At 42.1% G+C, this 144,179-nt stretch overlaps 1 protein-coding gene across 3 annotated transcripts; it reads right to left on the reverse strand.

Annotated features, from left to right (window-relative positions):
* Window positions 1–6,548: 6,548 nt before the first annotated feature.
* On the reverse strand, window positions 6,549–76,509 carry LOC139380254 (solute carrier family 39 member 10). Of its 3 annotated transcripts, XM_071122794.1 has the most exons (13): window positions 76,428–76,468; window positions 74,170–74,239; window positions 61,778–61,858; window positions 61,122–61,150; window positions 53,683–54,894; window positions 53,348–53,525; window positions 39,192–39,367; window positions 33,903–34,082; window positions 22,583–22,703; window positions 21,987–22,298; window positions 21,751–21,831; window positions 11,086–11,276; window positions 6,549–9,954 (listed from the first exon to the last, which is right to left on the reverse strand). In XM_071122794.1, the coding sequence occupies exons 4-13, from the start codon at window positions 61,122–61,124 to the stop codon at window positions 9,802–9,804; spliced, it is 2,607 nt and encodes an 868-aa protein (XP_070978895.1). In that variant the 5' UTR covers window positions 61,125–61,150; window positions 61,778–61,858; window positions 74,170–74,239; window positions 76,428–76,468; the 3' UTR covers window positions 6,549–9,801. The 3 variants fall into 3 exon arrangements, with proteins under 3 accessions (XP_070978895.1, XP_070978896.1, XP_070978897.1); XM_071122795.1 differs by lacking the exon at window positions 74,170–74,239 and having other exon boundaries at window positions 76,428–76,509; XM_071122796.1 differs by lacking the exons at window positions 61,122–61,150; window positions 61,778–61,858; window positions 74,170–74,239; window positions 76,428–76,468 and adding an exon at window positions 60,472–60,477.
* Window positions 76,510–144,179: the final 67,670 nt, after the last annotated feature.

The following is a 144,179-nucleotide window of genomic DNA, read 5'->3' on the forward strand; positions in this document are numbered from 1 at the left end:
TGTCCTAGAGGGCAAGTAGTTTGCCCCCGGTGATGCGTTGTGCAGACCTCACTACCCTCTGGAGAGCCTTACAGTTGTGGGCGGAGAAGTTGCCGTACCAGGCGGTGATACAGCCCAACAGGATGCTCTCGATTGTGCATCTGTAGAAGTTTGTGAATGCTTTTGGTGACAAGCAGAATTTATTCAGCCTCCTGAAGTTGAAGAGGCGCTGCTGCGCCTTCACGACGCTGTCTGTGTAGGTGGACTAATTCAGTTTGTCCGTGATGTGTACGCCGAGGAACTTAAAACTTACTACCCTCTCCACTACTGTCCCGTCGATGTGGATAGGGGGGTGCTCCCTCTGCTGTTTCCTGAAGTCCACAATTATCTACTTTGTTTTGTTGATGTTGAGTGTGAGGTTATTTTGCTGACACCACACTCCGAGGGCCCTCACCTCCTCCCTGTAGGCTGTCTCGTTGTTGTTGGTAATCAAGCCTACCACTGTAGTGTCATCCACAAACTTGTTGATTGAGTTGGAGGCGTGCATGGCCACGCAGTCATGGATGTACAGGGAGTACAGGAGAGGGCTCAGAACGCACCCTTGTGGGGCCCAAGTTTTGAGGATGAGCGGGTTGGAGATGTTACCTACCCTCACCACTTGGGGGCGGCCCGTCAGGAAGTCCAGTACCCGGTTGCGGGGTTGAGACCCAGGGGGTCTAGACCCTAGTGAGTCTAGGGTGTCAGGTAGGGTGGAGGTGATATGGTCCTTGACTAGTCTCTCAAAGCACTTCATGATGACGGAAGTGAGTGCTAGTAGTCATTTAGCTCAGTTACCTTAGCTTTCTTGGGAACAGGGACAATGGTGGCTCTCTTGAAGCATGTGGGAACAGCAGACTGGGATAAGGATTGATTGAATATGTCCATAAACACACCAGCCAGCTGGTCTGCGCATGCTCTGGGTTTCTTTTTGTAATCCGTGATAGACTAGACCCTGCCACATAACTCTGAGCCGTTGAATTGCGACTCTACTTTGTCTCTATACTGACGCTTAGCTTGTTTGATTGCCTTACGGAGGGAATAGCCGCACTCTTTGTATTCGGTCATGTTTCCGGTCACCTTGCCCTGGTTAAAAGCAGTGGTTCGCGCTTTCAGTTTCACGCGAATGCTGCCGTCAATCCACGGTTATTGGTTTGGGAATGTTTTAATCGTTGCTATGGGTACGACATCGTCAATGCACTTCTAATGAACTCGCTCACCGAATCGGCGTATTCGTCAATGTTGTTGTTGGACGCAATGCGGAACATGTCCCAAACCACGTGATCGAAGCAGTCTTGAAGCGTGGAATCAGATTGGTCGGACCAGCGTTGAACAGACCTGAGCGCGGGAGCTTCTTGTTTTAGTTTCTGTAGTCTGGGAGCAACAAAATGGAGTCGTGGTCAGCTTTCCCGAAAGGAGGGCGGGAGAGGGCCTTATATGCATCACGGAAGTTAGGATAACAATGATCTAGGGTTTTACCAGCCCTGGTTGCGAAATCGATATGCTGATACAATTTAGGGAGTCTTGTTTTCAGATTAGCCTTGTTAAAATCCCCAGCTACAATGAATGCAGCCTCGGGATATGTGGTTTCCAGTTTGCATAGAGTCAAATAAAGTTCGTTCAGGGCCATCGATGTGGCCCTGTCAGGAAGTCAGGTGAACAGAAGGACTTGAGTTCCTGTATGTTATGATCACACCACGTCTCGTTAATCATAAGGCATACACCCCCGCCCCTCTTCTTACCAGAAAGATGGTTGAGACTGGACATTGGAGAGTAGTATGCTAGGGAGTGGTGTGCGAAGAGCCCGTCTCCGGAGCCTGACCAGAAAACCGCTCCGTTTGCCTCTTTTACAACGTCGTTGTTTTGGGTCGCCAGCTGGGATCCGATCCATTGTCCTGGGTGGAAGGCAGAACACAGGATCCGCTTCGGGAAAGTCATATTCCTGGTTGTAATGATGGTGAGTTGACGTTGCTCTTATATTTCAGTAGTTCCTCCCGACTGTATGTAATGAAACCTAAGATTACCTGGGGTACCAATGTAAGAAATAACACTGCAGTTTCCTAGGAACGCGAAGCAGCCATCTGTCGGCGCCGGAAGTAATTTCACTACTCAGGCTCAGAAGATAGGACATGCATATAATTTGGATAGAAAACACTAAAGTTTCCAAAATTGTTAAAATAATGTCTGAGTATAACAGAACTGATTTGGCAGGCGAAAACCTGAAAACCATTCAGCAAGTAGGATCTTTTGTTGTTGTTGTAGTATTCTATTCAATGCCGTTACAGTATCCATTGACTTATCCAGGACTCAAATTTTAGTTCCTATGGAACTTTAGTTCCTATTCCACTAGATTGTCAACAGTCTTTAGAAATTGCTTGTATTCTGAAAAATGAAGAGCAGTCTGAATGAGTGGATCCTGCCGTGTCACAGAGCTTTTTCATGAGTGCGACCGAGAGAGTGCCAATCTTGTTTACCTATTGACGACGTTATCGTCCGGTTGAAATATTATCGATTATTTAGGCTGAAAACAACCTGAGGATTAAATCTACACATCGTTTGACATGTTTATGAACTTTTCGGATACAATTTCGATTTTGTCTGCCTGTTGTGACTGCGTTTGAGCCTGTGGATTACTGAAGAAAACGCGAACATAAAGGATATAAAGACAGGCTATCGAACAAAAATAACATTTATTGAATAAATGAATGTCTTCTGAGTGCAAACATATGAAGATCAACAAAGGTGAGTGATTAATTGTATCTCGATTTCTGACTTGTAACTCTTCTACTTGGCTGGTTACTGTTTGTAATGATTTGTCTGCTGGGCTGTGTTCTCAAATAATCGTAAGGTATGCTTTTTCCGTAAAGCATTTTTGAAATCTGACGTGGTTGGATTCACAAGAAGTTAATCTTTAAACCTTTGTAAAATAGTTGTCTTTTCTGAATTTTTATAATGAGTATTTCTGTATTTGAATTTGGCGCTCTGCAATCTCACTGGATGTTGGCCAGGTGGGACGCTAGCGTCCCACATACCCTAGATAGGTTAAAAAGTTTGTATGGCTTAGATCCCGCTAACAGGATCGGTATGACAACAGCCAGTGAAAGGGCAGGGCGCCAAATTCAAACAGAAATCAAATAATAAAAATTCCTCAAACATACAAGTATTTTACACCATTTTAAAGATAGTTGTTGTTAATCCTATCAGTGTCAGATTTCAAAAAGGCTTTACGACGAAAGCACACCAAACGATTATGTTAGGTCAGTACCTAGTCACAGAAAAACAGCAATTTTTTTCAGCCAAAGAGAGGAGTCACAAAAAGCAGAAATAAAGATAAAATGAATCACTAACCTCTGATGTTCATCAGATGAGACTCATAGGACTTCATGTTACACAATACTTGTATGTTTTGTTCGATAAAGTTCATATTTATATCCAAAAATCTGTTTACATTCGCGTGTAACGTTCAGTAATGTTTTGCTTCCAAAACATCCAGTGATTTTGCAGAGAGCCACATCAATTTACAGAAATAATCATAATAAACATTGATAAAAGATTAAAGTGTTATGCATGGAACTTTACGGAAAAAGTACACCATGCAATAATCTGAGTACGGCGCTCAGACACAAAAACAAGCCATACAGGTACCAGCCATGTTGTGGGGTCAACAGAAGTCAGAAATAGCATTATAAATATTCACTTACCTTTGATGATGTTCATCAGAATGCACACCCAGGAATCCCAGTTCCACAATAAATGTTTGTTTTGTTTGATCAAGTCCATATTTTTGTCCTTTTGTTCGCACCTTTAGTTCACAAAACCAAATTCACCTCCATATCACTTTGTCCTCACCAGTGAGTATTGTTTTTGGTTATGGTGTTTGTTTGCTGGTGGGAAAAGGGGGAACCAAGTCGCCCATGGGCATACACTACCCGTAGGTAAACTTTGTTAAATACCCTAGTTAGAACTGGGCGGACCACCCGCTGTATTTTTGGTTAGTTAGTTAGCTGTTGTTGAAATAGGCTAGTCTAGCTTAGGTTTTTTTTTGAATACTTATTATTTATTTCCTTGGGTCCAGCTCAGTCCCTTTTCCTGCTCTGCCCATTACCGTGTGTTTTCCAATAAACCCTGAGTTTGACGGTAGATTTCAGTTGTCGTGGTTATTTTGTTCTCACTTTACTTTGTCACTATTAGAATTTGTATGAGTTATGTTATGGGTCTCATTACCATCCCCCCTAGACTGTCGGGCCAAAAGGGATTCGTAACAACCAGCGAGCTCTACAGACATATGGCATTTACAGAGAGATTGAGCTCTAAGAGCAAACAACTGACAGGGTTTTTAAACCAAGGGAAAGGAACTGTGATTGGGTAGGAAACAGGAGGAGGTGTGTCTTCTGATTGATTGGTGGCTGATTATTGCCACCTGTGAAGGGAGGAGAGAAAAGAAAAACACACACAGGATACTTGTATCCGTAACACTTGCATAGAGTCGATCAGGCTGTTGATGTGGCCTGTGGAATGTTGTCACACTCATCTTCAATGGCTGTGCGAAGTTTCTGAATACTGGCGGGAAATGGAACACATTCTCCTCATACATGTCAATCCAGGGCATCCCCAACGTGCAACAGGTGATATATCTGGTGAGTATGCAAGCCATGGAAGAACTGTGCCATTTTCAGCTTCCAGGAATTGTGTACAGATCCTTGCAACATGGGGCCGTGCATTATCATGCTGAAACATGAGGTGATGGCGGCGGATGAATGGCACGACAATTGGCCCCTTGATCTAGTCATGGTATCTCTGTGCATTCAAATTACCATTGATAAAATGCAATTGTGTTCATTCTCCGTAGCTTATGCCTGCCCATACCAAAACCCCACTGCCACCATGGGGCACTCTGTTCACAACGTTGACATCAACAAACCGCTCGCCCACACAACGCCATACACGTGACATACTAAATTCTCTAAAACAATGGAGGTGGCTTATTGTAGAGAAATGAACATTCAATTCTCTGGCAACAACTCTGGTGGACATTCCTGCAGCCAGCATGCCAATTGCATGCTCCCTCAACTTGAGACATCAGTTGCGTTGTGTGACACAACTGCACATTTTAGAGTGGCTTTTTATTCTCCCCAGCACAATGTGCAACTGTGTAATGATCATGCTGTTTCATAATCAGTTTCTTGATATGCCACACCTGTCAGGTGAATGGAATATCTTGGCAAAGGAAAAACGCTCACTACCAGGGATGTAAACAAATTTGTGCACAAAATGAGAGAAATAAGCTTTTTGTGCATTTGGTATTTTAGGTATTGTATTAGGATTCCATTAGCTGTTGTGAAAGCAGCAGTTTCTCTTCCTGGGGTACACACAAAACATGACATAATACAGAACATTAATAGGCAAGAACAGAACGACATACAGTTAAAATCGGCACAAACAGCCAACATATCAATACATACACACAATATCTAGGTCAAATAGGGTAGAGACGTTGTGCCGTGACGTGTGGCTTTATCAATTTTTTGAAACCAGGTTTGCTGTTCATTTGAGCAATATGAGATGGAAGTTCCATGCAATAATGGCTCTCTTGAATTTGTTCTGGATTTGGGGACTGTGAAAAGACCCTTGGTGGCATGTCTGGTGGGGTCAGAGCTGTGTGTAAGTTGACTATGCAAACAATTTGGAATTTTCAACACAGTTTCTTATAAAAAGTGTCTCCTCAACTTAACCAAGAAAGACTGTCTACAAAGCATTTATATTAGCCCTCTGATTACAATGAAGAGCAAGACATGCTGCTCGGTCCTGGGCCAGCTGCAGTTGAACTAGGTCTCTTTACAACACTTGAGCACATGACTGGACATAAATCAAGATAAGGCAACAAAAAAGAAAAGCATGCATGACTTGCTTTTTGGAGTGTGGTGTCAAATAAGCAGAGCATCTCTTTATTATGGACATGTTTACAACTTTGAATCTATAGGTGTTGAACATGAGTTTACAATCTGTCACACCAAGTAATTTAGTCTCAACTTGATCGACAGCCACAACATTCATTACCAGATCGGGCTGAGGTGTAGAGCTTAGGGAATGATTTGTGCCAAATACAATGGTCTTTGTTTTAGATGTTCAGGGCCAGTTTATGACTGGCCACCCATTCCAAAACTGACTGCAACTCCTTGTTAAGGGTTTCATAGCAGCCGTTTGATGGTCCTCCAGGTCCTCTCTCCTGAACTAGTGTTGATTCATAACACCATCAACAGGAGCAAACCTACCTTGAAGACGGTTGAAGAACGATGTACACGGGTATTGTGCTGTTCAGTACAAACGATCACACAACATAGCAAAGCGTTTAATGAACGGAACACACCCTTGCCCTTTCTTGAACAAGAAAGTTCAACTGAGCAACAATGACATTGTAAGTTCTCTTGAAGACTGTTGTACTAGTCTCAGGAAGATATATTATTCTAAAAATCAAGCAATTTCATTTTTAGAAATTCCAGAATTCCTGGTTATTGCAAAAAGGTCACACAAAAGGGGCTCTTTGCAAACTTTATTTTCCTTTCCAGACAGAGAATGCACAGACAATCAGCGAGGATGATAAATGCAATGCCTACATTTAGATATCCAGGTTTGTAAACAATGTATCAAATTAATTAACCATGGACCTTCATATTATTTTGTATTTGCTGCTCCTAGTCCAGTAAAGAGATTCTGATATTCCTTGGGGCATGGTAATCTAAATGGTGGCTAGACACTTGTAACCATCTCCATTGCATGAAAAATGTATTGTTAAAAGAATATATCGACATTGCAGGCATCTATTCAGCCCATGAAGAACATATTTCTATTTGTTTTCTCATGTTGAAAAACTGACTATGAAAATGAATTAACATTAATGTTCTAAAACACGAAAGCTCTGCCAGTAGGCTCAGCAGGCCCCAAACAATTCCTCATCGCTACAGTTGATTGGTTTATTTAAAAAATAAACAAAACATTTGACTAGTCTTTTTAATTTACATTTTTCTATACAAAAGCAGAGAAACAATTACATCCAAAACATTTTCCTGTTCCATTTCACTCATGCCTCATGCATGATTCGATCCAATCAAGTACATTAGTTTAATGTGATTGACGATGATTCACAGCCAATAAGACAAGACGATGGATGTCACACAGTGACAGGATAAATGGAGGTTGCACATTTCAATGTGATCCAGCAGGTGAAGCAGCCAGGCTGGCTAGCTTAGCACTCGAGCAGCAGACAGCCAATGGAATGTCAGGAGGCGACGGCAAGCACAGAATTATGGTAAAGAAAACCCAAATGGGCCACTTTTGGCACAGTCGGCGTGGTGTCTTATCTCATACACCCATTTAACCAAAGATATCCAACTAATGATTGATAAAAAATAAAAATAAACAAATCAAAGGAACATCTGATAACCTTATAGTTATACGGTTTGATTACAAGTCGAATATCAATTACACAAGTGCAAAGTGTGCTAATTTGAACATATTCAAATATATAGACAAAGCATATTTTTAGCAGTGATAAAAAGGCCATTGACATGCTTGTTCTTTTCCAGATTGTTCTCTGACAATTTCAAAATGACACAGGAAAATGTATTATTTGACACAAGTACTTTCTTAAACTGATTTGGGAGAAATGATACACAACACAGTATCCAAACATCTCAGGGTTTAACAATACAAGTGACACTCTTTAGATTTGCACGGTTCCTGTGCTTATATGATGCTGAAAACAGTCTTAACTTGGGTCTTTTGGTAAGGTAACTAGTGTAACCCCCATGTAATAAGCAAAGTTAATATACTTAATTCGCTCTCAATCTAATTGACTTCTGACTTTGCCCGATTGCGATGGGAGTAATCAAGACTTACAGTAACCCATTTAAAAATAAGAAAATACCACAACACAATGCATGGGTCATGTATTTGGCTACAAAAACAAGCTAGTGCCCTCAATAATGGAGTAAACGCAAAGTAACACTGTTTCTTCGACATAGAAGAAAATACTATCTTAAATTCACATAGGACTTAGGGCATGCAGTTTAATTTTGTAAAATGTCAAATGTTTGTTTACAGACCATCATCAGTCCTCCAAAAGCAGTTGGGCAATATTTCTTGGTTCTTAATATATATCTAGGCAATCCAACTTTTTTTCTCCCATATCATTTCAGAGATCGACTCAGCGCTATGAATCAGTACCACAGATATTGAGATGAGCGCGATGCTAGACTGCTCTCCAATAGTCACACAGAGTATCTGAGCATGTGCTCGGGTGCACTTTACACCGCTATAACGTGGTAGCTACAGGACCAAAACAGTGGAACTTGAGGCCCATGCTTTAACACTCTTAGTTGTTGTGGAAATTGAGTTAATATTCTGTTTACTTTGTGCGTCGCTGAGTCTACATTTAACATCGGTCTTGAACACTCATAATGAAATGAAACGGACTGGAGCCTACATCCGAGTGAGTACCTAAAGTCGTAACTGATTTTTTACCGTACCTTCAATACCCACAATGCTTCTCAAATTAGCCATAAAAACAAGACCAAAAAATATATAAATATGGAGACTGCTGCAAATGAACACCGAGACATTATAATTAGACACTCACATTATAATTAGACACTCAATCGCTCTTTTAAGGTTGGGGTAGTAGCGTTCACATTTTTGGCAAAATGCATAGCTAAGCTGTGGTTCAATTGTTTTGCAGAGCAACAGGGCGAAGACCTTCAATACAGACCTGTTGACTCATGCAATGCCTGGGGACAAATTTGGGCTTTAGCACCACTTTCCTTTAACACTTCCGAGGCTACGGACTAGCTAGCTCCTAGCTACTCTATTACAGTGTGTTCATTGGCAAAGCCACCACAATGGACATGGCACAGCCACGGCTTTAGACAATAAATGTTGATACACAGCGGGACAGATTTCACAAGTTTACGATGGATGGGGGCAATGGGAAGGCACCATAGGTGCACTAGGCATGGATAATGGGACAAGCCACAGGGTTGATAACAGATAAAGGGAGTGGGAACGACATAAGACGACACACTGCACAGGGTTATGATGGATGAGCATAGGGCTGCTGGGCCATGACAGCTTCCTCTCTGTAGGGGAGGGCCCTGCACCGGTGGGAAGCAATCTGGAGAAATCTCCAGGTTAGGAGGTTATCCATCTTACACAGTCGGGTGAGGAACTCTGTCCACTATCTGAGAGAGAAGCTCAAAGGTAGTGGAGCACACCTGCTGATACTGAGGCGAGCCGCCGATATGTGAACTTATCTTGTCGACAAATGTATTTAGACCAATTGGAATGTGACATTCCTTTTGATTTGCTATAATGGGTTTCAGAGGAATGGGGAGAGTAATCAAAGTGTTGCTTGCATAAGCTAGTCTCCGAAAGGAAGGTGGCCTTATCAATATCAACTAAAGAGGTGTTTGTTGGTGAGTGTGTAACCTTGATGTGTACCTTCAATACAGCATCTAAGCTACATGGGAAGGAGCATAGGATAGAACCTAGGAGCTGAAAGGAATAACTCAATGGGACAGAGAATGGCAACAGAATGGGGGGATATGTATAAGCCACTGCTTTGAGCTACGGAATGGAGAGGCACAGGGAGCATGAATGAGAGCTCGATCACTATGCATGCAGGACACTGGACCACCACAGAACAAACAAAGCACTTTTTAAAGGCCAAAAAGCACAAGTACCGACAACCTCACATTCGCCTTCCCTCGTACCAACCGGCCCCACCCTCCACCGCTAGAAGCCAAAGTCAAAAACTATCTGGTCTTCGAAGATGGCAATGAGCAGCATGATGGAGAAACCGGTGAGCAGGCCAAGGTTCTGCAGGACAAAGTGGCCCAGCTGACAGCGCTTGTGTTCCTCGCTGTCGCCATGGAGCATCTCTGGTAACTAGAGAGGGAGCAAGAGGTCACAATGTAGTCAGACACAATACAGGAAAATTAAGAGGGGACTACACTGTATTAACGTTAGACACTAGAGGCGATAGAGGCCATTCAACTGTACTGGACTTCGACATTAGGTGAGGTGTTACCAAACCTTATGCCCGTGATGCCATTTTGATTTTAGACAATTGTGACCCCACCATGACAAAATAGTTACGTAATCAACAGCCAGCGTTTACTTTTCTATTTGGGGCTATGACAGTCAATTACAATTTCAGTCAGTCAGACAGAATTTCAATCTGAAGGAAGTATGGTTTGAAGTGACAAATGCACCAGAGAGGTATTGAGAAGTTAAGGAAAACATCAGGGAAGATCATTAGGCAATAATTCTGTATGTGGAAAATCCCACCCCAAGTCATTTTGTTCTGATTTGATGCCTAGTCTCGTTCACTGTTCTAATAAGTCCTGCGCTTGTGAGCATAGTACGTGTTAAGTCTTAACTTTCAGGAACCAGGTCATAATAGGTTAAAGCTCCAACCAATGAAAAGCCACATTTGTAGAAAAAACTGTAACCGCTCCGTTTATCCCAACCGCTAATAGCTTTCACGTAACTGCGGTTCTATGGATTAAGCAGCAAATTCAGTTGACTACAGATTGTATATTTTTTTTCTTGCAGACCCATTTTCAAATCAGATCCCCCAGTTTGGTAATCTCTGCGTTAGGGGGTGGAAAGAGCCCACCCCCGAGTTTTGCTTCTGTGACTGAGTGGGAAGCACCATCAAGGGCTGTCACTATTTTACAGTAGTTGTCAATTTCTTCTTCTACAAGTTTATTGGTGGTCCGTAAACAAACTGAAAAGGTGCTTACCACCATCTACGGTGCTGGGATGTGTTTAGTCTGAAAAGGCATAAAGCCAAGGTTTGGTCATTTCATGCCACCTGGAGTGCTGCAATTTGCTCAGGACATAAATAATGAATTGGCTGATCCTTCCTGCTAACCAGTATGGAATTTTGTAATTAAACCATGAGGTCCCACCCTGCCGACTACTTTAGAATGGCGAAAGCCTTCTATGGCACTGCCAATGTTAAAACAGGTTTTGTGAAATGGTTGAGATTGTTTCACTGTACAACTAACTCACCATGTCCACCAGAGCCACATAGAGGAACATGCCAGCGGTGACGGCGAAGATCCAGCTGGTGACGTTGTGTGTGTACTGGCCCACGGCTGTGCCGATCATCATGCCCACGTAGGCCATGAGGGCAGAGAGTAGGTTATACACAATGGCCTGTTTCACCGACATGCCAGCCTTCAGAAGCACCGCAAAGTCACCTGGAGCCAGAAAAGCACAAGGATGACCGGGTAAGAATTACATGGGCTGGCCAACACGCATGTGACAGTATTCACTCAGTCACACACCTCACACTTACTGTATGCAACCATTTGATACTCATCAATACCCACAAAATGGTGTTACTTACTGATCATCAAGTTTGCTGACGACAAGACGATGGTGGGTCTGATCACTGACGACAATGAGACAGCTTACAGAGAGGTCAGAGACCTGGCAGTGTGGTGCCAGGACAAGAACCACTCCCTCAACGTCTGCAAGACAACAGGAGCTGATCGTGGCCTACAGGAAACGGAAGGGCGAGCACGCCCACATCCACATTGTAGTGGAGCAGGTCGAGAGCATCAAGTTCCTCTGTGTCCACCACTAAGGACTTAATATGGTCCTCTCACACCAACAGTCTTGAAGGCGCAATAGCGCCTCATCCCAATCAGGTTGAAAAGATTTGGCCTGGCACCTCAGATCCTCAACTTTATTCAGCTGCAGCATTGAGAGCATCTTAACTGGCTGCATCACCACTATTTATACACATGTATGTGGACACCCCTTCAAATTAGTGGATTCAGCTATTTCTGATGGGTGTATAAAATATAGCAGACAGCAATGCAATCTCCATAGACAAACATTGGCAAAATAATAACCTTACTGAAGAGCTGTGACTTTCATAACTATGTAAAAAATGTATGAACGTGTTAAATGATTATATGACGTGCAGTCATATTCAGGTCCTGATTGGTCAACAAGCATATTTGACACGTCAAACAGTGTTATATGACACGTCAAATAGTGTTATATAGTATATTTTTTGATACGCAAAAGACCCAAATGTCGTAACATAGCAATATACTATATAACACTATTTGACGTGTACGGCATGGATGTGATACAGCATGGATTCGAACCAGGGACTGTAGTGACGCCTCTTGCACTGAAATGTAGTGCTATAGACCGCAGCGTCCATGTGTGTGCTAACTATTTAACTGTACTAGAATGCTTATAAGGCCACACACACACACACACACACAGTGCCTTCCGAAAGTATTATAAAGATAGTCACTATAAAGATACAGGCGTCCTTCTTAACTCAGTTGCCGGCTGGGAAGACTCAGGGATTTCACCATGAGGCCAAGTGTGACTTTAAAACAGTTACTGCGTTTAATGGCTGTGAAGGAATCCGGCAGAGATGAAAAAACATGCATCCTGCTTGCAATAAGGCACTGAAGTAAAACTGTAAAAAATTACCTTAATGCCCTCAATACAAAGCGGGCCTGGACATGTACAGTCACACTCCAAACTCCACTATGGCCAAGACCAAAGAGCTGTCAAAGGACAGCAGAAACAAAATTGTAGACCTGCACCAGGCTGGGAACACTGAATCTGCTATAGGTAAGCAGCTTGGTTTGAAGAACTCAACTGTGGGAGCAATTATTAGGAAATGGAAGACATACAAGACCACTGATAATCTCCCTCGATCTGGGGCTCCACGCAAGATCTCACCCCGTGGGGACAAAATGATTACAAGAACGGTGAGCAAAAGTCCCAGAACCACACGGGGGGACCTAGTGAATGACCTGCAGAGAGCTGGGACCAAAGTAACGAAGCCTACCATCAGTAACACACTACGCCGCCAGGGACTCAAATCCTGCAGTGCCAGACGTGTCCCCCTGCTTAAGCCAGTACATGTCCAGGCCCGTCTGAAGTTTGCTAGAGAGCATTTGGATGATCCAGAAGAAGATTGGGAGAATGTCATAAGGTCAGATGAAACCAAAATATAACTTTTTGGTAAAAACTCAACTCGTCGTGTTTGGAGCACAACGAATGCTGAGTTGCATCCAAAGAACACCATACCTACTGTGAAGCATGGGGGTGGAAGCATCATGCTTTTGGGGCTGTTTTTCTGCAAAGGGACCAGGACGAGTGATCCGTGTAAGGGAAAGAATGAATGGGGCCATGTATTGTGAGATTTTGAGTGAGAACCTCCTTCCATCAGCAAGGGCATTGAAGATGAAATGTGGCTGGGTCTTTCAGCATGACAATGATCCTAAACACACCGCCCGGGCAACGAAGGAGTGGCTTCGTAAGAAGCATTAAGGTCCTGGAGTGGCCTAGCCAGTCTCCAGATCTCAACCCCATAGAAAATCTTTGGAGGGTGTTGAAAGTCTGTGTTGCCCAGCAACAGCCCCAAAACATCACTGCTCTAGAGATCTGCATCGTGGAATGGGCCAAAATACCAGCAACAGTGTGAAAACCTTGTGAAGACTTACAGAAAACGTTGCCAACAAAGGGTATATAACAAAGTGTTGAGACACTTTTGTTATTGACCAAATACTTATTTTCCACCATAATTTGCAAAGTGTTGAGACACTTTTGTTATTGACCAAATACTTATTTTCCACCATAATTTGCAAATAAATTCATTAAAAATCATACAATGTAATTTTCTGGATTTTTCTCATTTTGTCTGTCATAGTTGAAGTGTACCTATGATGAAAATTACAGGCCTCATCTTTTTAAGTGGGAGAACTAGCACAATTGGTGGCTGACTAAATACTTTTTTGCCCCACTGTTTAGCCAACCATTCAGCACTAGCAATCCAGAACGGCTCATTTCCTCTCCAAGGTCCGACTAACTTGGAGTTCTCTTTTTGGGGACTGCCATCACCACAGCAGCCTATAACTACCATGGCCTAACAATGATGTCTACCTGAGACTCCAAGCCAAACTGTACAGAGTCCACCCCTACCACGGATCCTTCATCTGCAGCCCTTGGCTTCATCCGGTCCATTCTCATTCCCCTCCTGAATCCTCATTGTCACATCCATTAAATATTCTAAACCCATTTCTGGTCCTTAAACACCAAAATCACAACATTCTTCAACTGGGTGCGGCTGGTAGCCTAGTGGATAAAAGCTTTTGGCCAGTAACTGAAAGATCACTGGTTCAAATCCCTGAGCCGACTAGGTAAAACATCTCTACCCTGGAGCAAGGCACTTAACTCTAATTGCTCCTGAATGTCGCTCTGGATAAAAGCATCTGCTAAATGACAAATGTAAACTGGTAGTTCAGAACACCACAGTTTACATTGAATTAAACTTTTCAAATGTGTTGTGCTGAATTACCTCGAAGGCAGAACCAATGTGATTGGTTGGATGAAAGCTTACAGGTGAGTCAAATTTAAAACAGGCTAGGTTGGAGGGTGGTGGAGGGAGTAAAAACCGGTTTGCAACAAGGTCGCCAGTTAGAATCCCAATCCAAACATTCGTTGTTCCACCCTTACCCAACATAGGCCGGGATTCAATCGATCCACCTTGTTTCAATAATTTCAGTGTCAACCCATGATAAATGGCAGCATTTGTTTAGGCTATGCCAGAGGTGTATCTGTTGGATCTGTCAAGTCGGTGAGTGGCTGCCCTTGTGGTCATTGTCACAAAACCACACCCATCCTTAAATCCCACTCATGTCAGAGAGTTCAGAATGAGAGTGCAGGCTATATAGAAATAATGCCACTTAAATTAAGTCATTAAACAAAATAAGGATTTCAATCAGTTTATCAAGGTATAGATTAATTACATAACACATACCAGTGTTTGAACTTTAAACACGACTGCATGGGATTTCTACAAATGCTACTTGCATGCCATGCATCCAATGGCAGTGTCCACAATGGGTATAACACTGGGAGCAGCTTGTAAATGACAGATAAAACCCGGTTAATAGCAGGTTAATGCTAATCTTATTGAATCCTGCCCCAATCAGTAAGTAGAGGTTACAGTGGCCGGTGAGAGTGAAAATAAGAAAAGGTCCACATCAAATTATGTTAAAACACTAGAGACCGGTGTGTTCCAGGAATAGTGGCTTTTGTATCTCTTTGATATTTCGAAGGAGAAATTGTGCACAATTGGTGACTGACTAAATACTTTTTTGCCCCCCTGTAAATCGTCTTAAATCTATGGCAAGACTTAAAAATGGCTGTCTAGCAATGATCAATTACCAACTTGACAGAGCTTGAAGAATTTTAAAAAGAATGTGCAAATATTGTACAATCCTGGTGTACAAAGCGCTTCGAGACTTACGGCTGTAATCACTGCCAAAGGTGTGTATACTTATGTCAATGAGATTTCTAGATTTAATTTTCAAATAAATTAGTTACAATTTCTAAAAACATGTTTCCACTTTGTCATTATGGGGCACTGTGTGTAGATGGGTGAGAAAAAAATATTCAATCCATTTTGAATTCAGGGTGTAACAACAAAATGTGAATAAGTCAAGGGGTACGAATACTTTATGAAGGCACTGTATATATGGCTTGAACGTGGCTTGTCGTAGGGTGTGTGGGGGTTAATAGGGAGAGAGTAGGTCTGACAGGTAGACTGGTCCGATGCCATGCAGGGCTTTGTCGACAAGGCTGATCATTATAGTCAAATCTTTGAGGAACAGGTAGCCAATGGAGATTAGTAAGGATAGGGCTGATGTGGGCCGACTTCTTTGTTTGTTTCAGAATCCTTGCGGCACTCTTTTGGAAGAGCTGTAGTTTATTAATTGAATTTGCAGCCCCTCCAAGTACTGCGTTTTCTTAATCTATTCTGGAGAACATAAATGCATGGATTCGATTTTCTGCATCAATATTTGAGGAGTGTCTTAGGTGGGAGGTGTTCCTTAGGTGAAAAAAAATGTATACAGAAGTATACAGACGTAACTAATGTGGGCATTGAAAGAGGGCAGGGTCGAATTTCACACCCAAATTAGTGATGACTGAGGAGAGGGGGATGATGTAGCCATCTATAACAGGGTGGACGTTGCAGGAGTTGGGGATCTTGTGGGGGGTGCCTATGTGCATTGCCTCGGTCTTGCCACTTGAGTTGTTCTGCATCCAGTTGGACAATGTTGACAGAGCAACTGTGTGTCGTCTGCATAGCAGTGGAATTGCTGCCTGAAGATCTGGCCAAGTGGGAGTATGTAAAGCGGGAAGAGGATAGGTACTAACACAGACCCTTGTGGGAGAGAGCAGTTTATGGTAGATTAAAATTGCTTGCGGTTGGAGGTCGGATGAGAACCAGTTAAGGGCAGTCCCACAGATGGCAGTGTGCTCTCGGAGGCACTGCAGTAGAATGGTGTGATTTACTGTGTCAAAAGCAGCAGAGGTCCAGAAGAATCAAGATGGTGGGGAATCCTGTATCTGCAGCCATGAACATGTAATTTACAAACTTCACCAGGGCTGTCTCAGTACTGTGCATGGTCCTAAAGCCAGACTGGAGAGCCTCAAAGTTAGTTAGCACGGAAGTGTGAGTGAAACGGAGTTGCACTACTTTCTCCAGGACTATAAGTAAAAATGGGTAGTTGGAAATAGGCCTGTAGTTTGAGATGAGGATTTGGTCAAGGGATGTTTTAAGCAAAGGGGTGAATAGCAATTTTGAACAGTGATGGCACCTGCCCAATGTGGAGGGACTTGAACAGGTTGGCTACAAATTGGATGAGACCAACAGAGTTGGAATAGGGTTTAGGGGTCACTGATAGTATACATTTGAGGATTTCTAAAACAGCATCAGGTGAAACCAGAGCAAAGTCACTTAAAGGGGGGTGGGGTGGATACAATATCCTTTCGGATGGTGTTGATTTTAGCCTTGAAGAACTCAGATACTCGGTTGCATTGTTCGAGAGTTGCTGTGGGAGTGCAAAAGTCTATAGGTGGAGGCGGCGACTGATGGTGGAAAACAAGATCCTGGGATTTCCTCTGTCGTTGTCCATCATGGCAGAGTAGAAGATGGATCTGGCTGCTTTTAGTGCTTTGAAATAGCAAGCCTGGTTGTCTTTATAGGCCAGTTGGTGGACAGTACTTCTCCACAGACTCTAAATTGCTAACATGGGTCTTTATGCTTTCTGTGAACCATGGGGAGGACACCGGAAGAGATGGCTGCCGTTTTACGATCTCCTAACCAATTGTGCTCGTGTGTGTTTTCTCTCGTTATTTGTAACTTATTTTGTACATAATGTTTCTGCCACCGTGTCTTGTGACCAAAAGGAGCTTCACATCTGATCATTACTCTATCCTCCTGATTCCGGCTTACAAGCAAAAACTAAAGCATGAAGCACACGTGACTCGATCAATAAGAAAGTGGTCAGGTGAAGCAGATGCTAAGCTACAGGACTGTTTTGCTAGCGCACACTGGAATATGTTCTGGGATTCTTCCGATGGCATTGAGGAGTACACCACATCAGTCATTGGCTTCATCAATAAGCGCTGATGTCGTCCCCACAGCATTACAGGCAACATCTACATTTAGCTAAAGGGTAAAGCTGGCGCTTTCAAGGAGCGGGATTCTAACCCGGAAGCTAATAAGAAATCACGCTATGCCCTCCGACGAACCATCAAATAGGCAAAAAAAAAAAATCAATACAGGATTAAGTTTGAATTGTACTACACCGGCACTGACGCTTGTCGGATGTGGCAGGGCTTGCAAACTATTACAGACTACAAAGCGAAGCCGCAAGCTGCCCAGTGACACGAGCCTACCAGAAGAGCTAAATTACTTCGATGCTCGCTTCGAGGCAAGTAACACTGAAACATGCATAAGAGCATCAGGTGTTCGGATGACTGAGATCACGCTCTCCGTAGCCGATGTGAGTAAGACCTTTAGACAGGTCAACATTCACAAGGCGGCAGAGCCAGATGGATTACAAGGACGTGTACTCTGAGCATGCGCTGACCAACTGGCAAGTGTCTTCACTGACATTTTCAACCTGTCCCTGACAGAGTCTAATACCAACATGTTTCAAGCAGAGTACCATAGTCCCTGTGCCCACTTCAGTTTGCATTTCACCCCAACAGATCCACAGATGATACAATCTTTATTGCACTCCACACCTCCCTTTCCAACCTGGACGAAAGGAATACCTATGTGAGAATGCTATTCATTGACTAAAGCTCAGCGTTCAACACCATAGTGCCCTCAAAGCTCATCACTAAGCTAAGTACCCTGGGACTAAACACCTCCCTCTGCAACTGGATCCTGGACTTCCTGACGGCTACCCCCAGGTGGTTAAGGTAGGTGACAATACATTTGCCACACTGCTCCTCAACACGGGGGCCCCTCAGTGGTGCGTGCTCAGTCCCCTTCTGTACTCCCTGTTCACTCATGACTGCACGGCCAGGCACGACTCCATCATTAAGTTCGCCGATGACCCAACAGTGGTAGGCCTGATCACCAACAATGATGAGACAGCCTATAAGGAGGTCAGACCTGGTTGTGTGATGCCAGGACAACAACCTCCCTCCACATGATCAAGACAAAGGCGATGATTGTGGACTACAGGAAAAGGAGGACCGATCATGCCCCCATTCTCATCAACGGGGATGTAGTGGAGCAGGTTGAGAGCATCAAGTTCCTTGGCGTCCACATCAACAAACTATCATAGTCCAAGCACACAGACAGTCGTGAAGAGGGCACGACAAAGCCTATTCCTGCTGGGCCTCCGACCGCAAGGCAATACAGATGGTAGTGTGCACGGCCCAGTACGTCATTGGGGCCAAGCTTCCTGCCATCTAGGACCTCTACACAAGGCAGTGTCAGAGGATGGCCCTAAAAATTGTCAAAGACTCCAGCCACCCTAGTTATAGACTCTTCTCTCTGCGACCGCACGGCAAGCGGTTCCGGAGTGCCAAGTCCAGGTCCAAGAGGCATCTTAACAGCTTCTACCCCAAAGCCATAAGACTACTGAACAGCTAATCAAAGGGCAACTCAGACCACTCTTTTATGCTGCTGCTGCTGCTACTCTGATTATCTATGCATAGTCACTTTAATAACTCTACCTACATGTACATATTACCTCAATTACTTCGACTAACAGGTGCCCCCACACATGTACCGGTACCCCCTGTATAATCACTATTGTTATTTTACTGCTGCTGTTCAATTATTTGTGACTAATTTTATATTTTTTTACTTACCACTCATTTTTTCTTAACTTCTTAAAGTATTGTTGGTTAAGGGCTTGTAAGTAAGCATTTCACTAAGGTCTACACCGGTTGTATTTTGCGCACGTGACAAATAAAATGTGATTTGATAGTTGGAAGGATACTTGAAGTGTTTTCAGGGACAAGGCTGTTTAAGATGTTGCTTAGGGTGATATTATACAGGTCGACCCTTTCGTCAGGGGTGGACTCAAGAAAGTCAGCTTGTAGGGTAGGATGAACAGATTCCTGGAAGAGGGATGTGTCAAGTGACTTTTCTGAATTTAATAGTGCGCTTCGGGCGAAGCTCACCTGTAGGAGTACTCAGACATTGTCATGGCCCTATGGTCAGATACACCTAGCTCATGTTCATCCAGGTCTGAGGCAGGGACTTCTTCAATGATGAGGACTAGTGTATGCCCACGATTGTGTGGAGACATTGACATGCTGTACCAGGTTGAGACAGTCAAGCATGTTCAGGAATCCGTAACAGAGTAACATTTTGTTGAATCAATGTGAATGTTGAAATCACCTAGGATAACATATGCACATACACCATCCTCCTCACTCACTGCCAGCGCAGCACGGCTGTGGGAAGAAAGCCCAACTCTCAGCGGAAAAGCCCTCGATTCAGTGAGAAATGAATAGACGCTGACCTACATTTACTCCACGCCATACCAAGTGTTCCCTTTTCCCGGCTAATTACCACAATGAATATATTATCACTCCGGTCTCCTCGTATCCATCAAATAAAAAGAGAGAGCGCCGAGCGGTAGTCTCACATTACCACTATCCAGTCTCCACTTTGCTTCCTCTGGGGTTTTACTGAGGACCATGGTTCGGTCGGTCCTGATCTGTCGTCACGCACTCAAAGCCGCCCATCTTGACCGTGTTGCTGCATCACTGCCAATGAACTTCTCGGCGGGGTGTTAAAGAGCCTGGAGGAGGCATTTTTCTTTGGAGCGACGGGAGAGGAGAGGCTCACTTTGCAAATGCGCTGGCGTCATTTATTAGGAGTAGATGACCGGTCCGAGTGTTGATAGCGTGGGGTGGAGTGAGGGGGTGGCAAGCAGATGCTCCCTTAGGGTTGGAGCCAGTCAATGAAGAATGGAAATACATTGAACACAATGCATCTTAGGCCTACTCATGTTATAGTAGAACCTATAAAAATCTGCTGCAATACACCTTAAAAAGGAGCATACAATGTTAAACTATTTTACCCTTAGATGCCCCAGACCAGGGGTCTCTAAGCTTTCCAGCATGAGAGCTACTTTTTACACTTTTTTCATAGCTTTCAAATAGGTACATTCTTCTCTCCTACAACTCTAGATGCTTCTTCTCTTAATCAACAGTTATGATAGAAGTTTCTACAGTACACTACAAAATGTGTGACTTTAACAATTGTTGACCATTGAGTGGAGTTGCATTGCTAACAGAATGGCAACATTATCCATTCATTTATTCTATTCTCCTTAAACACATTGTGATTCATCAAGTAATATTTGAAACAGTCAGCCAACCGAAACAGCAAGACACTATTAGTTAACAACAACATGAGGGGGAGCATGTAGACAAATTAAGTGTTCATTTCTGCTCTAGTCTGGTCTATACATCAATCAGACTAGAGACCCACACTCAGACGTCATGTCTACGGCAGCAGCCATCATTAGTGTGCAGAGACACTGTCGATCAGCCTATTCACTCTGCTTACTACTAACAGACACTAACAGACACACAAATAAACAAAGCCCTGCTGCATGGGCACAGCACAAGCCATGGCACAGAGGCCAAAGTACTTTTAGAGGTTGAATCAATGTTTTATTGTCAGTGGGGGTTCCTCATTCATCACACCTTTGTGCCACAAAGCATCTTGATGACTAGTGGATCGACAGTGAATCTGTCGGTCATCTCTACCTCAATGAATAGCAGAGTTTCTGTGAATGGTGTGGAGTGTCATGAATGTCAATGAGCAGACTTGAGGCATGTGTGTGTGGCTGCAATTCAATAAATTGCATAAAAAGTTCAATCACAAGGTCTACACTGTAACAGAGGTGTTAACCGTGTAAAAATAAATAGTCTCATATGCTCCTGCCTTGATTGAAAGTTTAATGTGTAATTGCTGCCGGTCTTGTCATGAAGGGCTCCCTTGCAAAGAGACCTCGGTCTCAATGGGACTTACTGCTTCAAAAGCTTTAATTTTTTAAATAAGCTTATTTGATGTGTCAATTAGTCTTATTTAAATGGATCAATTAGGTTCAATAAATGTTTTAATTAATATAAATAGATTTCCTTTATTTAGGCTACAATTTACTGGATCAGGGCTAGTGTCTGTTTAACAGATAGAAGGCACTGTGCATTCTCTCCATTGCCCAACACATTGTCCTTGGGGATGGGATAATTATCCAAGCTTTTTGAGTCAATTGTGAAATGAGTTTTGGCAAAATAATGGATGTTGTTTGACGATTGATGGCTCTGAAGCGCTTCTCGGACCAGGAATGGTGCACTTACCCAGTTCGTGAGGCAATTCATGGCAGAACACGGCAACAGATGTACTGATGCCACCGGTAATATTTGCACTGAAGGCAGCACCTGTCAAAGAAACAACATTCAACAACAAGAACATTGACACAGACTTAATTATGTTACAGAACAGTATAATACAGTCTAATCTTTATTAATTCAACCTTTACCTAGCCAGATAACTGACAACAAAATATTTTACAACGTGGTGGCTTACTGCTCACCTATGGCCAGGCCGTCGCTAAAGTTGTGCATGCCATCACCCATGATTACCATCCAGGCGATGCTGGCGATGCCCGCGTCCTTCATTTCCTGGTCCGAGTGGCAGTTCCCGCCATGTGAGTGCCCATGCCCACCTCCGTGAGAATGCCCACCGTGGTTGTGCCCGTGTTTCTTGGGCCGACGGCCATTCTCCTTGGTAAGCAAGTCTGCAGGGGCCAGTGGCGTCTTGTTGCTGGGCGAGTCAGGTGGCTGCAGCTCTGTAAGCTGGGTGTCATTGTGGCCGTTGTCGCAGGAGATGGCCGTGCTGTCCAGACCTTGAGGGGGGAAAGGAGTAGAAAGCTGTTACTAAATGCCAAGTTCAGGATATACTGTACATGGCATGTCCTACAAAACACAAGCTGGCAATACAGCCTTGCATATATATAAAAAGTAAAAAACACACCTGGTACTTTTGTCATGCATAGTATAATCATCCTCCTACACACAAAATTCCAAGCTACACACGTCTCACACAAATCTTCCACTCAGGTGCATTTTAAGTGTGGTAACAATCCTACTCTTGTGTTAGGGTGCCCTGTCCTAAAGTGAACTCTCTCACCCTCTGTGAGAGGCTTGAGGTGAAGCCACTCTGCGTCCGAGCGTCGATTCAGCTTGTGATCGGACAGCTTCCTGCCAATCTTGGCCTCCTCACCCCTCTTCTTCCTACGACAGAAGGTTCCCTGAAGGAAGAAAGAACAGACACATTAATAGAAAGACAGACTTGTTTGCTAGCTCAAGTATAGCAATTCACCCACACTTAAGTGACAATTCCTGAGAAACTGGGTTACAAACATACTAAAATAATTGACATATTTTCATACATTTCATTTTGATGAATTTATTCATACTATTTCATCCTTCCACAAGATAGTCCTGACACAAATCTAGGGTTGCTACCCAAGCCAGCTGGTTGTTTGTTCTATTGGTTGCCAGAGACATGACCCAGTCGTTCAGTTTTTTTGTTCTGCAGCCAGTGGTAACTTGTGGAATAGACAGGCTGGAATGCGGTTTTAACCAATCAGCGTCCAGGATTAGACCCACCAGAAAAGAGAGTGGGAGGCCCCAGTGCACAACTGAGCAAGAGGACAAGTACATAAGTGTCTTGCTTGAGAAACAGACACCTCAAGTCCTCAACTGGCAGCTTCATTAAATAGTACCTGTAAAACACCAGTCTCAACGTCAACAGTGAAGAGGCGACTCCAGGATTTTCTCATGAAAGAACGGTGTCCACCCCTCCAATAAAGTTTCAGACACTTCTATGCCAAGGCGCATTGAAGCTGTTCTGGTGGCCCAACGGCCCAAAGATGCTATGCTGGCGTTTCCTTTATTTTGGCAGCTACCTGTACATGTACTACTACAGTGCCTTTAGAAAGTATTTATTCATTTTCCATATTTTGTTGTTACAAAGAGGAAATGAGAAATGGATTGTCATTTTTTGTCAACGATCGACAAACTACTCTGTCAAAGAGGAAGAAAAAATGAACTTTTTTGTAATTAATCGAAAATAAAAAAAACTAATAAATATTGATTAGATATCCTGTTGAAACTCTAGGGGCAGTATTTCATTTTTGGATGAAAAACGTTCCCATTTTAAACAAGATATTTTGTCACGAAAAGATGCTCGACTATGCATATAATTGACAGCTTTGGAAAGAAAACACTCTGACGTTTCCAAAACTGCAAAGATATTATCTGTGAGTGCCACAGAACTGATGCTACAGGCAAAACCAAGATGAAACTTCAAACAGGAAGTGAGCAAAATTTGAGGCGCTGTTTTCCATTGTCTCCTTACATGGCTGTGAATGCGCAAGGAATGAGCCTACACTTTCTGTCGTTTCCCCAAGGTGTTTGCAGCATTGTGACGTATTTGTAGGCATATCATTGGTTTTTTTTGGTAGCCAAACGCGATGAACAAAACGGAGCGATTTCTCCTACACAAAGAATCTTTTTGGAAAAACTGAACATTTGCTATCTAACTGATTCTCCTCATTGAAAACATTCGAAGTTCTTCAAAGGTAAATTATTTTATTTAAATGCTTTTCGTGTTTTTGTGAAAATGTTGCCTGCTGAATGCTACGCTAAATGCTACGCTAGCTATCAGTACTCTTACACAAATGCTTGTTTTGCTATGGTTGAAAAGCATATTTTGAAAATCTGAGATGACAGTGTTGTTAACAAAAGGCTAAGCTTGAGAGCTAGCATATTGATTTCATTTAATTTGCGATTTTCATGAATAGTTAACGTTGCGTTATGGTAATGGGCTTGAGGCTGTATTTACGATCACGGATCCGGGATGGCTAGTATCAAGAGGATATGTATTCAACCACCTGACACAATACATGTTAAAATCACCTTTGGCAGCTCTTACAGCTGAGACACAATATTAGCCCATTATTATTTTTAAATCTTGAAGCTCTGCTGCAATATGTAACTTTTTGAGCAACCCGGTCATAATGACATACAGATCTGTCACTCAATAAAAGCAAGACTAAGAAGCGGTAGATCTGTTTAATGTGCGCTATTACTACATTTCCTGTGCTTAAGTTTGTTATTTGCATCTTTTACTTTTGGTTTTGTACACCAGCTTCAAAATGCTGAAAATACAATATTTTTGGTTATTGAAAATATATTTCAAAGTGATTTAGATTATATTGTAGAGAATCATTGTACAATCTTCTTTTGTCACAAACTGAAAGTCAAACTATTAGAATTTTAACAACCAGGAAATGTTGGAGCGATTTCCGCATAAAAACTGTAATTAGGACATTCAGGAACATTCAAGGTTGTCTTGGTAAGCAAATCCAATGTACAGTTGAAGTCGGAAGTTTGCATACACCTGAGCCAAATACATTTGAACTCAGCTTTTCACAAACATGACATTTAATCCCAGTAAAAAAATCCCTGTCTTAGGCCAGTTAGGATCACCACTTTATTGTAAAGATGTGAAATGTCCGAATAATAGTAGAGAGAATTATTTATTTCAGCTATTATTTATTACATCACATTCCCAGTGGGTCAGAAGTTTATATACACTCAATTAGTATTTGGTAGCATTGCCTTTTAAATTGTTTAACTTGGGTCAAACTTCAGGTAGCCTTCCACAATAAGTTGAGTGAATTCTGGCCCATTCCTGCTGACAGAGCTGGTGTAACTGAGTCAGGTGGGTAGGCGTCCTTGCTCGCCCACTCTTTTTCAGTTCTGCCCACAAATGTTCTATGGGATTGAGGTCAGGGCTTTGTGATGGCCACTCCAATACCTTGACTTGGTTGTCCTTAAGCCATTTTTCCACAACTTTGGAAGTATGCTTGGGGTCATTATCCATTTGGAAGATCCATTTGTGACCAAGCTTTAACTTCCTGACTGATGTCTTGAGATGTTGCTTCAATGTCTCAAAATAATTTTTCTAACTCATAATGCCATCTATTTTTTGAAGTGCACCATTTCCTCCTGCGGGCAAAGCACCCCCACAACATGATGCTGCCACCCCCGTGCTTCACGGTTGGGATGGTGTTCTTCAGCTTGCAAGCCTCCCCCTTTTTCCTCCAAACATAATGATGGTCATTATGGCCAAACAGTTCTATTTTTGTTTCATCAGACCAGAGGACATTTCTCCAAAAAGTACGCTCTGTCTCCATGTGCAGTTGCAAACCATAGTCTGGCTTTTTTAAATGGCGGTTTTGGAGCAATGGCTTCTTCCTTGCTGAGCGGCCGTTCAGGTTGTCGATATAGGACTCGTTTTACTGTGGATATAGATACTTTTGTACCGGTTTCCTCCAGCATCTTCACAAGGTCCTTTGCAGTTGTTTTGGGATTGATTTGCACTTTTCGCACCAAAGTACGTTCATCTCTAAGAGACAGAACGCGTCACCTTCCTAAGAGGTATGATGGCTGCATGGTACCATGGTGTTTATACTTGCGTACTATTGTTTGTACAGATGAACATGGTACCTTCAGGTGTTTGGAAATTGCTCCCAAGGATGAACCAGACTTGTAGAGGTCTACAATTATTTTTCCTGAGGTCATGGCTTATTTCTTTTGATTTTCCCATGACGTCAAGCAAAGAGGTACTGAGTTTGAAGGTAGGCCTTGAAATACATCCACAGGTATACCTCCAATTGACTCAAATGATGTCAGAAGCTTCTAAAGCCATGACAATTTTCTGGAATTTTCCAAGCGGTTTAAAAGGCACAGTCGGGGGGATAGGAGGGACGCCATGTGCGACTGACGTGTTTTCCGTTTGCTCCCGTGGTATTCTTAAAGTTTATGAATTTTGCAGCAGAACCGTATTTATTTTCAAATATTAATTTGGTGATCCCTTTCCGTAAAAACCAAGACTACTTTGCTTCCGAATGTCAGCATGTCGACCAAGCATAAGGCCAAAAGCATGACTTTGAGAAAACCTGGCCTACAAGACCCGCTCTCATCACCGCCCTCTCCTGAGTCTGAGGGCCCGGGGACGCACACTTTACCCGGGGGTGCGGCTTGGCCTGGCGGCGCTGAAATGAACATTCGAGGCCATCAAACTACTACGCTCTGAGATAGTTGAAATGAAAACACAGGTGGTTGCTACGATTGAGGCCAGAATACAGGAGGTTTCTGATACTTTAAAAGCAGATTTAACCATCCTGCGGAACGAGACTGCCAGCAATCACATTAAAACAACTGCGTCACACACTACAACGATTGCAGAACTGGAGACCTCCGCTACTAAATGTCTCCGACTTAACTACATCCCTGGAGGCTGAAGTTAAACGCCTAACTGCGGATTTGAAAAAGGTGAAGGAGAGTTGTGTGAGTTGAGGGATTCTCTCGCCGCAATAATCTGAGACTTGTATCGGTCCCAGAGTCAGCGGAAATGCATCGCGCCACGGATTTCGTTTCAGGGCTGCTGAAGGATGTTCTTGCCTTAGATGAAAAGCCCCTGATTGATCGAGCCCACCGGTCGCTGCGCCCAAAGCCCCAGGAGGCCCCGTGACATAATTCTTTGAGTGCACTTTTTTCATGAGAAGATGGAGATCCTCCGACGAGCCCGCAATACCACTCTGAGCTATCAAGGACAGAGCTTCTCCATCTACCAGGACTACTCCCCACTGTTTCCAGGCAGCGCGCAGCTTTCGGACAGGCCAAATGAGTACTTCGGGACCATCCAAGTGTGAAGTATGGACTGCGATTCCCAGCCCGTTTATGGATATCTCATGAGGGTAAAGACTACACATTTGAATCTCCGGATGAGGTTATGGCTCACATTCAACGTCACATTCAGAAGTCTTGAACATGCTCACAGTTCAGCAACTGTTGCTTGCAAACTGTGGATAGCAAGTAACCCACCTGTGGTACAATTATGTTTAGATATAACAGGCTAGTCTTGTATAGTTGGCGAACTATTCAGGCTTATTTGATGTGATCTAATGTTTTGATCATCTAGTGTGCGTGCCTTACAAGCATTCAGTCATTTTAATTTAATTGTATTAAGGTTTTACTTAACTCCTGTGTTTCTAGGCTGTCTCGCTCACCTATTTAGTTTGTTTACACAGTGTCTCAGGGACTCAAAATATTTTTGGTTATTTGTTTACTGCATCCGTTTGCATTGACCCAGTAAACAGTAAATGTCTCGAGGCTACACGGTTTTTGGGGTCTCACTTGAATTTTAAAAGTTTTGAGTGTCATTTATGCCCAGCTAACGATCAACATTGCGCACACATAGTTTTTTGGTATCGTTTGTAAGCTGTCTCAGCGTCAACTAGACTACTATTATAATTACTATTATTTTTGATTGTCTTACTACGATTTTTGGCTGAGAGCCTTTATACATTGAATTTATTTTCTCTCTCATTGCCTGTTATAAGACTGGGAATATAATTATATACATCTACAGGTGGTGCTTTTGTCCAAGGGATTCGCCTTTTTTTTTTTTTTTTTTAAATACATACAAATCTTTCTTTTTGCTGCTTGATCCACTAACAAAAACGCGACTTTAAAGAGCGGGACTGTGGGTTTAGGTTTAAGACCGCACTCACAGACATACTGTGCGAAGAGAACATGTTCTATTTAGGCTTGTACCTCGTTTGGGGAGGTATTGTCTGGGATGGGGGGTGGGGGGGCAGGTTGAATTGTTCAGTTCTAATGTTGTCATTCTGTCTTTTTTTTTTTTTTTTTTCTGTACTTTTTCCAAACATTTACCACCGTACATTATTACTCTGAGACAAGTTATTCTGGGGGTTTTGGGCGCTCATTGCTTTTCCACTCTATGCTCTAATGACAGGGTTGAATAACGGGAATGCCCAGAGGGGCCGAAATAATGCGATCAAGTACATTTCATGGAACACCAAAGGGGTTAATAACCCGGTGAAGCATAAGAGGGTGTTGACACACTTAAAGGGTTTGAATGCAAATATTGCATTTCTACAAGAGACTCACTTGAGGACTGGTGAGCATTTTAGGATGCGTAAGGACTGGGTTGGTCAAGTGTTCCACTCAAACTTTCATAGTAAATCAAGAGGTGCTGCTATTCTGGTTGATAAAGGTACTCCCTTTGTAGCTTCTGAGGTTATTGCTGATCCTAAGGGGCGATACGTCATAGTTACCGGTAAACTGTTTTCTACCCCTCTTGTTTTGGCTAGTGTTTATGCTCCAATTGGGATGACACAAGTTTCATTTCTTCCTTTCTGTCTACTATTCCCAATTTAGATTCTCATTTGTTGATTTTAGGGGGGGATTTCAACTGTAAAATGTCCCCAGTTCTTGACAAGTCCTCAAACAAATACAGGCCCATCTAAATGTGCCCTACTTATTCAATCCTTTCTTCAGAAATATGCTATGTTTGAGGTCTGGCGTTTCCTACATCCTACAGATAGACAGTATTCCTTTTATTCTCATGTTCATCAAACATACTCCCGGATTGACTTCTTTTTGGACAAAAAACTTCTGCCTAACCTTCGGCAGTGTACTTACGAGAGTATTGTTATCTCTGACCATTCACCATTAGTGCTTGAACTAGAGTTTCCCCAGCGACCTCCTATGTGTTATCAATGGCGTCTCAACCCCATTTTACTCTCAGATAAGGAGTTTGTCAATTTAATTTCTTCTGAAATCACCTTATTCCTAGAAACTAATTCAACACCAGGTATGTCCTGCTCTACCATATGGGAGTCTCAAAGCATACCTACGTGGCCAAATTATTTCTTATACAGCCAACCAAAACAGAGTTCGCTCCCAGCGACTTCGGGACCTGAGCGAGTCCATAGCCACATTGGATGAGAAGTATGCAACGGATCCTTCCTCTGATCTGCATAAAGAGCACCAACTACTCCAATCTGAATTTGATGAGCTTTCTACCAGGCAAGCTGAACAGTTACTCTTGCGAGCTCGATACAAAGTCTATGAACAAGGCGACAAGGCCAGTAAACTCCTTGCGCATCAGATCCGTAAATCTGAGGCCTCACGTTTAATCCCACAAATAAGGACCCCGTCTGGTGCCACCACAGTTATACATAAAGAGATCAATGATCAATTTAAACAATTTTACTCTGCGCTATACACCTCAATCCCCTCAAGACCCTTTGCTGATTGACTCCTTCTTTAAAAGCTTGAATATGCCTTCAATTGATACAGACTCCCATGACTGTCTAGAAGAAGAATTTACGCTAGAGGAGATTTCATTGCGGACACTGCTGTTGCAAAGTGGTAAATCACCGGGTCGGGACGGTTTTACAACCGAATTTTACAGGACGTTTTCTGGTCTGCTTTGCCCATTCTTGTCTCGACTATTTGCAGAGTGCCTTAATACTTCAAAGCTACCGCCTAGTCTTTATCAGGCTTCAATTTCATTACTACTAAAGAAAAACAAAGACCCCCTGGAATGTGGATCCTATCGCCCAATCTCGCTTTTAAACTGTGATTACAAAATCCTAGCTAAGCTTTTAGCCATCCGTATGGAAGGCTTGCTGCACCAAGTAATACACTCTGACCAGACTGGCTTTGTGAGAAATAGGCATTTATTTTTCAATATTAGGCGCCTTATGAATATACTGTACTCCCCAGCGCCGGAGGACCCGGAGGTGGTGGTCTCACTTGATGCCGAAAAAGTGTTTGACCGCGTTGAGTGGGATTACCTAACAGCTGCCCTTTACAGATTTGGCTTTGGCCCCAAATTCATTGGTAGAAAACATTTACAGAAGCCTAGGTCAAAGTTTTCCTGAAACAAATTTGAATATTTCCCTGAATATTTCCTTGCCACTTTTACTTTAGCTCTACCAAATTTTCAGACATACTACTGGGCTGCAAAATTCAGAGCCGTTCTGTACTGGCTGCAGACTGATCCTACTGGCCCTAGACCACTCTGGGTCCAGATGGAGTCTGAATCGTGTAAACCTGCAGCACTTTCCTCTGTGTTGTGCTCGTCTCTCCCAGTGTCCCTAGGCAAAAGGTGTGTCAACCCAATTGTAAAGCAGTCTCTTAAAATTTGGAATCAGTTCCGTTTAGCCTTTAGCCTCCGAGGCTTTTCTCTATCAGGCCCAATCAATCAGAACATTTTATTTCCTCCATCTTTGAATGATGGGGCTTTTGGCATTTGGCACTCACTAGGCACTCTCCTCGCTAGCCCAATTATTCTTTGATGATACATTTGCCTCTTTCTCAGCTGCAGGAAAAGTTCAATCTCCCCCAATCCCACTTTTTCCGCTATCTCCAGACTAGAAACTTTGTCAGAGCTAACACACCTGGATTTCCCAACAGGCCTGCGAATACAGCTATAGAGAGCATCTTGGAGTTGAACAAGCTTCCTAGGGGCGCAATTTCAGATGTATATGCAATCATTCATGACTTACAGAACCCTTCTTTGGTGCCTTTAAAGACTCGATGGGAAAAGGATTTGGGGGAGGAACTTTAGCACTAGACACAGCCTCATTCAATTCAAGGTGGTTCACCGTATCCACTGGTCGGGGGCCAAACTTGGAAGAATATTCTCTGATTTTGATCCTACCTGTGTCAGATGTAAAGTGGAACCAGCCACACTGTTGCATATGTTTTGGGGCTGTCAAACTGTCAGGTTTCTGGGAATTAATATTTAAATGTTTCTCTGATATATATATGACACTGTTATAGATCCGTCTCCCCTTACAGACCTTTTTGGAGTACTGCCCATGGGTACCCCCCTGTCAAGAATCCAGTCGGACACTGTTGCTTATACAACTCTTTTAGCTAGACGACTAATACTACAGAACTGGAAGATGGCAGCTCCCCCATCTTATAAATATTGGGTGAGAGATGTGTTGTGCTCTCTGAAACTAGAAAAAATTCAATTCAATTCACGTGGGAACCCCAAACTGTTTAATGAGGCTTGGGCTCCATTCCGGTCTTACTTTAAACAGTCCATCCTCTGATGGCTTTCCAATTAAAACTAAAATAAGTCTGTATTTGACCCCCCTGTGACTTAAGGGTTGGAGGAGCTTCTCTCTGTGTTTTTGCTGGGGGGGGAATTAAGGTTCATGTGCTTATTGATTGTGATCCGCGGATGCCTTGTTCATCTTGCCCGGGCAGAGACTGAAGTGTGAGCCTGTTTTTCCCAGTTATTTTTACATTTTGTTCATGCCTACATGAATAATCATTCTATTTTTTTTTATTTTAAAGCATTGTAAACTTTATTTTTGGTCCAGTGGATGGTCAGTCTGTGGCCATGACTGTCTGTGAGTGGTTGCATTTCTCCACCCTTATCCCTTGACTGTTTACAGGAACAATGGTGAGGTGTTTGCTCTGTCCCTGTACTATAGATTGCCCTTTAACCTCTGTAGCCTTCTGCCTGGTATGTTTAACTTGTCTAAAGTATGGTATCTTTAAAGCTATTTTTTTATTTGTATTTTTATTTGTATTTTTTTTCTAGTTGAGTATTATTTATATTGCTTTGTCTTGTCTGTGTGTGTAAAACTTAATAAACAGAGTTAAAAAAAAAAAAAAAATGTAAAGGCACAGTCAACTTGGTGTATGTAAAGTTCCAACCCACTGGAATTGTGATAGTAAATTATAACTGAAATAATCTGTCTAAACAATGTTTGGGAAAATGATTTGTGTCATGCACAGAGATGTCTTAACTTCTCTAGGATAGGGAGCAGCATTTGGAATTTTGGATGAAAAGCATGCCCAAATTCAACTGCCTGCTACTCATCCCCAGAAGATAAAATAATAACATTATCAGTAGATTTGGATAGAAAACACTCTGAAGTTTCTAAAACTGTTTGAATCATGTCTGAGTATAACATAAAACTTATTTAGCAGGCGAAACCGAGGACAAACCATTCAGATGTTTTATTTTTTAGGTCACCCTCTTCAATGAGTTTTCATTGTGAATCCAGATTTAAGGGACTTGCTTGCAGTTCCTACCGCTTCCACTATATGTCTCCAGTCTTTAGAAATTGGTTGAGGTCATTCCTTTGTGTAATGAAGAAGTACGGCCATCTTGAACGAGGATCACTTCATGTTTGCTGTTTGATAGAGGCGCATGACCAGAGTTTGTTTTCTTCCTGTATTGAACACAGATCATCCAGTCTTCAATTTTATCGATTATTTAGTTAAAAAAATACCTAAAGTTGTATTACAAAAGTAGTTTGAAATGTTTTGGCAAAGTTTACAGGTAACTTTTGAGATATTTTGTCGTCACGTTGCGCAAGTTGGAACCGGTGTTTTTCTGGATCAAACGCGCCAAACAAAATTGACATTTTGGATATGTATGGACGGAATTAATTGAACAAAAGGACTATTTGTGATGTTTATGGGACATATTGGAGTGCCAACAGAAGAAGCTCGTCAAAGGTAAGGCATGATTTATATTTTTACTCTTGCGTTTTGTGTCACGCCTGCAGGGTTGAAATGTTCTCTTTTGTTTACGGAGGTGCTATCCTCAGATAATAGCATCGTTTGCTTTCGCCGAAAAGCCTTTTTGAAATCTGACATGTTGGCTGGATTCACAACACGTGTAGCTTTAATTTGGTATCTTACCTGTGTGATTTCATGAAAGTTAGATTTTTATAGGAATTTATTCGAATTTGGCGCTCTGCATTTTCTCTAGCTTTTGGCCAAGTGGGACGCTACTGTCCCACATATCCCAGAGAGGCTAACCAACTTGCCAAAACTATAGTTTGTTAACAAGAAATTTGTGGAGTGGTTGACATAAATGAATGAAATGACTCCAACCTAAGTGATATAAACTTCCGACTTCAACTGTATAAGGTACAGGGTAATCATTTAAAAATCATGTTAAACACACAGTGAATCCGTGACTTGTTAAGCACATTTCAGCGTTTCATTTGTTATTAATATGTAAACATTTCTGAAATCATAATTACACTTTGACATTATGGGTTATTATGTGTAGATCATTGATACAAAATCAAAACTGAATCAATTTTGATTCAAATATTTTTTTTATATTTTTGCCTGAAGAACTTTCCTTTTAACTTTATTAAAACACCGTCTCAAGAACTGCTGTGTCTGCCTCATCTTCTGGGTTCTGCCGACTATTAGTGGCTCAGTTTGCTAAGTGATTTTCTCACACCGGAGACCTGAGTTCGTAACCGGGCCTACATCGCCCGATTAGGGGGGGGAGATACATATTTTAAGTCATTCATGATTTGTGTAAATGTAATATACTATCTATTACTCTTGTTATAAATATGAAATTGTATTACATTTGGTGAAGAGCACATGACTTGTTTAGGACTTGAAACTTGACTCGGACTTGACTGTCTAGACTTGGGACTTGAGTGCTAAGACTGGAGACTTAATTGTGACTTCTAAAACAATGACTTGGTCCCACCTCTGGTAAACACCTAGTTATGAAGTTATTTCCATAGCATTCAATCAAGTATGGGTGCATGGCTTCTCCTTACCCCTGCGTCTTTGTAGTGTTTGAACATGCCGAGGCAGTGCTCAATAATAAAGAGGAAGTAGATTCCAGCCAGCGCTGTCAGGCCCTTCCAGACCCCGTCAAAGGCAGTGAGCATGTCCACCTCTTTAGTGTTGCTCTCGTTTCCTGACTCACCGTGGCTGTGGTCGTGCTCCCCTTGAGCCTGCGAGATGAAAACAAAAAAACATTGGTTGCACTATTTTACAGTCTTGTTTCCACTGGTATGTAATAGGAAATTGTGGTATAGTGTAGCCGGAGTACCAGTCTTTTTAGCTAACATTCCACTCCTCGCCTCTCCTGTCATTTGTCAAAGAGACTGGCCTTTCTTCAATCTTCAAATATGAACATTATCATTAATGACCGAGGAGATGAGGATTTGATCCTGATTCGATAACCCTCATAGCTGTACTCCAAATCACAAAAGTTATGCAAATATTGGAACTACATAAACATTTATTTTCTTCACAGATCACGTAAGCAAAGACTTTTATAACTAACACAAGAGACCACATCCTGTCGTTTCCAATGGAAGAAAATGAATCAGTGGGCAGAACAATCGAGGTGGGCAGAGCCAAGCACAAACCTATTGGCACATGCCTACTCTGAAGTACACATGTGCAATAACCATGGGTTAAAATAAGGCGGTCCACTACGGTGTCACGGCAAAAGAAAGTGTGGTACGGCGTAGCGGTAAAACATGAGCCTATCACATTAATTAAAACAAAAGGTCAAGAAAACTGTAGGCTATTACACCACTTTTTAATCATCATTACCGTATGTCAGAGGCATGAAAAATGTGCGAATGAATTTAAAACAGGTGATATAGCCTACGCTCTAAAAAAAAAAATGCGTCTCGCTCCATCTTCTCCGACTTTCACTGCTACGCATACTTTACATTAGAGTGTCAGAAGATTTCAACTCCACAGATAAATTAGACTGTATTAGTGATAAATACTTGGATGGCTCACAACTTCTCCAGCTAAATCAAGACAAAGGCCAAGGTACTTGCGGACGGGACGGACAGAAAGAATCTGGCCTCACATTTTAATTCACAGGTAATAAAGAACACCAGGTTGAAAAACCTACATGTTATTTTAGATTCGGACCTAAATTTCAAATCACACATTAGGAATGTGACTAAAATAGCTTTACCACATGAGGAACATTGGCAAGGTGTGGCCGTTTCTCTCTCAGGCTGATACAGAGACTCATCCATGCATTTAGGACAAGCAGGGTTGAGTACTGTAATGCTCTCCTGTCTGGTCTACCCAAAAAAAGCGATTAGTCAACTGCAAAACATAGAATGCTGGAGCACAGGTAATGACCAAGACCAGATGGAGCACACGTTTGGTTAAGGTCTCTGCAGAATGTTTCTAATAAAATATAATAATAATAATAATATAATAATAATAATAAATATAATTAAGATTCTTCTATTGTTTTAAAATCAATCCATGATTGTGCACCCCAATACATTTCATGTATGTACCCAGTAGGTCCTTCAGGTCCTCTGGCAGCCTGTTAACTATCCCATATCCTAGGAACAAGAGGCATGGAGAAGCAGCCTTTAGTTATTATGCCCCCAATCTCTGGAATAGCCTGCCAGAGAACCAGAGGGGCCGAACCTGTAGACCTGTTTAAAAGAGAACTTAAAATGCATCTTTAGTCATTCAGTTTCGCTCCTTCTTTAGTGTTATCATCACATGTTTGTTGTGTAGTAAATATTTAAGCTCTTATTTTCATTTTTTTCATAAAAAAAAAAAAAAAATCATGTGAAGCACATTGTGTTGCATTCCATGTCTGAAATGTGCTGCCTGTATAAATAAAGCTTGATTTGATTAAATTCTCAAACTAAAGATATACTGCAATTCAAACAACAAAACATTGTAGCTTTGATTTTAAAATGCAACAACTTGCAGCTAACAGCTAATTTGTAGTTTTTGACTTTGTATAATTCTAATTTTGATTTTTTTTTTTGCATGTTGTCATGGAAAATATGAATGTAATTTCCAAAAACCAATTAGCAACCCCGCCGGACATCCAGCTGCATGCTGAACGTGGAATGTTGGCTAAAAAGGTTGCTACCCAGACTAGATGCGGTGTACTTTCTTTTGAAATTCAATGAATATAACTATTTTAGCATAGTGCTGAAAAACTTGTGTGTTTATTGCAAAAATAATATCAATATTACACATCAAGACAGAGACATTTCTTTGTATACAATGAAAAAATAAAAAACACCAAATCGGGACATTTTTAGATGTGACAAGGCAATGAAACATTAACAGACATGACTTCTAATACTTTGAGGTTTGAGGGACTTATAAAATTGTAACAGTGAAATAAACTCAATTTACATTTGTGAATATAATATTTGGCCAAAAGAATGTTAATAAAATAGTTATGATCGGAATTACAAGCATAGTGCCATTTAGCAACAAACGTACTGTTTAGCACCAGTGTTCTTTAAAATAACAGAGAAACTTTAGAAAATGCTTAGCTAGTAACTTTTTTTAATTTCATGGCCAGGATTCCTGAACTTGTTAACAGTATGAAATGTCAAGGCAATTATTTCATCACTACTAGGGGTGATGGATTGATGACTGGCATGAAACTCAGAGGTGAGGAAGTCTGGATGGAATAGTTTGCAGGGAGCTGATTTTCTGGGGTGGTCTGAATGCAGGTTGTGGAGAACGATTATCTGGGATAATGCAAAAGGCTAACTCAACTAGAGCAGTCTGATATTACACAGAAAAAAAAAAATCTGAATGAGTCATGTGTGTGAAACTTCACAAGGAGCTGTCAGGCTGCGGGCTGTGAGGGGATTTGGCACTGTATGTGGCACTACTATATTGGCATTCCACCGAGGGCACCAGTGGTAAGGGAACAGGATCTTATAGTGAATGAGTTGGTCTGGGGTTTACGCAGTGGGGTGCAATGTTTAGAACTTTGCAGCTGAAAACGTCATGAAGAGTCAACACCGTATTTCTTATTCTGCAAGAAAACTAAATAATGTCTGCTCTACGCAATCCACTTCTATCTGAATGCTCTAATGTTGGGCCAGAATGTGGTAAGTGGGTGTGTGTGGATTGGGTGCCATGGCTACGCGGGAACAGATGGCATGCAAGGTGGATGTGTGGGTGGTACAGGGCAGAGAAGTTGACCTACTCAGTGTTCGAATTGCATATGGATCAAGGCCTAAAATTAAACACCCGCCACACACCAAATGCAGGTAGGTTTTGGCGGGTAGTTCCTCAGGGCTCTACAGTGCGGCAATTTTATAAAAATAGTCACAAGTCAAGTATGGGCACATGCGAGTTGTGATTAATAGAAAACTGATACTGAGCATTTATTTTTCTATGTATTTATGCCATTCTGTTTCATACATGTTAATGCACAATTTAATCCAAACGTTGTGCCCCACCTCGCGTAGCAACACTGCCTGTCTGGGGGGCTGCACACAGTTGGTCTAACTAGTAAAGTGAGACTTGTGTTTCTTGGATATTTACATTGTTTTTGCTTCCACTGCAGGCAAAGAGATGTCGTCAGCCTCTACTAGTCAGATTCTCACAGGCACACTAGTGATGTGCAGTTCGCAAAAAAATTATTTTTTAATCTATTTTTACTGACTCAAGAGTCATGAATTGTTTTTCATGAGTGACTTGTTAATTTAAGTCGTTCGTTTGATCTGCTTGTGCCGGCCGTAATGAGTCCTAAAGCACGATTAATACACGTTCCTCGGCACAGCGACTCCAGAGACGTGCTCCGACCACCAACTGTCTGGCATATGTGTGGAGGAACTGACAATTGATTGCATGGTGCATTAATGAACGCCATTAATTGATTATTGAATGTAATGCTGGAAACAGCTTTGTAGAACCAAAACATACACAGCTCAACAAATTCAAACTCGAGAATGAAACATTTGGAGCGCTGCAGCTCGCAAACAACATTGTGCTCATCACCCTCACGGCAGTCAAGGAATGCATTTTGCCAAGAGTTGCTCAAAATCTAGTCCAGTTGCAGCCACAACTAGTCTAGACCTTGTAATAAACGCATCAATAAATAATATTATGTTTGCATGCCCAGTAATACACACATGTAAACACGTACTTTAAACAATGTACAAGTTTCAGTCACAAATGACAGCTCCAATGAGCAACCCATGGTGAACGACATTTGATTCTTAAGACTCTGGTTCACGACTTCGAGAGTTCAGTTCATCGATGCCCAGTAGAGGGTCCTGAATGCTCTGGGCATGACATGACTCAAATTAACTAAATTAGTCAAAAGATGACTTGTTATGACTGAACGAGTCAAAGATCAGTCAGCAAAAAGAGCTGCAATTCCACAGTAACCTTAAAGGGGCAGCAAAATCTGTGATATTTGGTTAAAAGACTCGGGTCACAAAATATTACATTAAACTGAGAAAGATACCACATTACTTCTTACTAGTAATACATATCTTGTTTTAGAAATGTTACTAAGCATGCTCATCCATTTTGTTTTCAGTTTTTTAGTGTAACGCAAAACAAATATATTTTGGTTGGTAAAAAAAATCTGAGTGGCTGGTAGATGTATTAATCTACATGCCAGTGTCTGGTAGTCATTAAAAAGTTTTAGGCCCTGACATTGACTCTTGGGGGTGCCAGATGTTAATATTTTTATTTTTGGGGGGCCCGCATAGATATTTCCATTCTTGTTGTGGGGATGCCCCGCTCCCCTCTTCCAAGTATAGCGTTTCCTGTGTATTATAACTGTAGAAGTATTAAAAAAAAAAAAAAGTTAAAATCAGTGTTATTTCCTCAAAGTTGCTGGTTGAAAATACAATCTACACAGGACCTAATCAGCAGGTTTGCATGGGGGGGGGGGGGGGGGGTTCAGCTTTTCAAGGTGAAATCACCATGCGGTAAATAGGTAGATAGACCAATAACAAGAGAGATCCAAACCTCTCTGCTAGTAACAGCTAGTTTTCAGTTTCCCCTCCCCACTCAGACCACTCCCAGAAAGTCACAGCAAAAATCCATTTAAATGGAATCTATTACAGTAAGGTACTAACAGTGCCCTTTTCCACATTGTTACATTACAGCCTTATTCTAAAATGGATTAAAATGTTTTTTCCCCCTTCATCAATCCGTCCACAGTACCCCTTAATGACAAAGCAAAAAATGCACCAACCCAAACAAGTCTCTGAACTTGTTGGTGGATGTGTGTAGATTGGGTGGCTGAGAAACTGAGGTGTCACAGGGTCAGTGGAGCCAGAAGTACTCACATGTGGCAGCAGGTGGAGCAGGGCGTCTCCGCTGAGCGTGCCCACAGCCAGTGCAACCAGGAATGTGAGCAGGAACTTGAAGCAGCCCTGGTTGAGGATGGGCACCAGTATTACACCCAGTAGGGACAGCAGGCTGATAATGGTGATGGAGACAAAGCCCCACATCCAGACCCACACTACACACACAAACAGAGAAAGGGGGTGGGGTGAGAGAGACAAAGATGGTGAGAGAGAGTGAAGAAAGAGAAAGACCGAAAGAGTCATACCACAACTCGTAAGGGAAGGAGCATTATGCATCGACTGCCAAAAATATTGTGAAGGGGGAGTGACACCATAGTCAGAAACCTGTCGCCCTGCAGAGAAAAATGTCTACCGTCCACAAGCTGATGGCATAGGCTTAGGCTTACTCATAGGCTTACTTTCTTGAGTGAGATTTTGTAACAACCACTTCCATCGCTGTTGAAAGCGATAGCTACACACAGAGCCACGTTGGTAGATGTCATTAGGAGTTCATTTTGTCCTTGCTCCTCGAACATTTATTCAAAAGAGGCCCATAATTAAAACAGAAACATAATGCATCAAAAAGGTCAAAAGTATATGGTCATGACAGGATCAGTTTGACAGTCATAGTTGGGGCCAGGGCTCTAGAAAACTGAGAAACTAAAGAACAATTTAGATGTTTAATGTAGTGTGAAATTCAATGTCACACAAACGTGTGCCGCATTCGCTAGACTGATACTAGCTTCTGCCACCAGCATTCAGATCTGGCAGGTGTCGAAGACTGAAAATGCAGGCTCATCATCCAGACAATTGATGTCAAGGGTGGACTGCGACAGTCCTTTCTTGCCAAGTCAAAATGAATTGGTGTTGGATGAATATGTTGTGAAGATTGCGTAGCCTGTTTTGGAGGTGGCCTGACTAATAACGGTGCCTGGTCTCGACTGGATAGGTTAAACCAAGTGTTGTTCATGGACCAGTTCATCACTAGTCGTTTCAGAGGTGTATTCCAAAGTAGCGTCAACAAATATTATACATTAACAAAAAAAAACCTAGGAAGAGGAGTGAGCGTTCTGAACGCTAAGATCAAACAACGATAGTCCAAATTTATACAAAAAAAAAAAAACGAATGAATAAAACACCTGGTCATACATCTTTTCATCTGCCTAGTGGTTACTGAAAAAAGTTATCCCTGAATAGCGGTAGAGGGAGTGAATTAAGCGGTTGCTTTGCCCAAATGGAGGATTAAAAATCAATACAAATCTCCAAATGCTGCAAGTCCTTTTGGAAACATGAGGCAGGCATTTCCTCGGGGGGGGGGGGGGGGGGGGGGAGAATGCTAATGACAGACATGGCATAACAAAGTTCTAATTACACAGCTATTAGGATGTTAGTTTGGGGAGCATGCCTGTTAAGCTCGGCTTTAGGATAACAAAAACAAAAAAAGCATTTGAAGACCGCAACAGGGACTGCGTAATAAAAATGTATTCCGCTGTCCACTCCTCCTCCAACGAGCTTTGAGAGTGGGGTGAGGTATTGAGGAATCAAGGCTGTTAGTTTTCAGACAGATATTGTCATGTTCATGATCTAACAGGGAGAAGATTTTTGATTGCCAAAAAATATTACATGAGCCTTCCTATTGGGGAAATTCAACTTAACGGCCTAGTGCAGTCAAAATTAAGCTTTAAAACTGTTTTAAATCATATTGTACAGCTGACGAAAACGAACACCATAAAAGTATTATTTCCTTAGTTGCTGGTTGAAAATACAATATACACATGACCTAAATCAGCAGGTTTGCATGGTGAGAATTTCAGCTTTCCAAGGTGAAATCACCATGTGGTAAGTTGGTTGATAGACCAATAACAAAAGAGGGATCCAAACCTCTCTGCTAATAACACATGAGCGCTCTGGATCAGGAGCTCTCTGTACTTTGCTCTGTTCATCTTTGCCTCGATCCTGACTAGTCAAATCAAATCAAATTTTATTTGTCACATACACATGGTTAGCAGATGTTAATGCGAGTGTAGCGAAATGCTTGTGCTTCTAGTTCCGACAATGCAGTAATAACAAGTAATCTAACTAACAATTCCAAACTACTGTCTTGTACACAGTGTAAGGGGATAAAGAATATGTACATAAGGATATATGAATGAGTGATGGTACAGAGCAGCATAGGCAAGATACAGTAGATGGTATCGGGTACAGTATGTACAAATGAGATGAGTATGTAAACAAAGTGGCATAGTATAGTATAAAGTGGCTAGTGATACATGTATTACATAAGGATACCGTCGATGATATAGAGTACAGTATATACGTATGCGTATGAGATGAATAATGTAGGGTAAGTAACATTTATATAAGGTAGCATTGTTTAAAGTGGCTAGTGATATATTTACATCATTTCCCATCAATTCCCATTATTAAAGTGGCTGGAGTTGAGTCAGTGTCAGTGTGTTGGCAGCAGCCACTCAGTGTTAGTGGTGGCTGTTTAACAGTCTGATGGCCTTGAGATAGAAGCTGTTTTTCAGTCTCTCGGTCCCAGCTTTGATGCACCTGTACTGACCTCGCCTTCTGGATGATAGCGGGGTGAACAGGCAGTGGCTCGGGTGGTTGATGTCCTTGATGATCTTTATGGCCTTCCTGTGACATCGGGTGGTGTAGGTGTCCTGGAGGGCAGGTAGTTTGCCCCCGGTGATGCGTTGTGCAGACCTCACTACCCTCTGGAGAGCCTTACGGTTGAGGGCGGTGCAGTTGCCATACCAGGCGGTGATACAGCCCGCCAGGATGCTCTCGATTGTGCATCTGTAGAAGTTTGTGAGTGCTTTTGGTGACAAGCCGAATTTCTTCAGCCTCCTGAGGTTGAAGAGGCGCTGCTGCGCCTTCTTCACGATGCTGTCTGTGTGAGTGGACCAATTCAGTTTGTCTGTGATGTGTATGCCGAGGAACTTAAAACTTGCTACCCTCTCCACTACTGTTCCATCGATGTGGATAGGGGGGTGTTCCCTCTGCTGTTTCCTGAAGTCCACAATCATCTCCTTAGTTTTGTTGACGTTGAGTGTGAGGTTGTTTTCCTGACACCACACTCCGAGGGCCCTCACCTCCTCCCTGTAGGCCGTCTCATCGTTGTTGGTAATCAAGCCTACCACTGTTGTGTCGTCCGCAAACTTGATGATTGAGTTGGAGGCGTGCGTGGCCACGCAGTCGTGGGTGAACAGGGAGTACAGGAGAGGGCTCAGAACGCAACCTTGTGGGGCCCCAGTGTTGAGGATCAGCGGGGAGGAGATGTTGTTGCCTACCCTCACCACCTGGGGGCGGCCCGTCAGGAAGTCCAGTACCCAGTTGCACAGGGCGGGGTCGAGACCCAGGGTCTCGAGCTTGATGACGAGCTTGGAGGGTACTATGGTGTTGAATGCCGAGCTGTAGTCGATGAACAGCATTCTCACATAGGTATTCCTCTTGTCCAGATGGGTTAGGGCAGTGTGCAGTGTGGTTGAGATTGCATCGTCTGTGGACCTATTTGGGCGGTAAGCAAATTGGAGTGGGTCTAGGGTGTCAGGTAGGGTGGAGGTGATATGGTCCTTGACTAGTCTCTCAAAGCACTTCATGATGACGGATGTGAGTGCTACGGGGCGGTAGTCATTTAGCTCAGTTACCTTAGCTTTCTTGGGAACAGGAACAATGGTGGCCCTCTTGAAGCATGTGGGAACAGCAGACTGGTATAGGGATTGATTGAATATGTCCGTAAACACACCGGCCAGCTGGTCTGCGCATGCTCTGAGGGCGCGGCTGGGGATGCCATCTGGGCCTGCAGCCTTGCGAGGGTTAACACGTTTAAATGTCTTACTCACCTCGGCTGCAGTGAAGGAGAGACCGCATGTTTTCGTTGCAGGCCGTGTCAGTGGCACTGTATTGTCCTCAAAGCGGGCAAAAAAGTTATTTAGTCTGCCTGGGAGCAAGACATCCTGGTCCGTGACTGGGCTGGGTTTCTTCCTGTAGTCCGTGATTGACTGTAGACCCTGCCACATGCCTCTTGTGTCTGAGCCGTTGAATTGAGATTCTACTTTGTCTCTGTACTGGCGCTTAGCTTGTTTGATAGCCTTGCGGAGGGAATAGCTGCACTGTTTGTATTCGGTCATGTTACCAGACACCTTGCCCTGATTAAAAGCAGTGGTTCGCGCTTTCAGTTTCACACGAATGCTGCCATCAATCCACGGTTTCTGGTTAGGGAATGTTTTAATCGTTGCTATGGGAACGACATCTTCAACGCACGTTCTAATGAACTCGCACACCGAATCAGCGTATTCGTCAATGTTGTTATCTGACGCAATACGAAACATCTCCCAGTCCACGTGATGGAAGCAGTCTTGGAGTGTGGAGTCAGCTTGGTCGGACCAGCGTTGGACAGACCTCAGCGTGGGAGCCTCTTGTTTTAGTTTCTGTCTGTAGGCAGGGATCAACAAAATGGAGTCGTGGTCAGCTTTTCCGAAAGGGGGGCGGGGCAGGGCCTTATATGCGTCGCGGAAGTTAGAGTAACAATGGTCCAAGGTCTTTCCTCCCCTGGTTGCGCAATCGATATGCTGATAAAATTTGGGGAGTCTTGTTTTCAGATTAGCCTTGTTAAAATCCCCAGCTACAATGAATGCAGCCTCCGGATAAATTGTTTCCAGTTTGCAGAGAGTTAAATAAAGTTCGTTCAGAGCCATCGATGTGTCTGCTTGGGGGGGGATATATACGGCTGTGATTATAATCGAAGAGAATTCTCTTGGTAGATAATGCGGTCTACATTTGATTGTGAGGAATTCTAAATCAGGTGAACAGAAGGATTTGAGTTCCTGTATGTTTCTTTCATCGCACCATGTCACGTTAGTCATAAGGCATACGCCCCCGCCCCTCTTTTTACCAGAAAGATGTTTTTTCCTGTCTGCGCGATGCGTGGAGAAACCTGTTGGCTGCACCGCTTCGGATTGCGTCTCTCCAGTAAGCCACGTTTCCGTGAAGCAAAGAACGTTACAGTCTCTGATGTCCCTCTGGAATGCTACCCTTGCTCGGATTTCATCAACCTTGTTGTCAAGAGACTGGACATTGGCAAGAAGAATGCTAGGGAGTGGTGCGCGCTGTGCCCGTCTCCGGAGTCTGACCAGTAGACCGCCTCGTTTCCCTCTCTTTCGGAGTCGTTTTTTTGGGTCGCTGCATAGGATCCACTCCGTTGTCCTGTTTGTAAGGCAGAACACAGGATCCGCGTCGCGAAAAACATATTCTTGGTCGTACTGATGGTGAGTTGATGCTGATCTTATATTCAGTAGTTCTTCTCGACTGTATGTAATGAAACCTAAGATGACCTGGGGTACTAATGTAAGAAATAACACGTAAAAAAACAAAAAACTGCATAGTTTCCTAGGAACGCGAAGCGAGGCGGCCATCTCTGTCGGCGCCGGAAGCTCTCCCGGTCACTGCCGCTGAAAAAACATCCCTACAGCATGATGTTGCAACCACCATGCGTCACCATAGGGATGGTGCCAGGTTACCTCCAGACGTGATGCCTGGCATTCTGGCCAAAGACTTCAAACTTGGTTTCATCAGACCAGAGAACCTTGTTTCGGTTTCCTTTAGGTGTCTTTTGGCAAACTCCAAGTGGGCTGTCATGTGCCTTTTACTGAAGAGTGGCTTCTGTCTGGCCACCACCATAAAAAGGCCTGATTGGTGTCGTGGTTGTCCTTCTGGAAGGTTCTTCAATTGCCACAGAGAAACTCTGGAGCTCTGTCAGAGTGACCATCGGGTTCTTGGTCACATCCCTGATCAAGGTCCTTCTCCCCCAATTGCTCAGTTTGGCAGGGCGGCCAGCTCTAGGAAGAGTCTTGGTGGTTCCAAACTTCTACCATTTAAGAATGGAGGCCACTGTTCTTGGGGACCATCAATGCTGAATAAATGGTACCCTTCACCATGATCCGTTTCTCGACACAATCCTGTCTGAGCTCTACGGACAATTCCTTCGACCATGGCTTGGTTTTTGCTTTGACATGCACTGTCAACTGTGGGACCTTATATAGGAAAGGTGTGCGCCTTTCCAAATCATGTCCAATCATTGAATTTACCACATGTGGACTCTAATCAAGTTGTAGAAACATCAAGGATGATCACTGGAAACAGGATGCACCTGAGCTCAATTTTGAGTATTCACTTATGTAAATACAATATTTATATTTTTTAAATGTGCGAAAGTATATAAAAACCTGTTTTTGCTTCGTCATTATGGGGTATTGTGTGTAGATTGAGGAACATTTAAATAAATGCAGTGCAATTGTTGCCAATAAATTATTTGATATAGATAAATACAGCTGCATTGGGCCTTTAAAACTGTCAAACAGTTAAATGTTATGTCTACTGAATAAACTCCAGAAGTAGGGAAACCGGTAAATAGTGTGGATTCATAGGGGACCAAATTAATGATTTACATGGCTCTATTTAACCTGTAGTGACACCCCATCCCATGAACGGGACCGTTGACATCATCTGACACTAATTAGCATAACGCAACGGACATAAATCTTACTAGAAAATCTTCCTATTCATGAAAATCACAAGTTAAATATATTGGAACACCCGGTCATCTCAGATTTTCAAAATATGCTTTACAGCCAACACTAGACAAGCATTTGTGTAAGTTTATCATAGCCTAGCATAGCAATCAAATTAAATTGTTTACCTTTGATGAACTTCGGATGTTTTCACTCACGAGACTCCCAAAGTTCATTTTTTCCCAAAACATTATTTTTGTAGGCGAAATAGCTCCGTTTGTTCTTCACATTTGGGTGAGAAATCGCCCGGAAATTGCGGTCACCACAACGCCAAATTTTTTTCCAAATTAGCTCCATTATAGCGACAGAAACATGGCAAACGTTGTTTAGAATCCATCCTCAAGGTGTTTTTCTAATATCTATTCGATAATATATCCGTCGGGACAATTCGTTTTTCACTAGGACCGATTGGAATAATGGCTACCTCTGTATTTTACGCGAGAATCTCTCTCGGAGCCACCATGTGACCACTTACGCAATGTGGCCGCCTATGGCTATTCTTCAACAGAAATGCGTAAAACTACGTCACAATGCTGTAGACACCTTGGGGAATAGTAGAAAGCGTACATTCACAGCTGAATTAGGGAGTCATTGGAACGCAGCGCTTTCAAAACCTGGGGCACTTCCGGATTGGATTTTTCTCATGCTTTCGCCTGCACCATCAGTTCTGTTATACTCAGACAATATCTTTACAGTTTTGGAAACGTTAGTGTTTTCTATCCAAAGCTGTCAATTATATGCATATTCTAGCATCTTTTCCTGACAAAATATCCCGTTTAAAACGGGAACGTTTTTTTTCCAAAAATGAAAATACTGCCCCTTAACACCAAGAGAATAAGTGGCTAGGGATGTTACATTGGGATTTGTGTGAAAACATCTTCTTTATGTGAGTCAAGGTTAGTGTCCTCTCTCTGGCTTAATCCCTTTTAATGGCCATCAGGGGAGCTTCAAATGGTGTGAGTTTAGCACCACTGACATTCCAAAGGGCATTAAAAAAAAACGACCTCTACCCTCCCATCTGCATGGAGGACTGGAACAGCATTGTCCACACACCCTTGTTGCAGCAAACGTCCTATGATATGCTGCAGTTGTGAGCCACGCCCCTCCGGTTATCCTGAGTTAAATTGAAAATGTTTACCAAAGTTGGTCACCAACTGCTCTATCCTGCTTTGTGACACAGCCTTCAGGTGTTGATGCCCATGAAGTGAATATGCATATGCCACAAAGGTGGCTAACCTTTGAGCCAGGTAAACTGTCGCAGTCAGATAGTCCTTGAAATCTCGTAGCTCCCAGTTGGTGAAGATGACATGAATGCATTTTAGTGCTTCTGAAGTTGGAACAACTTCCACCAATGAGATTTAAGGTATATGGCCAAGCATAACTTTAACTTTAATGTTAACTTTGTCACCATAATCATGTGTATATGTTTTATATAAATCTGTTGGTGAAACCCAGCTTCTTTCACTTTAGTGCCAACCATTATTATAAGATTCTGCATCAGTATTTGTTGTGTTGCCGCTTCATATTCCGCATTCACACCAGTTGCTTGGCCTTTTAAATTAAATAGTGTCAGAGAGGAAGAGGTGAAGCAAGAGCTGACTCTTGTCCAAAATCTGAAAGTGGGGAGTGTTGGATTTGGTCAACATAAAATGTAATTGCTAAATGAGATGAGGCCTATTTGATCTAATAGAAGTTAAGAAATGCTTTAAAAAGAAATCGGTTGTTACAAATGTACTGGTATACAGTGCATTGGGAAAGTATTCAGACCCCTTCAGTTTGTTAAGTTAGACTTATTCTAAAACGTATTAAATAAATTTCTCAATCTATTCAAAATCCCTCATAATAACAAACTATAAATGGGCAAAAAATGTGCATGTTTTTGAAAAAAAACCAAAAAAAACAGAAATACCTTACTTACAGAAATATTCAGACCCTTTGGTGGGAGAATCGAAATTGAGCTCCGGTTTCTATTGATCATCCTTGAGATGTTTCTAGTTAAATAAAGGTTAAATAAAAAAAAATCTACAACTTGGAGTCCACCGGTGGTAAATTCAATTGGTTGGACAGGATTTGGAAAGGCACACACCCATCGATATAAGGTCCCACAGTTGACAGTACATGTCAGAGCCGTGTGGTTGAATGAATTGTACATTGAGCTCAGAGACAGGATTGTGTCGAGGCACAGCACTGGGGAAGGGTACCAAATTACTGCAGCATTGAAGGTCCCCTAGAACACAGTGGTCTCTATCATTCTTAAATGGAAAACGCTTGGAACCACACTCTTCCTAGAGTTGGCTGCCCAGCAAAACTGAGCAACCAGGGGAGAAGGACCTTGGTCAGGGAGGTGACCAAGAACCCGATGGTCACCTTGACAGAGCTCTAGAGTTCCTCTGCAGATATGTGAGAATCTTCCAGAAGGACAACCATCTCTGCAGCACTCCACCAATCAGGCCTTTATGGTAGAGTGGCTAGATGGAAGCCACATGACAGCCCACTTGTAGGTGCCTTTTGGCAAACTGCATCTCAGAAAGTAAAAAAAAAAAAAAAAAAAAAAAAAAATATATAATAATAATAATAATAATAAAGTCAATAGTAGTAAGACAGGGTTTTCCACTATGGGCAAATCTATTTATTATTGCCATCAAAATGTTAGTTGTTAAAAACAGATGCAACAATATTAAGGGATTAGAAATCCAGGGCTTTTAAAAACAAAAATGTGTCATTGTACGCTGATTCATGTTCTTTTAAATCCACACTTAGTATCCCTCCTACTTTTTCTAACCTCTCTGGATTAAAAGGAAATGACGACGTGTACTATATTACGTATTGGACCATATTATTTTTTTTTAATCAAACTTTTACATTACTGTGTAGTTTACCAATAAAATAGTCTGATGGGGGATGTGGACATAGTCGGTATATAGTCGTGGCCAAAAGTTTGAGAATGACACATGAATTTCCACAAAGTTTGCCGCTTCAGTGTCTTTAGATATTTTTGATGTTACTATGGAATACTGAAGTATAATTACAAGCATTTCATAAGTGTCAAAGGCTTTTATTGACATGAAGTTGATGCAAAAAGTCAATATTTCCAGTGTTGACCCTTCTTTTTCAAGACCTCTGCAATCCGCCCTGGCATGCTGTCAATTAACGTCTGGGCCACATGGCACTGATGGCACCCCATTCTTGCATAATCAATGCTTAGAGGTTGTCAGAATTTGTGGGTTTTTGTTTGTCCACCCGCCTCTTGAGGATTGACCACAAGTTCTCAATTGGATTAAGGTCTGGGGAGTTTCCTGGCCAAGGATCCAAAATATCGATGTTCTGTTCCCCGAGCCACTTAGTTATCACTTTTGCCTTATGGCAAGGGGCTCCATCGTGCTGGAAAAGGTATTGTTGGTCACCAAACTGTTCCTAGATGGTTGGGAGAAGTTGCTCTCTGAGGATGTGTTGGTACCATTCTTTATTCATGGCTGTGTTCTTAGGCAAAATTGTGAGTGAGCCCACTCCCTTGGCCGAGAAGCAACCCCACACATGAATGGTCTCAGGATGCTTTACTGTAGGCATGACACAGGACTGATGGTAGCGCTCACCTTGTCTTCTCCGGCCAAGCTTTTTTCCAGATGCCCCAAACAATCGGAAAGGGGATTCAGAGAAAATGACTTTACCCCAGTCCTCAGCAGTCCAATCCCTGTACCTTTTGCAGAATATCAGTCAGTCCCTGATGTTTTTCCTGGAGAAGTGTTTTTTTCTTCATACTTCATACTCTTGCAACATGTCTATTGTTTTGAAATGTATCCTCTTGCCACAGAGGCAGTTGCTACTGTTGAGTAATATCTTACTTGTCACATCCGGCAAAACCCCCTATAATCCAGATATTTCACCAGATGTATAAACGTGAAGCATCCGGTTGGCGTTTCCACTCACTCCCAAATATGGTGATGAGGAAGCGGCCGGCAGTGGGAGAGGATGGAATGAGATGGATTTTGACCAACATTCTGCTAACTTTGTCATCGATGAAAGATTTGATCTTTACAAAATACAAAACATGCATCCTGTTCGCAACAAGGCACTAAAGTAAAACTGAAAAAAAAGTTTCAGGGTAAAATAAATAAATAAATAAATCTAAGGACAGGCAAAATCATAGAGGAAAACCTGGTTCAGTATGCTTTACACCAGACACTGGGGGATGAATTCACCTTTCAGAAGGACAATAACCTAAAGCAAGGCCAAATCTACACTGGAGTTGCTTACCAAAAACACAGTGAATGTTCCTGAGTGGCATAGTTAGTTTTGACTTAAATCTACTTGATAATCTATGGCAAGACCTGAAAATGGTTGTCTAGCAATGATCAATTTGACAGAGCTTGAAGATTTTTTTTAAATAATAAAAATGGGCAAATGTTGCACAATCCAGGTGTGGAAAGTTCTTAAAGAACTACCATGAAAGATTAAAAGCTCTATTAGCTGCCAAAGGTGCTTCTACAAAGTATTGACTCAGAAGTGTGAACACTTATGCAATGATATACACGGCTCAAAAAAATAAAGGGAACACTTAAACACCACAATGTAACTCCAAGTCAATCACACTTCTGTGAAATCAAACTTCTGTGAAATCAAACTGTCCACTTAGGAAGCAACACTGATTGATAATAAATTTCAAATGCTGTTGTGCAAATGGAATAGACAACAGGTGGAAATGATAGGCAATTAGCAAGACACCCCCCAATAAAGGAACGGTTCTGCAGGTGATAACCACAGACCACTTCTCAGTTCCTATGCTTCCTGGCTGACGTTTTGGTCACTTTTGAATGCTGGCGGTGCTTTCACTCTAGTGGTAGCATGAGACGGAGTCTACAATCCACACAAGTGGCTCAGGTAGTGCAGCTCATCCAGGATGGCACATCAATGCGAGCTGTGGCAAGAAGGTTTGCTGTGTCTGTCAGCGTAGTGTCCAGAGCATGGAGGCACTACCAGGAGACAGGCCAGTACATCAGGAGACGTGGAAGAGGCCGTAGGAGGGCAACAACCCAGCAGCAGGACCGCTACCTCCGCCTTTGTGCAAGGAGGAGCAGGAGGAGCACTACCAGAGACCTGTAAAATGACCTCCAGCAGGCCACAAATGTGCATGTGTCTGCTCAAACGGTCAGAAACAGACTCCATGAGGGTGGTATGAGGGCCCGACGTCCACAGGTGGGAGGTTGTGCTTACAGCCAAACACTGTGTAGGACGTTTGGCATTTGCCAGAGAACACCAAGATTGGCAAATTCGCCACTGGCGCCCTGTGCTCTTCACAGATGAAAGCAGGTTCACACTGAGCACGTGACTGACATGACAGTCTGGAGACGCCGTGGATAACGTTCTGCTGCCTGCAACATCCTCCAGCATGACCGGTTTGGCGGTGGGTCAGTCACAGCCCTCCATGTTATCGCCAGAGGTAGCCTGACTGCCATTAGGTACCGAGATGAGATCCTCAGACCCCTTGTGAGACCATATGCTGCTGCGGTTGGCCCTGGGTTCCTCCTAATGCAAGACAATGCTAGACCTCATGTGGCTGGAGTGTGTCAGCAGTTCCTGCAAGAGGAAGGCATTGGTGCTATGGACTGGCCCGCCCGTTCCCCAGACCTGAATCCAATTGAGCACATCTGGGACATCATGTCTCGCTCCATCCACCAACGACACGTTGCACCACAGACTGTCCAGGAGTTGGCGGATGCTTTAGTCCAGGTCTGGGAGGAGATCCCTCAGGAGACCATCCGCCACCTCATCAGGAGCATGCTCAGGCGTTGTAGGGAGGTCATACAGGCACGTGGAGGCCACACACACTACTGAGCCTTATTTTGACTTGTTTTAAGGACATTACATCAGCCTGTAGTGTAGTTTTCCACTTAAAAAGTATTTAATAATAATATTTCATTCATTCAGATCTAGGATGTGTTATTTTAGTGTTCCCTTTATTTTTTGAGCAGTGTATTTCTGTATTACATTTTCAGTAAACGTACTAAAAATATGTCATGATCATTTTTGTCATTATTGGGTTTGTGTGTAGATGGCTGATGGGTAGATGGGTAATTCAGGCTGTGGAATAAGTCAAGGGTATGAATACTTTGAAGGCACTGTGTAGCCAGATGAGAGCTTACGTTCATTCCAGTAAAACACACATTTTCAACCATGCATAGACAACAATAACCTAGCAAATTACATACTGTAGGTTGTCACTCAACTAATGAAGCCTAATATCACAAACCATTTTTGCATTTGAATGATGAAGGTGCCTCGCAGATGTGCAAGAACAGGCCATCTACCGCTCGCTGGTCATCGCTCAAAAGCTGGGCACAGTGTGCAGTTTGATTACAGTATGCTACTGATATTGCCTGTTTTTCAGCATGCAAAATTACTTTTAGAACAATGACTGTCAACACAGTTACATGCTTAGGTGTGACATGCTAAGTTGTCAAAAGATGGAGGTATTTTCGGGAATGTATAAACCATGTAATATGAGCAAAAAAAAAAAAAAAAAAAAAAAAAAATGGGACACCCTTTGCACTTCAGTGTGGTGGTTTGACAGCCTTTTCCAATCCCTCATGAAACAGTTTGGAACCCTGCCATTTAAAGAACATTGAGACATACAACTGAATTGGCCTTGCTGATTTTAATAATATTTTGGCTATGCTTACTCTTCAAAATGTTTTTCTTTTAATATTCAAACATAAATGATGGAGCTACTGTGAAATGACCAATGGAGACCATGTGATATGATTAAGCCAGTTGGAAGATAATTCTTCACAGTTTCAAATGACGTTCGACAGGAAGTATTCCCTGATTGGCAGTTTTGCTAAATGTTGTTGTCCAAGGCCTTTTCCATTTAAATGTATTGTCATGGGTAAGAACACTTTAGTAGTAGTACTTGGCAGCTAAAAGCTAAATTGCAGTACTGAGAGTGCCATTGCATCATACGCATGTCAAAACAGAAAAACACTTAGGCCTATCCAGCTCCAAGTAGTATCAATTCACCACATCAATAAAAGGACAAAAACATAAGTAAGATCAACCTTTGTGCAGCCCTTATGTTTTGGCAAAGTTCTGCAGAGCCTTGGGAAATGCTGATGGCAAATAACTTTTATGCCAAAGTTTAAGGCACACGTCAAATCATGAGACTGTCACAAAGCTATTGACATGTTTCTGCGCATGTGTTCTCACTCGACACAGAAGAGCCTTCAAGCTCACTATGTGCTACCTAAAGCAGGGTTGTATTTGCTGAAAAAAATACTGTAGTTTGTTTGCAGTGCTCATTTTGTTTGCGTGCAACAGAAGCTAAGTGTGTACAGAAGGGTGTGACTGACACATCTATTGTGTAAATAGGCCCTAATACTGCCACCCATGTGTGAGTTGCACCATTCAAAACAGATTCAAAGCCTTACATCCACAGAACAATCCAATAATATTATCTAGGCTTTTGGACATGAGTACCGCAATTGTCACATTATTGACACAAAAGTCACAATGGGCACCTTGTTAGTGGATGAGGTAAGATACATAAATGCATTACTGTCACCGAGTGAAATCACAGGGCCTTACCGGAGTTGGCTGGCTCCAGGGCGGCCTGCCCCAAGTCCACCTGGTGATAGTGGCGGATGCAGACGCGGCTGTCAATCTGGTAGAGCAGGGCCGGGCACAGGTAGGTGAACTGGCTGGGCGAGATGCGGGAGTCTGGACTCAGGCCATAGTAGTTGAGGAGCTGGGTCAGATTCAGACACTGGCGATTGATGAAGGAGGGAGGAAGAGATGGTGGACATGGGTGAAAAGGTTCAAACAGTACCATGTCATTACACATCCTTTACTACTCAGTTTATGCAAATCCATTTCATATATAACATTGTGTATTCATCATACATAACATAAATAACCCCCACCTCCTCATGCTGATGAACCACGTCCTCTTGATGCCTGGGCAGGGCTGGCACCGGTAACATGGGGCTCAAGTGGGGCTCACCTGCCGCCCTCTTCCCCCTAGGCGCAGAACTAAGACTGTGACCATGCACGTGGTCATGTTCCTGACTGTGGTTATGGTGGTCTTGGTTTCGTGCCCACTGGCCTTTGGGTTTCCTTGGCCTCTTGGGCTTGGATTCTGGAGGTAGGGTAAGTGGGGCAGAGGGCTTGGCAATGGGGACCTCTGAAGCCTCGGCCCCTGGTTGCTGCTCCTGGCGGGCCTGTGCCGGGGCTGTGGATGGCTGCTCTTGATGTGCTTGAGGACTGTCTGTGTTGTTTTGTGAGTGATGGGGGTGTGTGTGGGATTTGAGGTCATGATCATGATAGTGTTCATGATCATGATGAGGCTGAGTCTTGTTGCTGTGGTCTTCATGGTTGAGCTGTTGGCTCTCTTTGCGTTTGTGCTCTTTGTCTTGTTCGTGGTCATGATTTGGTTTATGATCATCACTGTCTTTTACTGGGCCGTGGTCATGTTTGTGGTCGTGATCCTCCAATGGACCATCATCTACAGTGGGACTGGCACCGGTCGCCAGTTGGTTGCAGGGGGAATGAGTTGGCCCTGGATCTGTGTGTGGGTGGTAGTGTACGTGGGGCCTCCCCCGTGTATGCTGGTGTCTATGCCCATGGCCATGCCCTGGCTCTTCGTGGGTGGGCGAGTGTGAGTGGAGCCCCTCCTGGACCTCCAGCAGGTCCAGGTGGGCAACGTGATCGTGGCCCAGCTCCTCATGCTCCAAGCCCACCACCTTCACCTCCCCCAGACCCAGGCTGAGCAGCAGGCTCTGGAAGCCACGGAAGTCCAGCTGGCCGCGCTGGCCGTAACGCCGGAACAGTTGGTGGATGTAGAAGCGCTGCTCCAGCTCTAGCACCTCGCCAGGACCCTTGTTCTGCGCATCTATTTCCCCACCAGACCCTCCTCCGCCCACGTAAGGAGCCTGGGAGATCTGCAGGTCGCTGTGGGAGTGTTCATGACCATCATGGTCGCCAGCGCCGCTATGGTCGCCTTGGTGATGGCCGTGGTGATGGTGCTGGCTGTCGCCGTGGCAGTGGCTGCACTGGTGGAACAGGAAGGTGAGCACACATAGGAAGCAGAACTTGGTGTGAGTGTGGACCCGCATCGTCTCCCCGCTATGACACCCCTAAAATGGGTAAAGAGCACACACACACGTAAGAAACTTTGTTATAAGCCTAGAAATTGATGAAGTAGCTACCCAACTGATCTAATAATAACCAATCTGATTTAAAATAAAAAAAGACTGGACAAATGGGCTTTCATCTAATTGCAGCCTGAGCACAATAAGCTCCCCAAAGAGCTAGCCGGAGAAAGTGTGAGAAATTTGCTTTTTTTCCCCTCATGTTTTTCCGCCAGAGGCAGACATAGCATTCCAGTCAAATGATCTTCATAAGATCTCCAGAGAGGCCTGGGGGTAAGGGGGGTGCTAGGGAGTTGAATGGAAATAACTAACTGCAAAGACCAGAGTTAGAAAGAGGGTAAGGCAATGGGGATTGTTAGCAAGGGTACCTTTGCTTTGATGCTAGACACACAGACAGTGCTTGGGACAGACCCCAGACAAACTTAAGAAGCCAAACTACAGAGCATTGAAACCCGTAGACCAGCAACCATATTGAAGACACAGATTGAAAGTACACAACACTACCAAATCACTTATTTTTATTACATTTTCAAAACATTGGTAGTGGGCTGTGTTCTATGTCTTTTATACAGAATTCATATATTTACACTTTTTACCAGTCAAAAGTTTGGACCTACTCATTCAAGGGTTTCTTTATTTTTACTATTTTCTACATTGTAGAAAAAGTGAACACATCAAAACTATGAAATCATGCAGGACCAAAAAAAAAAGAAACATTTTAGATTCTTCAAAGTAGCCACCCTTTGCCTTGACGGCTTTACACACTCTTGGCATTCTCTCAACCAGCTTCAGTAATGCTTTTCCAACATTCTTGAAGGAGTTCCCACATATGCTGAGCACTTGTTGGCTGCTTTTCCTTCACTCTGCGGTAGAACTCATCCCAAACCATCTCAATTGGGTTGAGGTCGGGTGATGGTGGAGGCCAGGTCATCTGATACAGCACCGCATCACACTTTGGTTAAATAGCCCTTACACAGCCTGGAGGTGTGTTGGGTCAATGTCCTGTTGAAAAACAAATTATAGTCCCACTAAGCACAAACCCGATGGGATGGCGTATCGATGCAGAATTCTGTTATAGCCATGCTAGTTAAGTGTGCCCTGAATTTTAAAATAAATCACAGACAGTGTCACCAGCAAAGCACCCCCAGACCATCACACTTCCTCCTGCATGTTTCATGGTGGGAACTACACATGCGGAGATCATCCGTCCACCTACTGTGTCTCACAAAGACACAGCGGACAGAACCAAAAACCTCAAATTAGGACTCATCAGATCAAAGGACAGATTTCCACTGGTCTAATGTCCATTGGTCGTGTTTCTTGGCGTCCTTTAGTAGTGGTTTCTTTGCAGAAATTCGACCATGAAGGCTTGATTCATGCAGTCGCCACTGAACAGTTGATGTTGAGATGTCTGTTACTTGAACTCCAAAGTATTTATTTGGGCTGCAATTTGAGGATGGTAACTAATGAACATATCCTCTGCAGCAGAGGTAACTCTGGGTCTGCCTTTCCAATGGAGGTCCTCATGAGAGCCAGTTTCATCATAGGGCTCGATGGTTTTTGCCAATGCACTTGAAAAAAACAAACATTCAAAGCTTTTGAAATTTTCCGGAATGACTGACCTTCATGTCTTGAAGTAATGGACTGTTGTTTCTCTTCGCTTATTTGAGTTGTTCTTGCCACAATACAGACTTGGTATTTTACCAAATAGGGTTATCTTCTGTATACCACCACTATCTTGTCAAAAAACAACTGATTGGCTCCAATGCATTAAGAAGGAAGGAAATTCCACAAATTTCTAATTGAAATGCATTCCAGGTGACTACCTCATGAAGATGGTTGAGAATTCCAAGAGTGTACAAAGCTGTCAAGGCAAAGGGTGGCTACTTCGAAGAATCTCAAACATAAAATATATCTTGACTTTTTTGGTTACTGCATCATTCCACACACATGTTATTTCATAGTTTTGATGTCTTCATTATTATTCTACAATGAAGAAAACAGTAAAAATAAAGAAAAACCCTGGAATGAATAGGTGTGTCCAAACCTTTGACTGGTATTATATACACAAAAGTATGTGAACACCACTTCAAATTAGTGGATTTGGCCATTTCAGCCAAACCCATTGCTGACAGCTATATAAAATCAAGCACACAGCCATGCAATTTCCATAGACAAACATTGGAAATAGAATGCCCTTACTGAAGAGCGCATTGCATTTCAACCTGGCACCTTCATAGGATTCCACCTTTCCAATAGGTCCTTCTAGAGCTGCCCCAGTCAACTGTAAGGGCCGTTATTGTGAAGTGACAACACCTAGGATCAACAACGGCTTAGCCGCGAAGTGGTAGACGACAAGCTCACAGAACGGGACCACCGAGTGCCGCCACTGGATTCTGGAGCAGTGGAAACGTGTTCTCTGCAGTGATGAATCACGCTTCACCATCGGACAGTCCGTCAAATGAATCTGGGTTTGTCGGATGCCAAGGACAACGCTACCGGCCCGAATAAATAGTGCCAATGTAAAATTTGGTGGAGGAGGAATAATGGTCTGGGGCTGTATTTCATGGTTTGGGCTAGGCCCCTTAGTTCCTGTGAAGGGAAATCTTAACGCTACAGCATACAATGTCATTCTAGACGATTCTGTGCTTCCAACTTTGTGGCAACAGTTCGGGGAAGGCGCTTTCCTGTTCCAGCATAACAATGCTCCCATGCACAAAGCAAGGTCCATACAGAAATGGTTTGTTGAGATCAGTGTGGAAGAACTTGACTGGCCTGCACAAAGCCCTGACCTCAACTCCATCTAACAGCTTTGGGATGAATTGGAACGCCAACAGCGAGCCAGGCCTAATCGCCCAACATCAGTGGCCGACCTCACTAATGCTCGTGGCTGAATGGAAGCAAGTCCCCGCAGCAATGTTCCAACATCTAGTGGAAAGCCTTCCCAGAAGAGCAGTCTTATAGCAGCAAAGGGGGGGGACCAACTCCATATGAATGGCCATGATCGTTGAAAAGAGAAGTTCAACGAAAAAGTAGCTAGACAATCTTTAGCAGTCATGAGTCCTAGAGGGAATGGAACGAATCCAACAATTGTGCAACAAAGCACCACGACATTAAAATTAAAATCAGTCAACGGTGTAATTGTTTGAAAGGTGATCTAAGCAAACTATATACACTGCTCTGCATCCTTGACTCCATATCATTTTTTTTATTTAATAGTGGCAATGTGTAACTTTTTGGGAGACCAGAGCAAATTATCATAGAAAAGTAAGAAGATCTGTAACACACTGAAAGCAAGTCTAAGAGGCTGTAGAATTGTTCTATGTGCGCCATTTCTAAGCTTCCCATTGAAGTTGAGTCTTTCTTTTGTACACCAGCTTCAAACAGCTGAAAATACGATACTTTTGTTACTAGAAAATATATTTCAGTGGTTTAGATGGTACAATGATTCTCTACACTATACTTATTTTGTCACATGAACAGAAATATTAGAATTTTAGCAACCAGGAAATAGCAGAGCGATTTATGTGTAGTGCAACTTCAACCTTTATTTTAAGCCCACATGCAGTCTTTATTATTGTATGTTTTAATCACTAATAAAATCAGTGTGTTTATTTCATGAAAATAACTCCAAATATGTTTTTGATCATTTATTTCCCTGAGCCTTTTGTCATCGAAATGCTCAGTCTGATCGTGTCAAACAGATTTATATACACAGCCATGATTGGCATACAGGATCCTCTAGACCAGGGATGGGCAATTGGCGGCCTTTTACAGGCCATCGGATCAATTTCCCCCCCAAAAAACATACTGTTAAAGAGTGAGAAGAGTTAGAATGCACAAGGGGAAATTTTTCAATTTGGTTGTGTATAAGCGGTTTCTCTCGTTATGTCAGTAACTGAAAGGCACTCAACTAGCTTGTGTCAGCTAACATTTTTTTAGATTCAAGGGAGCCCTGCATGACAAGATCAGCAGCAAGTTACCTGTATCGAATACATTTAATGTATTTAGCATTGGTTATTGCTAGGCTAGTTATCTACAGATTCAAAGTGTGCATCCCGTTTCTGGTCACATTACAGGAAGGTTATTTACACTCCCACTGAGAATTAAGACCGCTAAGGAATTTGGGGGGGGGGGGGGGGGGCATGGACACATCCTGACTTTAGGACAATCCCAATATGATTGAAAGCAGAGAGTTTGATTTGAGGGTTGTATGCCTTTAAAGATACAGTCTGGGATATGTTTAAATGGCAGCTCGCCACTTGTTTTGGTATACAGCTAAGGGATGGGCCTGGGGTAAAGTTAAAATTCATTAGACGGTGCTCTAGACGCCATGATCTGTAAGTCCTTGCATCCATAAGGTAGTTTAAAACATATTTTGTTTAAATTCTTGTCATTTGTAAACCCTGGAGTAATACAACCTTATATTTTGAGTTATGGTAGAATTACAGTTTCGCTAATCTCATGAGGCATCTAACATATTGCCAGATCCCAGATTGCACGTGTAAGGACAGAGACTGACATGAAGAAGGCTAGAGACAGACTCATCAATCCATGCTCTAGAGATCTGTAGTCCGAGTATATTTAAAGATTGAGCAGAGACAAGAGTAGGTTTAGCTGTAAGAGCAAAACAGAGAACATCCTGTTCATAATCCTTTCTATAGAGTGGTTAAATTAGTTTGTAGGCAAAACTGCTACAGACGTTTGTGAGAAGACCAATTTTCGGGGTGTTTCCTGGTCCGACAAACAGACCTGTAGTTCTACCACTTTTGACAGCAGATGCAGAAGGGCGACATAAGCAGATGCGGAGACTGCAATTGAAACTGGTATCTGTAGCTTGAACTGACAGATTTTTATTTTTTTATTGTGGTACTTAAATTGATGGACCGGTGCATAAAGATTTTTTTCTCATTTTTATCAGTAACTGAGATTAAACAGGCCTTGTTATTTTTGCTATGATCTGTCCCTCCTAGGGTAGAGTACTGCATCATACAATTATTTGTAAACATTCTACAGCAAGAAAGACTGTCTGGTACCCATGCTTCATTACGTCAGGCTACTTTATACCAATACTACCGTTTAGGCCAACATATGTTTGTGGTAGTGTTGATGTCAGATCACCATGCATATCTCAGTCAATTCTGATAACCTGGTACAGAGCCCTAATCTTCTACCCAAGCAGTCGATAATCCTGCCAATACCAGAGCTAATCAATGACTAACTTCCTTATACCAGACTTAGGATAAGGAGGTGCAAATACTAGGACCCATTCGTTAAGTAGTACCAAAGGGCTGCTCGATAATATGCATCTAATGCATGATACTTTCAAATATAAAACATGTATATGAGTGACTTTATACACTTGTGCAAACATAAGCAATATACTGACAATTATTTCAAGACACTGAAATAACATATTGCCAAGTGCAGCCTGTTGCACACTATATAACCATGTAACAATTAAAGTGGGAATGAACTGCTAAAAATGATGTACAGTCAAATCAATGTGACACTAACCTTTCCCAGTCAAACAATCCAAGGAAAGCAGAGTAGGCTACTTACCACAGAGTGCCTTGCTTGCCCAAGCGATGCGTGAAATCAATTTAAGGCAGAGTGTGTGACAGCGGTGCAGCTTTTCAGTTGCAAACGGCAATGTGATTACAAGGCTACGTCGCAGCTGCTTCCGACAAGACACTGTTTATAAACATGAGTCTGGGCTGACCTATGAACCCACGTGGAGATAGGTTAGTCTTGCCCTATTTTAAGAACACACCTCTAACAGAGCATGGTGTGTGTCTACTGAATACATTCGTTGTTGAGTGCTTTCACAAGGTTTGAGATATGTGAACTACAATAATTTCCACTTTATCACCAAAGCCCCATATACTACCCACCACTGCAACCTGTATGTTGTGACAGGTTAATATATGCTCTCGTTGACTGGCCCTCGCTTCATATTCATTGCCAAATCCCCTGGCTCCAGGTCATCTAAATGACCCAACAACCAAAACAGACAAGTATTGCTTTCTTAACGAACTAGAAAATCAATAGTTATTTCTTGTTTATCAAAGTTTGCCAGCTAACTCATTGATAGTATACCCTGCTGTGTGTGTGTGGGTGGTGTCTAAACACATAGGTAAAGCTTTTGGTTACAGTAGCCAAAGAATACTGTACTTGAACTTCTAGCCAGGGGGAGCGGGTCATTAACTCACCATATCCAAGGGTGCCTTCTTCAATTCAACTGTGAATGAAAAGACCAATTCTCTGTTTAGTATAAAGCACATATACTTTGACACACACACACACACACAACTCGAGACCCCTCAGGCTTAGTGTATTTTCAGGATTTAGTCAGGCACCACAACCAGTGTTTTTTTGTGTGTTTTTTTTCAGACGGCCAATGAAAAAGGTCAGCGAGTGATGTAACCGAACGCACTACAACCCAGCTCGTGAATTCACATGATGTTACTCTTAAGTTATACAATTTCAACCATAATTTACACAACAATTAGGGATTTTTGACTCAGCTATACCTAGCCTGTTGTGACAGACATTGAATGATTAATCCGCTGATTATTTTAGACAAAAAAAGTGATTTCAGAGGTAGCTGTTGGATTTTAACAGCAAAGGATTGTAAACACAGGTGGACTTTACGTAAGGAGAAGGGCCGAGAACTGTCCGCTTCCGTTCAGTACACGTTTGAACACCAACCCCCAAAGTCAAATTGAATAACTGGCCAGCGCACCAGAGATTTGGTTCTGGGTTCCAAGAAAAGACTAAACATAACCCATCTTTGGTAGCAAGCACATTTCCTAGTTAACCAAATTAAAACAAAATAAATGACTCTGTTTAGAAACATTAAACTTACTGTAGTAATACTGCTCCGCCTTGGCCCCAATCCTGACGTGATAGGGCCTTTTCCAGTTCTTCAGAAATACCAACTGTTGAGCTGAAGAGAGAAGTGTGACCAATAGCCCATATCCTCAAAAACGTCAATGACAACTGAAATGCAGGGTTTTGACAGATATCAAATGGCTTATTTGATGTCCAGCTGGAGTGGCCAAATCTCCTCCTTGAGAGCTGGGTATATGCAGGCTTTGCTCCAGTCCTACACCTACACACCTGAATCAGCTAATCAGTTCACAGAGAAGCAGCTGATCAGTTGAAGCAAGTGTGTTAGAATAGCTTTGGGGTGGAAGTCCTGCCGGAGGATAGGCTAGCTATTTGGACATAAATTATGGACTTTATCAAACAAAACTAACATTTATTGTGGAACTGGGATTCCTGGGAGTGCATTCTGATGAAGATCAGCAAAGGTAAGTGAATATTTATAATGCTATTTCTGACTTCTGTTGACTCAACATGGCGGGTACCTGTATTGCTTATTTTGGTCTCGGAGCGCTGTACTCAGATTATTCCATGGTGTGCTATTTCCATAAAGCTTTTTTGAAATCTGACACAGCGGTTGCATTAAGGAGAAGTACATCTTTAATTCCATGCAAAATGGTTGTATTTTCATCAACATTTATGATGAGTATTTCTGTAAATTGACGTAGCTCTCTGCAAAATCACTGGATGTTTTGGAGGCAAAACCTACGCGCCTTTTTTGAAATCGGACACTGTGGTGGAATTAACAACAAGTTTCTTTAAAAAAAATGGTGTATAATACATGTATGTTTGAGGAATTTTAGTTATGAGATTTGTTTGAATTTTGCACCCTGCACTTTCACTGGATGTTGGTCAGGTGGGACGTTAGCATCCCAAGTACCCTAGAGAGGTTAACCAACAATGCTTTAAGAAGAAAATGTGTTAAGGACTTCACTGTAAGGTTCACACCTGTTAAATTCAGCGCATGTGACAAATAAAATGTAATTTGAGACAGGATTGTCTCAAGGCACAGATCTGGGAAAGGGTACCAAAAAATGTTTGCAGTATTGAAGGTCCCCAAGATCACAGCGGCCTCCATTCTTAAAAGGAAGAAGTTATTGGCCTGAATGCCAAGCGTCATATATGGAGGAAACCTGGCACGATCCTTAAGGTGAAGCATGGTGGTGGCAGATCATCCTGTGGGGATGTTTTCCAGCGGCAGGGCCTGGGAGACTTGTCAGGGTTGAGGGAATGATGAACGGAACAAAGTACCGAGATATGCTTGATGAAAACCTGCTCCAGTTCGCTCAGGACCTCAGATTTGGGCAACGGTTCACCTTCCAACAGGACAATGACCCTAAGCACACAGCCAAGTCAACGCAGGAGTGGTTTTTGGACAAGTCTCCGAAAGTCATTCAGCAGCCCAGCCAGAGCCCGGACTCGAACCCGATTGAACATCTTTGGAGACCTGAAAATAGCTGTGCAGTGACGCTCCCCATCCTACCCGACAGAGCTTGAGAGAAACTCCAAATACAGGTGTGCCAAGCTTGTAGTATCATACCCAAGAAGAGTCGAGGTGCTTCAAAGTACTGAGTAAAGGGTCTCAAAACTTATGTAAAAAAGTAGAAAGAATGTCTAAAAAATAAAAACTGTTCTTTATCATTAAGCGGTATTGTCTGTAGATTGATTAAATTGTTTTCAATTTTAGAATAAGGCTGAAACATACAATTTGGGAAAATTCATGGAGTCTGAATACTTTCTGTACTTTCTGCACAAATCCACAGGCCTCCACATTCAAAGAACTAGCACAGTTTATTATCTGATGGTTATGCAAACATCTAAGCCTCACAGGCTTTGACTTATACACGACCTAGGCTTATACAACATGGTCCAATAACTAGCAGTCTAGTGAAAATTATCAGAGGGCCTGGCAGAAGCAGCGGTGCATTCCTGGCGTGCAGACAGTCAAGGCTTTTTCTCTATCGCTCATCTTTAGACACGAGGCGGTAGGAGAGGAGACGGGAGCCCTTAAGCCACGTCATATGACTCTCACACGGCTACAGCTTCCTCCTCATCTCAGTCTCTGTGTGTGAGTCAAATTGAATTTTGTCACATGCTTCATAAAAATAATAAAAACACCGGGTGTAGACTAACAGTGAACTGCTTACTTACAGGCCCTTCCCACCAATGCAGAAGAAAACAAAAACAACTAGAAAAATAATAACATGCGGAGCAAATACACAAGTAACAAATAACAAATAACTTAGGTATATACACACTGGTATATACCAGTACGAGGTAGATCTGTACATATAGGTAAGGATCAATTTACTAGGCAACAGGATACATAAAACAGTAGTAGCAGCAGCATACAGTGGGGAAAAAAAGTATTTAGTCAGACACCAATTGTGCAAGTTCTCCCACTTAACAAGACAAGGCCTGTAATTTTGTCTGTCATAGTTGAAGTGTACCTATGATGAAAATTACAGGCCTCTCATCTTTTTAAGTGGGAGAACTTGCACGATTGGTGGCTGACTAAATACTTTTTTGCCCCACTGTATGTGAGGAGTCAAAAGAGTTGGGGCAAAAATTGTCATAGAAGATGGTTACCCATTTAACAAATAGCTACCGGACTAACTATTTAGCAGTCTTACGGTTTGAGGGTAGAAGTTGTTCAGGGTCCTGTTGGTTCCAGACTAGCTGCATCGGTACCGCTTGCCGTGCGTTATCAGGGATAACGGTCTATGATTTAAGTGGCTGGAATCTGAACATTTTAGGGCCTTCCTCTGACACCGCCTGGTACAGAGGTCCTGAAGTGCAGGGAGCTTGGACCCGGTGATGTAATGGGCTGTACGCACTACCCTTGCGGTCGGATCCAAGCAGTTGCCATACCAAGCGGCGATTCAGCCAGTCAAGATGCTCTCAATGGTGCAGCTGAAGAACTTTGAGGACGTAAGGGCCCATGCCGACTCTTTTCAGACTCCTGAGCAGGAAAGGGCTTTGTTGTACCTTCTTTACAACAGTGTTGGTGTGGGCCATGATAATTCCTTAACGATGTGGACACGGGGGAACTTGAAGTGCTCCAGCCCCTTCACCGTGTGTGTGTGTGTACGAAACATGTCCAGGTCTGTTGTTGCATTTCTGCAGACAGTACTGTGGAGGGGGGGGGGGGGGGTGAAGTCAGGACAAGGGTAGTGCCCTGTCACTGAATCATGCCCCTGGTTAGCTCTCACTACTAATAATACATATCAGCCTTCATAAGATGTAGATTCACAGTTTACATTTTAAAGATGTAGTCTGCCAAAGTGGACATGTCATGTCAAACTGAATTGAACAGACCACAACAATAGAAAATTAACTCCTATAAAAGTAGAGACTAAGAAATGTTTGGGGTTTTAACTAGGCTACTTTTCTACTGTATATCTGACTGGTTTGTGAGCCAGACTTTACAGAGCAGAAAGGGCAACTAAACTGGTATAGTACTTATACTATTCAAATAACTACCTTCGCCTATGTAAAAGGTTGCAGTTATCTAGAAAAGTCAGAGCTCAGAGAGACAGAGGCAGGTGTGATACCACATGGACACTACACACACCAGATGGTCTGTGTGGGCACAGTGAGGATATGGTACAGTGACGTCAGAAAGCATTCAGACCCCTTGAATTTTTACACAGTTAATTTACAGCATCATTCTAAAATGGTTTTTTAAAAAAATATTTAATCCTCATTAATCTACATACAATACCCAATAATGGCAAAGCGAAATGTATTAATGGCAAAGGCAAATGTATTAATTAAAAACATACACTAGCGTTCAAATGCAAATTAAAATCGATCAAAATACAGTGTTGATAGACATTGTTAATGTTGTGAATGACTATTGTAGCTGGAAACAGTTGATTTTTTTCATGGAATATCTACACAGGCGTACAGAGGCCCATTATCAGCAACCATCACTCCTGTATTCCACTGGCATGTTGTTAGCCAATTCAAGTTTATTATTTTTAAAGGCTAATTGATCATTAAAAAAACCGTTTGCAATTATGTCAGCACAGCTCAAAACTGTTGTGCTAATTGAAGCAATAAGCATTTGTGGGTGTGATTACAGGCTCAAAGTGGCCAGAAACAAAGTCTATTCTTGTTCAGAGAAATGAAGACTTCACATGCGAGAAATTGCCAGAAGAAAGTACCTTGATTCTGTCCATTTTGAGCCTGTAATCAAACCCAAATGCTGATGCTCCAGATACTCAATTAGTCTAAAGAAGGCAAGTTGTATTGCTTCTTTAAATCAGGATAACAGTTTTGAGCTGTGTGAACATAATTGCAAAAGAGTTTTCTAATGATCAATTAGCTAATCCAAATGTATACATTTAAAAGGCTAACACAATGTGCCACTGGAACACAGAAGTGATGGTTGCTGATATTGGGCCTCTGTACGCCTGTGTAGATATTCCATTTATTTATTTTTTTAAAGCCTTTCCAGCTACGATAGTCATTTACAGCATTAACAATGTCTACACTGCATTTCTGATCAATTTGATGTTATTTTAAATGGACAAAAAGTGATTTTCACAAACAAGGACATTTCTAATTGACCCAAAACTTTTGAACGGTAGTGTAGGTATTCAGACCCCACAGACTCTAAATTGAGATCAGGAGTATCCTGTTTCCACTGATCATCCTTGATGTTTCTACAACTTGGAGTCCACCTGTGGTAAATTAAATTGATTGGACAGGATTTGGAAAGTCACACACACCTGTCTATATAAGGTCCCACGGTTGACAGTGCACGTCAGAGCAAAAACCAAGCAATGAGGTCGAATGAATTTAACGTAGAGCTCTGAGACAGGATTGTGTCGCAGCACAGATCTGGGGATGGGTACCAAAACATTTCTGCAGCATTGAAGGTCCCCAGGAACACAGCGGCCTCCATCATTCTTAAAATGGAACCACCAAGACTCTTCCTAGAGCTGGCTGCCCGGCCACTGAGGAATCGGGGGAGAAGGGCCTTGGTCAGGGAGGTGACCAAGAACCCGATGGTCACTGACAGATCTCCAGAGTTCCTATGTGAAGATGGGAGGAACTTTCAGAAAGACAAACATCCTACAGCACTCCACCAATCAGGCCTTCATGGTAGAGGGGCCAAATGAAGGCGATTCTTCAGTAAAAAAAGGCACGACAGCCCGCTTAGTTTGCCAAAAGGCACCAAAAGGACTCGGACCATAAGAAACAAGATTCTCTGGTCTGATTAAACCAAGATTGAAGTCTTTGGCCTGAATGCCAAGCATCACATCTGGAGGAACCCTGGCACCATCCTTACAGTAAAGCATGGTGGTAGCAGCAGCATGCTGTGGGGATGTTTTTCAGCCGCAGGGCCTGGGATACTAGTCAGGATCGAGGGAAAGATGAACAGAGCAAAGTAGAGATATCCTTGATGAAAACCTGCTCCAGAACACTTAGGTCCTCCGACTGGGGCGAAGGTTTACCTTCCAATAGGACAACAACCCTAAGCACACAGCCAAGACAACGCAGGAGTGGCTTCTGGACAAGTCTCTGAATGTCCTTGAGTGGCCCAGCCACAGCTCGGACTTGAACCTGATCGAGCATCTCTGGAAAGACCTGAAAATAGCTGTGCTTCCCATCCAACCTGAGAGCTTGAGAGGATCTGAAGAGGAGATCGGGAAAAACTCCTCAAAGACAGGTGTGCCAAGCTTGTAGTGTCATACCCAAGAAGACTCAAAGCTGGAATCTCTGCCAGGGGTGCTTCAACAAAGTACTGAGTAAAGGGTCTGAATAATTATGGGAAAGTGTTTTTTTCTTCATAAATTTGCAAACATTAAAAAATAAAAAATAAACTTATGGGGTATTGTGTGTAGATTGAGGGGGGAAACTATTTCATCCATTTTGGAATAAGGCTGTAACCTAAGAAAATGTGGAAAATTCAAGGGGTATGAATACTTTACGAATGCACTATACACTGGAGAAGCAACATAGATTTGTTCAACATTGACGTGTTCACTTATCAACTGGTCACATGGATAGCTAGTTTTTCCACGCACAGTATTGCACGTCCATTCACAACCAATCCATCCAGTTAGAAACACGGCAATGACCCTTGGTTACTTTAACAAGGGGTGGATGGACTCAGGCTCCTAGCGTGAGTCCCACCGTAAGCTGGTGCAGATCAGCATGAGATCTTTAAAACTGAACGTATGTGTGATGCTACAGGCTGGGGACGAGTTAACCGCAGGATGAGAGGGACGGACGGAGGCTACGCCTGCAACCAGGTAACAACTTATTAGCAAACAATGCCAAAACAGGGACGACTGAAACCTAAACAGCACTTGGGGAGGACTCAAAAAGGTACAGCTTACCTTTATCTCAAGACCTAGAAGAACAAAAGAAGGAATCCTCTCTCACACCCTGGGTTACTATTGGAACTGGTTGGCTGTTTTAAAGTCTTTAAATCAGTTGACGTAGGCTAACTCGTTTGTGTGTGGGACGTGGTGTACAAAGGGAGGGGACAAAGTGTGTGCATGTCTTGGAGATGGGATCAGAGTTAATGAACCAGACATTTTCTGGAAGGGGTGGGGGTCCAGATGATTTGTGCGTGCGTATACAGACTGAGCAAGAAGCCAGAGTCTGGTGAGTTACGCAAGAGGGCCTCTCGTTGGGGGCACAAAATGGGCATCACATTCGTGAGGCAACATGCTGACATATCATTGGGAGAGAGAGAAAGAGACCGAGAAACTGACAGAGAGAAAGAGAGAACCAAACGATATGATGAGTAGACATGTGACAGTTATTGAATAACCGTGGTTGGTTATGGATGAAGACTCGTGAAAATAACTGTAAAAACCGTTTAAAAATAGGCCTACATTCATTTTAGGATTACATTTAAAATGTTTTATTAACTTTATTTTCATGTAGATAGGTAAAGTTTAATGGTGGGAGTGTTGACTAATGATTATAAGCAATTGTTCAGCCAACTTTGTCTATTAAACTTTCTACATCTCTTTCCAACTTTCCTTTGATGCTTTAGCTAGAATGCGCTGATGTTGGGTCAAATGGACAAGGCGCCATTCCTCGCCAACCTGACATGGTATAATTCTTAATGTATCGACTAATCAGCAATGATCCTGCCCGGTATGATGCCCTAGGTGATGCAAAGTAGAATAGTAGCCTAGGTTAGTGCACAGCCAGCAATGCACTTTCATGAATGCCCATGCGGTAGCCTACAGTTTGTAAAACAGGCAATTTCCGTTTATTAGTCATTGGGTTACGTTAATTTCTTGCATGTGCTCAGTAGATTACCATTTCATTCTCAGAGTGGAAACTTTGTTTACAGAATTCAAAACCGGCTACACTTGAGAAAAAAAGTATTGGTTTATTTTATAGGCTCCCATCATTTACGCGCTCCATGTGAGCAATGCGCATGCATCTGGTTTCTCTGCCCTGTTAATAACCAGTTGAGTCTATGGGGGCGCTATATTTTGTCACGAAAAGATGCTCGACTATGCATATTATTGACAGTTTTGGAAAGAAAACACTGAAGTTTCAGAATCTGCAAAGATATTGTCTGTGAGTGCCCCAGAACTCATTCTACAGGCGAAACCAAGATGAAACGTCAAACAGGAAATGAGCAGAATTTCTGAAGCTCTGTTTTCTAATGTCTCCTTATATGGCTGTGAATGCGACAGGAATAAGCTTAGACCTTCTGCCGTTCCCCCAAGATGTCGGCAGCATTGTGACGTATTTGTAGGCATATCATTGGAAGATTGACCATAAGAGACTACATTTTCCAAGTGTCCGCCTGGTGTCCTGCGTCGAAATTGGTGCGCAACGCCAGGTGCAAGTATTTTTCCATTTGATAGAGAGGAGAAACCAGGCTTCCACGAACGATATATCATCGAAGAGATATGTGAAAAACACCTTGAGGATTGATTCTAAACAACGTTTGCCATGTTTTCAGTCGATATTATGGAGTTAATTTGGAAAAAAAAGTTCGCGTTTTGAGGACTGAATTTTCGTTTTTTTTTTGGTAGCCAAATGTGATGTACAAAACGGAGCTATTTCTAATACACAAAGAATCTTTTTGGAAAAACTGAGCATTTGCTATCTAACTGAGAGTCTCCTCATTGAAAACATCCGAAGTTCTTCAAAGGTAAATTATTTTATTTGAAGGCTTTTCTTGTTTTTTGTTGAAATGTTGCCTGCTGGATGCTAACGCTAATGCTAACGCTAAATGCTATGCTAGCTAGCTACTGTTACACAAATGATTGTTTTCCTATGGTTGAGAAGCATATTTTGAAAATCTGAGATGCAAAAGGCTAAGCTTGAGAGATGGCATATTTATTTCATTTCATTTGCGATTTTCATGAATAGTTAACGTTGCGTTATGGTAATGAGCTTGAGTCTGTATTCACGCTCCCGGATCCGGGATGGCTAAGTGCTAGAGGTTAATGTTGACAGAGTGCGCACCTGGGCACACATAGAAGTACCTGGCCTGCTTCTTGCAAATGTCAAATCTAGGAAAGTGCCCAGCCGGGCTTCTGTCATTTTTTCTTCACCTCAGACATTAAGTCAGCAAATACTTTTTTTTTTTTACAAAATGTTATCCTTTCAAAAATATAATAGTTCCTTACAGTTTTGGAAAAATCTTTCCAACACTCTCCCCCTCAATAATCAGTGGCACTGAAATAGCCTACACGCAACTTGTCCATAGCCTATTTGTTTCTATTTGAAGGATTGCCAAGTTCATCTTCATACTCGTCCCCTTCATACTTCCAATATCATATAATCTACTTTAAAAAGAACCTATGGTAAGCATAATAAAAAATTAAAATACATTTTTAAAAAAAGTTTAATGGAGGAATGTTTGCTCATCTGACATACACTGTTGGTGTTGATTTATGGGCACTTTTACGAGGGTGTGCTTGTTTGAGTTTGACGATTCTCTCTACAGGCCCATTAAGAAAGTTTCCTAAGTAACCTGTCTGGACACAAATCGCTTTAATAAGAATCAAACGGTCCTGGTCATGATTTAAGCTACATTATTTATCATTAAAAGGTGTCCTGCCTTTGAAGAAAATACACTATATGACTAAAAGTATGTGGACATCTGCTCAATGAACATCTCATTCCAAAATCATGGGCTTTAATATGGAGTTGGTCCACCCTTTGCCGCTATAACAACCTCCACTCTTCTGGGAAGGCTTTCAAGTAGATGTTGGAATGTTGCAGTCGGGAACTTGCTTCAACCACAAGAGCATTAGGGAGGTCAGGCACTGAATTCTCTTGGATGTACAGAATCATCTAGAATATCATTATATGCTGTAGCGTTAAGATTTCCTTTCACTGGAACTAGGGGGCCAAGCCTGAACAATGAAAAACAGCCCAGGACCAGTATTCCTCTTCTGGCACTATGCAGTCGGGCAGGTAGCATTCTCCTGGCATCCGCCAAACACAGATTCATCCGTCAGCCTGCCAGATGGCAAAGCGTAAATTATCATTCAGAGAACAAATTTCCACTACTCCAGAATCCAATGTCAACAAGCTTTACAGCTCCCCAGCCAACGATTGGCATTGCGCATGATGATCTTATGCTTGTGTGCCGCTGCTCAGCAATGGAAACCCATTTCATGAAGCTCCTGACGAACAGTTCTTGCGCTGACATTGCTTCCAACGGCAGTTTAGAACTCGGTAGCGAGTGTTGCAAATGACAATTTTTACACGCGTCGGCGGTCCTGTTCTGTGAGTTTGTGTGGTCTACCGCGGTTGTTGATCTTAGATGATGTTATTGTGAAGTGGAAACAGCACTTAGTTGACCGGGGCATCGCTAGCAGGGAAGAGATTTGACTACATTTTCTACACCTGTCAGCAACAGTTGAATAATAGAATAATTTTGCACGCCCAATTTTTCAGTTTTTGATTTGTTAAAAAAAAGTTTGAAATATCCAATAAATGTCGTTCCACTTCATGATTGTGTCCCACTTGTTGTTGATTCTTCACAAAAAAATACAGTTTTATATCTTTATGTTTGAAGCCTGAAATGTGGCAAAAGGTCGCAAAGTTCAAGGGGGCCGAATACTTTCGCAAGGCACTGTGTGTATATATATATATATATATATATATATATATATATATATATATCTTTATTTTGACTCTGTTAATATTGTGTGTCAATACTAAAATGCAACAGATCCTCTCCAACCTGGCATTTCTTAATTTGTTTCTTAATATTTATAAGTAATAACCTGAATAATAATGAAATGCCATGATAATAACAGTGGAATGGCTTGTTTCAAATAGGTTTTTACTAAGGAAGCATATCCATGTAAACAAGTGTACAAACCAAATTGTGACCGCCACTGAATGGGTGTCAGTGACCGTGTATATTGGCTTGGCCAATTACTGTAACCTCAAATTCCATTGAGGTGATATATATGGAGGAAACAGAGTGCATTTTGGGGTTTGTGTGCAAAACTCTTTTGGGCAAAGAGGCTCATGTCTAAGGCCCAGTCCAGGGATATGGGGTTTTATATTGGCGTCTGGAAAACCGGATATGTCATTAGGCATACTGTGAATCTTCGTGGAAAATATTTGTGGCTAGAGGAAGCTTGGACTGCTTACTCATGTCCTGTTCACAGTTTCGTCAAAGGCTCGTTTTCAAAGTTGACCTTTGGAATTGTGCTGTTTCGCATTGGTGTACTTTTTTAAGAAACCGACTGGAATGACAATATCTATAGAACACATTCTGAAATTAGACTCAAAAGTCAAATATACTGGCCCAATATGATATCCACATTACACAGGCTACACATAGATATTTCCCCCTATACAATCCCTCAGACATACTAAAAGAGGAAGGAAATTATGTTTACAAGCCATGATTAACATTAGAGCTGCTGCTTGTGCATTTTACAATACTTTGTCCAGCTGCACCTGATTTGCAGTGTTACAGTAATTCTGAATAAGGCTACTCTGTAAAACTGAACCTGACATCACTTCTGCCATTAATTCTATTGTATCTAGTTACCAGGCCGGTCAGTGTACATGCGCGTTTGCCACTGTTGAAGGAAATTTGCATTCAGCCGTAAGAAGTACAATACAGACACTGCACAAAATGCAAGTTATGAAAGTCATAATATATATTTTCATGTTATATAGGGCTAGGTAAAAAGTTGCTGTTAATAACAAAAACATAGGCCTAGACATGGTGGAAATGTCTGCCAATACCCCACCTTTTCATTACATAGGCCTAAGCTTGTGGGATTTCCAAATCCACACAAAAATAATGTGCGGAGTGTTAAGAAAATATGTATTACGCAACCATTAAGCATGGACCCTCCATGTACAGTGCAAGCACCTGACATGCTTAGGATGACTCTGTGGCGAGATCACCACCCGGCCGGGTAATGTTCAGCAAACACAAAATGTAAATGTAATTTGAAACAAAATAGACCATTTTACTACAACAATTTAAGGCGGTATGTGTTTTGAAGCATTTTCTAAGCTATAGGGCAAATTAACAGAACATTCTGGGTGCCATTTGTATGAAATACATTAGTCGGTAGCGTCAATACCAGAACAATTATGTTCACATTCACAAATAACCACAGAGATGGCTCCGGTGTAGGGTTGCAAAACTACTGGAACGTTCCATAACGCATAGGTCTTGGGAGGGTACGGTAGGCTTATCGGCTTCCAAGGTTTAAGACTTTAGAAGACATATTCCTACAAACAACAAATTTCAACATAATGGCTTTCATTGAAATTGAACGACACCTGTATGGTAGCCTTATACCTTTCGATCGGGTTATCTCCGTATGTAGATAATGGTAATGCACGTATGGCTTTGCTTTTAAAGGCATAGTGGAGTCAAAAATGTGATTTAACTTTGTTCTATATACACACACCGAGTGTACATAACATTGGGAATACATTGGAAACTAAATAATAGTATTTAGTTGCAACTCCTTGTGCCCCCAGAACAGCCTCAATTTCATCAGCGCATGGACTCTACAAGGTGTCAAAATCCTTGCACAAGGATGCTGGCACATGTTGACTCCAATGCTTCCCACAGTTGTGCCAAATTTGCTGGATGTCCTATGGGTGGTGGACCATTCTTGATACACGTGGAAAACTTGAACGTGAAAAGCCCAGCAGTGTTGCAGTCCTCGACACAAACCGGTGTGCCTGGCACCTACTACCATACCCCGTTCAAAGGCACTGAAATATTTTGTCTTGCCCATTCACCCTCGGAATGTCACACATACACAATCCATGTCTGTTGTCGAGGCTTGAAAATCTTTTAACCCGTCCCCTACCCTTCATCTACAATGATTGAAGTGGATTTAACAGATGACGCCAATAAGGGATCATAGCTTTTACCTGGTCAGTTGATGTCATGGAAAAGAGCAGGTGTTCCTAATGTTTTGTACACGCAGAGTACATTTTCACACTACAAGGTTGGGAAAAAAAATACAATGAAATTGTGAAATGGTGATGATAATGCCATTTCAATGTAAGAGCGGATTGAAAAGACTGCCTGACATTTCTGCCAGTTTTGGTATTCCATGGTGTTGTTGCCATGCTGTAAATAAGTTATACCAATTAGAGAGTTCCAAACCGCTTGGCCAATAACAGCTAATTTTCAGTTTACCCCCATCCCACGTAAACCAACAACCCTAGCAAAATTGTTCATTGCTAAGAAGCTGTGTCTTTATGACCATTTTAATTTCAAACAATCACAGTAAGAGACTTAATTGTCACCCAGAAATTAATTGATATTGAGATAAAAAAAAAAACGCTGCATTGAACCTTTAACATTTCTGGGAACATTTTCAGTTAAATGTGGGGTATTGAGTGTGACCTTGTAACAGACTTAAATAGCCACTAGACCTGTGTCTAGACAAATGGTTCAACTTCGGAACACTCATTAAAAAAAAAGTGGCCTGTAGAATGAACGTGGGATTTTGACTTAAGCACCAGCGCAGCAAGAAAGAAAATCAATCAGATAATACATTGAATAACATATGATTATGCAGATGAGCGACAGGTAGCCTAGTGGTTAGAGCATTGGACTAGTAACTAGAAAGGTTGCAAGATCAAATCCCTGAGCTGACAAGGTGTAAAAAAAAAAAAAAAAAAAGAAAAATTTTTTTTTTTTAAAAGTGTTCTGTCCCTGAACAAGGTAGTTACCCCACTGTTCCTAGGCCATCATTGAAAATAAGAATGTGTAGACTTGCCTAGTAAAATAAAATGTACATCTGTATTGTTGTTTCAAGTTCAGTGCACTGAAGCAGTTCTTACATTTGAGGGGTGTGCATCATGAACAAAGTAATTATCATTTTTCTTAGTCTGAAAACCGCTGTGCTTGGGCACAGCCTCTGCTACAGAAAAAAAAAAGTTTGTATTGTATCTGTGGTAGCACCTTTACAATACTCATATCTAGACCGTCCCGACCTATTTTACCTGCACTACATATATTTTTATTAGAGATGTGCACCTTTAGCGGGACAGTTTTAAACGGGTACACACAAATTAACCATCACGAGTAAGGAAAAATAGTTTAAACCATACTTAATCTATGACAAAGTACGGATTCAAATGAGGTCATTGCCACTAACTAAATTAAGAAAAGTGTGTGTGCCACAATTTATCCCATCATTGTGCCGCGGTTCAGAAAAAGGCTGTGAGCCACTGCAGTGGTCTAGATGCAAGGCAAACATTGATTCAGTGCCTGTCTACCAGGCCCAATACTTACCTGCAGTTATAGTTCGTAGATACTATTGTAATTTCTCACCAAATGAGCTACATTTAATAAATTAGGCTGCCAGCCAAATAGAACTATCGCGCATTGCTAATACTGAATCACAACACAGGCTTATGACACACTAGCTTAGCTACTTTAACAAGGACTGATTTACCTACCAACAAATTAATCGACTTTTAATTTAACGGAAATGTTATCGTTCAGACAAGCACAGCCGTACACATGGACTGCATAACGTTAGACAAGCCACCAACGTAGGTTGCTAGTTTACGTTAGTTGCCGTTTTAGTTTCTCGGCTTCCCATCATAGGTCGGTGAAAGTTTGAAACGTAGTTTGTGGTGGTTAGTTAACCAGCTAGTTGCGTTAATCTCCCAAGCGGAACCAGGCCGGTAAAATAGCTAGCTAACATTAGCTATGGTGCACCACGCGTAGTCTGGTCCCGGCAATGGCTGCATGCAACACAGCGTGCCCAAGTTAGCTTGCTGTTAAATATTTTTACAAGACGTAGCTAGCTACTTGCACAAGCACAATATGTTGCTACTCATACCGTAGTGGCACTGGGTAAATGAATGTACCGAGTTGACAACGTTAGCTAGCAAGCTAGCCATTTTAGTTTCAAGACGTCAAAGTACTACAATAGGCAAAATTCAAAATAGCTAACTAAGGTTAGCTAGCAGACAACGCGCATGAAATGTGCTAGCTAACGTTAGCCATTTAAACAAAGCTGGGCGTTTAAGACTTCTGCTACGTTATTTAATTTAACATATAAATGAATGTAGCTAGCCAACTAGCTACATCTGCATGTTGTAGCAAATTCTGTCCGGTTCCATGTTGTGGGAGTGAAAGAAAACAAATGTTTTTTTTATATAGTTACCTCACTCGAGTGCCGTGTGCATCTCCTCTCAGCTCCGTACTAAAAAAAAAAGCTACCCGTTCACTGAGCAGCGACGCACAAACAGCCAATGGGTTTCCAAGGGGGCCTGCTTCCCACGACAATCAAGAGGGCCTTTTCGGTACTGCAGTTTACAGGCCTAGAAAGACAATTCTTATAGACCGCCCGAAAGAGAAGTCACGTTTTTTAATTCCAAATAAGACACTTTAGTCATCAACTTTGTGAACAAAACATCAATTGAATTATTCAAGTAATTGTCTCAGAGGCAGGTTTTATCCCATCATTCACAGACTAAGTTATTAACATTTTAGATTCATGCTGTGAAGTTGCGATCTTCTGTCACATGAACACGCTGAAGGGAAATCATTCACGCGTTCTCGTGAGGGGGGATTCTTTGCACCTGTTGAACATTGCCAGAAGAATAGAAAGCAATAGGAAGAGAAGCAGCAAAAACCTGAATGTACTGTCATGTTCAGCTTTCAACTTCAGTCTAAAATCTACACACAAATTGGTGATCGCATTTTTTGTTATTATGAATGTTGTCATGCATCTGTTTTAAGATCGATGGGTGGTTTGTGTTAGCTAGCTTTAGCATCTTGACAAGGCATCTTGAAAACGCTCATGGTTGTTTTGCTTGTAATATGTGCTATTGTAGTTATAAACACAATGCTTGATAAGATAATTATGACATTATCTAAGTGACTATTCAAATGCTGTCAATAAGCAACCAAACAGGCGGCATGACTGGTGGTGGCACAGCTGTCTGTGTGGGTCGCTACACAGCCCCCCCACCACAAAGTCCCTCGTCCCTGAGAGAACAAACAAAGTCTCTGAAGCAACCCGGAGGTCTCCTTTGCCTGCATGGCCGTGGTGGTCGCAGAGTGTCCAGATGTGAAACGGGGCTCAGTCTGTGGCAGGGGGCTGCCCCTCTGGTGCCCAGGGGATGAAGGCAGGGATATGGGGGACAAGGATGCGGGAACGGAGAACCACACTGTGGAACACAGGGAGGGAGACTGTTGTCTGGAGCCTTGTCAGTGGTGCCTGGGGGTGGGTGCCTGGAGAATGTCATTGCCAGAGAGGGGAATTGTGGGGGTCCCTGGGGTTTGGGGAGAAGAGGCACCTCTGTATAGGGCTAACCTGTCCCAGTGCAGTGCCACCTTTCTCCTCCTGGGAGAATGCTGCACCCGGTAAACAACCTCCCCTACCTTCTCCAGGATGCTGCAGGGCCCCAACCAGTGGCTGTCCAACTTGGGGCATCTGCCTTTCTTTCTTAGGGGGCTATAGACCCAGACCAGCTCCCCAGCCACAAAGTGCCTTCCCCGGGTGTGCACGTCATAGTTCCTATTTTGCCTCACACCTGCATTCACCAGCTGCTCTCTGGCGAAGGTGTGGGCTGTCTCCAGGTGGTCCTAGAGTCTCCGGGCCCCGAGGTAACAGGAGGGCTATTCAGGGGACGACCAAGCGCCATCTCTGCAGTGGTGCGGATCTCTGTCCCCAGCATGAGGAGGGCAGGTGTGCAGGAGGTGGAGTCTTGGACAGCGGAGCTGCATGCCATGAGGACCATAGGCAGGTGCTTGTCCCAGTCACGCTGGTGTTTGGAAGAGACGATGGCCAGCTGCTGTCCAAGCGTTTTGTTGAAGAGCTCCACAAGGCCATCACTTTGAGGATGGAGAGGAGTAGTGGGGTCTTGTGCATACCCAGCCTCTGACACATGGTGGCGAACACACGGGACTCAAAGTTTCTCCCTTGGTTGCTGTGGATGGACTCCGCAGCTCCAAACCTGCTGAACATCCCCGCTGTCAGGGCGTCGACGATGTTCTCTGCCTCCTGGTCAGGCAGAGCATAGGCCTTGGGCAATTTTGTGAAATAGTCCATGGCCGTGAGCACCCAGCGGTTTCCAGTGTCTGGTGGGGAAAGGCCCAACTATATCCACTCCCACCCTCTCCATGGGAGCCCCAACTGGGAACTGTTGGAGCTGAGCATGAGGGTCCTTTCTCGCTGTGCAGTTGTCACAGCGGCGGCAAAAGTCCTCCACATCCCTCTTGTGCTGCCCCCAGTAAAAGTCCTGACGGAGGCGGCGGAGTGTTTTTGTGACCCCAAAGTGTCCAGTCCCCACCCCCCATGAGTGCTCTGGAGCACAGCTTCCTGTAATGCTTTTGGAACCACCACCTGCCACCTCTCCTCTCCCGTAGCTGACTCCTTCCATGCCCGCTGTAGTATGCCATCAGCCAGCCGCTGTCTCTCAAACTTTGACCAGAACCTTTTGGTCGCGAGTGAGAGAGCTGCCAACCCTTCCCACGGTGGCCTCAGCTGCTCCTCTACCCACTGTAGCACTGGCTGTAGGTCTGTGTCCGTCTCTGCTGCTGTCCCCATTCCGCCACGTCAACAGTCTGCAGCTCACAGCAGACCGGCCCGCTCGCCCAACACACTGTGGCACAGACCCCCTCCTCTGCACACAGCTCTCTCTCATGGCCCTCTTTCCGCTCACAGTGGTGGCACCCGTCTACAGTACAAGGCTGACGGGACATGGCATTGGAGTGACGTGCCCCTGCCCTGTGAAGTCGTGCGGCTGAAGCTCCTCCAACCAATGTGCCACCTGCCCCTCTGGCTCTCTGAAAGACATGAGCCTCTGGAGAGCAGAGTGGTCAGTCCTTACAGTAAAGGGCAGGCCACCCAGGTAGTACTTGAAGTGTTTGATGGAAGCCACAAAAGGAAGGAGCTCCCGCCGGGTGAAACAGTAGCGGCGCTCATGTTTGTCAAATGTTTTGCTGAAGTACGCCACCACTCTCTTCCCCCTCTGGCCCCAACTGGGTCAGCACCCCACCCATGCCCACATTGCTCGCGACTGTGTCCAGGATAAAGGGCAAGGTGATGGCACGGGGGCCTCGATCACCTTTGAGGCTGTTGAAGGCCTTCTCACACTCCGCTGTCCAAGTGAAGGCCTTGTCCTTCGGCAGCAGGCGGTTCAGGGGAGCAGCAACGCTTGAGAAGCACCGTACAAACCTCCTGTAGTACCAGGCCAGGCCCAGGAAGCTCTTCAGCTGATGCTGGTCAGTGGGGGTGGGCCAGTCTTGGATAGCCCCCACCTTGTCCTCCATGGTACTGGTACCCTCCTTCCCCACTAGATGGCCCAAGAAGGACACTTCTCTCCTCATGAAGTGGCACTTCTTGGGGTGAAGCTTCAGGCCTGCGGCAGCCACCCTCTCCAGCACACGCTGTCGCGCCCCCAGGGCTGACTGGAAGGAGCTGCCGCGGGCCAGGATGTCGTCAAGGTATACCAGACACTGCTGTCGGGGGATGCCATCCAGAACCCTGTCCATCAAACTCTCAAAAGTAGCTGGAGCGTTGCACAGGCCGAAGCACAGGACCTTGAACTACCCGTGTCCTCTCTTAGTGGAGAACGCAGTTTTGGCTCTGGCCTCTGGGGAGAGGGGCACCTGCCAGTAGCCACTGCGGAGGTCTAGTGAGGAGAACCAAGAGGACCCCCTAACCAGTTCCATCAACTCACCCCATACCACGTATCGATATGAGTTCTTCCTGGTTACCTCATTCAGCTGCCTGTAGTCCGCACAGAACCTCAGCTTGCCCCCCTTCTTAGGAACCATGACGACAGGGGCTGCCTGAGGACTTGATGAAGTCTGCCCGCTGCATCTCCAACACAACCTTGTCTGCCGCCTGCTGGCGTGCCAGCGGGATATGACGGGGACGCATCTTGATGGGCCGAGCATCACCTGTGTCGATCTCATGCTGCACCAGATGAGTCTGACACACCACTTCCTCACTCAGTGCAAAGCTGTCTTTGAGTTCAAACAGCAACTGCCACAACTGTTTCTGCTGCTCAGGTTCAAGACCAACACAGTTCCTCCCCCATATCTCCCTCACTGCAGACAGTGTCCTCTCCTCTCCCATCTGGGATAGCTGGGCTGGGGGGAAAAGTCACACACATATGTGGGGGAGGCAGGGCAGCCATTAATCTCTGCTGCTTTAAATGTTGGAGTAAAGGGGTTGTTGTGTGAATGTCACATTAGGAGGGGCATGGTGACTGCCAGCCCTCCCTGGGGGACATTGGGCAATCCCGGCTCAGATAGCCTGGCTGGCTACACCCCCAGCAGACCCCCGGGACCAGGGTGTGTGTTTCATCCCGCCTGTAGCGACACAGCACAAATTAGTTCAGTCATTTTAGCCACCCATGCAGGTTTTTCTGGCTCTGGGCTGCTCTGCCCCAAGTCCGCACAGTGGGTCTGTCTCCCTGCACCCCAACCGAAGCCCCAGCCCACACAAGCTCCCTCTCCAAAGCCATCTCCGAGGCTATCTGCAGTGACTCAGGATGAGTCAGCTGGTCTGTATGCGCAGCTCCGTAGGAGAGAGCACCTGTATCTACTGGTCCCGTGCTAGCTCGCTCTGCACGGAGGGGGGCATGTGAGCATACGCCTGCCGAGAGAGGGCAGTTTAAACCCCCGTTCTCACGTACGTAAGCGAGCCACGGTAGTCAGCTAGCTAGCTGGCTAACTTTTATCTATGTTTTTACTTCTGGCACCAATGTAATGACCTGGCTAGATCATAAAGGAACAATTGTCCAGAGGGTTGAGTTTACGATTTGTTAACCCAACACCACACAGGCTGTTTGGCTGTAGCTCACGGCAAATGAATTAAAGGTACCCTATAAAACAACCGTGACATTCTCTTGTGAAGACCAGACATAAGAGAGAGAACAATGGCTAAACATGGTCTTAACTTGCAATGCTCCATTCGCCTGCCAAACCACGCCATTCCACCAACCACCAGGATGCCCGGCATCAGAACATTCCAGGCATTCCCGTGATTGACATATAGCAGGTTGATTGGCATGTTGGACCCCGTGAACACTGGGTACTGGTAAGTACAACACAACCAACTAATAGCATAACATAACACACAGCTGTCTTAGCCCACATTGTTAGCCCAAATTGAATGTCATTGATTTAGGATAGCTATGTATCTATAGTTGGCTAGGTAAACACCATTACTATCTACACTAAACTAAAATATAAAAGCAACATGTTGGTACCGTGCTTAATTTGCTGGAAAATGAAATCGGAGACATTTTCCATATCAACAAAAAGCTTAACTCTCAAATGTAGTGAACAAATTTGTTTACCTCACTTATTAGTGAGCATTTCTCCTTTGCCAAGATACTCCATCCACCTGACAGGTGTGAAATATCAAGAAGCTGATTAAACAGCATGATCATTACACAGGTGTGTAATACCTTGTGCTGGGGACAATAAAATGCCACTTGAAATGTGCCATTCTGTCACACAATGCCACAGATTTAAGTTTTGAGGGAGCATGCAATTGGCATTGCAACTGCAGAAATGTCCACCAGAGCTGTTGCCAGAGAATTGAATGTTAATTTCTCTAACATAAGCTGCCGCCAACCACAGACCGCTCAACCACAGACCGCTTCAACCACAGACCGCTTCTTCACCTGGGGGATCGTATGAAGGGATTCTGAGGTGCTGAGGAGTGTTTCTGTCTATAATAATGCCCTTTTGTGGGAGGAAAACACACATGCCCTCCCAGGCCCACCCATGGTTGCACCCCTGCCCAGTCATGTGAAATCCATAGATTAGTGCCTGGTGAAATTAATTAAATGTAATGATTTTATTATTAGAACTGTAAATAAGTAAGATCTTTTAAATGGTCTCATGTTGCCTTTCAGGTATTTGTTCAGTATAGCTCAAATGTAAAGTAAAAATAAGACAGAGTGTAGTTACATTGATCATTGTGTCTAAATTGCTTGACGGCAAAGTTATTTTAGAAGAATCAGGTAACGTGGTCTTAGGGGGAGTAGATATCCTGATAAACTAGACCACTGCCAGTTCTACCCAAACGTGGGGTCGGGGTCCCTTAAAATGGAAACGGGGTCAGACCCCTGGTAAAATCTGTAATGTTATCAAACAAATTACATATATAAAATGTTTATTAGAATGGACTTTGACGTCTTTATTTTGTGTTGGAACAGCCCTGGGGGACCTACAATGGAGTGAATATGATTATACAGCGCATTCGGAAAGTATTCAGACCCCTTGACTTTTTACAAATTTTGTTACGTGCCTTATTCTGAAATTGATTAAATTTGATCTACATACTACCCCATAATGACAAAGTGAAAGCAGGTTTTTAGAAATGTTTCAAATGTATTAAAAATAAAAAACAGATACCTTATTTAAGTATTCAGAACTTTTGCTATGAGACTTGAAATTGAGCTCCTGTTTCCATTGATCATCCTTAAGATGTTTCTGCAACTTGATTGTCCACCTGTGGTAAATTAAATTGATTGGACATGATTTGGAAAGGCACACAGCTGTCTATATAAGGTCCCACAGTTGACAGTGAATGTCAGAGCAAAAACCGAGCCATGAGGTTGAAGGAATGCCCATAGATTGCCCATAGATTTTTGAGACAGGATTGTGTAGGGGAAGGCTACCAAAAAATGTCTGCAGCATTGAAAGTCCACAAGAACATAGTGGCCTCCTTCATTCTAAAGCTCCAGAGTTCCTCTGTGGAGATGGGAGAACCTTCCAGAAGGACGACCATCCTGCAGCACTTCACCAATCAGGTCTTTATGGTAGTGGCCAGACGGAAGCCACTCCTCAGTAAAATGCACATGACAGCTCGCTTGGAGTTTCCCAAAAGGCACCTAAAGGAAACAGAAACAAGATTCTCTGGTCTGATGAAACCAAGATGGAACTCTTCGGCCTAAATGCCAAGCGTCACGTCTGGTGGACACCTGGCACCCTCCCTACGGTGAAGCATGGTGGTGGCAGCATCATGCTGTGGTAATGTTTTTCACCCGCAGGGACTGGGATACTAGTCAGGATCAAGGGAAAGTTGAACGGAGCAAAGTACAGAGAGATCCTTGATGAAAACCTGCTCCAGAGCACTTAGGACCTCCGACTGGGGTGAAGGTTCACCTTCCAACAGGACAACGACCCTAAGCACACAGCCAAGACAATGCAGGAGTGGTTTTTGGTCTTTGAATGTCCTTGAGTGGCCCAGCCAGAGCCCGGACTTGAACCAGATCGAACATCTCTGGAGAGACCTGAAAATAGCTGTGCAGCGACGTTCCCCGTCCAACCTGACAGAGCTTGAGAGGATATGCAGAGAAGAATGGGATATACAGGTGTGCCAAGCTTGTAGTGTCATACAGAAGATGGCACTCGGCTGTAATCGCTGCCAAAGGTGTTTCAACAAAGTACTGAGTAAAGGGTCTGAATACTTATGTGATACAGTGCCTTGCGAAAGTATTCGGCCCCCTTGAACTTTGCAACCTTTTGCCACATTTCAGGCTTCAAGCATAAAGATATAAAACTGTATTTGTTTGTGAAGAATCAACAACAAGTGGGACACAATCATGAAGTGGAACGACATTTATTGGATATTTCAAACTTTTTTAACAAATCAAAAACTGAAAAATTGGGCGTGCAAAATTATTCAGCCCCTTTACTTTCAGTGCAGCAAACTCTCTCCAGAAGTTCAGTGAGGATCTCTGAATGATCCAATGTTGACCTAAATGACTAATGATGATAAATACAATCCACCTGTGTGTAATCAAGTCTCCGTATAAATGCACCTGCACTGTGATAGTCTCAGAGGTCCGTCAAAAGCGCAGAGAGCATCATGAAGAACAAGGAACACACCAGGCAGGTCCGAGATACTGTTGTGAAGAAGTTTAAAGCCGGATTTGGATACAAAAAAAAATTTCCCAAGCTTTAAACATCCCAAGGAGCACTGTGCAAGCGATAATATTGAAATGGAAGGAGTATCAGACCACTGCAAATCTACCAAGACCTGGCCGTCCCTCTAAACTTTCAGCTCATACAAGAGGAAGACTGATCAGAGATGCAGCCAAGAGGCCCATGATCACTCTGGATGAACTGCAGAGATCTACAGCTGAGGTGGGAGACTCTGTCCATAGGACAACAATCAGTCGTATATTGCACAAATCTGGCCTTTATGGAAGAGTGGCAAGAAGAAAGCCATTTCTTAAAGATATCCATAAAAAGTGTCGTTTAAAGTTTGCCACAAGCCACCTGGGAGACACACCAAACATGTGGAAGAAGGTGCTCTGGTCAGATGAAACCAAAATTGAACTTTTTGGCAACAATGCAAAACGTTATGTTTGGCGTAAAAGCAACACAGCTGAACACACCATCCCCACTGTCAAACATGGTGGTGGCAGCATCATGGTTTAGGCCTGCTTTTCTTCAGCAGGGACAGGGAAGATGGTTAAAATTGATGGGAAGATGGATGGAGCCAAATACAGGACCATTCTGGAAGAAAACCTGATGGAGTCTGCAAAAGACTTGAGACTGGGACGGAGATTTGTCTTCCAACAAGACAATGATCCAAAACATAAAGCAAAATCTACAATGGAATGGTTCAAAAATAAACATATCCAGGTGTTAGAATGGCCAAGTCAAAGTCCAGACCTGAATCCAATCGAGAATCTGTGGAAAGAACTGAAAACTGCTGTTCACAAATGCTCTCCATCCAACCTCACTGAGCTCGAGCTGTTTTGCAAGGAGGAATGGGAAAAAATGTCAGTCTCTCGATGTGCAAAACTGATAGAGACATACCCCAAGCGACTTACAGCTGTAATCGCAGCAAAAGGTGGCGCTACAAAGTATTAACTTAAGGGGGCTGAATAATTTTGCACGCCCAATTTTTCAGTTTTTGATTTGTTAAAAAAGTTTGAAATATCCAATAAATGTCGTTCCACTTCATGATTGTGTCCCACTTGTTGTTGATTCTTCACAAAAAAATACAGTTTTATATCTTTATGTTTGAAGCCTGAAATGTGGCAAAAGGTTGCAAAGTTCAAGGGGGCCGAATACTTTCGCAAGGCACTGTATATACACTACCGTTCAAAAGTTTGGGGTCAGTTCGGTGGTTGATTATCTTTGGAGAAATGCTTAATAACAGGGATGTAAACTAATTTGTGTACCAAATTTGAGAGCAATACGTTTTTTTGTGCGTATTGAGCATTTCTGGGATCTTTTATTTGAGCTCATGAAACATGGGATGAACACTACATATTTTGTCATTTTTTGTTTTTTATTTATATTTATTTATTTATATATATATATATATATATATATATATATATGTGTGTGTGTGTGTGTGTGTGTGTATGTATGTATGTACGTATTTACCTCACAACAATTAAATGCTGATGTGGCTATCATAAAGAACTACAAATGCCATGATAATCTGGACGAGACTGCCGAATCGAGGCAAAGGTAAGAATCTTTGGATAACTATCTGTTAGCTAAATGTAGTAATTAATAAATTGGCTACATTTCTTTAAATGGACAATTCTGTGAACTTCCTCTTGCAAGTTATATAATAAACACAATACCTGTTGGTGTCAGGTGTCAGCTAGCGATAATGGGCAGGAGCTTGCAGGGATTTGTAGTTTTGCATGAGGTCTACATTGATGCTATTTTTCTAATCAGAGTAGATAGTAAATAAAGCCCCACCCCCCCCCGGTAAAGCCTACACAAAACTCCCCTATGAGGAAAAATGGATGGTGGAAAAACAATTGGAACCATTTCCCTGTTTGACAGCCAGGTTTTATGGATATTATGACTCCTCCACTATGGGGTTCTATGGGAGGTGTAATGGTTTATTCTATTGGTGGTGTAGGTGGTTTTCATAGGTCTCGAATGATCTTGTTTAATGGTTTTATTGCTTGAATGTATAAAGACACACTATTGAACTTTTACTGGAATCCATTTCACTGTGTTTAATTTGTTCCTTGGGATGATGTTCCTAGGGAATATTTAGTATATTTGTCATTTACTGTTTACACTTGGCTAAGAACTAGCCTGCTATTAAATACATCATATTTTTCCACAGGTTCCCAGTTAATGACCATCCCAGGGTGCAGCAGTTGGTAGCAAATGTCAGGTGGATGAATTGGAAACCAACCCAACACTCTCCTCTCTGCCCATCACTTTGAAGAGGAATGTTTTGGGCATGATAACAAGAGAAAATTCTACCTCATCCCGATTGCTGTGCCCACCATTTTTTTTCCTTCGCTGAGTGGTCACAATTCCCCAGGGAAAGACAAGGAATACAGTAGGTACAGAGGTAAGTAGCTACATTGATCATGCAAAATCATCTGCTCTACAGGATCGCACTTACTGTGTAAGCTGAGGTGCTTTTGTTATAGTCAGGTGCCCTGACTCAGAAGCAGTGCGGCGGCCTGGAATTGACTGGTGTCTGCCTTGGCAGGACGCCGCCGAGGAGGAAGCCCTGCAGAGGGAAGATTTTTCATTGTTGTGAGTGTCAGTTGTGTTCACATGCCACTCACCTGAGGTCCTCCTGTGTGTTTCAGTCTCAAAGTAACACTGCCGTCGCTGCTGTTTTCTTGCCTCTACCAGAGAACTACATGGCTTATTACAGTGGTGCTGCAGGCCTCTGACGTCACTAGGCGATGTTCCCACACCTCAGTGGATCCAATGACGACAAACCGTTGCTCTCCATCTCATTTGGCTGTGATTTTATTTTTTTCCATGCTTCTTTATTGCATGGGTGTCATTTACCTTTTGTTTTCACATGCCACTTAACTGAGTTCTGCCTGTGTGTTCCAGCTAAAATTGGTAATCGCATGCCAGTTCCAGGCCAGCTGCTGCTGATTCCTTGCCTCTACTAGAGAGCTACCTGGCTGACTACAGTGGAGCTGCAGGCCGCTGATGTCACCAGGCGATGTTCCCACACCTCAGCTGAGCAAAGGATCCAATACCGACAAACCATGCTGGAGATCTTCAATGGCACAGTAGTACAGCTTCTTGGTTAAATACGAAGATTCTCTTTTACTCTCTACAGTTGGATTGACAATGGTGCTTGTGTGCATCTAAAATGTTTTATGATCTTTGATGAGAGCCATCATCATATGGGTTTAGAAGTACAACACAGAAACTTTTTCTGAAAGTTATTTTAAAACTGTGTTGGTCCCTTTCCTACAGGAAATAATCCATCTCTTAACTGAATTGGACTACCGGTTTCTGTCAAAACACCCACACTGTGATCTAAGTGACTTTTGTGGAAAGATAGATATGGAATAGCTTGGATGTCATCAGACTTTTGGGCAAGTCATGATGAGGTTAAATGATGTCCTCTTGTCTTTCTCACTCCTATCCTCTCTGTCACCCCTCTCATCTCTCTCTCTTCTGTGCTCTCCACTGTCTCCTCAAATCAAATCAAATTTTATTGGCCACATACACATGGTTAGCAGATGTTAATGCGAGTGTAGCGAAATGCTTGTGCTTCTAGTTCCGACCATGCAGTAATATCTAACAAGTAATCTAACAATTTCACAACAACTACCTTAAACACACAAGTGTAAAGGAATGAATAAGAATATGTACATGTGAATATATGGATGAGCTATGGCTGAATGGCATAGGCAAGATGCAGTAGATGGTAGAGTACAATATATCCATATGAGATGAGTAATGTAGAGTATGTGAACATTATATAATGTGGCATTGTTTAAAGTGACTAGTGATACATTTATTACATCCCATTTTTTATTATTAAAGTGGCTAGTGATTTGAGTCAGTATGTTGGCAGCAACTACTCAATGTTAGTGATGGCTGTTTAACAGTCTGATGGCTTTGCGATAGAAGTTGTTTTTCAGTCTCTCGGTCCCAGCTTTAATGCACCTGTACTGACCTCGCCTTCTGGATGATAATGGGGTGAACAGGAAATGGCTTGGTGGTTGTTGTCCTTTACAATCTTTTTGACCTTCCTGTGACATCGGGTGGTGTAGGTGTCCTGGAGGGCAGGTAGTTTGCCCCTGGTGATGCGTTGTGCAGACGGGACCACCCTCTGGAGAGCCTTGCAGTTGATGGCAGTGCAGTTGCGTACCAGGCGGTGATACAGCCCGACAGGATGCTCTTGATTGTGCATCTGTAAAAGTTTGTGAGTGTTTTTGTTAACAAGCCAAATTTCTATAGCCTTCTGAGGTTGAAGAGGCGCTGTTGCTCCTTCTTCACCACGCTGTCTGTGTGGGTGGACCATTTCAGTTTGTCCGTGATGTGTACACTGAGGAACTTAAACCTTTTCCACTACTGTCCCGTCAATGTGTATAAGGGGGTGCTGCCTCTGCTGTTTCCTGAAGTCCACGATCATCTCCTTTGTTTTGTTGACATTGAGTGTGAGGTTATTTTCCTGACACCACACTTCGAGGGCCCAAACCTCCTCCCTGTAGGCCGTATCGTCGTTGTTGGTAATCAAGCCTACCACTGTAGTGTCGTCTGCAAACTTGATGATTGAGTTGCCATGGCCACGCAGTCATGGGTGAACAGGGAGTACAGGAGAAGGCTGAGAACGCACCCTTGTGGGGCCCCAGCGTTGAGGATCAGCGGGGTGGAGATGTTGTTTCCTACCTTCACCACCTGGGGGCGCCCCTTCAGAAAGTCCATGATCCAGTTCCACAGGGTGGGGTCGATACCCAGGGTCTCGAACTTAATAACGAGTTTGGAGGGTACTATGGTGTTAAATGCTGAGCTGTAATCGCTGAACAGCATTCTTACATAGGTATTCTTCTTGTCCAGATGGGTTAGGGCAGTGTGATTGCGTCGTCTGTGGACGTATTTTGGTGGTAAGCAAATTGGAGTGGGTCTAGGGTGTCAGGTAGGGAGGAGGTGATATGATCCTTGACTAGTCTCTCAAAGCACTTAATGTTGACGGAAGTGAGTCATTTAGCTCAGTTAGCTCAGTTACCTTAGCTTTATTGTGAACAGGAACAATGGTGGCCCTCTTGAAGCATGTGAGAACAGCAGACTGGGATAAGGGTTGATTGAATATGTCCATAAACACACCAGCCAGCTGGTCTGTGCATGCTCTGAGGATGCTGCTAGGGATGCCGTCTAGGCCGGCAGCCTTGCGAGGGTTAACACGTTTAAATGTTTTAATCACGTTGGCTGCGGTGAAGGAGAGCCCGCAGGTTTTGGTAGCGGGCCGTGTCAGTGGCACTGTATTGTCCTCAAAGCGAGCAAAGAAGTAAAGAAGTTGTTTAGTTTGTCTGGGAGCAAGACATCCTGGTCCGTGACGGGGCTGGTTTTCTTTTTGTAATCCGCAATTCACTGTAGACACTGCCTGAGCCGTTGAATTGCGACTCTACTTTGTCTCTATACTGACGCTTAGCTTGTTTGATTGCCTTGGAGAGGGAATAGCTACACTGTTTGTATTCGGTCATGTTTCCAGTTGCCTTGCCATGATTAAAAGCAGTGGTTCGCGCTTTCAGTTTTACTCGAATGCTGCCATCAATCCAGGTTTCTGGTTGGGAAGGTTTTAATAGTCACTGTGGGTACAACATCACCGATGCACTTGCTAATAAACTCGATCACCGAATCCGCATATACATCAATGTTGTTGTCTGAGGCGATCCGGAACATATCCCAGTCCACGCGATCAACGCAATTTTGAAGCGTGGAATCAGATTGTTCGGACCAGCGTTGAACAGACCTGAGCAAGGGCATTTCCTGTTTTAGTTTCTGTCTATAGGCTGGGAGCAACAAAATGGAGTCGTGGTCAGATTTGCCGAAAGGAGGGCGAGGGAGTGCTTTGTATGTACAAAAGTTAGTGTAGCATTGATCCAGAATTTTGCCAGCCCGGGTCGCGCATTCGATATGCTGATAAAATTTAGGAAGCCTTGTTTTCAGATTAGCCTTGTTAAAATCCCCAGGTTCAATAAATGCAGCCTCAGGATACAGTGAGGGAAAAAAGTATTTTATCCCCTGCTGATTTTGTACGTTTGCCCCCTGACAAAGAAATCATCCGTCTATAATTTTAATGGTAGGTTTAATTGAACAGTGAGAGACAGAATAACAACAACAAAATCCTGAAAAACGCATGTCAAAAATGTTATAAATTGATTTGCATTTTAATGAGGGAAATACGTATTTGACCCCTCTGCAAAACCCTTGTTGACAATCACAGAGGTCAGACGTTTCTTGTAGTTGGCTACCAGTTTTGCACACATCTCAGGAGGGATTTTGTCCCACTTCCTCTTTGCAGATTTTCTCCAAGTCATTAAATCAGCAGGGGATCAAATACTTTTTTCCCTCACTGTATGTTGTTTCCCGTTTACATAGAATCAAATGAAGTTATTTCAGGGCCGTTGATGTGTCTGCTTGGGGGGATATACACGGCTGTGATTATAATCGAAGAGAATTCTCTTGGTAGATAATGTGGTCGGCATTTGATTGTAAGGAATTTAGGTCAGGTGAACAAAAGGACTTGAGTTCCTGTAGGTTGTTATGATCACACCACGACTCGTTAATCATAAGGTATTCACCCCCGCCCTTCTACTTACCAGAGAGATGTTTGTTGCTGTCGGCGTGATGCCTGAAGAAACCGGGTGGCTGTAGCTACTCTGATCACATATCCCGATTGAGCCATGTTTCAGTGAAACAGTGTCACGCCCTGACCTTAGTATTCTTTGTTTTCTTTATTGTTTTGGTTAGGTCAGGGTGTGACATGGGTGATGTATGTGTTTTTTGTACTGTCTGAGGGTTTTGTAGGTTTATGGGGTTGTTTACCATCTAGGTGTTTATATATGCCAAAGGTTGCCTAGATTGGTTCTCAATTAGAGGCAGGTGTTAATCGTTGTCTCTGATTGGGAACCATATTTAGGCAGCCATCTTCTTTGGGTATTTCGTGGGTTATTGTCTATGTTATGTTGCCCGTTAGCTCAGTGTTTCGTTAGCGGTCACGTTCGTCTTATCGTTTTGTTGTTTTGTTTAAGTGTTCTTCGTGTTCTTCCTTCAATAAAGAAGAATGTATTCTAACCACGCTGCGCTTTGGTCTACTCCATACGACGATCGTGACAAACAGAGAATGTTACAATCTCTGACGTCTCTCTGGAAGGGAACCCTTGCTCGAATTTCGTATACCTTGTAGTCAAGAGACTGGACATTGGCGAGTAGCATACTCAGGAGCGGTGAGCGATGTGCCTGTCTATGGAGCCTGACCAGTAGACCTCTCCGTCTGCCCCTTCTGAGCCGTTGTTTTGGGTCGCCTACTGGGATCCGATCCATTGTCCATTGTCCAAACAGAGAATCCGCTTCAGGAAAGTTGTATTCCTGGTCGTAATGTTGGTAAGTTGACGTTGCTCTTATATCCAATAGTTCCTCCCGGCTGTATGTAATAAGACTCTACAGGACGTGGATATTGCAGCCCTCCTGATCAAGTTAAAAGTGTTCAGTATTCTCTGATTCTTAACATGATTTTTGCTCATAATGGTAGATATGGTGGATATACAGTTTAAGTCGGAAGTTTACATACTTAGGTTGGAATCATTAAAACTTTTTCAACCACTCCACAAATTTCTTGCTAACGAACTATAGTTTTTGCAAGTCGGTTAGGACATTACTTTGTGCATGACACAAGTAATTTTTTCCAACAATTGTTTATAGACAGATTATTTCACTGTATCACAATTTCAGTTGGTCAGAAGTTTACCAACACTAAGTTGACTGTGCCTTTAAACAGCTTGGAAAATGCCAGAAAATTATGTCATGGTGTTAGAAGCCTCTGATTGGCTAATTGACATCATTCGAGTCAATTGGAGGTGTACCTGTGGATGTATTTCAAGGCCTACCTTCAAACGCATATTGTAGACCTCCACAAGTCTGGTTCATCCTTGGGAGCAATTTCCAAACGCCTGAAGGTACCACATTAATCTAAACAATAGTACGTAATTAAAAACACCATGGGACCACACAGCCGTCATAGCGCTCAGGAAGGAGACGCATTCTGTCTCCTAGAGATGAACGTACTTTGGTGCGAAAAGTGCAAATCAATCCCAGAACAACAGCAAATGACCTTGTGAAGATGCTGGAGGAAACAGGTACAAAAGTATCTATATCCACAGTTAAACAAGTTCTATATTGACATAACCTGAAAGGCTGCTCAACAAGGAAGAAGCCACTGCCATAAAAAAAGCCAGACTACGGTTTGCAACTGCACATGTGGAGAAAGATCGTACTTTTTGGAGAAATGTCCTCTGGTCTGATAGAACTGTTTGGCCATAATGACCCTTGTTATATTTGGAGGAAAAAGGTGGAGGCTTGCAAACTGAAGAACACCATTCCAACCGTGAAGCACGGGGGTGGCACCCATCATCATGTTGTGGGGTTGCTTTGCTGCAGGTGGGACTGGTCCACTTCACAAAATAGATGGCATCATGAGAAAATAAAATGATGTGGATATATTGAAGCAACATCTCAAGACATCAGCCAGGAAGTTGAAGCTTGGTCGCAAATGGGTCTTCCAAATGGACAGTGATCCCAAGTATACTTCCAAAGTTGTGGCAAAAGGACTTAAGGACAACAGAGTCAAGGTATTGGACTGGCCATCACAAAGCCCTGACCTTAACCCAATAGAACATTTTTGGGCAGAACTGAAAAAGCGTGTGCGTGCAAGGAGGCCTACAAACCTGACTCAGTTACACCAGCTCTGTCAGGAGGAATGTCCAAAATTCACCCAACTTATTGTGGGAAGCTTGTGGAAGGCTACCCAAAACGTTTGACCCAAGTTAAACAATTTAAATGCAATGCTACCAAATACTAATTGTGTGTATGTAAACTTGTGACCCACTGGGATTGTGATGAAAGAAATAAAAGCTGAAATAAATCCTTCCCTCTAATATTATTCTGACATTTCACATTCTTACAATAAAGTGGTGATCCTAACTGATCTAAGACAGGGAAGTTTTACTAGGATTAAAGTTCAGGAATTGTGAAAATTATGAAAATATATTTGGCTAAGGTGTATGTAAACTTCCAACTTCAGCTGTTTAGATGTGTGATATATTTCTAGTTGCACAAATGTCTTACTTACAATGACGTAGTCTGCTCACTATAATTTCCATCCAGTATATTTTTTACACGCATGCCTGGGGAACCCCTTAACTCCTCCTCCTTCTGGCTTCTCATATCCGTGCCCTGTTGATGGACACTATGCCCCCAGATGCAGAGAAGAGCCATCACCAGTTCAGCTCATCAAACTGTCAAATCTCTGGAAGGGACAACAGACATTGCTCAATTTTCCCTTGATTTGGCCTGTTTGCTACCCAGCCGAACGGATTAAAGTTTTTATGCACAAATCCTTTAGCTGTTGTATTTTTACATTTTGTGTGTGTTTCTTAGAAGCTGGCAGGTTAGTTGGCGGGCTGTTTTGAAGTTTAAACATTTTCATTGTTTAATATCTGCTCATAATTGGTTATTTATTACATATGAATAGATTATCTGTGGAATTTCACTCTATTATGATTGGTCGGAGAGTTACTAAACAATCTCCTGTAGTCATGTGAAGTGGAGTTCCTCCTCCACCAATCCCTCAGGGCTGCAATGTTAAACGTCCAACTCCATTCTCTTATATCAACTGACACCGGACCAGCAGCAGTCGGTAAGTAACCTGACCCCACTGGAGGTCTTGATGGCATTTGTGTAGAACAAGAAAGAAAACAATCAGGTGACCAGTACAAGTATAAAACTTTATTGAACTATTTACTGATAACGTGTAGAAGCAGATTAGCATGTAGTTTACATCAGGGTGCACAACCTTTCACTTCTGTAAGGGGTTCTTTATCTTGTCCTTTTTACTCTGATGCAGCACTTGTTTTTGAATAGCAGAACAGAAATAAAGGACCTCGTGCCGTACTCATGTTGAAAAGGCAGGTCGAAGAGATCTCTTTGCAGGGGTTAGAAAGTATGGACCCCGTAATATCACAGCAAACAGTATATCTGATTTCACTCCTAATATTTGTTTGCCATAACTCACCATGTCAGTGGCTCTGTAAATATATCATGTTGTCATCATCTTCTAGAATCCTGGAGTTTGTATATTATACTTCTTGTACATAAAACTTTTATCAAATACTGTATAATTTTGAATTTGTGTACATGTTATACACTAACTAGGTAACCTTATTGATTAGTTGGGACACAGATCAAATTATTAACAGGCAAATCGTCACTGCATAACTTTTGCAGAAACCTTTCACAAATGTTTCATTGTGTAACAAGTATCTATTGTTGTGATTGCATTGTGATGAATAGAACATATACAAATGCAAGGGCTCCTGAAGTGCACATATAGAGCTAGCTAGAGTAAGTTTGATTTAGTCCTCAATAAGTTACTTGTATGTTTAGAGTGCATGGTTGTGGTCCCCACCAGTGGTGCTGCAAAAGCAGATTTCCCCTCCCCAACTTGTCACATCCACACAGATTCACATCCAGAAACAATGGCAGAATGGCCAAAAGCTTCCTGCGCTCATGCCTGTGATGATGTTGCTGCTCATGCACGCACTGCTCCGGTACTAGTGCGCAGGCAGAGTAGTCCCAGTAAAACTGGAACTAGCAAGATTGGCGTATGCGACCATGAGTAGATTACGATGAAAACAGTTGGAGGTTGTCTAGTTCTTATTATAGCTCAGTGATGGGTATGTGCAAATACCATTCACCAATGCACTTTGCAAATCTTCTGTAGGGGTCAACGGAATGGTTTATGCTGGTCTACGGAATTCACGCAATACCTGATTTACAAGTGTGGAAGATGTTGCTTAACACCACAAAAATATCTGGTGGGGATGGCCATGTGACCCATTGACCTCAGCAGCGCTATGGGAGCCAATGCTATCTTTTGGAAATTATAGGGTGCTCAAGGATTTCCCAGTCTGTTTTGTGATTGAAGACTTTAGGAAGATCTCAATTGCGTACTCCTCACATCCTCTCTTCTGTGGGTTTATTGCCACCACCAACTGGACGGAGTTAAAAAGATTAAAATAAAATCTATACGTGATAGGGAAAACGAACTTAATCCACCCCAAATAAAATAGTACACTGACAAAAACAAAACTCCCACTTCTTCCATCCTTCAAATCTCCATATCTCTCTTCTCAAGGCCTGTTCTAGGGCCTGAGAGTGTGGTACGGCTTGTGACAATACTCTGTGCAACTCCTCCACCGTGAAGTCTTTCAGTCCCAGAAACCTTTCTGCCGCATCAACGATGATCTCTATTTTCCTGGACTTCCTCTCCACCTTGGCAGTGCAATTAATCACCATAGCTATAAAGGCCACAAAGTCCACCTTTAAAATAACTGGGTCCTGATATGGAAAGGCAACCTCAGCAGCCAACAGTGAAGGCCTATCCACCATCATGGACTCTTCAGGAGCACCATTCAACCCTCAACCTTTTTAACAGCTGCTGAAAATGAAATGCTCTGGGCAGCCCTGACTTTGGCCACCTCATTCTCTTTCACCCTTGTTGGGCATTCCAAAAACATGGCTTCATGTTTCCCACCACAATTGCAACATGTCACATTTTCATCACTTTTAAAACATATATGATCTCGGCTTCCCCCTTCTGTAAACACTTGGAACATGTCCAAAAGCTTTACAGTGATCCCACTGCATTGGTCTTTGGATAAATGCTTACACTCTAGTTTATACAACCAACTGCACTTGAGGGAGAGACTCCATATTAGAAAACAAAATAACAGATACTCATCACTTTTTCTTTATTCACCACACGAGTCATCCGACATGCATCAATCCATCCAATAATATTTTTAATCTCTGCAACATCGACCAGATATTACCCCCTTTGGCGTTGCCCTGTTCCTGAAGAGACACACACGGCACGTCAAAGTTTTCAAATCGGTTGAGACGCAACACATTCAGCCTGATCCTCAGAAGTACAAAAGATCTTAACAAGCCCGCCTCTCGTGATCCTCACAGCCTTCACTTTACCCCGTATGCTCTCCAACAGTTTTGAGATCTCAAATGGATTCTTCAAGATAGGATTACCAATCAGCTGTTCCTCATTAACAAACCATAACCCTATAAAACAAGGGACATTCTCACCACTGTATGCTACTTTGCTCCATTCTTTTAGACAATAGTCCAATTCTTCATGATTCTACCGCCATTAGATGATCCACATCAGCGTCCAATTCCGCCATCTTTTCCTTCTTGTCAAAAAACCTAGCATCCTCGTCTCCTCAAAACACATTGGAGGAGGTCAGAGGGGGGTGATCTCTGGCTTTCTCATCAAATGGGTTTTGAGAAGGAGAAAGATAAGAGGATGTGAGGAGTATGCAATTGAGATCTTCCCCTAGTCAAAACCAGACTTCTTAATTGAACAAGAGCCACGGGGCGACACTACTTCAAGTCAGGCTGGGTGATGTCACCGCACGATGCTCACGCTGGCTCTCGGCTAACCAGCTAACCAGGTATAGTGATACTGTCAGCAACCAAGTTTATAGAGTTTAGGACTCTTACGCAATACTCTCACTAAATACACAGGTTATTTAATTCTGGTGGGAGCAAGTAACTCAGACGAGGCTGATACATTTTAATTGGTATTTTACTCCAGTATGTGAATGTCCCTAAAGGTCTGTGGTACAAAACCAAGAATGAAAGGTCCTGAGCAGTTCAACACTCCCCGCTCTATGGTGTCCAGTCGGCCCAAGTAGTGCTGTTGGTAATGGCTGTCCTCCAAGAAGCGGCCTCTGGGGGGGGGGGGGGGTTCAGAATTCTAGGGAAGTCGTGTCAAGGGTGCTGACAATGTCCACATAAGAATTGGTGAAAGAGAAAACTGGGGACAGTTAGCTGTCTCACAATCGCTGGGTACCTCCTGTCTTAATGCTGTGACACGTGAACTTGACTATTATCTCTAATTTATCAAAAACAATACCGGATACAGAATAAATGTCAGTTCAAAATGCTTGCTCGCACCCAGCCACCCACAAACACAGCAGTCCCACCAGCAACTCCACCACCAGCGATAGCCTACAGCCAGGGCTGTGCACAGACCTTTCAGTGGGTACCCTGTGTAAAATCTGCTTTCTTGAGATTAAGGTAGTGTTTTAGTTATTTGTAACCCATATATTGTTGTTAGGGAAATTACTTTGCTGTTAGATAAAGTTGTCAACTATAAGTTGCATAGTACCAAATGACAAGAGGTAAAACATTATCTCCCAAAGGCTATGAGAAACACACATCTGTCAAATGGGAGGAACTTTCGTTGCTTTTTAGTTACATGTGAGAAAAGGACACAGTAGGCGAAACCGTACCTGCTATATCAAGAAGTATGTCAAGGTCAGCTCCTATGTTCTCGGGTCTAAAATGAGCTCTTGAAGTCTGTTACATTACTCACTCCTTGATCTTCCTCTTTTTGATATGATGGTAAAAATACAAACTGTCATGCTAATTCTGTCTGCAAACTAGCCCCCCCCCCCCCCCCCCCCCCCCCCAATTTGCGATGTGGCATGCGTTACAGTTAAACAGTGTCGCTTATAGGATTTCCACACATGGGGATTTTTTTTTTACCAAGGTCCTGAAATTTTGTTTGCCTTTTAAAAATGCATTTCATGCAATTCTACGGAATTTACATGACAGAAGGAAGTAGCTGAATCTTTTTTAATACCACACAAATGACTGAAATAAGTGGCTGCTCAGACACTGACGAACTGAGATCAATCTGGTCTTGAATTCAAACAAACAATAGCCCAGGACAGTGAAGCGACACACAGATGGTGTATATTGCACAGAGTGTACAAAACATTATGGACACCTGCATATTGAGGTCACTTGTTAAATCCACTTCAATCAGTGTAAATAAAGGGTAGGAGGCGAGTTAAAGAAGGATTTTTAAGCCTTCAGACAATTGAGAAATGGATTCTGTATGTGAGCTGTTCAGAGGTATTAGGCTACAATAGAGATTTAAACTGAACAAGAATATAAACACAACATGCAACAATTTCACAAATTTTACTGAGTTACAGTTCATAGAAGGAAATCAGTCAATTGAAATGAATTTGTTAGGCCCTAATCTATGGATTTCACATGACTGGGCAGGGGCACAGCCAGGGAGGGCATTGGCCCACCCACTGGGGAGCCAGTCCCGGCCAATCAGAATGAGTTTTTCCCACAAAAAGGCTTTATTGCAGACAGAATTTTGCTCTGAAATTCACTGTCAACTGTGGGACCTTATATAGACAGGTGTGTGCCTCTCAAGCTCAGGTGTGGCAGATAGCCTAGTGGTTACAGCATTGGGCCAGTACCTGAAAAATTTGCTAGATCGAATCCCCGAGCTAACAAGATAAAAATCTGTTGTTGTGCCTCTGAACAAGGCAGTTAACCCACTGTTCCAAGGCCGTCTTTGTAAATAAGAATTTGTTCTTAACTGACTTGCCTAGTTAAAGAAAGGTAAAAAAAAATTGAAATCATGTCCAATAAAATGAATTTACCACAGGTGGACTCCAACCAAGTTGTAGAAACATCTCAAGGATGATTAATGGAAACAGGACGCACCTGAGCTTAATTTCGAGTCTCATAGAAAAGGGTCTGAAAACTTATGTAACAACTGTATTTTGTTTTTTTATGTTTTCTAAGTTTGCCAAAAGTTCTAAAAACCTGTTTTCGCTTCGTCATTATAGGTTATTATGTGTGCTCAGTGCTCAGCATTTGTGGGAACTCCTTCAAGACTGTTGGAAAAGCATTCCAGGTGAAGATGGTTGAGAGAATACCAACAGTGTGCAAAGCTGTCATCGAGGCAAAGGATGGCTACTTTGAAGAATCTCACATACAAAATATATTTTGATTTAACTTTTTTTTTTGGTTATTACATGATTCCATGTGTTATTTCATAGTTTTGATGTCTTCACTACTATTTTACAATGTAGAAAATACCAAAAATAAAGAAAAACCTTCGAATGAGTTGGCGTGTCAACTTTTGACTGAAACTGTATATATATATATTTTTTTTTTGTTTTGTTTATTCTGACATTTGGGCCCACCAGGTGCTTCATCACCGGGAAACCCCTGCATTAATCCACAGGCCTATGGTTGTCACAGGCAGTTTTTAAGAGCTGAGGGTTGTGGTGTGCTGGAGAAATGGACACTATCACAACTGATGACAGCCACCCTCTTCACAAACAGCACATACCTTAGGATGGGGGCGTGCTCTGAAAATACGGACAAACCTCTCCAACTCGTCCTAGACCCGATATGATCTTTATCAGCAATTTTGCTCTTCTGGTTAACAAATAGGTTTTTATATGTCGGCTAGGCATTCTATATGTCAATAAATGCAGCGTTATTAGTGTAAAATAAATACGCTATAGGCTATGCAGATTCGTGGTCGGGTGGATTCGGGTCCACTCAATCAAACAGCATTGTCAGATCGGGCCCAGGTCTCTGCTATTTGGGTCCACCCAGACCCGTGAAGACCTCTACTCCAGAGACTCCTCTTCGATGCGCCCTACATCCTTTATACACCCGTTATACAGTATGCCATAAACTTGTAGATAATGTGTGAAGCATCTATGTGCTTATGAAGACTCTGTGATGTATAAACCCTATATACACTACATGACCAAAAGTATGTGGTCACCACCTGCTTGTCAAACATCTCATTCCAAAATCATGGGCCTTAATATGGAGTTAGTCCCCCCTTTGCTGCCATAACAGCCTCCACTCTTCCGTTCAGCCACGTGAGCATTAGTGCCACAAGAGCACTGATATTGGGCAATATGGCCTGGCTCGCAGTCGGCATTCCAATTCATCCCAAAGGTGTTCTATGGGGTTGAGGTCAGGGCTCTGTGCAGGCCAGTCAAGTTCTTCCACACCAATCTCAATAAACCATTTCTGTATGGACCTCGCTTTGTGCACGGGGGCATTGTCATGATGAAACAGGAAAGGGCCTTCCCTAAACTGTTGCCACGATGTTGGAAGTATAGAATCGTCTAGAATGTCAGTGTATGCTGTATAATTAAGATTTCCCTTCACTAGAACTAAGGGGCCAAGCCCGAACCATGAAAAACAGCCCCAGACCATTATTCATCATCCACCAAACTTTACAGTTCAAATCAAATCAAATGTATTTATATAGCCCTTCTTACAACAGCTGATACAGTATATCAAAGTGCTGAACATAGACCCAGCCTAAAACCCCAAACAGCAAGCAATGCAGGTGTAGAAGCATGGTGGCTTGGAAAAACTCCCTAGAAAGGCCAAAACCTAGGAAGAAACCTAGAGAGGAACCAGGCTATGAGGGGTGGACCAGTCCTCTTCTGGCTGTGCCGGGTGGAGATAACAGAACAGATAACAGAACATGGCCAAGATGTTCAAATGTTCATAAATGACCAGCATGGTCAAATAATAATAATCACAGCACCTCAGGAGTAAATGTCAGTTGGCTTTTCATAGTCGATCATTGAAAGTATCTCTACCGCTCCTGCTGTCTCTAGAGAGTTGAAAACAGCAGGTCTGGGACAGTTAGCACGTCCGGTGAACAGGTAAGGGTTCCATACTCGCAGGCAGAACAGTTGAAACTGGAGCAGCAGCACGGCCAGGTGGACTGGGGACAGCAAGGAGTCATCATGCCAGGTAGTCCTGAGGCATGGCCCTATGGCTCAGGTCCTCCGAGAGAGAGAAAGAAAGAAAGAGAGAATTAAGAGAGCATACTTAAATTCACACAGGACACTGGATAAGACAGAAGAAATACTCCAGATTGAACTTCTTTAATATAGCTCTTTTAATTTTTGGATAAAAAAAACATTAACCGTTTTAAGCGCGATATTTTTTCACGAAAATATGCTCGACTATGCATATAATTGACAGCTTTGGAAAGAAAACACTGACGTTTCCAAATCTGCAAAGATATTACCTGTGTGTGCCACAGAACTGATGCTACAGGCGAAACCAAGATAAAATTTCAAACCGGAAATGCCCCAGATTTTGAAGGCGCTGTTTTCCAATGTCTCCTTATATGGCTGTGAATGCGCAAGGAATGAGCCTACACTTTCTGTCGTTTCCCCAAGGTGTTTGCAGCATTGTGACGTATTTGTAGGCATATCATTGGAAAATTTACCATAAGAGACTACATTTACCAGGTGTCCGCTCGGTGTCCTCCGTCGAAACTATTGCGTAATCTCCAGGTGCGTGCATTTTTCAGAGGAGAAACCAAACTGCCAGGAATGGCTTATCATCGAATAGATATGTGAAAAACACCTTGAGGATTGATTCTAAACAACGTTTGCCATGTTTCTGTCGATATTATGGAGTTAATTTGGAAAAAACTTTGGCGTTGTAATGACTGAATTTTCGGGTTTTTTTCTTAGCCAAACGTGATGAACAAAACGGAGCGATTTCTCCTACACAAATAATATTTTTGGAAAAACTGAACATTTGCTATCTAACTGAGAGTCTCCTCATTGAAAACATCCGAAGTTCTTCAAAGGTAAATTATTTTATTTGAATGCTTTTCTTGTTTTTGTGAAAATGTTGCCTGCTGAATGCTAAGCTTAATGCTATGCTAGCTATACTCTTACACAAATGCTTGTGTAGCTATGGTTGAAAAGCATATTTTGAAAATCTGAGATGACAGTGTTGTTAACAAAAGGCGAGTGAGCCAATATATTTATTTAATTTCGTTTGCGATTTTCATGAATAGTTAACGTTGCGTTATGGTAATGAGCTTGAGGCTATAATTACGCTCCCGGATACGGGATGGCTCGACGCAACAGGTTAAGAACTGACTTATTTACGGAGAGTTTAGTGAGTGTGTGTTATTTCAGAAAATCACAGAAATCTCGCAGAGCTCCGAAGCACACTTTAAAAAGACTGGATCTGTAACTTTAAAAAAACATATATATATTTTTTAAATATTTTATATTTTAAAATATGTTTGAACATCGCCAATTTGACATTGTACGATTTCTGTTAAAGGACGATAGATAAATGGCTTGTTCTTTTGTCATTGACACCGTAGGTTCATTTACTTTGACGTGAAGCGGAAATATTATTGCTCTATTTTCATTGTTGACTGTTACGGATACAAGTATCCTGTGTGTGTGTATCCTGTGTGTGTGTTTCTTTTCTCTCCTTCTCCCCTCACAGGTGAAAATCATCACTCCCCAATCAGTCATCAATCATCAATCAGAAGACACACCTCCTCCTGTTTCCTACCCAATCACCGTTCCTTTCTCTTTGTTTAAAAACCCTGTCAGTTGTTTGCTGTAGAGCTCTCTCTGAAAATGCCATGTCTGTAGATCTCTCTGTTTCACTCTCTTTGTGTATTGAGCTAGCTTTTGTTTGAGCACCTCCATAGCACTTTCATCACCTGTGAGTATTGTTTTTGGTTATGGTGTTTGTTTGTTTGCTGGTGGGAAAAGGGGGAACCAAGACAAGTCGCCCATGGGCATACACTACCCGTAGGTAAACTTTGTTAAATACCCTAGTTAGAACTGGGCGGACCACCCACTGTATTTTTGGTTAGTTAGTTAGCTGTTGTTAAAGTAGGCTAGTCTAGCTTAGGGGTGTTTTTGAATACTTATTGTTTCTTTCCTTGGGTCCTGCTCAGCCCCTTTTCCTGCTCCCCCCATTACCGTGTGTTTTCCAATAAACCCTGAGTTTGACGGTAGATTTCGGTTGTCGTGGTTATTTCGTTCTCACTTTACTTTGTCACTATTATAAATTGCATGAGTTATGTTACGGGTCTCATTACCATCCCCCCTAGACTGTCGGGCCAAAAGGGATTCGTAACATTGACCTTTAATCCCAGATAAATGGCCATAACTCAAAAACCGTTGAGGCCTAGACACCATCTTGTTCGTGGCCAACTGCCAATTATGCCAAACCTATGCTCACCAAGTTTCGTCTTCGAAATCTTTTCCGTTTAGGAGATAAGGCCACGTCGTGATTGGTGACGTTTTGTACATTTGCAATATGATTCCATTCGCCCTCTTGTGGGATATACCGGGAGAGCGGAAAAATGACCAAAATGTGAAAATTGTATAAAACGGAAACCGAATGTCCGAGAGAGTTCGTTTGATGACTTCCTGGAAGATCCGGCCCTGCCACACGGCCCGACGCCGTCCGCAAATTTTAGAAACATTGTTGGACGTCTAGTTTACATTTGCAATGTGGACTTTCTCACTAACTATATGGCAAATGTCAAAATGTTCCCTTAAGGTATGATGATCTTCATATGGTGGCAATCAGAAGACATTAATTTACTCAATAAATGTTCCTTTTGTTCGATGAAGTCTCTTTATATTAAAAACCTCAGTTTTGTTAGCGCATTTTCTTCAGTAATCCACAGGCTCAAACTCAGTCAAAACAATCAGACCAAAAAATCATAATTGAATCTGTAAAGTTCATAGAAACATGTCAAACGATGTTTATATTCAATCCTCAGGTTGTTTTTTTTGCCTAAATGATCTATAATATGTCAACCGGACAATAACATTGTCAATTTAAAAGGTAAACAAGAAATGCACATGCATCTGAAAAAAACTCTGCATCACGTTAGGGTCCACTCGTTCAGACTGGTCTTACTCCTTCATTTATAAGAATACAAGCCTGAAACGATTTCTAAAGACTGTTGACATCTAGTGGAAGGCATAGGAACCGCAAATGGAGTCCTAAGTCAATGGATACTGTAATGGCATTGAATAGAAAACTACAAAACAAAAAACTACTTCCTGAATGGATTTTTCTCATGTTTTCGCCTGCTAAATCAGTTCTGTTATACTCACAGACATTATTTTAACAATTTTGGAAACTTTAGAGTTTTCTATCCAAATCTACCAGTTATATGCATATCATATCTTCTGGGCCAGAGTAGCAGGCCGTTTAATTTGGGCATGCTTTCATCCAAAATTCCGAATGCTGCCCCCTACCCTAGAGAGCCGATCTCGCTGAAATATGCTCCACTTACTTTTGATGATAGCATAATGAGCAGGGAATGCAGTCTCAGGAAAAATTTAATCATTTTTTATTCTAAGCACGGAGCTAAGTACTCCCATGTACCAAATGTGCTATGTGCATGATGTGCCAGTCTGTGGGAAGAAATATTTTGGTGGTGGAGGTCACACACTAAATACTGCTTCTTTGTTGATGTATTTTTCCTCATACTTGTGTAACTATACTGAACAAAAATATAAATGCAACAATTTCAAATATTATACTGAGTTACAGTTCATAGAAGACAATCGGTCATTTGAAATACATTTATTAGGCCCTAATTTATGGATTTCACATGACTGGGCAGCCATGGGTAGGCCTTGGGGGGCATAGGCCCACCCACTGGGGAGCCAGGCCCAGCCAATCAGAATTAGTTTTTCCCCAAAAGTACTTTGACAGACAGAAATATTCCTCAGCAGCACCCCCCGCTCCTTAGACGATCCCGCAGGTGAAGAAGCCGAATGTGGAGGTCCTGGGCTGGCATGGTTACACATGGTCTGCGGTTGTGCGGCCGGTTGGCTGTTCTGCCAAATTCTCTAAAACAATGGCTGGCAACAGCTCTGTTGGACATTCCTGCAGTCAGCATGCCAATTGCATGCTCCCCCAAAACTTGAGATATCTGTGGATGGCTCTCGTCGAAAGGAGTGGACCAAAGTGCAGCGTGGAAAGTGTTCATGATTTTATTATCAAAAAACACTCAAACAAAATAACAAAGCGAAAACGAAAGCGAACAGTTCTGTCAGGCACAGACACTAAACAGAAAACAAGACCCCACAAAACCCAAAAAGAAAATGACAACTTATATATGATCCCCAATCAGAGACAACGATAAAGGTCAGAGCGCTGTCACGCTGGGTGGGCATCTACTCTCGGTGGGAGCTCCGGTGCGAGACGCAGACCACGCTGTTTAATCAGATTATTGTCACACATATCAGATTGTCACACATATCAGGTGGATGTATTATCATGGCAAAGGCGAAATGCTCACTAACTGGAATGTAAACAAATTTGTGCACACATTTTGAGAGAAATAAGGATTTTGTGTGTATGGAACATTTCTGTGATCTTTTATTTCAGCTCATGAAACACAGGACCAACACTTTACATGTTGTGTTTATATTTTTGTTCAGTTACATAGCACCTATACTTTGAATTAATATAAAACAAAGAGTGTGTAACAGGTCATCAGTTACTTACTGTGTAATGATGATTAAATTGTAAAGACCAAAATAATGAGAGTAATTATGGTATAGCAGGCCGTCATTGTAAATACGAATTTGTTCTTAGCTGATTTGCCTAGCTAAATACAGGTTAAACAAAAAAGAAAAAAATTGGTCGATTAGATACACAGATAAGGCCATATTTATCACAAAGAAAGCAGAAGCCATGCGGCAAATCACAAAAAGAGTCTCTCTTCCTCTGCTCCCTCCCTCTCTCTCCAGCACTCATTTTTCTATAAGACACCTGCAAAGCTGTGGTTTCCCTGGAGATCACACACAAATTTTTATGAGATCTGTCACTCAGTGGAAGAATTTGTCCTGTCATTCTTCATGCTCCCATCCTCTCTCTCTCTCTCTCTGCAGCGTGTGTTGACACACACCATGTAACAATACATTTTTACTGAACACATAATGCATTTAATGTGCCACATATACACTCACCAGTAGTTTATTAGGTACACCACTCCGTTCAAGAAAATGTACCGCAACTGAGTCACATGGTTGTGTTTTTCTATATGAAGCAGGTAGACAGGCATTGAGTCATTCAGTTACTGTTCGATTGAAGGTTAGAATGGGCAAAACAAGTGACCTAAGTGACATTGAGGGTGATATGATCATCGATGCCGGGAATGCTGGATTCAGTATCTCAGAAACGGCAGCCCTCCTGTGCTTTTCACGCACGACACTGTAGAGTTTCTTGAGAATTGTGCAACAAAACAAAAACATCCTGTCAGTGGCAGTCCTATGGGTGAAAACAGCTCGTTGATGAGCGAGACCGAAGGAGAATGGCAATAATTGTGCAAGCTAAAAGACGTGCCATAAACAGACAAGTAATGGTGCAGTACAACAGTGGTGTGCAGAACGGCATCTCAGAATGCAAAACTCGTCGATCCTTGTCACTGATAGGCTCTTGCAGCAGACGACCACATCGGGTTCCACAACTATCAGCTAAAAACAAGAAGAAGCGGCTACAGTGGGCACGCGATCATCAACAGTGGACAATTGAGGACTGGAAAAGCGTTGCCTGGTACTACGAATCCCGGTTCCTGTTGCATCACGCTGATGGCAGAGTCAGGATTTGGCATAGGCAGCATGAGTCCTTGGTCCCATCCTGCCTGGTGCCAACTGTACAGGCTGGTGGTGGTGTACCGCCGTCCAATCTGCAGCAACTGCATGATGCTATCGCGTCAGCATGGACCAACATCTCTGTGGAATGTTTCTGACTTGTAGAATCCATGCCTGAAGAATCCAGGTTGTTCTGGAGAAAAATGGGGGTCCGACAACGTACTAGATGGGTATACCTAATAAGCTTGCCTGGGAGTGTATATTATGTATAATACTCACATGTCTGGAAAATCATATTCTTATTATACTGATTTAAGAACTGATTCATATCCAAAGTAGGATGGATTACATTTTCAAAAAATACAGTATATACACATATTATGAATCTACGTGATGAGGTTTTTAGGTAAGATTTCTATTTCACTTGCATCAAAAATCCATTTCTTATCAAAAAAATTATCCAATTAAACCCTTACTCTCAGATTTAATTTAGACTAAATTTATCTTCTTTCAACCAGGCTCCTCAGAAGCCATCCTTGGCCCACAGCACAGCAATATAAAGCTCATTTGATATATACAGATTTCATTACGCTACAATCATTATCATAATTTTACGAGTTTTCTGTCACATTTGTTATGGAAATCTCTTTTCAGAGGGCCCCATCTCCCAACACACCAAATCCATTTTTCCACCTTCCATCATGATCCATCAATTTAAATTTGAACGATCACAAGCCTGCTTAGCCACGAGCAATGGCAGCGTTATTCAATAAGCAGGCGATGCCTGTCAGTGGTGCCTGCTATTGTGGAGCAGGGATGACCCGACAAACAAGGAATATGTCTTCCAACACAGGCAGCTAGCTCATGGACGTGCCACTTCACATGGAAATGTATGGATACAAGTTGAAGTGGTCAAAAGATTTAAGATGAAATCTTTATAGCATTAAAGATTCAAGGTCAATTGATCTCGTTCACCAATCATGTGTCTTATGATATACCAAGAGAGACCAGATGTTTTGCATGTGTTACTCAAGCCTCAAATGAGAAAGACGGAATAGAAAAAAGTGTTTTTGAGTTTGCCTGAGGCTGAGTAAAGAGAGAGGGACCATTTCCACTTCCTCTCCATTATGCATCAGTACTATGGTTGCAAAGCTAGTACCGGAATGTTCTGTAATTTTTTAAAATTCATAGGTAATCTAAGGCAGTCTATGGTAACTTTAGTAATTTATACTTGAATAATATTTGTATACAGTATGTGTGTCCATATTGTCGATTAGTTTTTGGTGGATAGCTCATATGGTTCAAGAGAAAACAGGCAAATCAGTAAAAGAAAAAGCATCTAATCAACAATGGCAACTCTCCCAACTATTGACTTTTTTCACAACTGCAATCAGTTTGGGGGCATAACATTTACAACAAAGACATATTGAGACACATTTACAACAAAGACACATGTTAAAATAAATAAAAGTGTGTAATTTTTGAAAATATACATATAAAGGATATTTCTTGCTGAAACCCTAAAATTAACACCAATGGTATTCACTATGTTGAAGGTTCATATTAAGGATAATGTTTTACAGATATATCATTCTATTTTACGTTTTTAAATAATCTTATTCTATACACTCTTATTGTACAAAAACATGACGTTGTTCCAAAAAACCTTGAAAGTTACATAAACTCTGGTAGTTAACTGGTAAACTTAGACATACAGTGGGGCAACAAAGTATTTAATCAGCCACCAATTGTACAAGTTCTCCCACTTAAAAATATGAGAGAGGCCTGTAATTTTCATCATAGGTACACTGCAACTATGACAGACAAAATGAGAAAAAAAATCCAGAAAATCACATTGTAGGATTTTTAATGAATTTATTTATAAATTATGGTGGAAAATAAGTATTTGGTCAATAACAAAAGTTTATCTCAATAATCTGTTATATACCCTTTGTTGGCAATGACAGAGGTCAAACGTTTTCTGTAAGTCTTCACAAGGTTTTCACACTGTTGCTGGTATTTTGGCCCATTCCTCCATGCAGATCTCCTCTAGAGCAGTGATGTTTTGGGGCTGTTGCTGGGCAACACGGACTTTCAACTCCCTCCAAAGATTTTCTATGGGGTTGAGATCTGGAGACTGGCTAGGCCACTCCAGGACCTTGAAATGCTTCTCACGAAGCCACTCCTTCGTTGCCCGGGTGGTGTGTTTGGGATCATTGTCATGCTGAAAGACCCAGCCACGTTTCATCTTCAATGCCCTTGCATTGGTAGGCTTTGTTACATTGGTCCCAGCTCTCTGCAGGTCATTCACTAGATCCCCCCCCCGTGTGGTTCTGGGATTTTTGCTCACCGTTCTTGTGATCATTTTGACCCCACGGGGTGAGATCTTGCATGGAGCCCCAGATCGAGGGAGATTATCAGTGGTCTTGTATGTCTTATAATTTCCTAATAATTGCTCCCACAGTTGATTTCTTCAAACCAAGCTGCTTACCTATTGCAGATTCAGTCTTCCCAGCCTGGTGCATATCTACAATTTTGTTTCTGGTGTCCTTTGACAGCTCTTTGGTCTTGGCCATAGTGGAGTTTGGAGTGTGACTGTTTGAGGTTGTGGACAGTTGTCTTTTATACTGATAACAAGTTCAAACAGGTGCCATTAATACAGGTAACAAGTGGAGGACAGAGTAGCCTCTTAAAGAAGAAGTTACATGTCTGTGAGAGCCAGAAATCTTGCTTGTTTGTAGGTGACCAAATACTTATTTTCCACCATAATTTGCTAATAAATTCATTAAAAATCCTACAATGTGATTTTCTGGATTTTTTTTATCCTTTTGTCTGTCATAGTTGAAGTGTACCTATGATGAAAATTACAAGCCTCTCTCATCTTTTTAAGTGGGAGAACTTGCACAACTGGTGACTGACTAAATACTTTTTTGCCCCACTGTTTCTCAGGAATATACCCTCCCTTTGCAACCCTGATCACTGCCAATCAATATTTCTTGAGCTTATACGGCCAAAACCAGACTGATTTGTGAAGACAGCCCCTCTGAATTTTCCCACATGACCTTATTGGTGGTCCTGATGGTACACACAAATATGAAAAGAACCAGGGCATAACTGTACCAAAAATAATAAAAATAATAAAGTATATTTGGGTACAAAAATAAAATCCAAATTAAAACAATAGCAGGGCATAAACCGTCATTATTATTCCTCCTCATACACAGATAACAATACATTAGTCACTGGACACAAAAAGTACACCGCAAAAAAACTGATAGGAAAGAAACAAATCCTGGAGAAGTGTACGTCCATTGACCTAAACCCCTGTTTGTAACCCTCGAGCTCCAAGACTCCGATGTAAGTGTAACAGTGTTTCTTCCATCCCTCTTCTTAAGTAAGCAGGTCGGGCAATGAGAAATACAAAAAACTGAAGTAGCCATTCTTACACCAAATACAAACAAAATTCAAATTGAGGATGACAACAAAATAACCAGATGTAAGTGTAACAGTGTTTCTTCCATCCCTCTTCTTACCCTATCCTGGGATCAAACCAGGGACCTTCGGAACACATCATGTAGCATTACCAGTTGTGCCACAAAAGCTAAGGCCCTTGCTGAGCAATGGAAACAACTATTTGTAAGTCTCACATCGTGTGATGTCACCGATTGAACGCAACTAGTGTACCGCTAACTAGCTACCTATTTCACATCGACAACATAAGGTTACACACCAAAACAGACAACTCATTTGTAGGGGAAGTTAATATCTCATCTAGCATCTATAACATATTCACCACAGTATGTACACCTGCAAGGACATTTAGCTGGATAAAAGTGCTGCATTAAGTGTTTCATGATGTCAGTTGACATTTGGATTGGAAGAAAAGGCTTTCTGCTTGAGTCCATTAATAAAAGTCCAAAACAAGAAGTGGAGGAGATAAACCAGAGTTATTCCTCCAAAGGTCAAGTTGAGCCTGGGTAATTACTGAGTGACGGGCCACTTACAGTCTGGGAATTTGTTAGAGACAAGATAGCTGAAGAGAGCAGTGAAAAGGTAAGGACATAGTGAGTAGGGGAGAATAAAGAGAGGAAAAGTTTGCCCTTGAGTGATCGTCAACCATCTGGAACGAATAGTGTGTGCACGGGTGCGTGCACGTATTCATGTGTGTGAAAAAGACTTGGCTTGGACTTCGCCAAAAGGGAACATGTACATACTTGGTATTCATATCACAAAATATGTAAATGAGCTCTCCACAATGAATTTCAATAGAATAATAGACAAGATCCTGCAAACATGGAGATGAAAATACCTGTCTATTTATGGGGAAATTACATTGATTAACTCCTAAGTCATCTCAGTTTACTCATTTACTTATGGTGCCCCCTACTTCTGATGATTCGTTTTCAAATCATATGAGCAAAAAATATTTAGCTTTATCTGGGATGCTAAACCAGACAAGATAAAGCATGCCTATCTATATAATGAATAGGAACTGGGTGGGTTGAGATTATTAAATATAAAAGTACTAAACCTCTTTCTAAAAGCTTCATTTATACAAAAGTTTTACTTGAACCCAAAATGGTTCTCAAGTAGATGACTAAGAAAAGCTCATCCATTGTTTAAAAATGTCCTTTTTGCCTTTGTGCAGATTGCCATATTTAATTTTCGATTAATTGAAAATGAAACCTTGTTCAAAGTATCTCTCTTTTTCAAACATGCTGGTTACAATTTCAATGTCATCCCCCTTATAAGATAGAACAAATATTACAACAAATATTATAGTTGTACTCAAATGTGCTGGTTTATAAAATACCTGTATTTATGGAAAATCTGTTTGAAAAGGATATTTTGTTTTTAAATTATATTGTAAATGAGAATGGTACAGTTATGCCTTTCATGGAGTTATCGTGGAGGAACAAAAATAGCATAAATAGGAAAGTACACCCGTTTCATTTGAGGACCAGGATGTTGACAGCTGTGTCTTACAGATTACAAAATAGCTGGGAAGAGATGTTTGATGTGCCGATTCCATGGCACAGGGTGTATGAGTTGATATATAAAATGACGCAAGATTCAATACTTCGTGCTTTTCAGCTACAATTATTGTACAGAATTCTTGCCACCAACAAAAGGTTGAATATTTGTGGGCATACAATCATTGCAGCTTAGCAGATTTTGTTGTGAGGATACAGAATGAATAGACCATTTGTTCTGGTATTGCCCTCAGTTAGTCTGTTTTTGGTCTCAAGTTCAGGAATGGCTGACAAAGCATAAAATTAATCTAAAATTTACCCTAGAAGTAGTGTTGTTGCTAATATACTAAAACTCTCAGTAAAAGTATTTATCTTCAACTCGCTATCATTGGATTCTATTCCATAAGATAGGTATGTTAAACATCAAAACATATTTGAAAGAAATATGGTGCATATAAATCTGAAAAGGGTGAACAGCAGAGATAATTGGTGTAATGGAGTACGTAACTGGCTGCAGGGAAGTCAGGCGCATGAGAGCAGAAATGGGTAGCAAACAGAGCCCTTTATTGAGGCAAACAAAACACGGCACTCAGAAAACTAAACACAGACGGGTTACAATAACCCGGTGCAAACCAGCCTGGAGTACACATACATTTACACATAACAATTCCACACACAGACATGGGGGGAAACAGAGGGTTATATGCAATGAGTAATGAGGGAATGCAAACCAGGTGTGCGGGAAAACAAGACAAAACAAATGGAAAATGAAAGGTGGATCGGCGATGGCTAGAAGACCGGTGACATCGACCGCCGAACGCCGCCCGAACAAGGAGAGGGACCGACCTCTGCGGAAGTCGTGACAATTGGGATGGGCTGAAGGTTGGGATGTGGAACTGGAGACAAGCGGGAGTGGAGTTGCTGGGCAGGGAACAGAATAATGGTCAAAGATAAAAGTAAAAAATAAAGTCAAAATAAACAACAACACAAAAGTAAGTTTGAATGACACTGAGGGGCAACTCTGTTACACCCAATGCCTATTTGCCTGAGACTGATGCCGCACGGGTGCTTGTACGCATGTACACATGCATATATCCACACTCGCATTCAAAATGCACACGTGGCCTCCCGGGCTATTTGCATTGACCCCCCCTTTGTTTTTACACTGCTGCTTCTCGCTGTTTATTATCTATGCATAGTCACTTTACCCCTACCTACATGTACAAATTACCTCGACTAACCTGTACCCCCGCACATTGACTCAATACCGGTATCCCCTTTATATAGCCTCATTATTGTTATTTTGTTGTGTTACTTCTTAATTATTTGTATTTTTTTATTTTAGTATATTTAGTAAATAATAATATTTAGTAAATAACTCTATTTTCTTAAAATGTCATTGTTGGTTAAAGAGTGTGTAAGTAAGCAATTCACGGTAAGGTTGTATTCAACGTATGTGACAAATACAATTGATTTTATTTTGTTGTGATGTGCGCACAAACGGACATACACCCAGTGTCATGCCCTGACCATAGAGAGCTGTTTATTCTCTATGTTGGTTGGGGCGTGACATTGACTAGGGTGGGTTATCTAGGTGATTTATGATTTATGTTGGCCTGGTATGGTTCCCAATCAGAGGCAGCTGTTTATCATTTTCTCTGATTGGGGATCATATTTAGGCAGCCATTTCCCCATTGTGCTTTGTGGGATCTTGACTATGTTTAGTTGCCCTTGAGCACTATTGTAGCAGTTTGTTCTGTTCGTTTATTGTTTTGTTTTGTTTTGTTTTGCTTATAAAGATGTGGTCAAGTTATTATAACGATCATGACACATAGTGTCACATATGCACTGGAAAGTATACAGTTGGCCTTGATGTTTTCTTTAATTTTTCACTGGTTGTTGGTGCATTGGACAGTGGAAAATATGGAAAGGAATTACCAAAAATGTTTCAAAGAAATTACTGCAATTGAATTGGCTACAATGGGAAATCATAGTAGTCACAACCACAGTTGGGTCACCTGCTACTGTCCTCCCTTCCACTGGCATACTGTTATGTTCAGATCATAACCGTTTTTTCTCTTTCTGGCGTCTGGTGGTTAAAGCAAGACCGTAAAACATTATTTTATTATTTAACCTTTATTTAACCAGGAAAAGCCCATTGAGACTGTCACGTTCTGACCATAGTTCTTTTGTGTTTTCTTTGTTTTAGTGTTGGTCAGGACGTGAGCTGAGTTGGCATTCTATGTTGTATGTCTAGTTTGTCTATTTCTATGTTTGGCCTGATATGGTTCTCAATCAGTTAGTCATTTTCTCTGATTGGGAACCATATTTAGGTAGCCTGTTTTGTGTTAGGTTTTGTGGGTGGTTGTCTTCTGTCTTTGTGTCTATGCACCAGATAGGACTGTTTAGTTTTTTTCACATTTGTTGTTTTGTATTTTGTAGTGTTCACGTTTATTGTCCTTATTAAACATGTTGAACACTAACCACGCTGCATTTTGGTCCTCCTCTCCTTCAACGGAAGAAAACCGTTACAGAGACCCAGTCTCTTTTCAAGGGAGACCTGACCAAGACAGCAGCAACCATCAATACATTACAGAATTAAAACATACAACAAAATGATCCAGCCTAAAAAAGCATTTACACTCCTCTGTTACCAAGTCTCCCATCAATATTTTAAATTCATTCATTTGTACTAAGAAATCTAGATGAAGCACGGATTGTAGACTATTCCATGCCTTTGGTGTGCAAGAAGAGAAGCCAATCTTGCCTAATACTGTGAATGTCCTGGGGATTTTAAGTAGCAACCACCTAGCAGACCAGGTATGGTAACTGGTGAAGGAGACCAGACTACAGAGGTAAAGAGGGAGTTTACCCAAAAGGGCTTTGTAGTTGTATACATACAAATGTAGCTTTCTGCGCACATAAAGTGAGGTCTAACCTATCATTTGGTACAAGGTGCAATGGTGGGTGATTGACTTGGCATTTGTAATAAAGTGCAAGGATGCATGATAAACAGAGTCCAGACTCTGTAAGACGGAGTAGGTTGCATGTATATACAACATGTCACCATAATCAATTACAGTTTGAAAAGTAGCCTGAACAAGCTTCTTTCTAGCCAATTTAAGCTTCCACACAATATAATCCATATGAACTTTAAAAGGACAACTTGTCATCGAACCATATACCTAGGTATTGGTAGGATGACACTTTTTCAATTAATAAGCCACCAGATGTGTCAATGCTAACCTTCTCTGGCAGAGTTCGAGCTCCTGTAAAATGTATGAATTTTGAAACGAGGCCTGCAGTGACTGAAAATCAGTCTGGAGCTCTTAAACAGCCCGAACCAGAGAAGGAGCACATGAATATATGACTGTATCATCTGTATATAGATGTAACTTTGCTGGTTGCATCCAATTTACTAAATAATTAATGCAAATTGAGAACAACTCTCTCTCTCTCTCTCTCTCTCTCTCTCTCTCTCTCTCTCTGCATGCTGGGAGTGATTGGTGCATGCTGGGAATTGTTTGAGTGAAGGAGTGCGTGTGTTGTGGAGAGTTAGATATTCACAACTTTCTTTCGGTTTGCTATTTCTTGGTGGCATTTTTTTTTGTTTTTTCTTCTGTGCATGATTAAGGTTATTATTTTTTTTGTTGTGGTAGAATTAAGTATTTTGTTTTTCGTATCGAAATTACCCTGATTTTGGCGGGGATGGCAGCCCGAATGGGGATGCCATCCCTGTCACTTCGGCACGGAGGTAGGCTATGAGAATATTGCTTATGCATCCCGGATGAATAAAGCTGTGGTGGTATTTCTTAAAGAAGAGTGTCTGGTAGATTGGATGGTTGAGAATGGTGTAATTCTTAAAGGAATGTTTATTCAAGTTACACCGCTTTTTTCTCCGTCAACAAGGGTAACGATTTCAAATGTACCACCGTTTATTCCAAATGAGCTATTGGAGCGTGAGTTATTGCGCTTTGGGAAGTTTGCCAGTTCAATTAAGGTTGTTCCGTTGGGTTGCAAACACCCGGCGTTGAAACAGGTAATGTCATTTCGGCGACAGGTGTTTATGTTTTTGGACTCACCGGAGCAGACTTTAGAGTTATCGTTTAAAGTCAAGTATGACAATAGATGGTATATGGCTTATGCTAGTACGGGTAGTCAACGGTGTTTTGAGTGTGGGGATGTTGGTCATAAGCGACATGCTTGCCCGAAAAGGGAGAAGGCCGAGGGAGGGGCGCAGGTGATCATCGTAACGCCTGGGCCCACTGATGTAGGGAGAGGTGGACCGACAGCGGTAGAGCAGCCACAAGCACCTGTTGCTGAGGAACAAGTTATCCGTGTTGAGGGCATGGGGTTGCAACTTGTATTAGAGGGAAATGTTATGCTACAGAAAAGTATTGTTGTAGAAGGTAAGGATGTATCTGAAGAGCCAGTTCATCAGACTGGTGAGGAGGTGCCCAGTACGTGTGCTGGGGTAAAGGAGGGGGTTCATGTGGAGCTAGGCTCCCAGGTAGTGGAGGAGATGCCCATTGTGAGTAATGGGGTACAGGAGGGAATTCATGTGGAGCTAGGCTCCCAGGGAGTGGAGGTGATGCCCACTAAGAGTGCTGGGGTTCATATAGAGCTAGGCTTCCAGGTAGTGGAGGAGATGCCCACTACGAGTAATGAGGTACAGGAGGGTTTTCATGTGGAGCTAGGCTCCCAGGTAGTGGAGGAGATGCCCACTACGAGTAATGAGGTACAGGGGGGTTTTCATGTGGAGCTAAGCTCCCAGGTAGTGGAGGAGATGCCCACTATGAGTAGTGATGTTCAGGTGGGGCTAGTCTCCCAGGTAGTGGAGGAGATGCCTGGTACGAGTGATGAGGTCTAAGTGGGGAGTGCTGAAAGGGAGGTGGTAGAGGGGAGTCAGTTGTCTGTGGTCTCAGCTGAGGATCAGGAGAATGATATGGATATCTCTTTAGATATGACAGCTGCTGGTGAGGACTCAGTTTATGATCTAGAGGAGGTAAATGAGTTTCTGGATCAGACTTTTGGGAAATCTGTCAAATTGGCAGATTATTTTGATGTTGATAAGTTTGTGAGGTCAGCTGTGATGTTACAGAAGACGGTGGGGTTAGACCAATTGAGTGAGAAGAAGCGGTTTCGCTTGAGGAAATTTATTACTGCTGTTGCAGCAGCAAAAGGTGGTGGGAAACGTGTTCAGGTTAAGAGAAGAAAAAATAATAATGATGATGATCATGCTTCATAGGGTGTCTTTTTTCTCGTTGGTTTCTCTGTGGTTTCTTCTGCTTTTCTTTTCTCTTTTCTATATGGAGGTACTAAGGGTAGGTTCTCTCAATATTAATAGGGGAAGGGACAGGAATAAGAGGGCTTGGGTATTAGAAGTAATAAAACAGAAAAGGCTTAATGTAGTTTTCCTACAGGAGACACACAGTGATGAGGAAAATGAGGTTGACTGGGGTATGTGGTGGGAGGGGCAGCATGTACTCAGTCATGGTACTAATTTCAGTGCTGGGGTGGCCATCTTGTTTTCCTCAGGCTTAGGGGTGACTGTGGTATCTACAACAGAGATTGTCAAGGGTCGGGTTTTATTGGTCAAGGTGGATGTTATGGGGTTTCTGTTTGTTTTTTTGAATGTTTATGCTCCGAATGAGGGTACAGAGCGTATTGTTATATTTGATCAAATAAAGGAAACTTTAAGACAGTGTGATCAAGAGGGGTGTATGGTTTTAGGGGGTGACTGGAACTGTACAGTGGATTTTACTGTTGATCGCACCACTGAAGAACCTCACCTGCGGTCAGCCACTTGCCTGTCTGACCTATTAACTGAGCTTGAGCTTTCTGATGTGTGGAGAGTAAGGAATGCAAAACTTAGACAGTACACATGGCTAAAAATTAATGAAGGTCGTGTCAGTGCAGCAAGGTTAGACAGGTTGTATGTATCTGAGCAATACTGTAGTAGGGTTGGAAAGTGTGCCATTACTCCTGTGGGTTTCTCTGATCATCATATTGTTACTGTTGATATTCACTTGTCCTGTCCACGATGGTCATCGCCTTACTGGTATTTTAATGTTAAATTGTTACATGATGTCATGTTTTGTGACAGGTTTTTGTTGTTTTGGGAAAAATGGAGGGGTATAAAAGGGAATTTTGAGTCCTTGAGACAATGGTGGGAGGTTGGGAAGTCCCAAATACGAGTTTTTTGTCAACAGTATACTGCTCTGTCTCAAATTGAGGTTAAAGAGACTATCAAGGCCCTTGAACAGGACATCAAATCTACTGAATTGAAGCTGCTCACTCAGAACGACCCTGGACTAGTCATGAACTTACAGGACAAGAGACATGAACTGAGGTCGTTTCTGCATGAAAGAGTGAAGGATGCCTTGATTAGGTCTCGTTTCGCTTCCCTCAAGGATATGGATGCTCCTAGCGCTTTTTTTTTTCAACCTAGGACAGTCGAAATTTCAACGCAAACAGATGGTCTGCCTTCGTCTCCCTGATGGGAAGGTGACCACGAATGATATTGAAATGCGTCAACATGCCGTGGATTTTTACTCATCCCTTTATAAGGCGGAGGATTGTGACTCTTTATGTACTGAACAGTTGTTACACGGTCTTCCTCAATTGGGACCTGAGCAGAGAGTCACATTGGACGCTGATATTACACTGCAAGAGCTGTCCACAGCAGTTATGCAGCTCTCAACAGGCCGAGCCCCTGGCATCGATGGTTTACCATCTTAGTTTTATAAGCACTTTTGGGGGTCTATTGGGGAGGATTTTTATGAAGTGCTGTGTGAATCTTTTCATGAGGGTTCTCTTCCTGTATCCTGTCAACGTGCGGTGCTTTCACTGTTGCCAAAAAAGGGGGATTTGGCTCTCATAAAAAATTGGAGACCTGTTGCCTTGCTGTGCGCAGAATACAAAATTGTTTCTAAATGTCTCTCAAACAGGTTGAAAGAGTATCTGGGATTGTTGATCCACAAGGACCAGTCCTACTGTGTACCTGATCGCTCTATTGTTGACAACTTGTTTCTGATAAGAGATGTTTTAGACATTTGTAAACTGTCTGATGTAAATGTGGGTTTACTTTCGTTGGATCAGGAGAAGGCTTTTGATCGTGTGGACCACCAGTACTTGTTTAAAACAATGAAAGCCTTTGGGTTTGGGGATGTTTTTCTGTCTTGGGTGAATTTACTGTATGCTGGAGCTTCGTGTATGGTGATGGTTGGTGGTGGTTTGAGTTGCCCCATCCCTGTCGAAAGGGGCATCAGGCAGGGATGCCCAATTTCAGGGCAGTTATATAGTCTGGCGATTGAACCAATGCTTTGTTTTTTAAGAGCGAAGCTTACTGGTTTCTCTGTGCCAGGTGTAATGAAGGGTCCCACGATAGCACTGTCTGCGTATGCAGATGACGTGATCGTTTTTATTACAGGGGGTGAGGATGTTAAGGTTCTCTCAAACACTTTAAAGGTGTATGAGGGGGCCTCCTCAGCTAGAGTCAATTGGGGAAAGAGTGAAGCGCTGTGGGCAGGACAGCTTCAGATGGGGTCCGCTCCACAGTTACCAGGGGGGCTTCAGTGGGGCAGAGATGGAATGAAGACTTTGGGGGTTTTTCTAGGCTCCGATGTCTTTCAGAAAAAGAACTGGAAAGGGTGTAGTGGAGAAAGTGTGTGCCAGACTGTCAAGGTGGAAATGGGTGTTGCCCCAGCTGTCCTATAGGGGACGGGTCCTGGTAGCTAATAATCTTGCTGCTTCTACCCTGTGGCACAGACTAATGATTTTACAGCCACCAAAGGGTCTGATACAAGAGCTTCAGAGGACCCTTGTCAATTTCTTCTGGTCTGGACAACACTGGATCAAAGCTGCAGCCCTGTATCTGCCACTGCACGAGGGTGGGCAAGGCCTGGTGGACATTTCCTCCAGGATCACGGCTTTCCGGCTCCAAGCAGCCCAGAGATTGTTGTACAGAGACTGTTCTAGCTGGGTCGAAACAGCCTACATATTGATGAGGAGAGCGGGCTGTTTGGGCTTAGACAAACATCTTTTCCTCTTAAAGCTGGAGGGGGGTGATTTGACTGGCCTGACTCCATTTTATGAGTCTGTTATGCAGGCTTGGAGAGTCTTTGTCAAGTCCCGTAAGACCGGCACGCCACCAGGGATGTGGCTTTTTGAAGAGCCTCTTTTCACAACACTGCCATCCAGTCCCGTGTTCTGGGTTCAGCTAGCCTACGTTCATGCCTATTAGGCGTGGGGTGTACCAAGCTGGGTCATCTGATGCGGAGCAGGAGCAGATTGGAGGAGCTGAGAGAAAGAGCGGGGATCCGATCATCTCGCCTACTGAGGAAGGTCGTCGATGAGGTCTGCGACTCCTTGCCAGTGCTTCATCTGCAGTATGTGACTGACATTTCCAATTCTGATCGGTGGAAGGAGGGTCTGGATTATGTGTTCCCTGCACTGATTGTTAGTGCTGCGATCGGGGCATTTGAGGAGGACGCGGGGATGCTGCTTTCCTTCGATACCCCGGAGCTGGGGTAGTTCAAGGAGGTGGGAAAGAAGGCTATGTACAGAACATGTGTGAAGGTGTCCTATGCCTCTTCCCTGGAAGGGGTAAAATCGATGAGGTGGGCGGATGTGCTTGGTCCAGGTGCTTCTCCAAAAGGCTGTTGGCGATCATTATATAAACTGCCTATTGATAAGAGGACAGCTGACCTCCAATGGAGGATAATACATGGAGCTATAGCCACCAACATGCATTTGGTACACCTGGACCCTACTGTTGGGGAGGGGTGTCCATTCTGTGCTGAGGATGAATCTCTGGCACATCTGTTTTTACTGTGTCCCAGGTTGGTTGGGATGATTGAACTGATCACTGATTGGTTCTCAACGTTGGGAGAGGTTTTCTCTTCCCAACTGTATATATTTGGGCCAAAGTACAGGTTCAGTCAAAAGGGTGTAGATGTGTTGCTTAATTTTGTGTTAGGGGCAGCAAAATTAGCGATATGGAAGACCCGAAAGAACAGCATTCGGGGACAGGGGTCTGTGGATGTGGTGGGAATGTTGGCAGCGAGACTACGGGTTGAGTTTGCCTATTATAAACTTGTCAACAATATTGATCTGTTTTTGAGTATATGGGGTATTCAGAGGCTGTTGTGTTTTGTTACTGTGGAGGAGGAATTGGAGTTGTGTTTTTAATTGATGTGTAACTGTGGTTTTGTATGAGTATGTATTGTGTGGTGGGCCCCCAAGACCCAATAAAGAGTATTTAAAACTCTCTCTCGCTCTCTCGCTCTCTCTCGCTCTCTCTCGCTCTCTCTCCTGTGTGTAGAATAATACCCCAAAACCATTATAGTTTTGTTCAGACTCAAGGTTTCGTGTCATAGCTGACACCACCTTCTTTCTGCAGACATTTTTTAATCTTAATTCGAAGCAGATATTTAATTGTTCATTTGAAGCAGAGTTTTTGGAGAAATTGGTCACATAAAAAACGAAGGGATATTTTAATTTGATATCAATAGTTTTTGTTTGGCATACATTTTGAAGTGATAAAAAAACACTCTGTCACGGACGTGCAGGAAGTGCAAGAAGTTAATAAAATACCAGTCCTCCTGTGACACAGGGTGGAACTAATAAATACCTCATATACCCACATTTACTCAAGGAACTGATGAGACATACCTTCTTTCCTCACACAGATTTAATGTGACACCCTCTCAGAAACACATCGGAGCAACTTTGCAAGTCTCACTTACAAGCTTTAAATAAAGGTCCTTGCTCAGCCAGTCACTCAAACACTCCAAACACTTTGATTTCCCGCTAAGGAATTCACACAGAACTCAACACATCACTCTACTAGTCTGGTTATAATAAGAATATTTTTAAGATTGTGTCATTGTAGCAGTTGTTCCCCAAGATTATGCACCAAGTTGCACACAAGGACCAATTCAAATAGGCCAGGTCAAGAAGGGATGTTAATAATTTGATAATAATAATTATTATTCAGTGTGTTTTTTATTTAATTACAGCTGCATAGCTAATGTTATTCTTTGGTGTACAAACACTTTTTCATATCAACATTGTACATACATGTGATTGTAAAAGTTTTGTATATTTTGGTTTGACCCATCGCGGGTTATCTGTATTTCCGTACCCCCCCTTTTGTTCTCTTTTGCTTGACCTTCGGCATAGCAAGGTATGTTGTCCTTGGCTCCGAAATTGTTCAATATAAAACCGTGGTAATGTTACACAATGTGCTGTTATGCAACCATAAGTTTGATACAATGTGGACAAGATAAAGATTTATGTTAACAAGTTTCACCAAGCTCGCTAACTAGGTATCTATTGTAATTTGTGAGTACTTGGGACAGTGTTTGAGTGAGTGTCCATGTGCTTGCGCAGGTGCCTGAGAGCTATGACTGCGCCAAGGGCTAATATATTGTGTTTTGTCTCTTCATGTGCAGGTATGTCTTTTATTTTGTCTTAATTATGTTCTGTATCATTTTACTTGTATTGTATGGTGTGCTGTTGTGCACTGAATGTGTGCCCGCAGCAACTGTTATTTCCTTTTGAGGTTCACTTTTGCTTGAACCTTCGGCATGGCAATGTGCCTGAAAGCTAATGACTGCGCCAAGGGCTAACATGTTGTGTGTTGTCTCTTCGTGTGCAGGTCAAATAAAAATAATTCAACTAGCAGACCTCCAGTTGTGGCAGCGTCCTAATTAAAAGTACACAATGCAGAACGAACCACGCTACATTATGACATGACTATCATTAATGTGATGAAATGCTATTTATCAAATATGTTTAATTATTACGTGATTAAATTAATCCCGTAACAATTAACTCATTAGTAATTTGGGGCACCACAGTAAAAGTTTGTTTAATGAGTTACCATTTCTCAATTTAACTCAAGAATATATCAGACTATCTTGATATCATAACAGTCAATAATAAATTATTTCCTCATATCAGGCTCATTCTGAACATTGTATAATCCGTAAATCTGCAGAAACCCGGGTCCCACTGATTATGCCGTACCACCCAAATAGATCTGATTATTTATTTACTAACAAGCTTAATGATAACTTAAGATACACATACACGGTAAAGGTTATTGATTAGAAACTTAATACGATGACAACAGGTCCCTAGCGGACCAACACAATATGACACGTGTTACATAAGATGGAGATTTAAAGAGAGAGAGCAAGAGAGAAAGCGAAACAGAACTTGGATACATTTGTAAACTACTCTTCATTTAACCCTAATACCCCGAACTGGCCCCGAACTGCCACTCTTATGGGTAAGATGTGCAATGCATGTATTTTCGTGTTGAAGGTCTTCGTTGGGTATCTCTGTTGGGCCTTCTTCGAATGGCCTGTTCTTTCGTTCTCAGGTGTAAGTCTCTGATTGTCCACAAGATGTGACAATGTCCATTCTCTTGGTTGTCTGTTTACTTATACTAGTTCTGGAGGAGTCATCTTCTGAGTACGGCTAATCAGCTGTGGATGATCTCAGCGTGGGAATGAAAGCAGTGTAGACAAACGATAACTTGAAGAGAATAACCAAATGGTTCTGCTTAAATTCACCTTAGATACAGTGCTTTAGAACAGCTACTCAATCATAGCATTGATTGTTAAGAGGTTTCTTTGTCTTCTTCAACCTCGTGTTGCATTTCGGGTTTACGACTGTCCGTAGACCTTGGCAGCAGCGAGTGGTCATCCTAGTCTGATATGTTAATTCTTAACTCACATAACTCATCCTCTGGTAGAAAGGGGGCGTTTCTGTCTTTATGACACATTCTGAGTTCCCAGGGGCATAGTTCGTTATGAGGCAAGGTATCACAATTTACTATGATCTCATTTAGATAACTGAAATCACAGTCTCATCATCACAAAAACATTATCTTTAATCTGGATACTTTCTCCACATTGTAAAGTATGTAAACATCATATACACATTATGAAAACTCTTCAAGTTACAACATTTTCGTCAGAACGTCTTCATTTAACCTCTCTGCGCACAGAACCCACTAGCGGGCTGAAATTCCACAACATACGGTGATCGCTACATAAATAGTCATATTAAACACTCATGAAAATAGAAGTGTCTCACATGTATCGAAAGCCTAGAATCTTGCTAATCCAACTGCATTGTCAGATTTTAAAAAGGATTTACTGCGAAAGAATACGATGCGATTATCTGAGCATAGAGCCCCTTAAAAAAATGTTTTTTAACCAGCACAGGCGTAACATAATCACAAACTGCATTAACTTCTTGCGACTATCAAACCTGGATCCGGGAGCGTAATAGCCTCAAATGAATTAGCATAACGCAGCGGACATAAATCTTCCTACAAAATCTTCCTATTCATGAAAATCACTAATGAAATATATTGAGACACAGCATAGCATTTTGTTAATCACACTGTCATCTCAGATTTTCTAAATATGCTTTACAGCCAACGCTAGACAAGCATTTGTGTAAGTTTATCATGGCATAATACTATGCAAGGCTCTGCTGGGAGCAAGCAACATTTTCACGAAAATAAGAAAAGCAATCAAATTAAATAATTTACGTTTGAAGAACTTCAGATGTTTTCACTCAGGAAAGTTAGATAGCAAATGCTCCTTTTTTCCAAAAATATTATTTTTGTAGGCGAAATAGCTCCCGTTTGTTCGTCACGTTTGGCTGAGAAATCGACCGGAAAATGCGGTCACTACAACGCCAAACTTTTTTCCAAATTAGCTCCATAATATTGACAGAAACATGGCAAACGTTGTTTAGAATCAATCCTCAAGGTTTTTCACATAACAATTCGATAATATATCCGTCGGGACAATTGGTTTCTCATAAGAAGCGATTGGAAAAATGGCTACTTGCGTACTTTACGCAAGATTTTCTGCGGGAGCCATAATGTGACCACTTGCTAAATGTGGTCCCTTAAGGCTATTCTTCAACATAAATGCGTAAAAAGAAGTCACAATGCTGTAGACACCTTGGGGAATACGTAGAAAACGTAAGCTCATTCGTAGCTCATTCACAGCCATATAAGGAGTCATTGGCATGAGGCGGTTTCAAAAAATGCGGCACTTCCTGATTGGATTTTTATCTGGGTTTCGCCTGTAACAACAGTTCTGTTGCACTCACAGACAATATCTTTGCAGTTTTGGAAACGTCAGAGTGTTTTCTATCCAAAGCTGTCAATTATATAGAAGCTGTCACTTCTAGGTTAGACTACTGCAATGCTCTACTTTCCGGCTACCCGGATAAAGCACTAAATAAACTTCAGTTAGTGCTAAATACAGCTGCTAGAATCCTGACTAGAACCAAAAAAATTTGATCATATTACTCCAGTGCTAGCCTTCCTACACTGGCTTTCTGTCAAGGCAAGGGTTGATTTCATGGTTTTACTGCTAACCTACAAAGCATTACATGGGCTTGCTCCTACCTATCTCTCTGATTTGGTCCTGCCGTGCATACCTACACGTACGCTACGGTCACAAGACGCAGGCCTCCTAATTGTCCCTAGAATTTCTAAGCAAACAGCTGGAGGCAGGGCTTGATCCTATAGAGCTCCAGTTTTATGGAATGGTCTGCCTACCCATGTAAGAGACGCAAACTCGGTCTCAACCTTTAAATCTTTACTGAAGACTCATCTCTTCAGTGGGTCATATGATTGAGTGTAGTCTGGCCCAGGAGTGGGAAGTTGAACGGAAAGGCTCTGGAGCAACAAACCGCCCTTGCTGTCTCTGCATGGCCGGTTCCCCTATTTCCACTGAGATTCTCTGGCTCTAACCCTATTACAGGGGCTGAGTCACTGGCTTACTGGGGCTCTTTCATACTGTCCCTAGGAGGGGTGCGTCACATGAGTGGGTTGAGTCACTGATGTGATCTTCCTGTCTGGGTTGGCGCCCCCCCTTGGGTTGTGCCGTGGCGGAGATCTTTGTGGGCTATACTCGGCCTTGTCTCAGGATGGTAGGTTGGTGGTTGAAGACATCCCTCTAGTGGTGTGGGGGCTGTGCTTTGGCAAAGTGGGTGGGGTTATACCCTTCCTGTTTGGCCCTGTTCGGGGGTGTCCTCGGATGGGGCCACAGTGTCTCCTGACCCCTCCTGTCTCAGCCTCCAGTATTTATGCTGCAGTAGTTTATGTGTCGGGGGGCTAGGGTCAGTTTGTTATATCTGGAGTACTTCTCCTGTCCTATTCGGTGTCCTGTGTGAATTTAAGTGTGCTCTCTCTAATTCTCTCTTTCTTTCTCTCTCTCGGAGGACCTGAGCGCTAGGATCATGCCTCAGGACTACCTGACATGATGACTCCTTGCTGTCCCCAGTCCACCTGGCCGTGCTGCTGCTCCAGTTTCAACTGTTCTGCCTTATTATTATTGGACCATGCTGGTCATTTATGAACATTTGAACATCTTGGCCATGTTCTGTTATAATCTCCACCCGGCACAGCCAGAAGAGGACTGGCCACCCCACATAGCCTGGTTCCTCTCTAGGTTTCTTCCTAGGTTCTGGCCTTTCTAGGGAGTTTTTCCTAGCCACCGTGCTTCTACACCTGCATTGCTTGCTGTTTGGGTTTTTAGGCTGGGTTTCTGTACAGCACTTTGGGATATCAGTTGATGTACGAAGGGCTATATAAATACATTTGATTTGATTTGATTTGAATTATATGCATAGTCGAGCATCTTTTCGTGACAAAATATCTTGTTTAAAACGGGAACGTTTTTTATCCAAAAATGAAAATACTGCCCCCTAGTTACAAAAGGTTAAAATAAATAGTTTACCTTTGACAATCTTCGTCTGTTTGCAATTCCAATGCTCATTGTTACACAATGAATGATCTTTTGTTTGGTAAAATCCGTTTTTATAGCCTAACACAAAACATTTTGTGAACCGCTTGTGTCGTGAATTCCGTCTCATTCCAGGTAAATAACCCACACAGAACGTGACTTTTCCAGTCATGTTTGGATTCACTGGAATCAACTGGTTTGTTTGTAACACAATCAAACGTGATGGGCCATGTCGTGGGACGTATTGACTGAAAGAAACCGATTTGAAGACAAGTCATGACATCATTGTGCACCAATGATTTGCCCGCTGTTTCGTTGATTGACTGTCTTTTAACCCAATGACCACTGATTGTCTTTAAATCTAGCTGGGTAGATAGCCAATGAGCTGAGCTAAACGGCAATACGCCATGTTTATGTGTTGCAAGACCAACCCATGTAGTAAGCTCCAGCGTAACGAGAGTCATTCGATATTGAAGTTTCATCCTGGAAGGAGAAGCACATATTATGCACTACATTGTTTGGTGAACGCGCAGATTCAGCTGTTTATATATCAATCATTATGGCGACTAAGTCAGGGAAAGCTAAATCTAAGTCTAGATATACAGATGTACACACAATTTTAGAATAAATTGATTGGGAAGGTGAGACAGAGATTGTTGTAGGACTCTTCATTTAGTGATTGTGGAGGAATATTTTTGAACGGGAGAGGATGCCCTTGTTTGAAATTAATAATATAAAATATTTGATTTTTTTTAAATTTTAGAAGCAATACATAAACATGTAATGTCATGAAATGTGAGATGCGTGTGTCTGCCGCCCTACCCCAACCCACATGAAATAGCCTATTTGAGGCTGTTGAGGAGAGGGCAGGACCACATCAATGGCCAAAGTGAAATGGAGACAGTAGATACAGCTGGTCTGTTGTAATATAAAGGCAGTAGATCTAGCTGGTCTGTCATAACATAATAGAGACAGTAGATCTAGCTGAAATGTCATAATATAAAAGAGACAGTAGATCTAGCAGGTAATAATATATTCAACCTAATATATTCAACCTTCAACTCTCTCTCTCTATATATATATGTGTGTTTATTATAGCTGTTGATACAGGGCTCATATGTGAAACTATTCTAACTGAACATTCTTTCACAGTGACACTGACTCCGAATGGGAGTCTTATCCGGTGTCCTGTGTGAATTTATTAACATAGAGAAGAGGAGAGGGAAAGGCAGAGCACACCCGAGAGAGGAGCATACGTTTCCACGAAGTGCGTCTTCCCCAAGTCCCACCATTCACCCTTGTACCACACAGTCTGAGTCTAAAGTAACAGTGGCAGATGTTTTGGAGTTGTTTTTAAGTGGTAGGAGTCTGTTTGTTTGCTTTTTCAAACTTGGTGTTTAACAACAACCTGTCCACCACCACATCTAATTCACTGAATTGTTGTCAAAGTAGGCTACTAATTTCTACATTTTGTGTCATGACATTTCTGTACCAAATCTTACAAAGAGACATTTTTTACATTTTTAAATAGTCTCTAAATAGTTGTACTCTGAGAGGACACATCCAGAGAGAAATGATGGTGAATTCATTAACTTGGCTTACATGGCTTGCCATCATCATTCCTCAAACGATGTTGTCAGACTGATCTCCTTTTGAGGCTTATTGCCAAAATAATTTGCCTGACAACCTCGGCCACTGGCAGAACTTGACCCATGGAAGGCCACTGAGTATAGGAAGTTTTTGCTCTTCACGGGTCCCATAGTATTGAAGGATGTTGTTTCTAAAAAGGTCTCATCACTTTGCCCCTCAGTGTAGCCATGTCAATTTTGCTAGATTCAGATTATGACAGGAGGCATTACCTTGATTTTGCCAAACAGATGCTGATACACTTTGTTGAGACAAGAAAGTGTCTATGGTGATACATTTACAGTGTACAATGTACATTCTCTCACTCAATTGGCAGACGTTGCATTTCACAACTGGTCACTCAATGGCCTTAATTGCTTTTAGCTTGAGTACCATCTGCAGTGGCTTTAAAGTGCCATCAAAAGCCCACATAATCCATTGGTACAAGTGACAAGGTGACTGTCTGAATCAAGCCAAGTGAGGCTTACTGCCAAAAACATCCAACCATACTATCACTCGGGTGGGAAAGTCTATGTTTTCTATTTCTTTGTTTTTGGCCGTGTGTGTATGTGTGTGTGTGTGTGTTGTTCCCAATCAGAGGCAGCTGTTTATCGTTGTCTCTGATTGGGGATCATATATAAGTTGTCATTTTCCTTTTGGGTTTTGTGGGGTCTTGTTTTCTGTTTAGTGTCTGTACCTGACAGAACTGTTTGCGGTCACGTTTGTTATTTTGTTTGAGTGTTTTTGAAAATAAATATCATGAACACTTTCCACGCTGTGCTTTGGTCCACTCCTTTCGTCGGGAGCCGTTACACATACATCAACGAATAACATGCAAGATGGTTGCTTTCTCCTGCAGGACAAATATGCATTCATCAAAGAAAAAAGAGCAGATGGAAACATTTTCTATGATGTCAGTCACCATACTCAAACTAACATCTCAAATATCGGCAAATGTAAAGTAAATTACTTCTTCCCGAAGACCTCATCAGCAGGGCTGCCCTATGATAGGTAAATACATAGTGATCCCTCTGTTGATCACTTTTGCCAAGTAAGATCAGATCTATTGTAATAGTTTGGTATGTCTATTTCCCCATGTTCTAATCGCAGAGGATGTGGGCCTGAGCAGTGTGGATGGAAAATGAGAAGGATGTAGGTGTTATTCAAGAGCATTGGATCAAAGACCAAACTGTGTGGTGGCCCCCAAATAAATATGACAAAGCAATATAGGATTGGTCCACACCCTCTCTTAAATGAAAGTAATTTCAGCTATTGAGGATAAAACTGACATCAGGTAAATAGTGGATACATTATACTTGAAAATGCAATAAGTAAAGACTGCTGGTTGTTAAAAATCAAAACAGCAATGTGAAGACATCAAAATCACTGAAGCCAGTGAAATGGAGGAGGTCTCCAAGAGGAACCAAAATAACTACATTCAAATAATTTATAACTGGTATGTTTAAACACACATTTACATTTTGTGTCCATTCAATTTGCTTGGCATGGTTTGTATTCTGTATATTTTTGTGTATTTAGAATTGCATGAGGAATGTAATCACCCACCTCCAGCCACTACTGTCTCCAAGTTATGTAAGTATGGTAGCCTGCAATGCTGATTACTAATCAACCCCTTGTCCCTAACCACTGAACAAACCACATTTCCTTTTGATAGACTGGGGGGGCCTTTTACCGTATTACTTTATTGATCCTTTCAAATCTACAAGCGTAGCCTCAACCCAGATGGAATCACTCCATGTTTCACCATTGTTAGTGCAGTGAAACAAATGTGAAACTGAGTTGAAATCTGTCTGGATTTCCAGGCTAAGGGGTAATCGTTTGGGAGAATTTTGGTTTAAAGTTTAAGTCTTCTTCCACTTCAATAAAAATTAAACACATGACACGTGTGTAGAAAAGGTCTGGATGTTATTTTACACTATTTTCAGGCAAAGGTCTCCCTAAGCCCCCACCAAAATATGCCCCAAATCACTAGAAAACCAGTGCCACTGCTACCAAGAAGCAAAAGACTAAAACAGGCCACCAAGTAATGACAGTGAGGACGACCTTTCACAAAGTAAGCCAACTCCTTGTTCTTTATCCTTTTATTTGAGAAAGGTTTTAAATTTGTAAACACAATTTGCATGATGTTGTCCAATATTTTATTGCATAGAATCATCTTGGTCTCTCAAATGGCTTAAAACCTTGTGACTAGGGGGCAGTATTTTCATTTTTGGAAAAATAACGTTCCCGTAGTAAATGGGATATTTTGTCAGGACAAGATGCTAGAATATGCATATAATTGACAGTTTAGGATAGAAAACACTAAAGTTTCCAAAACAGAACTGATGTTGCAGGCGAAAGCCTGAGAAAAATCCAAACAGGAAGGGACTCTTATTTAGAAGGCTCTGCATCCCTATTGAGCAGTGAATAAGATATCAACCAGATTCCTTTTTCTATGGCTTCCCTAATGTGTCTAGTGTCACAATACATAGTTTCAGGCTTTTATTTTGAAAAATGAGCCTGAACATTGCGTCAGTGGTCAGCTGAAGTCTCTCAGAGTGTTTGGTGCGTAAAGGACAAATGCGGCCATTGTTTCTCTCTATCCTACTAAGAAGCCACCAGTCCCGGTTGATATTATCGAATAGATATTTGAAAAACACCTTGAGGATTGATTATAAACAATGTTTGCCATGTTTGTGTCGATATTATGGAGCTAATTTTGAATATTTTTCGGCGTTTTCGTGACTGCAATTTCCGGGCGATTTCTCAGCCAAACGTGAAGAACAAACGGAGCTATTTCGCCTACAAAAATAATATTTTTGGAAAAAAGGAACATTGGCTATCTAACTGGGAGTCTCGTGGGTGAAAACATCCGAAGCTCATCAAAGGTAAACTATTTAATTTGATTGCTTTTCTGATTTCCGTGACCAAGTTACCTGCTGCTAGCTGGACAAAATGCTATGCTAGGCTATCGATAAAATTACACAAATGCTTGTCTAGCTTTGGCTGTAAAGCATATTTTGAAAATCTGAGATGACAGGGTGACTAACAAAAGGCTAAGCTGTGTCTCAATATATTTCACTTGTGATTTTCATGAATAGGAATATTTTCTAGGAATATTTATGTCCGTTGCGTTATGTCAGTCGATGATTACACTCCCTAGGGAGTTACTAGAGATTAACCCTGGAGTATGAGGGCTCGAGGTCTTCTTCTGCCTTCTAAATTGAGGAATCCTCCTCATCAAATCACTGCCAAGGATCAGATCCTTTTCCTGTTACAGATGCAAGTATGAAACTCTCCATTTAGAATGTTGGTTTAATCTTCATGTTCCCCTCCCTCCACTCTCCTCTCGCTCCACTCCTCCCTCCAACTTTCATCTGGAGTACCAGAGTGTGCTCTCGGCGTTCGTAAACTCAGAGCGTTGTCAGCTCATAAGTTCATACATTTTGAGTGTTTCACTCTCGGCGCGTGCAGAGTGCACACTGGACACTCTGGCCGAGGAGAAGGGTTGATCCAAGACTTTTGACCTAACAACAAGAAGTCAAGCACCCAAGCTAACTGGCTAAGGTTGTCTAGCTTGCAAGCTACTTCCAGACACAAATGAGAGAACAGCTTAATCTGACAATTTTAGTTGCCCTAGCAGAGCTGGTTATGCTGATTTTATGTTATCCAGAGCGTTGGGGACAGCAACTGTGCTGCTGATCTAATAATGGCTGACGTTTTATGGGCTCCTAATCAATTGTGCTATTGTGTGTTTTTTTTGCGCTATTTGTAACTTATTTGTACATAATGTTTCTGCCACCATCTCTTATGACCGAAAAGATCTTCTGGATATCAGGACAGCGAACAATCACTTCGTGCTGGATAAAGATTTTTTCTTTAACGAGTCAGATGTTAAAGGATTCACTTCAGACACCGGACTTGGCCCGGAGAGATTATAACAGAACATGGGCAAGATGTTCAAATGTTCATAAATGACCAGCAAGGTCCAATAATAATAAGGCAGAACAGTTGAAACTGGAGCAGCAGCATGGCCAGGTGGACTGGGGACAGCAAGGAGTCATCATGTCAGGTAGTCCTGAGGCATGGTCCTAGCGCTCAGGTCCTCCGAGAGAGAGAAAGAGAGAATTAGAGAGAGATCACACTTAAATTCACACAGAACACCGAATAGGACAGGAGAAGTACTCCAGATATAACAAACTGACCCTAGCCATAAACTACTTAAACTATTGCAGCATAAATACTGGAGGCTGAGACATGCCCTCCGACGAACCATCAAACAGGCAAAGCGTCAATACAGGAGTAAGATTGAATCCTACTACACTGACTCCGATGCTCTTCGGATGTGGCAGGGCTTGCAAACTATTATGGACTACAAAGGGAAGCACAGCCAGGAGCTGTCCAGTGACACGAGTCTACCAGATGAGAAAATTGACGTCTATGCACGATTCGAGGCAAGCAACACTGAAGCATGCATGAGAGCACCAGCTGTTCTGGACGACTGTGTGATCACACTCTCTGTAGCCATTGTAAGAGTAAGACCTTTAAAGAGATCAACATTCATAAGGCCGCAGGGCCAGACATGTACTCTCCAAGCATGCGCTGACCAACTGACAAGTGTCTTCACTGACATTTTCAACCTGTCCCTGACTGAGTCTGTAATACCAACATGTTTCAAGCAGACCACTATAGTCCCTGTGCCCAAGAACACTAAGGTAACCTGCCTAAATGACTACCGATCCGTAGCACTCACGTAGGTAGCCATGAAATTCTTTGAAAGGCTGGTCATGGCTCACATCAACACCATTATCCCAGAAACCCTAGACCCACTCCAATTTTTCACACCACCCCAACAGATCCACAGATGATGCAATCTAGATTGCACTCCACACTGCCCTTTCCCACCTGGATAAAAGGAACACCTACGTGAGGATGCTATTCATTGACTCCAGCTGACTACAGCTCAGTGTTCAACACCATAGTGCCCTCAAAGCTCATCACTAAGCTAAGGACCCTGCGACTAAACACCTCCCTCTGCAACTGGATAATGGACTTCCTGATGGGCAGCCCCAGGTGGTGAGGGTAGGTAACAACACATCTGCAATGCTGATCCTCATCACGGGGCCCCTCAGGGGTGCATGCTCAGTCCCCTCCTGTACTCCCTGTTCACTCAAGCACGACTCCAAAACCATAATTAAGTTTGCAGACGACACAACAGGGGTAGGTCACCGACAAAAATGAGACCTGACCGTGTGGTGCCAGGATAACAACCTGCCCCTCAACGTGATCAAGAAAAAGGAGATGATTGTGGACTACAGGAAAAGGAGGACCGAGCAGTCCTGATGAGTCCTGTCTCTGCCAGTTCTGTGAAGGGTGGTTCAGACCATGAGTCAGATGATACAATCCTTTTGAGCGAGGATGGAAGCCACTCACAAAAGCGTCAAAGATGATGAAGCAAAAAATTTACATTTATAATTAATTATTCAATTCCCTTGCCATCAAATAGATTTTTCACTGCTGTTTTTTTAAATATTATTGTTTACAGCTAATAGAGAGCATACTGAAGAAAAAGGCTGTTGGAGAGGTTGTCATCAAGGAATACTCCAAAATATGATCAACATTCTTGTTTTGGCGATGACAGAGACACACGGGTAAGTTAACAGGAAAGATACGTAATGAAAATGGTTGAGCATTTACTTGCCGCCATATCTGCTGAATGTTAAAAACAACTTCTGTATCAGTATTTCAGTCACGTAATTGGTTAGGCTACTACTGACCATCCACTGCTACTGGTAGAAGATTTGTCTTTTCATCAAACTCGATGGGCATGATAATGCTTCATAAATCACTTCTGATATTTAGCTGACTGGGGACCAATGCTGCTTGTGGAGATTCTGATTGCCGCCTAAACATAACATTATGTTCTTGTCAGGACATCACCACCGCGCATTGTGAGAGAAACTTTGGCACAAGGCATCGTCTCCTTGTTCCCATACCTGAAGGATCCCTACACCGCAAATGGATATGTAAGTATAAATTACAACTGATAAAGGGCATCTGTGTTTAATTTGCCTCGTATGGTATCTGAGCAAATGGGACTTGGTTATTTGTTTTTTCTTATAAGATTAGTAACCACGTTCATTTTCTTAAGGAACATTATTACGACCCTAATAGTGGAGAAGGATAGCTCTTGTATAGAATCAAAACTGTTCAGAGGAATTTGGCTTCATCTGAGAAACGGCCCACTCAACTATACTTGAGGGCCAACTGCTGAGAGGGAGTCCAGTCCATCCACTTTGGTTCCCTGAGTGAAGACCAGTGCAGAGAGGCCATTTATCTTATGTTTCTGATGAATAAACAGTCAAACAGAAGATGAAATTGACCTTTGAGTACAGGAAGATGACCCATGACCAAGTAAATGTAAACTAACTGAATTTCCACACTTTCTGGATATGAAGGGCTTGGTAAGGCTTTTGTTAAAGAACAGTTTAAGTTGTATAAATAGCATTTAATCTCTAGATGCCAATTCAGGTTGACCAGTAAATTTACACAAACTCTGTTTTGGAGGTTAAAGTGGAATGTTTTGTGAGAAAGAAATGGACTTGCACGAAGTAATGTTTTGTTCTTTATCTTATTTGTTTCAGATTGAACAGGGTATATCAGCCAAGTTTTTGGAGACGTGGGCAACTACATTCAAGCAAAAGATCATCATGCAAGATTAGGGTCTAAGCAAGACCCTAAGCAGAGGAGCTGATCCAGATGGCAGAATCTGCAGTTGATGAGGGAGCTGACATGATGGCTGATGGTTAGAGGATCATAATTTATATTTCAAATAACTCTGAAATGTTAATGTCACTGATGATGGAATTTACCATTTTAATCAGGATCTCTTCTTTGTTTAGGATGGGACGATGACCTTTCCTCCATTCCTCTCCTGCTCCATTTGATTCCTCCATCACAAGGTCGCAAAAGACCAGTCTGCATGTTCCAAACGGGTTTGTATTGGCATTCTTATTATTGGACAGTGCTGCAGCCGTTATGATGAACTAATGATGCTTACTTCATCATCCTGGATAAGCAAGCCTTGCCATGCAAGTCAACGAGTGCTCTTGGTGCCTTCGATGAGCTTTTCAAGGTTCACTTTGTTTGTGGACCTGCTTTCAATACAATGCGGCGCAACATGTACACCTTCATACAAACAACTGTGTACAACATAGACATTGGGAAGGTTAAGGAGACTCCAAGGGTTGCTGAGCTCAGAGCAAGACCCCTGCACTAATGTTGATTAACTTCTTATGGTATAGACGACGCTTGCGTCCCACTTGGCCAAAAGCCAGGGAAAATGCAGCGCGGCAAATTCAAATAAAATGATATAAAAATCCAACTTGCATTAAATCACACATGTAAGATACTAAATTAAAGCTGCACTTGTGAATCCAGCCAACACGTCTTATTTTTAAAAGGCTTTTCGGCGAAAGAAGCTATTATCTGACGATAGCGCAACAGTAAACAAAGAGGGTAGCATATTTCAACCCTGCATGCGCTACACAAAACGAAGAAATAAAATATAAAACATGCCTTACCTTTGACGAGCTTCTTTTGTTGGCACTCCAATATGTCCCATAAACATCACAATTGGTCCTTTTGTTTGATTAATTCCATCCATATATATCCAAAATGTCAATTTATTTGGCACGTTTGATCCAGAAAAAACAGCTTCCAAATTGCGCAACGTCACTACAAAATATCTCAAAAGTTGCCTGTAAACTTTGCCAAAACATTTCAAACCACTTTTGTAATATAACTTTAGGTATTTTTAAACGTTAATAATCGATCAAATTGAAGACAAGGAAGACAACAAACCAAGCTACTTTTCAAGTCTTGCGCAACTCTCAACAGTGTTACGCAGTTCCTAGATGGCCGTACTTCTTCATTTCACAAATGAATAACCTCAACCAAAGACTGGTGGCATCCAGTGGAAGCGTTAGGAACTGAAAACAAGTTCTTATGAAATATCGTTTCCCAATGAGAACTCACTGAACAGACAGAGACCTAAAAAAAAAAATCTGAACGGTTAGTCCTCAGGGTTTTGCCTTTTACTTATAATATGCATATCTTATATTCTTTGCATGAGTAGCAGGAAGTTGAAATTGGGCACGCTATTTATCCAAAAGTGAAAATGCCATACCATAGGAAGTTAAGTTATGATGATGTGTTTTGTTTGCCATGTTAGTCATGTAAGTACCAACTTGCTTGTGAGGCATTTCAAGTTGATGCATGGAATGTGCCCTGGTAGAACTCTTAGACTAAAATGTGGTCAAGCGGATTGTTGTTGTGTATTTAGTGCATTTTCAGGCTTTAGGAAGCATTTCAAATTTTGTTAAATGCTAACTTGGATGCTAATACATCCATTGATAATCAGCCCAAAAAATGCTGATTTTCCTTCAGATTGTAGTTGTAACCGTGTTGTATCAATATCTAACAAGAACACACTTGATATGTGTGCATCTGCTATTGCACAACTGCAGGCTGCAGGTGTCTGTCAGACAACTGTAAATCATTTTGTATCTTCCATGGAAGAAGCAGTTCAAGAGATACAGGGTCAAGCTAAAGCGATATACAGTATATCTTCAAAAGACACAGAAACTGTCAAGATATTGAAAATCCTTTCACATTGTTGAATTTGGTATCAAAAGAAACTGCTTATTTCATACAAAAATGGGGAATAGTTCAACCAGTTGAGAAAGTCCTTGGAGTTAGATTTGACAATAGAAAAAACAAAACTAATGGAACTTATGATCAAATAGTCATAACTGATACATTTTCTTACGTTCCAATTCAAGGCCATGCAGTCAATATTTAAGAACCCAAACACAAGTGGCATGTTTAACTCAGGGCACAATTTTAAAGATGGCGTTTACTTTGATTTGGAAGATGGACTATATATGAAGAGACATCTCCTCTTTTCTAAAGAGAAAATGCATTGCAAAATCAACTCTTTTATGACAACTTTGAGACTGCTGATCCATTGGGATCAAAAAAGGGTATTCACAAGTTGGGAGGTATATATTTTACTTTGAGAAATTTTCCCCCAAAGTTGAATTCAATTTTGGTAAATAATCACTTATGTGCACTCTTCCATACCCAGGACTTTAAAACCTTATGCATTTGATTCCATTCTTGAGCCAATAGTAAGTGATTTGAAAGTTGAGACTGAAGGTATTGAAGTTCCCTTCTTCAGTGGTCGTATACATGGCACTGTTGTCCAAGTAACTGGAGATAATCTTGGTATACAATACCTGTTCGGTTTTGTGGAATCATTTAGTGCTAGTTATTGTTGCCATTTTTGCCCCATTGAGAAAGTAGATTTTCATACTGTGTTCTCTGAGTATGACCCAAGAGTGGCTTTATGAACAAAACACATACACTCAGACCATTGTCAAACTATTTAGTCAAACCCAACACTACCTCATGTGTACGGTGTGAAGCATGCTTGCTTATTGAGCCCTCTGCAGTTCTTCAATACTACAAAAATGTTTCTCTTGATATAATGCATGACATTTTAGAAGTAGTTGCACAATTTGAAGGAAAACTTGTGTTACAGTATATACAAGCCAACTTTGTGACTGCTAAAGATGTGTATGGTATAGTTAAATTAATTAACTATGGCTACACAGAGGAGGAATCGTTCACCTGCAGTCAAATTGGATGATGGGAGCAATGATTTGGGTCTAAATGTTATTCAGTCTTGGGGTCTTCTCTGTAATTTGCCATTGATATTTGGTGATCTGGTACAGAAAGATGATAAATACTGGGAGCTGCTTCTGTTACTACTGTACATTGTAAATATTGTGTTTTCTCCTATACTAACAGAGGGCATGACTATCTATCTGAAGCACTTAATTGCTGAACATCATAGGTTTTTCAAGTATTTGTTTCCTGATAGAAATCTGTTACTGAAATGCCACTTCATGATACATTATCCTCGTTGTATAAGGAATATTGGGCCCATTCTTCACTCGTGGTGTATGCGCTATGAGGCAAAACACAATTTATTTAAAAAGCAACTGAAGAGTTTTAAGAATGCCACTATGACCTTAGCCAAGAAACACCAAAATTACATGGCATATAATTGGGAAATGTTCAGCCAGGATAGACTAGCTATAGGTCCAGGAAAGATGTCAAGGCTCAATGAGCTGAAAGAAAGCCATGAGATTGCTGACAAGTTGAATGTCTCAGTGCACACAAATGTTTTGTCAGTTAAAAATGGGTAATGTACCATGGTACAGAATTTCGTCTCGATTTGGTCATATGTGGTGAAGTAGTCATTGAAATGCCTCTATTTTACAAAATTAAGGCAATTTTTCTGAAAGAGGAACATGTTTTTTTGGATGGGTCAGCTCTTGAAACCTTATGATGATCATTTGCAATGATTTAAAGATGTTTTGCTGAGAAGTCCAACATGCAAGGTATTTCATGTAAATGACATGTACCACAAACCTTTTGATTTGCTCATGTCATATGGAGCAAGGTATTTTTTTGACTACATTGTCCACTACTGTCACTTGATAACAGTTTAAGCCAGAGCTGAGACTTGTGGTTAGGTTGTGAGAAACATATTTGTTTTTAATGTAAATGTCATAATTTTCCAACAAACCTATTGATTTGCTCATGTCATATGGAACAAGGGATTATTTTGACTACATTGTACTGTCACTTGATAACAGTTTAAGCCAGGGCTGAGACTAATGGTTTGGTCATAATAAACATATTTGAATGTTGAAACAGCTTTGCTTGAGTTTGTGAAATTCCAAGTGTTTCTACAAAATATAATTTCTATTTACATGAAGACTATATCAATTAACACTGAATAGAGTAAACACATTTTTATTCTAATAGGAGTCACCCTAGATCAACACTAGTGAGTGTCACTATAACACTCAGTGTTGATTACCTCTTAGTGTTACATTTGATCAACACCGGCCAGCGTAGTGCAGTGTTAACTTTTTGCACTCCTCAGTGTTAAATCAACACTAGAAATGTAACACTTTCATGAGTGTACCTTTTAACTGTGTAGAGTGGGACCATATGTACTCGCTGACAGTGCTACATTTAACACTTAGTGTTGATTTAACACTTTCAAATGTACTGTGTACAGTTGAAGTCGGAAGTTTACATACACTTAGGTTGGAGTCATTAAAACTCGTTTTTGAACCAGTCCACACATTTCTTGTTAACAAACTATAGTTTTGGCAAGTAGTTTAGGACATCTACTTTGTGCATGACACAAGTCCTTTTCCCAACAATTGTTTACAGACAGATTATTTCCTGTATCACAATTCCAGGGGGTCAGAAGTTTACATACACTAAGTTGACTGTGCCTTTAAACAGCTTGAACAATTCCAGAAAATGATGTCAATTAGCATATCAGAAGCTTCTAAAGCCATGACATCATTTGAGTCAATTGGAGGTGTACCTGTCGGTGTATTTCAAGGCCTACCTTCAAACTCAGTGCCTCTTTGCTTGACATCATGGGAAAATCAAAATAAATCAGCCAAGACCTCATAAAAAAAAGGTAAATTCCAGAAGTCTGGTTCATCCTTGGGAGGAATTTCCAAACGCCTGAAGGTACCACGTTCATCTGTACATCTGTACGCAAGTATAAACAGCAGCCGTTCACGCAGCCGTCACACCGCTCAGGATGGTGACGCGTTCTGTCTCCTAGAGATGAACGTACTTTGGTGCGAAAAGTGCAAATCAATCCCAATGAATTATAAGTGAAATAATATGTCTGTAAACAATTGTTGGGAAAATGACTTGTGTCATGAACAAATTAGATGTCCAAACCGACTTGCCAAACTATAGTTTGTTAACAAGAAATTTGTGGAGTGGTTGAAAAATGAGTTTTAATGACTCCAACCTAAGTATATAAACGTCCGACTTCTCAAGTCACCCACAACCTGCAGATTTCTGCTTTAAAAAGGTCCAATGCACTCGTTTTTATCTCAATATCAAATCATTTCTGGGTAACAATTAAGTACCTTACTGTGATTGTTTTCGATTAAGAAAATTGTTTAAAAAAAATCTACAAAAATGAATTCTTAGCAAACAGCAATTACTCAAGCAAGAATTTTTCTAGCACTTCTGGGAATGGTCTCAATGAGGAGGGGAAAACTGAAAATGAGCAGTTGGCGGAGATAAAGTTTATACAAAGGTAAGGGACACCCTTTCAAATTAGTGGATTCGGCTATTTCAGCCACACACACCAATGACAGGTGTATAAAATCGAGCACATGCGATCTCCATAGACAAACGTTGGCAGTAGAATGGCCTTACTGAAGAACTCAGTGACTTTCAACTTGGCACCATAATAGAATGCCCTCCTCTCTGCCCTCCGGTGGATAATCGGAGACCCCCTGAACAGAACCATGAACCCCTCATAGGAACCCAACTCCTCTCCTAGACTGTCTTAGGGTCAGCAGGGAAATATTTGTCCGGGAGGGACAAACGGGCATCGCTGACCTGGGTGGACTGTTGGATGGTCTGGGGTGCTGGCTCGACTTGTGATAGAGAATCCTCCACACTTCCATGGAAGAAAACAAAAGTGTTAAAACAAATCAAAATATATTTTACATTTGAGATTCTTAAATGTAGCCACCCTTTGAAAACTCTTGGCATTCTCTCAACCAGCTTCATGAGGTAGTCACCTGGAATGCATTTCAGTTAACAGCTGTGCCTTGTTAGAAAGATATTCAACAAATTAACTTTTTTCTTAATGTGTTTGAGCCAATAGGTAATAAGCTGTGTTGTGACAAGGGAGGATTTCGTATACAGAAGATATTGTTGTGGAATTATTTGCTCAATCATATTTCTCAGATACCGGAACTTGTGAATTCAAATAGACTTTATTACAAAGTAACAAGCCGAGCTGGCCCATTGACCAAATCCCGGACTCATTCTCAGTCCACTCTTTTTATACAGTTTCATAGTCCCTCCACTTTATGCTAATAACCATGTCTCCTCGGCTTTACTCCACCATTGTTTCCAAATCTAAATTATTTCCTCTAGGCGGGGTTTCCACTCCCCTCTATTTCCTTGGATCAATGATATTGGTGGCACGCCTATACAATATTTCCAGAAAATAATAAGCACAGATTACTATAGGCAATTATAAGATTGCTACATGCCATTATTGGACCATCATATTATTACAGGCCATTATAGGATTACAGATAACTATAGTCCATTATAGAATTATACCAATAAGTACACTCGATCCCAGGATTACACATAGTGCCTTTGCTTACTCCCTTTAGTGCTATTTAGCCTTTTAACAAGAAACACATTATCAGAACAGAAAACACCCATAATATCCCTATTTGGTAAAAGACCAAGTCTATACAATTGAAGGAACAGCTCAAATAAGCAAAGAGAAACAACAGTCCATCATTACTTTCAATACGGACATTTTCAAGAACTTTGAACGTTTCTTCAAGTGCAGTCGCAAAAAAGCATCAAGCGTTAAGACGAAACTGGCTCTCATGAGGACTGCCACAGGAATGGAAGACCCAGAGTTCCCAAAGTTCATTAGAGTTACCAGCCTCAGAAATTGCAGCCCAAATAAATGCTTCACAGAGTTCAAATAACAGACACATCTCAACATCAACTGCTCAGAGGAGACAGTGTGAATCAAGCCTTCATGGTCAAATTTCTGCAAAGAAACCAAAACTAAAGGACACCAATAAGATGAAGAGACTTGCTTGAACCAAGAAACACAGCAATGGACATTAGACCATTGAAAGTTTGTCCTTTGTTCTGTTTTGAGATTTTTGGTTCCAACCAACGTGTCTTTGTCAGACGCGGTGTGGGTGAACGGATGATCTCCACGTGTATTTCCCACCATAAAGCATAGAGGAGGTGTTATGGTGTGGGGGTGCTTTGCTGGTGACACTATCTGTGATTTATTTAGACCTCAAAAGGCACACATAATCAGCACGATGTCGTGTCTTTGGCATCATTAAACTGAAGATTAATCTTTATCAAATGACTCTGTAATTATTATTACACGATTAAACTGATTAATCATGTAACTGTAATTAACTAGACAGTCGGGGCACCAAGGAAAATATACAGATTACGAAGTTATAATTTTCCTAATATAACTTTTCAGATATTTTCATATCTGACCAATAGTCTTCTGATTAATGAATTATTCTTTACCTCACGTTAGTCTCATTCCAAACGTTGTTAAAAATGTTGGTTATCTGCACGAACCCAGTCTTCACTATGAGTCATCCATACATCAATTGTCTTAAATAATTTATTTATTAACTAACTAAACAATCACAGAAGTGCACACACAAACAAACAAAGTAAATATGGTTACAAGAAATGATAGGGGAATGTGCCCTAGTGGGCTAAACCGGCATGGCGGCTTGTTAGACAAAAGGGGAGTGGGGGTCAGCTGAGAAGTCACTACAGAGTTGATAATTATAAAAATTGAAATGCGAATCCTTTGCACATGAACGCTCACTCATTCAGGAACAATTGCAATCAATATATATATTTACGCTCAGTGTGTCGTCGGGCTTGCTGTACCCAAAAAGGGCAACGTCATGACAACGACAACCACAGCACTCTGCAGCAATATGCCATCCCATCTGGTTTTGGCTTAGTGGAACAATCATTTGTTTTTCAACATGACAATGACCCAAAACAGCTCCAGGCTGTGTAAGGGCTATTTTACCAAGAAGGAGAGTGATGGAGTGCTGCATCAGATGAACTGGCCTCCACAATTCCACAACCCAATTGAGATGGTTTGGGATGAGTCGGACCGCAGAGTGAAGAAAAAGCAGCCAACAAGTGCTCAGCATATGTGGGAACTCCTTCAAGAATGTTGGAAAAGCATTACTGAAGCTGGTTGAGAGAATGCCAAGAGTGTGCAAAGCTGTCATCAAGGCAAAGAGTGGCTTCTTTGAAGAATCTCAAATATGAAATATATTTTGATTTGTTTAACACTTTTTCAGTTACTACATGTTCCATGTGTGTTATTTCATAGTTTTGATGTCTTTACTATTATTCTACAATGTCGAAAATAGTAAAAATAAAGAAAAACCCTTCAATGAGTAGATGTGTCCAAACTTTTGACTGGTTCTGTATATTATGCCATGTGATCATGTATAATGCTCCAGTTAGCAGAGCAACCCATGATTGCAGTTCATATGAGAATGTGAGTACACTCTAAATAAATCACACACGCAGTTAAAGATTGCCCGGTAGCTTGTTTACTAACAAAACAGTATGAAGCAATAGAAAGGGCATGGTCATTTTATCATGATCTCGTTATGCAGTAATGCTGACTAGTGAGTCAGTGATCATTGATCCCTAATGGTCACATCCATTACGCTTAGAACGAGTACTGACAAAAGAGAGAAAGGAAACCAATAAAGCCATTGATGAAAGTTAAGTTTGCACAAAAAGTTTGCATACAATCATACTCGAAACTCGTCCACAATAACGTTACAAATATAACACTGCCTTTTCAAATCAGCGTTCTATTCTATAATAGCACTCAATGGACACATTGTCTTTCATTAACTTTCCTACTTCGTCAAAAACACAGAGAGACAGATGTCAGCACCAAAACAAGTTCTGTGAGCCATTGCAAAAAACAATGACATCTGGTTGACTGAAAATACTTATTGAGACTTTGTATCCTACTTTGTAGTAACAATAGCATTGCATTTTACAAAATATAAAGGACAAATGTAGTCTTCCCTTCAAAATAGACAATCAAGGTAAATAGGAAAGTTGTTTATTTAGGAAATAAGCTATTTAGTTTTCTTGCTAGGGTTATTATGGAATTGCTCTACCATGTAATGTTCTTGTCAAACTGTCAGAGTAGCTAGCAAGCAACAAGATATGCCAAATAACAGTCTAAAACCCACTTGAGAACAAATAAATCAGATTTGACCATTCAGAAAAGTCACATGACCAGTAATCAGATTTGACCATTCAGAAAAGTCACATGACCAGTAATCAGATTTGACCATTCAGAAAAGTCACATGACCAGTAATCAGATTTGTATCAACTATGAAGGTGGTTTGAAATGTGGCTTGAAATATCAGATTCCATGTGACTTTTGACCATTCAGACAGATTCAAATTGGATGTGTTAAAAAAATAATGGATTTGAGTCACTTCAATCTTCCAATGAAAACAAGGCTTAAATAGCAGGTCTCCTACAGAA

Source organism: Oncorhynchus clarkii, chromosome 22, assembly GCF_045791955.1.
Source record: "Oncorhynchus clarkii lewisi isolate Uvic-CL-2024 chromosome 22, UVic_Ocla_1.0, whole genome shotgun sequence".
Taxonomy (NCBI): Eukaryota; Metazoa; Chordata; class Actinopteri; order Salmoniformes; family Salmonidae; genus Oncorhynchus; species Oncorhynchus clarkii.

Excerpts from the sequence above, each read along its gene's own strand:
- LOC139380254 (XM_071122795.1), bottom strand. Across the intron at positions 34,083-39,191 it reads TGCTCCACCTGCTGCCACAT|GCTCAAGGGGAGCACGACCA; the intron begins GTGAGTACTTCT and ends TTCATCTCGCAG. Across the intron at positions 22,704-33,902 it reads AACACTACAAAGACGCAGGG|GGAACCTTCTGTCGTAGGAA; the intron begins GTAAGGAGAAGC and ends TTCTTCCTTCAG.